General features: G+C 43.7%; 3 protein-coding genes across 3 annotated transcripts in view; 2 read left to right on the forward strand and 1 right to left on the reverse strand.

The window, feature by feature from the left end:
• LOC115125988 (dual oxidase maturation factor 1-like) overlaps nt 1-7531 on the forward strand; it is a 15649-nt gene extending 8118 nt beyond the window's left edge. Inside the window, exons 5-8 of the mRNA XM_029655576.2 lie at nt 1634-1841; nt 6073-6290; nt 6511-6704; nt 7051-7531. Of these exons, the coding sequence (XP_029511436.1) occupies nt 1634-1841; nt 6073-6290; nt 6511-6704; nt 7051-7110 (680 nt within the window). The 3' untranslated portion in view covers nt 7111-7531. The remainder of the gene's footprint in view (nt 1-1633; nt 1842-6072; nt 6291-6510; nt 6705-7050) is intronic.
• Nucleotides 7532-11257: 3726 nt separating this feature from the next.
• On the reverse strand, nt 11258-34606 carry LOC115125987 (amyloid-beta A4 precursor protein-binding family A member 2-like). Its single transcript, XM_065022116.1, has 11 exons — nt 33246-34606; nt 32717-33161; nt 31374-31509; nt 30384-30529; nt 23367-23453; nt 18038-18223; nt 15376-15555; nt 14666-14878; nt 13417-13536; nt 13149-13289; nt 11258-12179 (listed from the first exon to the last, which is right to left on the reverse strand). Exons 1-11 carry the CDS (start codon nt 34604-34606, stop codon nt 12108-12110), a joined length of 3087 nt encoding a protein of 1028 aa, XP_064878188.1. The 3' UTR covers nt 11258-12107.
• A 29802-nt stretch (nt 34607-64408) lies between these two features.
• LOC115124074 (disintegrin and metalloproteinase domain-containing protein 10-like) lies at nt 64409-118187 on the forward strand. The gene is made up of 16 exons (XM_065022274.1): nt 64409-64559; nt 69460-69613; nt 72969-73087; nt 73560-73718; nt 78760-78860; nt 79467-79616; nt 79791-79883; nt 80201-80384; nt 80679-80842; nt 83822-84005; nt 84365-84515; nt 84779-84962; nt 86693-86804; nt 87477-87697; nt 114787-114913; nt 116558-118187. Exons 1-16 carry the CDS (start codon nt 64493-64495, stop codon nt 116767-116769), a joined length of 2382 nt encoding a protein of 793 aa, XP_064878346.1. The 5' UTR covers nt 64409-64492; the 3' UTR covers nt 116770-118187.
• The last annotated feature ends 3709 nt before the right edge of the window (nt 118188-121896 follow it).

The raw sequence follows: 121896 nt of genomic DNA on the forward strand, positions 1-121896 counted from the left end.
AAAACCACTCCCTTTTCCCGGGATAAATACCAGCGAGAAACCGGTAAATTATAATAAAATATTATAATACATTATTTATATGAACATGACGTGCAAATGGAAACGGTAAAAATGATATATGTGTGAATGTCTAAATCTGGATTCTATACGGCCTTCTCTCTGGTCACTGCATGATCAACGCTCAGGGTGGTAACCGACATCTCAGTATGTGGACCTATCATCTCATCATGGTGACTTTTATTATTTACTGTGACAGGTGGACCCACATTTCCTGCAGCATAGGCTATGCTACAGTAATATATAAATAGCTAATGCGCTGTCTAATTGACACATCTCCATCTGGATTTCATGGGGTCACCTTGTTTTTTAAATATATTTTTTTATATTATTTTGTTATAAATTCCAGCTGCAAAGTTTTAAAACACTCATATATCGTTGCTTTAAATCAGTACACAAGCGAGTGGTCTTTCTCTCTCTCTCCATCAATTCCATTCAAATTGTATCCAAAATAGATCATCCTGTTCTAGATTGATATACATAGTCCTCTATATAGATGTCCTAGCCTATTTCTTTCAGGTAATAAATTCAATGCAGGTTTAGTCTTATATTTGGCTAATGAACGATGGCCTATGTTTAATAAGCTTCGAACTGATAGCCTCTGTCTCTTGCGTAATACCCAAGCACCTGTGCTCCGCTGGCCTCTCCTTAGATAACGCTCCTTAGCTCTTGGAGTCCCATGCAGAAAAGATAGACTAGATAGAATAGCTTGCTTTTAATTTTTTTTTTTTACCAGTGACAGGCAGGTTGAGATAGACAGGTTGCCTCCCACCAGGTTACCAGTGACAGACAGGTTGCCTCCCACCAGGTTACCAGTGACAGACAGGTTGAGATAGACAGGTTGCCTCCCACCAGGTTACCAGTGACAGACAGGTTGAGATAGACAGGTTGCCTCCCACCTGGTTACCAGTGACAGACAGGTTGCCTCCCACCAGGTTACCAGTGACAGACAGGTTGCCTCCCACCAGGTTACCAGTGACAGACAGGTTGCCTCCCACCTGGTTACCAGTGACAGACAGGTTGCCTCCCACCTGGTTACCAGTGACAGACAGGTTGCCTCCCACCTGGTTACCAGTGACAGACAGGTTGCCTCCCACCAGGTTACCAGTGACAGACAGGTTGCCTCCCACCTGGTTACCAGTGACAGACAGGTTGCCTCCCACCAGGTTACCAGTGACAGACAGGTTGCCTCCCACCTGGTTACCAGTGACAGACAGGTTGCCTCCCACCAGGTTACCAGTGACAGACAGGTTGCCTCCCACCTGGTTACCAGTGACAGACAGGTTGCCTCCCACCTGGTTACCAGTGACAGACAGGTTGCCTCCCACCTGGTTACCAGTGACAGACAGGTTGCCTCCCACCTGGTTACCAGTGACAGACAGGTTGCCTCCCACCTGGTTACCAGTGACAGACAGGTTGCCTCCCACCTGGTTACCAGTGACAGACAGGTTGCCTCCCACCTGGTTACCAGTGCTGTAGCTCTCGGTCTGGGATTGTGACACATAACTTGTCATGTGTGTTATAAGTGCATGGATTATAAACGGCCCATTGTCCTCTATGGTCTCTATCCTTCCAGGGAATCCTGTGAATCAACTGAACGAGACCATCAACTACAACGAGATGTTTGAGTGGAGAGACACCATCGATGAGGAGTATGAGGACGCCCTAGAGAGAGGTCTACCTAACCCCATCCTCTATATCGCTGAGAAATTTACCCTCAACAACCCCTGTGGGCTCATCTACCAGTATAGATACTCTGGGCGCTACGCCTCGGCCACTCTCTGGTAAGCTGACTAGATCTAAACACCTGTAGTGGATATTTCACCACCAGATCTGAAGGTTCATGTTAAGCATCAAGTCAAATTAAATCCAATGTGATTTGTCGCATGCACCGAATACAACAGGTGTACATACCTGTAGTGGATATTTCACAGTGAAATGTTCATTTACAAGCCCTTATTAACTCTATTTTCTTAAAACTGCATTGTTGGTTAAGGAAATATTTACTAAATCAACTAAAGTAAAAAATACAAAAAAAGAATAACTCAATAAAATAACAATAACGAGACTATATACAGGGGTTACAGTACAGAGTCAATGTGGAGGCTATATACAGGGTATTACGGTACAGAGTCAATGTGGAGGCTATATACAGGGTATTACGGTACAGAGTCAATGTGGAGGCTATATACAGGGTATTACGGTACAGAGTCAATGTGGAGGCTATATACAGGGTATTACGGTACAGAGTCAATGTGGAGGCTATATACAGGGTATTACGGTACAGAGTCAATGTGGAGGCTATATACAGGGTATTACGGTACAGAGTCAATGTGGAGGCTATATACAGGGTGTTCCGGTACAGAGTCAATGTGGAGGCTATATACAGGGTGTTACGGTACAGAGTCAATGTGGAGGCTATATACAGGGTGTTACGGTACAGAGTCAATGTGGAGGCTATATACAGGGTATTACGGTACAGAGTCAATGTGGAGGCTATATACAGGGGTTACAGTACAGAGTCAATGTGGAGGCTATATACAGGGTGTTACGGTACAGAGTCAATGTGGAGGCTATATACAGGGTATTACGGTACAGAGTCAATGTGGAGGCTATATACAGGGTGTTACGGTACAGAGTCAATGTGGAGGCTATATACAGGGTATTACAAGAGTCAATGTGGAGGCTATATACAGGGTATTACGGTACAGAGTCAATGTGGAGGCTATATACAGGGTGTTACGGTTAGAGTCAATGGGAGGCTATATACAGGGTATTACGGTAGAGTCAATGTGGAGGCTATATACAGGGTATTACGGTACAGAGTCAATGTGGAGGCTATATACAGGGTATTACGGTACAGAGTCAATGTGGAGGCTATATACAGGGTATTACGGTACAGAGTCAATGTGGAGGCTATATATACAGAGGTATTACGGTACAGAGTCAATGTGGAGGCTATATACAGGGTATTACGGTACAGAGTCAATGTGGAGGCTATATACAGGGTCAATGTGGAGGCTATATACAGGTACAGAGAGTCAATGTGGAGGCTATATACAGGGTGTTACGGTACAGAGTCAATGTGGAGGCTATATACAGGGTATTACGGTACAGAGTCAATGTGGAGGCTAAATACAGGGTATTACGGTACAGAGTCAGTGTGGAGGTTAAATACAGGGAGTACCGGTACAGAGTCAATGTGGAGGTTAAATACAGGGGGTACCGGTACAGAGTCAATGTGGAAGCTATATAAAGGGTATTACGGTACAGAGTCAATGTGGAGGTTAAATACAGGGGGTACCGGTACAGAGTCAATGTGGAGGTTAAATACAGGGGGTACCGGTACAGAGTCAATGTGGAGGCTATATACAGGGTATTACGGTACAGAGTCAATGTGGAGGCTATATACAGGGGGTACCGGTACAGAGTCAATGTGGAGGCTAAATACAGGGGGTACCGGTACAGAGTCAGTGTGCGAGGTTACAGGTTAGGTTTTATTTTTATTAATATATACTAAAATGCCTACATATTCTACCTGAGGTCTTATGGCTGGGGGTTAGAAGCTGTTAAGGAGCCTTTTGGACCTAGACTTGGCGCTCCGGTACCGCTTTCCGTGTGGTAGCAGAGAGAACAGTCTATGACTTGTGTGTCTGGTCTTTGACAATGTGTTGCGTCTTCCTCTGACACCGCCTGGTATATAGGTCCTGGATGGCAGGGAGCTTGGCCCCAGTGATGTACTGGGCCGTTTCCACTACCCTCTGTAGCACCTTATGGTCAGATGCCGAGCAGTTGCCATACCAGGCGGTGATGCAACCTGTCAGGATGCTCTCGATGGTGCAGCTGTGGATATTTTTGAGGATCTGGGGACCTGTGCCAATTTTTTTCAGTCTCCTGTGGGGAAAAGGCATTGTCGGGCCCTCTTCACAACTGTCTTGGGGTGTGTTTGGACAATGATAGTTTGTTGGTGATGTGGACACCAAGGAACTTAAAACTCTCGACCCGCTCCACTACAGCCCCGTCGACGTGAATGGGGACGTGTTCGGCCCTCCTTTTCCTGTAGTCCACAATCATTGTCGGTGATCAGGCCTACCACTGTTGTGTCGTCAGCAAACTTAATGATGGTGTTGGAGTCGTGCTTGGCCACGCAGTGGGAGGTGTTTAGCCCCAGGGTCCATAGCTTATTGATGAGCTTTGAGGGCACTATGGTGTTGAACGCTGAGCTGTAGTCAATAAACAGCATTCTCACATAGGTGTTTCTTTTGTCCAGGTGGGAAAGGGCAGTGTGGGGTGCAATAGAGATTGTGTCATCTGTGGATCTGTTGGGGCGGTATGTGAATTGGAGTGGGTCCAGGGTGTCTGGGATGATGGTGTTGCTGTGACCCATGACCAGCCTTTCAAAGCACTTCATGGCTACCGACGTGAGTGCTACGGGGAGGTAGTCATTTAGGCAGGTTACCTTCACTTCCTTGGGCACAGGGACTATGGTGGTCTGCTTGAAACATGTTGGTATTACAGAGTCGGTCAGGGAGAGGTTGAAAATGTCAGTGAAGACACTTGCCACTTAGTCCGCGCACACTCTGAGTACACATCCTGGTAATCCATCTGGCCCCGCAGCCTTGTGAATTTTGACCTGTTTAAAGGTCTTTCTCACATCAGCTACGGAGAGCCCGATCACAGTCTTCCGAAACAGCTCTATCAAGCATGCTTCAGTGTAGCTTGCCTTGAAGCGAGCATGAAAGACATTTAGCTATTGACAAATAGACACCCACCACCACCCCTCGTCTTACCAGATGTAGCTGTTCTGTCCTTGCCGATGCACGGAAAACCCGGCCATCTGTATATTATCCATGTCGTCGTTCAGCCACAACGGATGGTCTCGAACGGAGCTCATCCAGTTTATTCTCCAGTGATTGCAAGTTGGCAAATAGAATGAATGATAGAGGCAGATTACCCACTCGCCAACGAATTCTCACAACGTACCCGGATCTGCCCCCCCCCCTGTATCTCCGTCTTTTCTTCACATGAATGACGGGGATTTGGGCCTGGTCTGGGAGAAACAGTATATCCTTTGCGTCAGACTCATTAAAGAAAGAAATCTTTGTTCAGTTCGAGGTGAGTAATCGCTGTCCTGATATTCAGAAGCTCTTTTCGGTCATAAGAGACGGTGGCAGAAACATTATGTACAAAAGAAGTTACGAACAATGCGAGAGAAAAAAAATTGCACAATTGTTTAGGAGCCCGTAAAAAGGCAGCCATCCCCTCTGCCGCCATTATGGGAATCATAGGGATGGAGATCAAAGTTATGATGTTTAAGTGTTCAGGGTAAACGTTTTGAGGGGGTGAGGGTAGGATAAGGTTTAAGTTAGGTGTTCAGGGTTCATGTTTTGAGGGGGTGAGGGTAGGGTAAGGTTTAAGTTAGGTGTTCAGGGTTAAAGTCGCTCTGGATAAGAGCGTCTGCTAAATGACTTAAATGTAAATGTAATGTAAATGTTTTGAGGGGATGAGGGTAGGATAAGGAGGTTTAAGTTAGGTGTTCAGGGTTCATGTTTTGAGGGGGTGAGGGTAGGGTAAGGTTTAAGTTAGGTGTTCAGGGTTCATGTTTTGAGGGGGTGAGGGTAGGGTAAGGTTTAGGTGTTCAGGGTTAAAGTGTGGATCAGGGTAAATGTAATGTAAATGTTTTGAGGGGATGAGGGTAGGATAAGGAGGTTTAAGTTAGGTGTTCAGGGTTCATGTTTTGAGGGGGTGAGGGTAGGGTAAGGTTTAAGTTAGGTGTTCAGGGTTCATGTTTTGAGGGGGTGAGGGTAGGGTAAGGTTTAAGTTAGGTGTTCAGGGTTCATGTTTTGAGGGGGTGAGGGTAGGGTAAGGTTTAAGTTAGGTGTTCAGGGTTAATGTTTTGAGGGGGTGAGGGTAGGGTAAGACGTAGGGGTTACTGAAGCGGCATCCAGAACCATTGAAAACCCCTCTGACTGTAAATACACTGTCAAATGTAAAAAAAAAGTGTTGTTTCCCCAGGACAGCGTTCTGCTGCTGGATGGTAGCCAACGTGCTATTCTCCATGCCTGTCATCCTGTACGCCGGCTACATGATGGTGGCCACTGCCGCCTTCATCTTCTTCTCCATGGCCTCCTTCTCCACCATCATGAACCTGCCTACCTGTCTGTTCACCATAGGCACCTCTGGGGCCTTCCAGACAGAGTACAGCAGTTCTTTCTGGCTGGCACTGGCCACAGGTAAGGAAAGGTTTACCAGAGCTGAAGGCTCTTTCCTCAATTTAAACTTTCCTCAATTCCTTTGTGTCCTCTCTCCTAGCCTCCATCTCAAGAGGTTATGAGGTTAGGAGAAAGGACTCTAGGAAACAAGGAAAGATTAATTGAGAAAGAGCCAAGTTATCCACACTAATGACAACATTAAAGGACATTTTGTTAAAAAGGCATCCATCTTGTTTTCCAGGTGTCCTGTGTCTGGTCATCGGAATCCTGGTGGTTCTGCTGGACTGTCTGATCCCTGAGAAGATACGAGAGGCCTTCAGCGTCGGGGTGGACAACGACGAAGATGAAGATGTTTATTTTGGAGAGGGATACCTGAACTCCAACTTCCTGGCAAGCGTAACCACCACACCTTTGACAACCTTAGTACTTCCTACGGTAAGTCTGCCAGTTTAATAAGTAGATGAAAGTCTAGCTCTGGTCCAGGGCTTCATTTAGTTGCCCTCTAACAGTCACCATCACTTCTGTAGCTCTACTGATGTAGGATCTTAATTTGAGCCAGCAGGAAAATTATTCTGCAGCAACAAGAAATTTGTATTTGTAATATAATTAATGGACATTTTCCTAGCCAAAATCAAGTCTGAAATGTCTAACTTTTAGAAGCCTATTTAAACCTCAAATACACAACAGAGTCATCAAATTAAAATCCTACATCTGTAGTAATAGGTACATTTTCTTGATTTAACTATAAATAATGTTATTTTCTTCTTCTTATGTGTTCCAGGATGAAATTCAGAAAGACAGCCACCAACCATCACTCCAGGAGCTGTCAATCGCAATGTAACCTAACGTAGCAGGTGTAAACACACACCTGAGCGGAGTTCCCACATCTGGTTTTCAGCAAAAAAAATATATCCCTGAAAACCGGACACAACCGGTTGTTGGCAACTCCTCTAAGTCAGATTCGAGTCAGATTCATAACCTCACACTCCCCAGCTTGAAAGGTCTCTACCACACTATTGAATCCCTAGCCTTTCGACAGCGTAGTTGGTTAAAACGTTGTCAAGGAGGGCAGTCACGTGCGAGACATTAGCCTCTGTCGAGTCCCCAACAACCGGATGTCCTGGGTTCCAGTCTGGCTGTGAGGCGACGAGGGAGGAAGTGGTACTGCTAGACTAGCACAGTGACCTCCTTTACAAAGGCCTCTTGTACTGTACTGTACTGTACTGTAAATAATGTGTATAAAATGTGTTCTACTCTGTCAATGCCATAATTGGTTATTATTAGATCAGTTGTATTAAATGTCATGTACAAATAGTGTACGAAAATGTATTTTAAAAAATTGCGAGATTCACACACCTTTTTTTTACTGGAGATAATTGAGTCAGGTATTCAAATAATTGACGATGTGCTTCTTGTGTAATAACCAAATGGAACCCTATTCCCTACATAGTGCACTACTTTTAACCAGAACACCTATGGCTCATAGTGCACTAGGGAACAGGTGCAACATTTTGGAGTACAACAAATGTGTTTTTATTTAAAACACATTTGGAAAGCAATAATTAGTCTTGTCACCGGTTTCGTCGATCACAGTGTATTCTCAGCATCTCACAATACATTCGTACAGTAATATACAAGTTAATACATTCTCGTTGTACCTGGTCTGCCTCACAAATGGCACCCTATTCTCTTTAAAGTCCACTCCTTTTGAACAGAGCACTGTTGGCCCCTGGTGAAAAAGTAGTGCACTGTAAAAGGAATAGGGTTCGGTTTGGGACGGCCTGATGTTTAAGGCCTGATGTTTAAGGTAATCAGTCACCTAAATATATGTGTAAGAAGAACCCACGTTTCAGTAATATCTCTGGCCTTCATCATTACCGTAATATTATATACCATTACTGTAATATTATATACCATTACCGTAATATTATATACCATTACCGTAATATTATATACCATTACCGTAATATTATATACCATTACCGTAATATTATATACCATTACTGTAATATTATATATCATTACCGTAATATTATATACCATTACTGTAATATTATATACCATTACCGTAATATTATATACCATTACCGTAATATTATATACCATTACCGTAATATTATATACCATTACTGTAATATTATATACCATTACCGTAATATTATATATCATTACCGTAATATTATATACCATTACCGTAATATTATATACCATTACCGTAATATTATATACCATTACTGTAATATTATATACCATTACCGTAATATTATATACCATTACCGTAATATTATATACCATTACTGTAATATTATATATCATTACCGTAATATTATATACCATTACTGTAATATTATATATCATTACTGTAATATTATATACCATTACCGTAATATTACCATTACTGTAATATTATATACCATTACTGTAATATTATATACCATTACCGTAATATTATATACCATTACCGTAATATTATATACCATTACTGTAATATTATATATCATTACTGTAATATTATATACCATTACCGTAATATTATATACCATTACTGTAATATTACCATTACTGTAATATTATATACCATTACTGTAATATTATATACCATTACCGTAATATTATATTCACCCCTTTGATACCCCGAGGCAATATAGAGCGCCAAGGACTGCTTCAACATGTACAGTTGAAGTCGAATGTTTAGGTTGGAGTCATTAAAACTAGTTTACATACACTTAGGTTGGAGTCATTAAAACTAGTTTACATACACTTAGGTTGGAGTCATTAAAACTAGTTTACATACACTTAGGTTGGAGTCATTAAAACTCGTTTTTCAACCACTCCACAAATTTCTTGTTAACAAACTATTGTTTTGGCAAAGTCGGTTAGGACATCTACTTTGTGCACGACACAAGTAATTCTTACAACAATTGTTTACAGACAGATTATTTCACTTATAATTCACTGTATCACAAATCCAGTGGGTCAGAAGTTTACATACACTAAGTTGACAACCTTTAAACAGCTTGGAAAATTCCAGAAAATGATGTCATGGCTTTAGAAGCATCTGATAGGCTAATTGACATAATTTGAGTCAATTGGAGGTGTACCTGTGGATGTATTTCAAGGCCTACCTTCAAACTCAGTGCCTCTTTGCTTGACATCATGTGAAAATCAAAAGAAATCAGCCAAGACCTCAGAAAATAAATTGTAGACCTCCACAAGTCTGGTTCATTCTTGGGAGCAATTTCCAAACACCTGAAGGTACCACGTTCATCTGAGCAAACAATAGTACGCAAGTATCGCAAGTATAAACACCATGGGACCACGCAGCCGTCATACCTGGGGCGGCAGGGTAGCCTAGTGGTTAGAGCGTTGGACTAGTAACTGGAAGGTTGCAAGTTCAAACTCCCGAGCTGACAAGGTACAAATCTGTCTTTCTGCCCCTGAACAGGCAGTTAACCCACTGTTCCTAGGCCGTCATTGAAAATAAGAATTTGTTCTTAACTGACTTGACTGGTTGAATAAAGGTAAAAAATTAAAATACTGCTCAGGAAGGAGATGTGTTCTGTCTCCTAGAGGTGAACAAATTTTGGTGCGAAAAGTGCAAATCAATCCCAGAACAGCAGCAAAGGACCTTGTGAAGATGCTGGAGGAAACAGGTACAAAAGTATTTATGTCCACAGTAAAACGAGTCCTATATCGACATAACCTGAAAGGCTTCTCAGCAAGGAAGAAGACACTGCTCCCAAACCACCATAAAAAAGCCAGACTATGGTTTGCAACTGCAAATGGGGACAAATATTGTACTTATTGGAGAAATGTCCTCTGGTCTGATGAAAAAAATAGAACTGTTTGGCCATAATGACCATCGTTATGTTTGGAGGATGAAGGGGAATGCTTTCAAGCTGAAGAACACCATCCCAACCGTGAAGCACGGGGGTGGCAGCATCATGTTGTGGGGGTGTTTTGCTGCAGGAGGTACTGGTGCACTTCACAAAATAGATGGCATCATGAGGCAAGAAAATTATGTGGGTATATTGAAGCAACATTTCAAGACATCAGTCAGGAAGTTAAAGCTTGGTCGCAAATTAATCTTCCAAATGGACAAAGACCCCAAGCATACTTCCAAAGGACAACAAAATCAAGGTATTGGAGTGGCCATCACAAAGCCCTGACCTCAATCCCATAGACATTTTTGAGGCAGAACTGAAAAAGCGTTTGCGAGCAAGGAGGCCTGCAAACCTGATTCAGTTACACCAGCTCTGTCAGGAGGAATGGGACAAAATTCACCCAACTTATTGTGGAGAACTTGTGGAAGGCTACCCAAAACTTTTGACCCAAGTTAAACAATTTAAAGGCAAATACTAAATACTACCAAATACTAATTGAGTGTATGTACATTTCTGATCGACTGGGAATGTGATGAATGAAATAAAAGCTGAAATAAATCATTCTCTATTCTGACATTTCACATTCTTAAAGTAAAGTGGTGATCCTAAATGACCTAAGGTAGGGCATTTTTACTGGGATTAAATGTCAGGAATTGTGAAAAACTGAGTTGAAATGTATTTGGCTGAGGTTTATCTAAACTTCCTACTTCAACTGTAGAATCCATCCCAAATGGCACCCTATTCCCTATGTAGTGCACTACTTTAGACCAGAGTCCTATAGAACCCTATTCCCTATATAGAGCACTACTTTAGACCAGAGCCCTATAGAACCCTATTCCCTATATAGTGCACTACTTTAGACCAGAGTCCTATAGAACCCTATTCCCTACATAGTGCACTACTTTAGACCAGAGCCCTATAGAACCCTATTCCCTATATAGCGCACTACTTTAGATCAGAGCCCTATAGAACCCTATTCCCTATATAGTGCACTACTTTAGACCAGAGCCATATGGGTTTTGGTCAACAGTAGAGTACTATATAGGGAATACCCCCTAGCCTGGTTCCAGATCTGTTTGTGCTGTCTCCAACGACAGACCAGGCTACAATACCCCTGCTATTAAAGAATAGCCTTGTCCTATGATGTATTGGTTAAGATGTTATACCCGTGGTATACTGTCTGATATACCATGGCTGTCAGAGACAATCCGCATTCAGGTCTCAAACCACCCAGTTTATAATGAACAATAATGACAGACCGAGTTACAGTTTCAGCAGTCCTCCTGTAAAACAAACTATTTACAGGACAACTACAGCTCATAATCTTAGAAAAGAAAAAGAAAAGAAAAAGAAGGAATACATTGAAAATAAAATGTGTTGTGTTTGTAATCTCTCGCCATAAGAAAACATTAAAGACCTTGCATGGTACAGTACACACACACACACACACACACACACACACACACACACACACACACACACACACACACACACACACACACACACACACACACACACACACACACACAGCTTATGTTATGTACATTTCAACCCATTATGACTGTGTAGCTCTTCAATGAATTTGAAAGAAGCCTTAAATTGAGAATGGGGTAATCCCTGTCAGTCGAGTAACAGGAAAATAACGTGATAGAAAAATACACCTTCCTAATGTATCACCCTGGCACCAGTGGAGGCTGGTGGCACTGTAAATCGGAGGACAGGCTCATTTTAATGGCTCCACTGACTGTCGACCACCCCGTCTGTTCAACTTCTCCCAGACATGCAGAAGCAGTGAGCGAGTACACAGAAAGAGATGCAGATAAGGTGTGCGTAATAAATTGCACCCTATTCCCTACATTGTGCACTACTTTTGACCGGAACCTTATGGATCCTGGTCTAAAGTAGTGCACTACATAGGGAATATGGTGCAATTTAGAACTCTGCCGTGGAGAGTCTAAATGTAGACGGGAATCTCCTGCCCTGTTAACAGTCTGAACATCACTGCAGGCATGGTCTTCATGTTGATCTGACAGAGAGGAGGAGGAGAGGGGGAGAGGAGGAAGAGGAGCAGAACAGGGAGGAGAGGAGGTTGAGGAGGAGGAGGAGAAAAGGGAGAAGGATGAGAGGTAGGAGAGGAAGAGGAGGACAGTTAGGAGAGGAAGAAGATGGGGGAGGAGGAGGAGGAGGAGAGAAGGGGGAGGATGAGAAGAGAAGGAAAAGAGGGAGGAGAGAAGGAGAGAAGGAGGAGAGAGAAGAGAAGAGAAGGAGAGGAGAGGAGGAAACACAGGAGAGGTAGGAAAGGAGGAGGAGGAGGAGGAGGAGGAGAGGTAGGAGGAGGAGGAGAAGTAGGAGGAGGGAGAGAGGAGGAGGATGAGGAGGGAGGGGGAGAGGAGGAGGATGAGGAGGAGAGGTAGGGGAGGGGAGGACATAGAGGAGAGGGAGAGGAGAAGGAGGAGGAGAGGGAGGACAGGAGGAGGAGGAGAAGTAGGAGGATGGAGGAGGAGGATGAGGAGGAGGGGGAGAGGTAGGGGAGGAGAGGAGGAGGAGGAGAGGGAGGACAGGAGGAGGAGGAGGAGGAGAAGTAGAAGGAGGGGGAGAGGAGGTGGATGAGGAGGAGAGGTAGGGGAGGAGAGGAGGAAGAGGAGAGGGAGGACAGGAGGAGGAGGAGGAGAGGGAGGGAGGAGGAGAAGGAGGAGGAGGGGGAGAGGAGGAGGATGAGGAGGAGGGGGAGAGGATGAGGAGGAGAAGAGAAGAGGACATATCAGTGCTAATTGTGAAGACACACTTGTATTTGTATAAAATCAAATCAAATGTATTTATAAAGCCCTTCGTACATCAGCTGATATCTCAAAGTGCTGTGCAGAAACCCAGCCTAAAACCCCAAACAGCAAGCAATGCAGGTGTAGAAGCACCTTCTGATTCGTCTGTTTCGGGCTCTGATAGGATATAAATTGAACGTATATAAAGTTGTCTGTCATTGGAATCTGATGCTCACCTCTCCCACTGACACAGACAGGGTCTGGACTATCTTCTCATGCGGCATGGCAACCACGCTCTGCCCATTGATCTCAATGATCCTGTGGCCGACTCGCACCCCTCCTCGCTCCGCGATACCTCCACGCATCAGACTGCAGATCTGAGGAGAGAGAAAGAAAACAAATCTCTGAATCCAAATGGCTGTTATCAGGATCATTTTGAGAGAGGTTAAACATGGTTATGACAAGACTTATAACGCATTATAACGGTATCATAATCCTACTCACGATGCCGTTCTGAACACTGAAGCCCAGCTGGAACTTGAGGTCGGGTCTCTTGATGAGGACGGTGGTGACAGGAGGACAACTCACGATGCTCAGCTTCACCTGCACCTGGCTCTTCAGACCCTGGCAGAACGACCGGACATGAAAAATGACACCTGTCTCCACACTAGAATGGCTTCCTAGAATGGCTGTGTCTCAATCTCCACACTAGAATGTCTGTGTCTCAATCTCCACACTAGAATGGCTTCCTAGAATGGCTGTGTCTCAATCTCCACACTAGAATGTCTGTGTCTCAATCTCCACACTAGAATGGCTTCCTAGAATGTCTGTGTCTCAATCTCCACACTAGAATGGCTGTGTCTCAATCCCAACACTAGAATGGCTGTCTCAATCTCCACACTAGAACGGCTTCCTAGAATGGCTGTGTCTCAATCTCCACACTAGACTAGCTTCCTAGAATGGCTGTGTCTCAATCTCCACACTAGAATGTCTGTGTCTCAATCTCCACACTAGAATGGCTTCCTAGAATGGCTGTGTCTCAATCTCCACACTAGAATGGCTGTGTCTCAATCCCAACACTAGAATGGCTGTCTCAATCTCCACACTAGAATGGCTTCCTAGAATGGCTGTGTCTCAATCTCCACACTAGAATGGCTGTGTCTCAATCTCCACACTAGAATGGCTTCCTAGAATGGCTGTGTCTCAATCTCCACACTAGAATGGCTTCCTAGAATGGCTGTGTCTCAATCTCCACACTAGAATGACTTCCTAGAATGGCTGTGTCTCAATCCCAACACTAGAACGGCTTCCTAGAATGGCTGTGTCTCAATCCCAACACTAGAACGGCTTCCTAGAATGGCTGTGTCTCAATCTCAACACTAGAATGGCTTCCTAGAATGGCTGTGTCTCAATCTCAACACTATAATGGCTGTGTCTCAATCTCAACACTAGAATGGCTTCCTAGAATGGCTGTGTCTCAATCTCAACACTAGAATGGCTGTGTCTCAATCTCAACACACTAGAATGGCTGTGTCTCAATCTCCACACTAGAATGGCTGTCTCAATCTCCACACTAGAATGGCTGTGTCTCAATCCCAACACTAGAATGGCTGTGTCTCAATCTCCACACTAGAACGGCTTCCTAGAATGTCTGTGTCTCAATCTCCACACTAGAATGGCTCCCTTTCCTCTACTCCCCATCTCCTGTCCTTCATGACTGATAAAAGAGCAGAGTCGACTGTATGCTCCAGACCTTGATGATGCCTTGGCAGGTAGCTAACGGCAGGCCCACCAGGCTGGTGTTGTTAATGGACATGATCTGGTCCCCGACGCTGAGTTTCCCAGAGCGGGCAGCCGGGCCGCTGTTCAACATGTTAGCTAGGATAACTGTTGGCAGGATGGAACCCCAGCCAGACTCCACTATCACCACACCTAGGCTCTCTCCCTTCTGCTTCTCCAACTCCAGCTGGGAGACACACAAACACACACAGAGACAGATATTTATATATATCTTTAAGTGGAAGTGATTAGTATATCTTATAAACTGGATTTTAGTTGGTAATAAAAATATGAAAAATATGAAAAATAATAATAACACAAAGTATATAACAAATATATATGTAGAATTTCAGTAGTGGTCTCACTGTAGCAAGAGCACTACTTACTTGTACTATTCAGTACAGTTCATTAGCTTTCCGAATGGCTAAAATTGATCCTGAACTTTGGTCAACATCTTTGCGCTGTCTAGCTACTGCATGAGCCAAGAGTCTCAATATCTACTCTACTGTAATCTGCTATCTATACTGTGTTGACGGAGTGTATCTAGAGTCATGAATCACGGTCAACAATCACTACAGTATGCCGTCACACCTCTTTACACTTGTCTATCAGTATTTCATGCACACATATAGGCGCGGATGCAAGCGCACGCACGTACGCACACACGTACACACACACACACACCTCTTTACAGTTGTCAGAGTTTGAGAAATGGACCAGGTCGTCATTGTACATTTCCTGGGAGTTGATGATGTCACTGTATTGTTTCTGACTCAGGTCCTTAGGGTTGATCCCGTTGGCACGGAGGAACTCCCTGTAGGCAACGCTGAACGCCTGGCCGATGGACTGGGCAATGAGCTGGGCCTGGGGAGGAGAGGGAGAGGGAGGGGAAAGGGGAGAGGAGAGAGAGGGAGAGGGGGGAGAGGGGGAGGGGAGGAGAGAGGGGTGAGGGGAGAGGGGAGGGAGGGCAGTAGAGGGAGAGGGCGAGGGAGAGGGAGAGGGGAGAGGAGAGAGAGCGAGAGGGAGGGGGGAGAGGGGGAGGGGAGGGGAGAGGGGGAGGGGAGGAGAGAGAGGGTGAGGGGAGAGGGGAGGGGAGGGGAGGGAGGGAGGGGAGGGGGAGGGGAAGAGAAAGAGGGAGAGGGAGAGGGGGAGAGAGAGGGAGAGGGGAGGGAAGAGGGGGAGGGGAGGGGAGAGGGGAGAGGGAGAAACTATTCAACGGAAGTGACAGGCTATTCAAGTTGACACCAATACAGAAGTGGGAGAGAGCACGGGTTAAGGACCAACTGAAATGATGAATGAAGATACACTATATATACAAAAGTATGTGGACACTTTTCCAATTAGTGGATTTTGCTATTTCAGCCACTCCCGTTGCTGACAGGTGTATAAAATCGAGCACGCATCCATGCAATCTCCATAGACAAACATTGGCAATAAAATGGCTTTACAGAAGAGCTCAGTGACTTTCTACATGGCGTCGTCATAGGATGCCACCTTTCCAAGAAGTCAGTTCATCACTATCCCTGCCAGAGCTGCCCCCGTTAACTGTAAGTGCTGTTATTGTGAAGCGGAATCATCTAGGAGCAACAACGGCTCAGCCGTGAAGTGGTAGGCCACACAAGCTCACAGAACGGGACCGCCGAGTGCTGAAGAACGTAGCATGCAAAAAAACGTCTGTCCTCGGTTGCAACACACAACGAGTTCCAAACTGCCTCTGGAAGCAACTGCGGCACAATAACTATTTGTTAGGAGCTTCATGAAATGGGTTTCCTTGGCAACCAAACACAAGCCTAAGATCACCATGCGCAATGCCAATGCATTGGCTGGAGTGGTGTAAAGCTGGCCGCCATTGGACATGGGAGGAGTGAATCACACTTCACCATCTGGCAGTCTGACGGACTTATCGGGGTTTGGAGGATGCCAGGAGAACACTACCTGCCCCAATGCATTGGCTGGAGTGGTGTAAAGCTGGCCACCATTGGACATGGGAGCAGTGGAAACGCGTTCTCTGGAGTGAATCACACTTCACCATCTGGCAGTCCGACGGACTTATCGGGGTTTGGAGGATGCCAGGAGAACACTACCTGCCCCAATGCATTGTGCCAACTGTAATGTTTGGTGGAGGAGGAATAATGGTCTGGGGCTGTTTTTCATGGTTCGGGCCCTTTAGTTCCAGTGAAGGGAAATCTAAACGCTCTAGACAATTCTGTGCTTCTAACTTTGTGGAAACAGTTTGGGGAAGGCCCTTTCCTGTTTCAGCATGACAATGCCCCCATGCACAAAGCAAGGTCCATACAGAAATGGTTTGTTGAGATCAGTGTGCAAGACCTTGACTGGCCTGTAGAAGGCCCTGACCTCAACCTCATCGAATACCTTTGGGATGAATTGAAACGCCAACTGCCAGCCAGGCCTAAGCGCCCAACATCAGTGCCCGACCTCACTAATGCTCTTGTGGCTGAATGGAAGCAAGTCCCTGCAGCAATATTCCAACATCTAGTGGAAAGCCTTCCTAGAAGAGTGGAGGCTATTGTAGCAGCAATGTTCCAAAATCTAGTGGAAAGCCTTCCCAGAAGAGTGGAAGCTGTTATAGCAGCAATGTTCCAACATCTAGTGGAAAGACTTCCCAGAAGAGTGGAGGCTGTTATAGCAGCAATGTTCCAACATCTAGTGGAAATACTTCCCAGAAGAGTAGAGGCTGTTATAGCAGCAATGTACCAACATCTAGTGGAAAGCCTTCCCAGAAGAGTGGAGGCTGTTATAGCAGCAATGTTCCAACATCTAGTGGAAAGCCTTCCCAGAAGAGTGGAGGCTGTTATAGCAGCAATGTTCCAACATCTAGTGGAAAGCCTTCCCAGAAGAGTGGAGGCTGTTATAGCAGCAATGTTCCAACATCTAGTGGAAATACTTCCCAGAAGAGTGGAGGCTGTTATAGCAGCTAAGGGGGGACCAACTCCATATTAATGCCTGTGATTTCAGAATGAGATGTTCGACGAGCAGGTGTCCACATACTTTTGGTAATGTAGTGTAGATACTGGTGTTATAGGAAAGCCTAAATTAGAGATGAGTAAAGCAATAATAATTTTCAAAGCTTTAAAATTATGTTCAGTAGTATTGTACTGTAGACAGTGTATACAAATTGCTTAATCAAAAATGGTGTTTTTTAAATTGAGCTTTAAACCTTCTTCAGCGAACACTGGTAATCAATAATCAATAATCAGAGACCAAAATCCCCAATAAATTAATAATATTCAGCAGTTTACAAAGGGAGAGCATGGGGGGGGGATAGAAAACAGAACAGATCAGAATACCCTAGAATAGAACAAAAACAGAATACAATAGTACTCACATCCTCTGACTCGAAGACATAGCAGATCATTCTGTACCGTCTCGGTCCCTCTGAGGAGGAGAGATCAGCCTCACTACAGTCCTGCGAGGATGTTCCTGCCATAAGGGTACGAGCCATCAGAACCACGATGCTCCCGATGTCTGCGATGTAGGATATGGAACGCAACGCACTGTCCATCAGCGTCTCCTGGGGGGGTAAATAATATGTATGGCTGCTGTGGTAATAACTGTCCATCAGCGTCTCCTGGGGGTAAATAATATATATGGCTGCTGTGGTAATAACTGCCCATCAGCGTCTCCTGGGGGGGTAAATAATATATATGGCTGCTGTGGTAATAACTGTCCATCAGCGTCTCCTGGGGGTAAATAATATATGGCTGCTGTGGTAATAACTGCCCATCAGCGTCTCCTGGGGGTAAATAATATATATGGCTGCTGTGGTAATAACTGTCCATCAAGCGTCTCCTGGGGGGTAAATAATATATGGCTGCTGTGGTAATAACTGTCCATCAGCGTCTCCTGGGGTGAATAATATATATGGCTGCTGTGGTAATAACTGCCCATCAGCGTCTCCTGGGGGTAAATAATATATATGGCTGCTGTGGTAATAACTGTCCATCAGCGTCTCCTGGGGGGTAAATAATATATATGGCTGCTGTGGTAATAACTGCCCATCAGCGTCTCCTGGGGGGGGTAAATAATATATATGGCTGCTGTGGTAATAACTGTCCATCAAGCGTCTCCTGGGGGTAAATAATATATATGGCTGCTGTGGTAATAACTGTCCATCAGCGTCTCCTGGGGGTAAATAATATATATGGCTGCTGTGGTAATAACTGTCCATCAGCGTCTCCTGGGGGTAAATAATATATATGGCTGCTGTGGTAATAACTGTCCATCAGCGTCTCCTGGGGGTAAATAATATATATGGCTGCTGTGGTAATAACTGTCCATCAGCGTCCTGGGGGTGAATAATATATATGGCTGCTGTGGTAATAACTGCCCATCAGCGTCTCCTGGGGGGGGGGTAAATAATATATGGCTGCTGTGGTAATAACTGCCCATCAGCGTCTCCTGGGGGTAAATAATATATATGGCTGCTGTGGTAATAACTGTCCATCAGCGTCTCCTGGGGGTAAATAATATATATGGCTGCTGTGGTAATAACTGTCCATCAGCGTCTCCTGGGGGTAAATAATATATATGGCTGCTGTGGTAATAACTGTCCATCAGCGTCTCCTGGGGGGTAAATAATATATATGGCTGCTGTGGTAATAACTGCCCATCAGCGTCTCCTGGGGGAGGTAAATAATATATGGCTGCTGTGGTAGTAACTGTCCATCAGCGTCTCCTGGGGGGTAAATGTGGTGGCACCGGGATGGTGGCACCGGGATCCTCATCTCTCCCAAGTGGTCATTCTCTCTTCTCCCCTTACCCATCTGTCTATCAGCCTCCTTTGAATTCCATGCTGTCACAGTTACCAGCCCTTTCAAGCTCATCCTTATCATTTATCGCCTCCAGGTTCCCTCGGAGAGTTCATCAATGAGCTTGATGCCTTGATAAGCTCCTTTCCTGAGGACGGCTCACCTCTCACAGTTCTGGGCGACTTTAACCTCCCCACGTCTACCTTTGACTCATTCCTCTCTGCCTCCTTCTTTCCACTCCTCTCCTCTTTGACCTCACCCTCTCACCTTCCCCCCCTACTCACAAGGCAGGCAATACGCTGACCTCATCTTTACTAGATGCTGTTCCTCCACTAACCTCATTGCAACTCCTCCAAGTCTCCGACCACTACCTTGTATCCTTTTCCCTCTCGCTCTCATCCAACACTTCCCACACTGCCCCTACTGGATGGTATCGCGCCGTCCCAACCTTCGCTCTCTCTCCCCCTTCTCTCCTCTTCCATCCTATCATCTCTTCCCTCTGCTCAAACCTTCTGCAACCTATCTCCTGATTCTGCCTCCTCAACCCTCCTCTCCTCCCTTTCTGCATCCTTTGACTCTCTATGTCCCCTATCCTCCAGGCCGGCTCGGTCCTCCCCTCCCGCTCCGTGGCTCGACGACTCATTGCGAGCTCACAGAACAGGGCTCCGGGCAGCCGAGCGGAAATGGAGGAAAACTCGCCTCCCTGCGGACCTGGCATCCTTTCACTCCCTCCTCTCTACATTTTCCTCCTCTGTCTCTGCTGCTAAAGCCACTTTCTACCACTCTAAATTCCAAGCATCTGCCTCTAACCCTAGGAAGCTCTTTGCCACCTTCTCCTCCCTCTTGAATCCTCCTCCCCTCCCCCCTCCTCCTCTCTGCAGATGACTTCGTCAACCATTTTGAAAAGAAGGTCGACGACATCCGATCCTCGTTTGCTAAGTCAAACGACACCGCTGGTTCTGCTCACACTGCCCTACCCTGTGCTCTGACCTCTTTCTCCCCTCTCTCTCCAGATGACATCTCGCGTCTTGTGACGGCCGGCCGCCCCAACAACCTGCCCGCTTGACCCTATCCCCTCCTCTCTTCTCCAGACCATCTCCGGTGACCTTCTCCCTTACCTCACCTCGCTCATCAACTCATCCCTGACCGCTGGCTACGTCCCTCCCGTCTTCAAGAGAGCGAGAGTTGCACCCCTTCTGAAAAAACCTACACTCGATCCCTCCGATGTCAACAACTACAGACCAGTATCCCTTCTTTCTTTTCTCTCCAAAACTCTTGAACGTGCCGTCCTTGGCCAGCTCTCCCGCTATCTCTCTCAGAATGACCTTCTTGATCCAAATCAGTCAGGTTTCAAGAATAGTCATTCAACTGAGACTGCTCTTCTCTGTATCACGGAGGCGCTCCGCACTGCTAAAGCTAACTCTCTCTCCTCTGCTCTCATCCTTCTAGACCTATCGGCTGCCTTCGATACTGTGAACCATCAGATCCTCCTTGGGCATCTCTGGCTTGGATTGCGTCCTACCTGACAGGTCGCTCCTACCAGGTGGCGTGGCGAGAATCCGTCTCCTCACCACGTGCTCTCACCACTGGTGTCCCCCAGGGCTCTGTTCTAGGCCCTCTCCTATTCTCGCTATACACCAAGTCACTTGGCTCTGTCATAACCTCACATGGTCTCTCCTATCATTGCTATGCAGACGACACACAATTAATCTTCTCCTTTCCCCCTTCTGACGACCAGGTGGCGAATCGCATCTCTGCATGTCTGGCAGACATATCAGTGTGGATGACGGATCATCACCTCAAGCTGAACCTCGGCAAGACGGAGCTGCTCTTCCTCCCGGGGAAGGACTGCCCGTTCCATGATCTCGCCATCACGGTTGACAACTCCATTGTGTCCTCGTCCCAGAGCGCTAAGAACCTTGGCGTGATCCTGGACAACACCCTGTCGTTCTCAAATAACATCAAGGCGGTGGCCCGTCCATGCTCTACAACATCCGCAGAGTCCCTGCCTCACACAGGAAGCGGCGCAGGTCCTAATCCAGGCACTTGTCATCTCCCGTCTGGATTACTGCAACTCGCTGTTGGCTGGGCTCCCTGCCTGTGCCATTAAACCCCTACAACTCATCCAGAACGCCGCAGCCCGTCTGGTGTTCAACCTTCCCAAGTTCTCTCACGTCACCCCGCTCCTCCGCTCTCTCCACTGGCTTCCAGTTGAAGCTCGCATCCGCTACAAGACCATGGTGCTTGCCTACGGAGCTGTGAGGGGAACGGCACCTCAGTACCTCCAGGCTCTGATCAGGCCCTACACCCAAACAAGGGCACTGCGTTCATCCACCTCTGGCCTGCTCGCCTCCCTACCACTGAGGAAGTACAGTTCCCGCTCAGCCCAGTCAAAACTGTCCTGCTCTGGCCAATGGTGGAACAAACTCCTCACGACGCCAGGACAGCGGAGTCAATCACCACCTTCCGGAGACACCTGAAACCCCACCTCTTTAAGGAATACCTAGGATAGGATAAAGTAATCCTTCTCACCCCCCCTTAAAAGACCTAGATGCACTATTGTAAAGTGGCTGTTCCACTGGATGTCATAAGGTGAAAGCACCAATTTGTAAGTCGCCTGGATAAGAGCGTCTGCTAAATGACTTAAATGTAATGTAATGTAAATGTAAATAATATATATGGCTGCTGTGGTAATAACTGTCCATCAGCGTCTCCTGGGGGTGAATAATATATATGGCTGCTGTGGTAATAACTGTCCATCAGCGTCTCCTGGGGGGTAAATAATATATATGGCTGCTGTGGTAATAACTGTCCATCAAGCGTCTCCTGGGGGGGTAAATAATATATATGGCTGCTGTGGTAATAACTGTCCATCAGCGTCTCCTGGGGGTAAATAATATATATGGCTGCTGGGGTAATAACTGCCCATCAGCGTCTCCTGGGGTAAATAATATATATGGCTGCTGTGGTAATAACTGTCCATCAGCGTCTCCTGGGGGTAAATAATATATATGGCTGCTGTGGTAATAACTGTCCATCAGCGTCTCCTGGGGGTAAATAATATATATGGCTGCTGGGGTAATAACTGCCCATCAGCGTCTCCTGGGGGGTAAATAATATATATGGCTGCTGTGGTAATAACTGTCCATCAGCGTCTCCTGGGGGTAAATAATATATATGGCTGCTGTGGTAATAACTGTCCATCAGCGTCTCCTGGGGGGGTAAATAATATATATGGCTGCTGTGGTAATAACTGTCCATCAGCGTCTCCTGGGGGGTAAATAATATATGGCTGCTGTGGTAATAACTGTCCATCAGCGTCTCCTGGGGGGGGGTAAATAATATATATGGCTGCTGTGGTAATAACTGTCCATCAGCGTCTCCTGGGGGTGAATAATATATATGACTGCTGGGGTAATAACTGCCCATCAGCGTCTCCTGGGGGGGTAAATAATATATATGGCTGCTGGGGTAATAACTGTCCATCAGCATCTCCTGGGGGGGTGAATAATATATATGGCTGCTGTGGTAATAACTCTGTGAGGAGTGGACGGTCCTCAATAACATGGCCCCTAAAGATACAGCAGCGCGCCAGAGGAATTTTATGAAACAGAATCAAATGAAGCTTTGGGCAGGTTTCCTGGACACGGATTCAATCCGATGCGCATTAGATCCACATTATAGGGCGCTTGAACATCTAAAGTTAATTTCTGATTGAGCCCAACATTTACGGTTGACTGTGTATGTGATTTTCGCCGTCGGGTGAATATTGCCTTTAAAAGATGCATTGTCTACATGTGTGTGAATGGATAGTCCCAGACTTGGCGTTACAGAGAAGAAATACACCCTGTTTTATTTTATTAACTCAGAGATAAGAAGTTAAATCATTCTCTCACAGTCACACACCTGTGAGTCGGCATTCAGCACTTTGACAGCCTTGGTGGAGATGAAAAGGTCCACTTCTGTCACCGTCTGAGAGTCTCCATCTTGGCTCTGTGGTCAAATCACCATGGTCAAAAAGGAACGAGAGATCGCCATCGTGTGGTTAGAAAGGGCACTCACAAGGTACATTTCCTTACTATTAGGAATAACATTGATGAACAGACCAACTGACATCCATAGATCAAGACATCAGATGCGTAAAAAAAACACCAAAAAACAATATCATCTTGAACATTGAATGGATAACAAACATTAGCCTGGTCAACTAGTCAGACAGCACAATGCTAATATAACAACATTAGCCTGGTCAACTAGTCAGACAGCACAATGCTAATATAACAACATTAGCCTGGTCAACTAGTCAGACAGCACAATGCTAATATAACAACATTAGCCTGGTCAACTAGTCAGACAGCACAATGCTAATATAACAACATTAGCCTGGTCAACTAGTCAGACAGCACAATGCTAATATAACAACATTAGCCTGGTCAACTAGTCAGACAGCACAATGCTAATATAACAACATTAGCCTGGTCAGTTAGTCAGAAAGCACAATGCTAATATAACAACATTAGCCTGGTCAACTAGTCAGACAGCACAATGCTAATATAACAACATTAGCCTGGTCAACTAGTCAGACAGCACAATGCTAATATAACAACATTAGCCTGGTCAACTAGTCAGACAGCACAATGCTAATATAACAACATTAACCTGGTCAACTAGTCAGACAGCACAATGCTAATATAACAACATTAGCCTGGTCAACTAGTCAGACAGCACAATGCTAATATAACAACATTAGCCTGGTCAACTAGTCAGACAGCACAATGCTAATATAACAACATTAGCCTGGTCAGTTAGTCAGACAGCACAATGCTAATATAACAACATTAGCCTGGTCAACTAGTCAGACAGCACAATGCTAATATAACAACATTAGCCTGGTCAACTAGTCAGACAGCACAATGCTAATATAACAACATTAGCCTGGTCAACTAGTCAGACAGCACAATGCTAATATAACAACATTAGCCTGGTCAACTAGTCAGACAGCACAATGCTAATATAACAACATTAACCTGGTCAACTAGTCAGACAGCACAATGCTAATATAACAACATTAGCCTGGTCAACTAGTCAGACAGCACAATGCTAATATAACAACATTAGCCTGGTCAACTAGTCAGACAGCACAATGCTAATATAACAACATTAACCTGGTCAACTAGTCAGACAGCACAATGCTAATATAACAACATTAGCCTGGTCAACTAGTCAGACAGCACAATGCTAATATAACAACATTAGCCTGGTCAACTAGTCAGACAGCACAATGCTAATATAACAACATTAGCCTGGTCAACTAGTCAGACAGCACAATGCTAATATAACAACATTAGCCTGGTCAACTAGTCAGACAGCACAATGCTAATATAACAACATTAGCCTGGTCAACTAGTCAGACAGCACAATGCTAATATAACAACATTAGCCTGGTCAACTAGTCAGACAGCACAATGCTAATATAACAACATTAGCCTGGTCAACTAGTCAGACAGCACAATGCTAATATAACAACATTAGCCTGGTCAACTAGTCAGACAGCACAATGCTAATATAACAACATTAGCCTGGTCAACTAGTCAGACAGCACAATGCTAATATAACAACATTAGCCTGGTCAACTAGTCAGACAGCACAATGCTAATATAACAACATTAACCTGGTCAACTAGTCAGACAGCACAATGCTAATATAACAACATTAGCCTGGTCAACTAGTCAGACAGCACAATGCTAATATAACAACATTAGCCTGGTCAACTAGTCAGACAGCACAATGCTAATATAACAACATTAGCCTGGTCAACTAGTCAGACAGCACAATGCTAATATAACAACATTAACCTGGTCAACTAGTCAGACAGCACAATGCTAATATAACAACATTAGCCTGGTCAACTAGTCAGACAGCACAATGCTAATATAACAACATTAGCCTGGTCACTAGTCAGACAGCACAATGCTAATATAACAACATTAACCTGGTCAACTAGTCAGACAGCACAATGCTAATATAACAACATTAGCCTGGTCACTAGTCAGACAGCACAATGCTAATATAACAACATTAGCCTGGTCAACTAGTCAGACAGCACAATGCTAATATAACAACATTAGCCTGGTCAACTAGTCAGACAGAACAATGCTAATATAACAACATTAGCCTGGTCACTAGTCAGACAGCACAATGCTAATATAACAACATTAGCCTGGTCAACTAGTCAGACAGCACAATGCTAATATAACAACATTAGCCTGGTCAACTAGTCAGACAGCACAATGCTAATATAACAACATTAGCCTGGTCAACTAGTCAGACAGCACAATGCTAATATAACAACATTAGCCTGGTCAACTAGTCAGACAGCACAATGCTAATATAACAACATTAGCCTGGTCAACTAGTCAGACAGCACAATGCTAATATAACAACATTAGCCTGGTCAACTAGTCAGACAGCACAATGCTAATATAACAACATTAGCCTGGTCAACTAGTCAGACAGCACAATGCTAATATAACAACATTAGCCTGGTCAACTAGTCAGACAGCACAATGCTAATATAACAACATTAGCCTGGTCAACTAGTCAGACAGCACAATGCTAATATAACAACATTAGCCTGGTCAACTAGTCAGACAGCACAATGCTAATATAACAACATTAGCCTGGTCAACTAGTCAGACAGCACAATGCTAATATAACAACATTAGCCTGGTCAACTAGTCAGACAGCACAATGCTAATATAACAACATTAGCCTGGTCAACTAGTCAGACAGCACAATGCTAATATAACAACATTAGCCTGGTCAACTAGTCAGGCAGCACAATAATAATATAACAACATTAGCCTGGTCAACTAGTCAGACAGCACAATGCTAATATAACAACATTAGCCTGGTCAACTAGTCAGACAGCACAATACTAATATAACAACATTAGCCTGGTCACTAGTCAGACAGCACAATGCTAATATAACAACATTAGCCTGGTCAACTAGTCAGACAGCACAATGCTAATATAACAACATTAGCCTGGTCAACTAGTCAGAAAGCACAATGCTAATATAACAACATTAGCCTGGTCAGTTAGTCAGACAGCACAATGCTAATATAACAACATTAGCCTGGTCAGTTAGTCAGACAGCACAATGCTAATATAACAACATTAGCCTGGTCAACTAGTCAGACAGCACAATGCTAATATAACAACATTAGCCTGGTCAACTAGTCAGACAGCACAATACTAATATAACAACATTAGCCTGGTCAACTAGTCAGACAGCACAATGCTAATATAACAACATTAGCCTGGTCAACTAGTCAGACAGCACAATACTAATATAACAACATTAGCCTGGTCAACTAGTCAGACAGCACAATACTAATATAACAACATTAGCCTGGTCAACTAGTCAGACAGCACAATACTAATATAACAACATTAGCCTGGTCAACTAGTCAGACAGCACAATACTAATATAACAACATTAGCCTGGTCAGTTAGCCAGACAGCACAATGCTAATATAACAACATTAGCCTGGTCAACTAGTCAGACAGCACAATGCTAATATAACAACATTAGCCTGGTCAGTTAGTCAGACAACACAATACTAATATAACAACATTAGCCTGGTCAGTTAGTCAGACAGCACAATACTAATATAACAACATTAGCCTGGTCAACTAGTCAGACAGCACAATACTAATATAACAACATTAGCCTGGTCAGTTAGTCAGAAAGCACAATGCTAATATAACAACATTAGCCTGGTCAGTTAGTCAAACAGCACAATACTAATATAACAACATTAGCCTGGTCAGTTAGTCAGACAGCACAATGCTAATATAACAACATTAGCCTGGTCAGTTAGTCAGACAACACAATGCTAATATAACAACATTAGCCTGGTCAACTAGTCAGACAGCACAATGCTAATATAACAACATTAACCTGGTCAACTAGCCAGACAGCACAATGCTAATATAACAACATTAGCCTGGTCAACTAGTCAGACAGCACAATGCTAATATAACAACATTAGCCTGGTCAACTAGTCAGACAGCACAATGCTAATATAACAACATTAGCCTGGTCAACTAGTCAGACAGCACAATGCTAATATAACAACATTAGCCTGGTCAACTAGTCAGACAGCACAATGCTAATATAACAACATTAACCTGGTCAACTAGTCAGACAGCACAATACTAATATAACAACATTAGCCTGGTCAACTAGTCAGACAGCACAATGCTAATATAACAACATTAGCCTGGTCAACTAGTCAGACAGCACAATGCTAATATAACAACATTAGCCTGGTCAACTAGTCAGACAGCACAATACTAATATAACAACATTAGCCTGGTCAGTTAGTCAGACAGCACAATGCTAATATAACAACATTAGCCTGGTCAGTTAGTCAGACAGCACAATACTAATATAACAACATTAGCCTGGTCAACTAGTCAGACAGCACAATACTAATATAACAACATTAGCCTGGTCAACTTAGCCAGACAGCACAATACTAATATAACAACATTAGCCTGGTCAACTAGTCAGACAGCACAATGCTAATATAACAACATTAGCCTGGTCAACTAGTCAGACAACACAATACTAATATAACAACATTAGCCTGGTCAACTAGTCAGACAGCACAATGCTAATATAACAACATTAGCCTGGTCAGTTAGTCAGACAGCACAATACTAATATAACAACATTAGCCTGGTCAACTAGTCAGACAGCACAATAATAATATAACAACATTAGCCTGGTCAGTTAGTCAGACAGCACAATGCTAATATAACAACATTAGCCTGGTCAACTAGTCAAACAGCACAATACTAATATAACAACATTAGCCTGGTCAACTAGTCAGACAGCACAATGCTAATATAACAACATTAGCCTGGTCAACTAGTCAGACAGCACAATGCTAATATAACAACATTAGCCTGGTCAACTAGTCAGACAGCACAATGCAAATATAACAACATTAGCCTGGTCAACTTAGTCAGACAGCACAATGCTAATATAACAACATTAGCCTGGTCAACTAGTCAGACAGCACAATGCTAATATAACAACATTAGCCTGGTCAACTAGTCAGACAGCACAATGCTAATATAACAACATTAACCTGGTCAACTAGTCAGACAGCACAATACTAATATAACAACATTAGCCTGGTCAACTAGTCAGACAGCACAATGCTAATATAACAACATTAGCCTGGTCAACTAGTCAGACAGCACAATGCTAATATAACAACATTAGCCTGGTCAACTAGTCAGACAGCACAATACTAATATAACAACATTAGCCTGGTCAGTTAGTCAGACAGCACAATGCTAATATAACAACATTAGCCTGGTCAGTTAGTCAGACAGCACAATACTAATATAACAACATTAGCCTGGTCAACTAGTCAGACAGCACAATACTAATATAACAACATTAGCCTGGTCAGTTAGCCAGACAGCACAATACTAATATAACAACATTAGCCTGGTCAACTAGTCAGACAGCACAATGCTAATATAACAACATTAGCCTGGTCAGTTAGTCAGACAACACAATACTAATATAACAACATTAGCCTGGTCAGTTAGTCAGACAGCACAAAGCTAATATAACAACATTAGCCTGGTCAGTTAGTCAGACAGCACAATACTAATATAACAACATTAGCCTGGTCAACTAGTCAGACAGCACAATACTAATATAACAACATTAGCCTGGTCAGTTAGTCAGAAAGCACAATGCTAATATAACAACATTAGCCTGGTCAGTTAGTCAAACAGCACAATACTAATATAACAACATTAGCCTGGTCAGTTAGTCAGACAGCACAATGCTAATATAACAACATTAGCCTGGTCAGTTAGTCAGACAGCACAATGCTAATATAACAACATTAGCCTGGTCAACTAGTCAGACAGCACAATGCTAATATAACAACATTAGCCTGGTCAACTAGTCAGACAGCACAATGCTAATATAACAACATTAGCCTGGTCAGTTAGTCAGACAACACAATACTAATATAACAACATTAGCCTGGTCAACTAGTCAGACAGCACAATGCTAATATAACAACATTAGCCTGGTCAACTAGTCAGACAGCACAATGCTAATATAACAACATTAGCCTGGTCAGTTAGTCAGACAGCACAATACTAATATAAGATCAGGGGTGTAATACACACACCACACACACATTATGTTCTCCTGTCCTCGTGGGGAACTGAAATTCATTTCCATTCAAAATCCTATTTTCCCTAACCCTAACCCTAAACCTAACCACTAACCCCTTACCCTATCCCTAATTCTAACCCAAACCCTTACCATAACCCATAACCCTAACCCATAACCCTAACCCATAACCCTAAACCATACCATAACCCTAACCCTAACCCATAACCCTAACCCTAACCCTAACCCATAACCCTAACCCTAACCCTAACCCTAACCCTAACATAACCATAATATAACCCAACATTAACCTGGTCAACTAACTCAGACAACACAACCCTAACCCATAACCCAACCCTAACTCATAACCCTAACCCATAACCCATCACCCTAAACCCTAACCCATAACCCTAACCCATAACCCATAACTCATAACCCATAACCCGTAACTCATAACCCTAAACCCCAAACTTAAAATAGCCTTTGTCCTCTTGGGGACGTGAGAAATGTCCTGTTGAGGGAGAATTGTCCTTGTTTTATTATCCTTGTGGGGAATTGGGGGGAATTTAGGTTGCCACGAGGATAGAAGAACCAACACACACACACACACACACACACACACACACACACACACACACACACACACACACACACACACACACACACACCACACCACACCCACACACACAACCACACACCATACCTTGACCTGGCTGACAGCCTCCTGCGCCTGGGCCATGCGGGTTCCTTTACATGGGTTCTTGTTAGACAGCAGCTGGGTGGAACCCAGGTAGTTAGCAGCAAAGATGATGCCATCAATCAGGTCCTCGGGCTCACACGGACCTGGGACTGGGAAATGAGAAATATGGATTTATTTATAGACAAGAAGCCGTGACTCAGATCCAGACAGATTCACATTCAGATTCAGATTCAGATTCACATTCAGATTCAGATTCACATTCAGATGCAGATTCACATTCAGATTCACATTTAGATTCAGATTCATATTCAGATTCACATTTAGATTCAGATTCATATTCAGATTCAGATCCAGACAGATTCACATTCTAACCCTAACCCATATTCACATTTAGATTCACATTCAGATTTAGATTCAGATTTAGATTCACATTCAGATTCACATTCAGATTTAGATTCACATTCACATTCAGATTTAGATTCACATTCACATTCAGATTCAGATTCACATTTAGATTCACATTCAGATTCACATTCAGATTTAGATTCACATTCACATTCAGATTCAGATTCACATTCACATTCAGATACACATTCACATTCACATTCAGATTCAGATTCACATTTAGATTCACATTCAGATTCACATTCACATTCAGATTTAGATTCACATTCACATTCAGATTCAGATTCACATTCAGATTCACATTCACATTTAGATTCAGATTCACATTCAGATACACATTCAGATTCACATTCAGATTTAGATTCACATTCACATTTAGATTCAGATTCACATTCACATTCAGATACACATTCACATTCAGACCATTTTATTGTCCCATTGCTTCAGCAATTTGTTTGCAGCACTATAAAATCATCAGATATGCACACCACACCAGAGACCAAAAAGAGCCATAAATGGTTATATCATAATCAAACATCCATTACTCAGGTATGGAATCAATGAACTATACAGAGATTTTTTTTTTACCATCCACGAAGCTGGGGAACGAGGCATTGTTCTGTGTTGGTTCAGGCTGAGGTGTGTTGTTACTGTCCTCCTGTAGGGCCCGGGGCTCTGGACAGTGGGGCCTGCCAGGCTGCTGCTCTGAGATGTTGTGGGGCATCTGGAATAGACAGAGGGGAGATCTTACTAACAACTGGAATAGACAGAGGGGAGATCTTACTAACAACTGGAATAGACAGAGGGGAGATCTTACTAACAACTGGAACAGACAGAGGGGAGATCTTACTAACAACTGGAACAGACAGAGGGGAGATCTTACTAACAACTGGAACAGACAGAGGGGAGATCTTACTAACAACTGGAACAGACAGAGGGGAGATCTTACTAACAACTGGAATAGACAGAGGGGAGATCTTACTAACAACTGGAATAGACAGAGGGGAGATCTTACTAACAACTGGAATAGACAGAGGGGAGATCTTACTAACAACTGGAGTAGATAGAGGGGAGATCTTACTAACAACTGGAACAGACAGAGGAGATCTTACTAACAACTGGAACAGACAGAGGGGAGATCTTACTAACAACTGGAACAGACAGAGGGGAGATCTTACTAACAACTGGAACAGACAGAGGGGAGATCTTACTAACAACTGGAACAGACAGAGGGGAGATCTTACTAACAACTGGAACAGACAGGGGAGATCTTACTAACAACTGGAACAGACAGAGGGGAGATCTTACTAACAACTGGAACAGACCGAGGGGAGATCTTACTAACATCTAGAACAGACAGAGGGGAGATCTTACTAACAACTGGAACAGACAGAGGGGAGATCTTACTAACAACTGGAACAGACAGGGGGGAGATCTTACTAACAACTGGAACAGACAGGGGAGATCTTACTAACAACTGGAACAGACCGAGGGGAGATCTTACTAACAACTGGAACAGACAGAGGGGAGATCTGACTAACAACTGGAACAGACCGAGGGGAGATCTGACTAACAACTGGAACAGACAGAGGGGAGATCTTACTAACAACTGGAACAGACAGGGGAGATCTTACTAACAACTGGAACAGACAGAGGGGAGATCTTACTAACAACTGGAACAGACAGATGGGAGATCTTACTAATATCTAGAACAGACAGGGGAGATCTTACTAACAACTGGAATAGACAGAGGAGAGATCTTACTAACAACTGGAACAGATAGAGGGGAGATATTACTAACATCAGACAGGAACACGACTGCAGATGAGATGTAGGTCAAATCTGGTGCAATGTTTGTTGTACATGGTCCCTGTCAAGTAAACTAATAACACAAAACAAACCCTGTGGAGTTGGCAGCATCAGGCAGTTACCTGTTTGTGTGTCTGTGTCCGTGTCTGTCTCTCCTCGGGGTACTCCCTCTGTGGCTCTGTGTTGTGGTGTGAAGCTGGTGGAGCTGGTGATGTTGATAGTTTTACAGCCCTGGGATGTTTGTCCAGGCTGGATGAGGAGTCAGAAGTGGGCCTTGGGCTGGGGCTGGTGGTGCTGTCTCTGCGAGGGTGATAGGTCTGGGTCTGGTGGCTCTCCTGGAGGAGAGGAGACGGAGGCTTGGCGCTCCAACTGGTGGTGGTCTCTCTGCAATGCTGCTCGGTCTGTCGGGTGTTGGGAGTGTGTTCCTGTGTCTGGGCATTGTGGCTGGGAGGTGGGGCAGGCCTAGGGCTGTCAGAGATGGGCCTAGGGCTGTCAGAGATGGGCCTAGGGCTGTCAGAGGTGGGCCTAGGGCTGTCAGAGATGGGCCTAGGGCTGTCAGAGGTGGGCCTAGGGCTGTCAGAGGTGAGCCTAGGGCTGTCAGAGGTGAGCCTAGGGCTGTCAGAGGTGGGCCTAGGGCTGTCAGAGGTGAGCCTAGGGCTGTCAGAGGTGGGCCTAGGGCTGTCAGAGGTGGGCCTAGGGCTGTCAGAGGTGGGCCTAGGGCTGTCAGAGGTGGGTCTAGGACTGTCAGAGATGGGCCTAGGGCTGTCAGAGGTGGGCCTAGGGCTGTCAGAGATGGGCCTAGGGCTGTCAGAGGTGGGCCTAGGGCTGTCAGAGGTGGGCCTAGGGCTGTCAGAGATGGGCCTAGGGCTGTCAGAGATGGGCCTAGTGCTGTCAGAGGTGGGCCTAGGGCTGTCAGAGGTGGGCCTAGGGCTGTCAGAGATGGGCCTAGGGCTGTCAGAGATGGGCCTAGGGCTGTCAGAGGTGGGCCTAGGGCTGTCAGAGGTGGGCCTAGGGCTGTCAGAGATGGGCCTAGGGCTGTCAGAGGTGGGCCTAGGGCTGTCAGAGGTGGGCCTAGCGCTGTGGCTGGGACTGACGGGACTCTCTTTGTGGTGCTGCTTGGTCTGGGCCTGTGTTGGGTGGGTGGGTGCTTGTCTCTTGTTGGTCTGGGCATGTGTCGGGTGGGTGGGTGCTTGTCTCTTATGCATCTGGGCCTGTGTCGGAGGGGCCTGTCTATACTGGGCCTGGATTTGGTGGGCCTGGATGTGCTGCATTTGGGCCGGGGTCTGGGGGGGTTGAGGGTGTGGTGTGTTGGGGATAGATCTGTGTGTAGGCCTGATAGCACTTTCTCTACAGTTCTGTGTCTGCTGGTGTTGTCGGACGTCGCTCTGGGCCTGTAGCTGGTGTTTCTGGACCTGTTTCGGGAGGGAATCGACCTCTGTCAGGTAGGTGTGGGTCTGGTAGGCCTGTTTTGGGAGGGTATGGACCTCTGTCAGGTAGGTGTGGGTCTGGTAGGCTTGTTTCGGGCGGGCCTTGGCCTGCTGAGTGTGGGATTGTGTCTGGTGAGGGTGTGGGGTGCTGGGGCTGGGCCCGGATCTAGGCCTGGGCCTGGGCCTTGGTGGTCTGGGCCTGACGGCAGCCTCTCTGCAGTCCTGTGTCTCTGAGCTGCTGCTGCTACTCATGTATACCTTCATCTCAGACACTATGTGGCCAGTGTATTCCTGCCTGTCAGTCTCCCTCACGACCCTTCCTCCTTCCCTCCCACTCTTTACACCTCCCCTCTCACTCCTTCCTCCCCGTCCTCCTCCCTTCCCCTGCCTCTTCACCTCCTTATGGGCCCTTTGAGGGGCTTCACATGTCCAATCCCTTCCCCCTCCACTTCCCTTATAGGGGGCCCTTTGTGGGGACTGTGAGACACACACTGAGATCTTACTGTCCTCAGGGGTGTTACAGTTCCCTATAGAGAAGACCTCAACTTCCGCTCTATCATTGTCTTCTCTATCTCCCTTTCTCATCCTCTCCTCCTCCCTCTCTCCCTTTCTCATCCTCTCCTCCTCCCTCTCTCCCTCCCTCCCCTCTCCCCCTCCCTCTCTCCCTCCCTCGTCCTCTCCTCCTCCCTCTCTCCCTCCCTCGTCCTCTTTCCCCTCCCTCTCTCCCTCTCTCATCCTCTCCCCCTCCCTCCCTCCCTCTCTCATTCTCTCTCCCTCTCTCATCCTCTCCTCCTCCCTCTCTCTCTCCCTTGTCCTCTCCCCCTCCCTCTCTCTCATCCTCTCCCCCTCCCTCTCTCCCTCTCTCATCCTCTCCCCCCTCCTTCTCTCCCTCTCTCATCCTCTCCCCCTCCCTCGTCCTCTCCCCTCCCTCTCTCCCTCTCTCATCCTCTCCCCCTCCCTCCCTCCCTCTCTCATTCTCTCTCCCTCTCTCATCCTCTCCTCCTCCCTCTCTCTCTCCCTTGTCCTCTCCCCCTCCCTCTCTCTCATCCTCTCCTCCTCCCTCTCTCCCTCCCTCATCCTCTCCCCCCTCCCTCTCTCCCTCTCTCATCCTCTCCCCCTCCCTCTCTCCCTCTCTCATCCTCTCCCCCCCTCTCTCCCTCTCTCATCCTCTCCCCCCTCTCTCTCTCATCCTCTCCTCCTGCCTCTCTCCCTCTCTCATCCTCTCCCCATATTTCTCCTGGTGGCTGCTGGGTGTTTTCTCCTGCTCTCTGTCCTCTGTCTCCTCAGAATCCTCCTCTGTGTATGTGGTCACATCACGCTCTTCCTCTGTTTCCCCCATCTCATCTGGGAAATTCTTCTCTTTCTGCCCCTCCACCTCCTCCTGCCCCTTCTGTCCCTCCACCTCCTCCTTCTGCCCCTCCACCTCCTCCTCCTCCTCCTGCCCCTCCTCCTGCCCCTTCTGCCCCTCCTCCTGCCCCTTCTGCCCCTCCTCCTGCCCCTTCTGCCCCTCCACTTCCTCCTGCCCCTCCACCTCCTCTTCCTGCCCCTCCTCCTGCCCCTTCTGTCCCTCCTCCTTCCCCTTCTGCCCCTCCTCCTGCCCCTTCTGTCCCTCCACCTCCTCCTTCTGCCCCTCCACCTCCCCCTTCTGCCCCTCCACCTCCTCCTCCTCCTCCTGCCCCTCCTCCTGCCCCTTCTGCCCCTCCTCCTTCCCCTTCTGCCCCTCTCCTCCTTCCCCTTCTGCCCCTCCTCCTGCCCCTTCTGCCCCTCCTCCTGCCCCTCCTCCTCCCCCTTCTGCCCCTCCTCCTGCCCCTTCTGCCCCTCCTCCTCCCCTTCTGCCCCTCCTCCTGCCCCTCCTCCTCCCCTTCTGCCCCTCCTCCTGCCCCTTCTGCCCCTCCTCCTCCCCCCTTCTGCCCCTCCTGCCCCTCCTCCTGCCCCTCCTCCTGCCCCTTCTGCCCCTCCTCCTGCCCCTTCTGCCCCTCCTCCTGCCCCTTCTGCCCCTCCACTTCCTCCTCCCCTTCTGCCCCTCCTCCTCCCCCTTCTGCCCCTCCTCCTGCCCCTTCTGCCCCTCCTCCTCCCCTTCTGCCCCTCCTCCTTCCCCTTCTGCCCCTCCTCCTCCCCTTCTGCCCCTCCTCCTGCCCCTTCTGCCCCTCCTCCTCCCCCTTCTGCCCCTCCTCCTGCCCCTTCTGCCCCTCCTCCTCCCCCTTCTGCCCCTCCTCCTGCCCCTTCTGCCCCTCCTCCTGCCCCTTCTGTCCCTCCACTTCCTCCTCCCCCTTCTGCCCCTCCTCCTGCCCCTTCTGCCCTTCCTCCTGCCCCTTCTGCCCCTCCACTTCCTCCTGCCCCTCCACCTCCTCTTCCTGCACCTCCACATTCCCTTTCTCCTCCTCGTCTCCAGCCTTGGGGACATGACATGGATTGTCACTGAACTGATGCTCAGATGAGATACAGGGATTTGTATCTGTCTCTAGTCTTTCATTATACACAAGCATTTCTTCAGACTCAGGTCCGTACAGTGACCTGGTGTGTTTGCATTGTCCAGTGCTGCTCCCATCCCCCTCCAGGCTGTTCCCCTCCACATAGGTACCATCCTGACCTTCTACATTGGAGTCATCCTTGGGGCAATAGGTACCATCCTCACATTCCACGTAGGTTCCGTCTTCGTGTTCTATGTAAGTTCTGTCTTCACATTCCACGTAGGTTCTGTCTTGGTGTTCCACGTAGGTCCTGTCTTGGTGTTCCGCGTAGGTTATGTCTCGGTGTTCTGCGTAGGTTCTGTCTCGGTGTTCCGTGTAGGTTCTGTCTTCACATTCCACGTAGGTTCTGTCTTGGTGTTCCGCGTAGGTTCTGTCTCGGTGTTCCGCGTAGGTTCTGTCTTGGTGTTCCGCGTAGGTTCTGTCTTGGTGTTCCACGTAGCTTCTGTCTTGGTGTTCCACGTTCTGTTCTGTCTTGGTGTTCTGTCTTGGTGTTCGTAGGTTCTGTCTTGGTGTTCCGCGTAGGTTCTGTCTTGGTGTTCCGCGTAGGTTCTGTCTTGGTGTTCCGCGTAGGTTCTGTCTTGGTGTTCCACGTAGCTTCTGTCTTGGTGTTCCACGTAGGTTCTGTCTTGGTGTTCCACGTAGGTTCTGTCTTGGTGTTCCGCGTAGGTTCTGTCTTGGTGTTCCGCGTAGGTTCTGTCTTGGTGTTCCGCGTAGGTTCTGTCTTGGTGTTCCGCGTAGGTTCTGTCTTGGTGTTCCACATAGATGCCATCCTCACTATCTACATAACTTCCATCCTGAGGCTCAGGATAGTGCCTCACCTGCATACTCTGGTCTTCCACCTGTAGTACCTGATCAATGTCTTGCTCCACACCCTCCACGTCCGAACCCACGTTGTCATACTCTGAGCAGCTGTCCTCCTCTTCCTCTTCCTCCTCATCCATGCTGTCAGGGATGATGGTGTCACCGGGCTGGTTCAGCGGGGGCTCAGAGGAGACACTAGCTGTAGCAGGGACAGGAAGAGGTGAACCGGAGGGACTAATCAGATACGGCTGGTTAGGATTGGAACTGGTAAGGACAGGTGGTGGTTCAACAGTCCTGGGCTTGCTCTCCTGACTGGATGGGGAGTCAGAGGTGGGCCTGGTGCTGGGGCTGTTTGGACTCTCTCTGCAATGCTGCTGGGGATGTCGGGGATGGGCCTGGGCATCTGGCTGCCGAGGGTAGTTCTGGGCCTGAGTCAGGTGGCTGTAGGCTTGGTTTGGGTGGGCCTGTGTTGCACTAGCAGGGACAGGGACAGGTGCTGCAGGCCCAGGGGTCCTCTCATCATTGTTATTGTCCAACTCCTCAATGCTGGTTCTCTTAGAGTGCTGAGGATGGTCCTCACTCTTCAGACTCCGAGGCCCATTATGAGGTTCTTCAGTTGGGCCTTTACTGCTCAGACTCATCAGTAGGCTCATCAGTCCTTCATCAGTAGGCTCCCCTGTGGATAAGGGGCCAAGGCAGGGCGGAGGGCCCTTACTTCTCAAACTCTGTGGTCTTTCTTTCTGAGGTCCTTCATTATGAGGTCCTTCATTAGACTCTTCTGTGGATCCTGTGGATCCAGGGCAGGGTGGAGGGCTGGTGGCCAATATTCTCCTAATAGTCCCTGGCCTTTTCTCTATGAATCCAGCATGGCCAGGGCAGGATGGAGGGCTGGTGGCCAATATTCTCCTAATAGTCCCTGGCCTTTTCTCTATGAATCCAGCATGGCCAGGGCAGGATGGAGGGCTGGGCCCCAGAATTCTGGTGATCTTCTCTGACTTCCTCCCATGAGCCATGGCTCAGGCTGGCCCATCAAATCCCCCACCACACTATCCTCAGTCCTAAAATAAGACCGCAATGAACCCATGGTCAAATTATTATCGGAATTACATATCGGGTTTACAAGCTAAATCTGTGTCTAAAATAGTTTACTGGTTCTATTTTACATAGCTAGACCAAATGAGAGTGTACGGGAACGCATGCAATCCTCAAGTGAGCGAAATCAAATGGTTTATTCGTCTAAAACTGCGTCACTACACATCTGCGTTCAATAAATACCCGCCAAAACCACACACATCTAAATGCGAACTGTCCCTGTCCATGGTGCTGAACCGTACAACCGATGATTGATGCTATTTGTAGTCGGCCTTTTTGTTGTTGATCATTATGACGTTGCAAATGCTGTTGCTATTGCGGATCGTATAAGATCTCGTGCGAGATTCTTCCATTGAACATAGCAGATAATCAAAATGATAAACGATTACGCCAAACTTTTGCCGCAACTGCAGGGGTAGCGTTAGAAATATGTTATTTTGAGCACAGGACAGGAAAACGCACGCATTCGTTCTATCTCAACCTATTTCTTAAATCGGATCCGGGTTTTCACGCACTCGGCATCTTTTGTCTGTCTCCCATAAAACGCAGATATGTTTTTCTCATCCATTCTTTGAAAACCGCTAATTGTCACATTCAACCAAAGCGTTGTAAATCTATAAGCGACAAAAAACAAAAACCGTTTACTTCTTATAGGCATAATTAACAACGACCTTGATTTGATTGATTTCTCATTGAGCCTGCACCACGCTGGTGTTGTGCTATAAGCTAATCAGGCTGGTGGTGTGTGTGTGCGCGTGCCATGATTCTCTGTGCCATAGAACCAAATATTTACGATAGAGACCTGAGATAGCGAGTTGCAAGCTGATCTGTTTCTATTAAAGTTTAATCATCAAAATAATATAAGCTGATATCCGACTTACCAGCATTGACTGATGATCAAGATCTTCGCTACTTTATAAATTCTTGCCTTTTGTCCGGATCAGAGATTTGCCTTAGAAAAAAAAACGGGAATCTGGTGAATTTAGAAGAAAAGAGAAAGGGGCAAGCAGCCCTGGAACATGTGTAAGGAATACCCCAGGCAGGCATCTCTATTCTCTCCTCAGCCTCTGTTTGCTTCAGTACGTGGGTTGGAAAACACTGTTGGGGGTACCGGAGGACCAGGGTTGGGGGTACTGGAGGACCAGGGTTGGGGGTACTGGAGGACCAGGGTTGGGGGTACCGGAGGACCAGGGTTGGGAAACAATGTTGGGGGTACTGGAGGACCAGGGTTGGGAAACACTGTTGGGGGTACTGGAGGACCAGGGTTGGGGGTACCGGAGGACCAGGGTTGGGGGTACCGGAGGACCAGGGTTGGGAAACAATGTTGGGGGTACTGGAGGACCAGGGTTGGGAAACAATGTTGGGGGTACTGGAGGACCAGGGTTGGGAAACACTGTTGGGGGTACTAGAGGACCAGGGTTGGGGGTACTGAAGGACCAGGGTTGGGAAACACTGTTGGGGATACCGGAGGACCAGGGTTGGGAAACACTGTTGGGGATACGGGAGGACCAGGGTTGGGGGTACTGGAGGACCAGGGTTGGGGGTACCGGAGGACCAGGGTTGGGGGTTCCGGAGGACCAGGGTTGGGGGTACCGGAGGACCAGGGTTGGGAAACACTGTTGGGGATACTGGAGGACCAGGGTTGGGGGTACTGGAGGACCAGGGTTGGGAAACACTGTTGGGGATACTGGAGGACCAGGGTTGGGGGTACTGGAGGACCAGGGTTGGGAAACACTGTTGGGGATACCGGAGGACCAGGGTTGGGGGTACTGGAGGACCAGGGTTGGGCTGTTGGGGGTACTGGAGGACCAGGGTTGGGAAACAATGTTGGGGATACTGGAGGACCAGGGTTGGGCTGGAGGACCAGGGTTGGGCTGGAGGACCAGGGTTGGGCTGGAGGATCAGGGTTGGGAAACACTGTTCTGGGTACTGGAGGACCAGGGTTGGGCTGGAGGACCAGGGCTGGGCTGGAGGACCAGGGCTGGGCTGGAGGACCAGGGTTGGGCTGGAGGACCAGGGCTGGGCTGGAGGACCAGGGTTGGGCTGGAGGACCAGGGTTGGGCTGGAGGACCAGGACTGGGCTGGAGGACCAGGGTTGGGCTGGAGGACCAGGGTCTGATCTCATTAAAAGTATCCTTCATGAGACTGAACAGAAATCAGAGTCAAAGTGAGAGTCCTATAAACATTACGGCCATTTTTTTCCTAGGGGTTAAAAACATGTAATATCCAGATACTCAATTAGCCCATGCATTCTGTCTATTTTTGATATTTTAATTTGCATTTCTACAGAAGCGGTAGTCTACACCTCCTAGGCCTAGTATTTATGTCAATTAATGTTAATGTTGTGCTATTATTTTGTCAAAGCACACATTGACCTCCATTTTCAACCATCTATGAAAATCCACCAATATCGACGGGGTGTGTAATCTATTCGCCTACTTTAGTCTACTCTAGATATGCATCTGACATCCTTTGCTCGGTTGCATATGAACGCAAAACAGGCTGTTCATGTAACAACAACCCCCCCCCCCCCCCGGGGGGCTACTCAACTAGCTTAATTTAATCTAAACCTCATAATAATGTTTATTAACAATAACACAAGGTAGAACCAGTATGACAGTTTCTCTGCCACTGTCTGACGCCTGCAAAGAGAACTAGCTAGTCGTCTCAGGTTGTTGGAGGTTAACCAGCGCAGTCGCACATTGCCCATTCTGAATGAAAGATCCGTGGTGAACGACACTGGTGACACTAGTAAGTGGATGGAGCTATACTGTTAAAGGACTTGTACCATTATGACATCACTGTGACATTGTTCTAAAGAATATCTGGTACTGATGTATTTATGACCATGTTCATCGAGTATGTTTTGTCTCACTGTCACACAGTACAGAAATATGTCTGAGTAGTAGGTGGGAACTGTAACTTTTGATTCTCTCTGTCTCTCTCTCTCTCTCTCTCTCTCTCTCTCTTTCTCTCTCTCTCTCTCTCTCTCACGTACGTTACATATTAGTGGTGGACACACATTTTAGCAAGTTACTGTCACGAGAGCGACAGAATGGAGTATCAGCACCTGTTTTTCTAAGACAAAACATGAAAACAACACCACAACAGGTGAAACACCATGGCAGAAAATACTACTGCACTACTAGGTATTACTGCACTGTTAGGTATTACTGCACTATTAGGTATTACTGCACTGTTAGGTATTACTGCACTATTAGGTATTACTGCACTATTAGGTATTACTGGGTATTACTGCACTGTTAGGTATTACTGGGTATTACTGCACTGTTAGGTATTACTGCACTATTAGGTATTACTGCACTGTTAGGTATTACTGGGTATTACTGCACTATTAGGTATTACTGGGTATTACTGCACTGTTAGGTATTACTGCACTATTAGGTATTACTGGGTATTACTGCACTGTTAGGTATTACTGCACTATTAGGTATTAATGCACTGTTAGGTATTACTGCACTATTAGGTATTACTGCACTATTAGGTAATACTGCACTATTAGGTATTACTGCACTGTTAGGTATTACTGCACTATTAGGTATTACTGCACTATTAGGTATTAATGCACTGTTAGGTATTACTGCACTATTAGGTATTACTGCACTATTAGGTAATACTGCACTATTAGGTATTACTGCACTATTAGGTATTACTGCACTATTAGGTAATACTGCACTATTAGGTATTACTGCACTATTAGGTATTACTGCACTATTAGGTATTACTGGGTATTACTGCACTATTAGGTATTACTGGGTATTACTGCACTGTTAGGTATTACTGCACTATTAGGTATTACTGGGTATTACTGCACTGCTAGGTATTACTGGGTATTACTGCACTGTTAGGTATTACTGCACTATTAGGTATTACTGGGTATTACTGCACTGTTAGGTATTACTGCACTATTAGGTATTACTGCACTATTAGGTATTACTGCACTATTAGGTATTCCTGCACTATTAGGTATTACTGCACTATTAGGTATTACTGGGTATTACTGCACTATTAGGTATTACTGCACTATTAGGTATTACTATTAGGTATTACTGCACTATTAGGTATTACTGCACTGCACTATTAGGTATTACTGCACTATTAGGTATTACTGGGTATTACTGCACTGCTAGGTATTACTGCACTGTTAGGTATTACTGCACTGTTAGGTATTACTGCACTATTAGGTATTACTGGGTATTACTGCACTATTAGGTATTACTGCACTATTAGGTATTACTGCACTATTAGGTATTACTGCACTATTAGGTATTACTGCACTATTAGGTATTACTGCACTATTAGGTATTACTGGGTATTACTGCACTATTAGGTATTACTGCACTATTAGGTATTACTGCACTATTAGGTAATACTGCACTATTAGGTATTACTGCACTATTAGGTATTACTGCACTATTAGGTATTACTGCACTATTAGGTATTACTGCACTATTAGGTATTACTGCACTATTAGGTATTACTGCACTATTAGGTATTACTGCACTGTTAGGTATTACTGCACTGTTAGGTATTACTGCACTATTAGGTATTACTGCACTATTAGGTATTACTATTAGGTATACTATTAGGTATTACTGCACTATTAGGTATTACTGCACTATTAGGTATTACTGCACTATTAGGTATTACTGCACTATTAGGTATTACTGCACTGGGTATTACTGCACTATTAGGTATTACTGCACTATTAGGTAATACTGCACTATTACTGGGTATTACTGCACTATTAGGTATTACTGCACTATTAGGTATTACTGCACTATTAGGTATTACTGCACTATTAGGTATTACTGCACTGTTAGGTATTACTGCACTGCACTTTAGGTATTACTGCACTATTAGGTATTACTGGGTATTACTGCACTATTAGGTATTACTGCACTATTAGGTATTACTGCACTATTAGGTATTACTGCACTATTAGGTATTACTGCACTATTAGGTATTACTGCACTATTAGGTATTACTGCACTATTAGGTATTACTGCACTATTAGGTATTACTGCACTATTAGGTATTACTGCACTATTAGGTATTACTGCACTATTAGGTATTACTGCACTATTAGGTATTACTGCACTATTAGGTATTACTGCACTATTAGGTATTACTGGGTATTACTGCACTATTAGGTATTACTGCACTGTTAGGTATTACTGCACTGTTAGGTATTACTGGGTATTACTGCACTATTAGGTATTACTGCACTATTAGGTATTACTGCACTATTAGGTATTACTGCACTATTAGGTATTACTGCACTATTAGGTATTACTGCACTGGTATTACTGCACTATTAGGTATTACTGCACTATTAGGTATTACTGCACTATTAGGTATTACTGCACTATTAGGTATTACTGCACTATTAGGTATTACTGCACTATTAGGTATTACTGCACTATTAGGTATTACTACTGCACTATTAGGTATTACTGCACTATTAGGTATTACTGCACTATTAGGTATTACTGCACTATTAGGTATTACTGCACTATTAGGTATTACTGCACTATTAGGTATTACTGCACTATTAGGTATTACTGCACTATTAGGTATTACTGCACTATTAGGTATTACTGCACTATTAGGTATTACTGCACTATTAGGTAGGTATTACTGCACTATTAGGTATTACTGCACTGCACTATTAGGTAATACTGGGTATTACTGCACTATTAGGTATTACTGCACTATTAGGTATTACTGCACTATTAGGTATTACTGCACTATTAGGTATTACTGCACTATTAGGTATTACTGCACTATTAGGTAATACTGGGTATTACTGCACTATTAGGTATTACTATTACTACTGCACTATTAGGTATTACTGCACTATTAGGTATTACTGCACTATTAGGTATTACTGCACTATTAGGTATTACTGCACTATTAGGTATTACTGCACTATTAGGTATTACTGCACTATTAGGTATTAATGCACTGTTAGGTATTACTGCACTATTAGGTATTACTGCACTATTAGGTATTACTGGGTATTACTGCACTGTTAGGTATTACTGGGTATTACTGCACTGTTAGGTATTACTGCACTATTAGGTATTACTGCACTGTTAGGTATTACTGGGTATTACTGCACTATTAGGTATTACTGGGTATTACTGCACTGTTAGGTATTACTGCACTATTAGGTATTACTGGGTATTACTGCACTATTAGGTATTACTGGGTATTACTGCACTGTTAGGTATTACTGCACTATTAGGTATTAATGCACTGTTAGGTATTACTGCACTATTAGGTATTACTGCACTATTAGGTAATACTGCACTATTAGGTATTACTGCACTGTTAGGTATTACTGCACTATTAGGTATTACTGCACTATTAGGTATTAATGCACTGTTAGGTATTACTGCACTATTAGGTATTACTGCACTATTAGGTAATACTGCACTATTAGGTATTACTGCACTATTAGGTATTACTGCACTATTAGGTAATACTGCACTATTAGGTATTACTGCACTATTAGGTATTACTGCACTATTAGGTATTACTGGGTATTACTGCACTTAGGTATTACTGGTATTACTGCACTGTTAGGTATTACTGCACTATTAGGTATTACTGCACTGCACTGCTAGGTATTACTGGGTATTACTGCACTGTTAGGTATTACTGCACTATTAGGTATTACTGGGTATTACTGCACTGTTAGGTATTACTGCACTATTAGGTATTACTGCACTATTAGGTATTACTGCACTATTAGGTATTACTGCACTATTAGGTATTACTGGGTATTACTGCACTATTAGGTATTACTGCACTATTAGTTATTACTGCACTATTAGGTAATACTGCACTATTAGGTATTACTGCACTATTAGGTAATACTGCACTATTAGGTATTACTGCACTATTAGGTATTACTGCACTATTAGGTAATACTGCACTATTAGGTATTACTGCACTATTAGGTATTACTGCACTGTTAGGTATTACTGCACTGTTAGGTATTACTGCAGGTATTACTGCACTATTAGGTATTACTGCACTATTAGGTATTACTGCACTATTAGGTATTACTGCACTATTAGGTATTACTGCACTATTAGGTATTACTGCACTATTAGGTATTACTGCACTATTAGGTATTACTGGGTATTACTGCACTATTAGGTATTACTGCACTATTAGGTAATACTGCACTATTATGTATTACTGCACTGTTAGGTATTACTGGGTATTACTGCACTGTTAGGTATTACTGCACTATTAGGTATTACTGGGTATTACTGCACTGTTAGGTATTACTGCACTATTAGGTATTACTGCACTATTAGGTATTACTGCACTATTAGGTATTACTGGGTATTACTGCACTATTAGGTATTACTGGTATTACTGCATTAGGTATTACTGCACTATTAGGTATTACTGGTATTACTGCATTAGGTATTACTGCACTATTAGGTATTACTGCACTATTAGGTATTACTGCACTATTAGGTATTACTGCACTATTAGGTATTACTGCACTATTAGGTATTACTGGGTATTACTGCACTATTAGGTATTACTGCACTATTAGGTATACTGCACTATTAGGTATTACTGCACTATTAGGTATTACTGCACTATTAGGTAATACTGCACTATTAGGTATTACTGCACTATTAGGTATTACTGCACTATTAGGTATTACTGCACTATTAGGTATTACTGCACTATTAGGTATTACTGCACTATTAGGTATTACTGCACTATTAGGTATTACTGGGTATTACTGCACTATTAGGTATTACTGCACTATTATGTATTACTGCACTGTTAGGTATTACTGCACTATTAGGTATTACTGCACTATTAGGTATTACTGCACTATTAGGTATTACTGCACTATTAGGTATTACTGCACTATTAGGTATTACTGCACTATTAGGTATTACTTACTGCACTTAGGTATTACTGCACTATTAGGTATTACTGCACTATTAGGTATTACTGCACTATTAGGTATTACTGCACTATTAGGTATTACTGCACTATTAGGTATTACTGCACTATTAGGTATTACTGCACTATTAGGTATTACTGCATTATTACTGCACTATTAGGTATTACTGCACTATTAGGTATTACTGCACTATTAGGTATTACTGGGTATTACTGCACTATTAGGTATTACTGCACTGTTAGGTATTACTGCACTATTAGGTAATACTGGGTATTACTGCACTATTAGGTATTACTGCACTATTAGGTATTACTGCACTATTAGGTATTACTGCACTATTAGGTAATACTGCACTATTAGGTATTACTGCACTATTAGGTATTACTGCACTGTTAGGTATTACTGCACTGTTAGGTATTACTGCACTATTAGGTATTACTGCACTATTAGGTAATACTGCACTATTAGGTATTACTGCACTATTAGGTATTACTGCACTATTAGGTATTACTGCACTATTAGGTATTACTGCACTATTAGGTATTACTGGGTATTACTGCACTATTAGGTATAGGTATTACTGCACTATTAGGTATTACTGCACTATTAGGTAATTGCACTGCACTATTAGGTATTACTGCACTATTAGGTATTACTGCACTATTAGGTATTACTGCACTGCACTATTAGGTATTACTGGGTATTACTGCACTATTAGGTATTACTGCACTATTAGGTATTACTGCACTATTAGGTACTGGTATTACTGCACTATTAGGTATTACTGCACTATTAGGTATTACTGCACTATTAGGTATTACTGCACTATTAGGTATTACTGCACTATTAGGTATTACTGCACTATTAGGTATTACTGCACTATTAGGTATTACTGCACTATTAGGTATTACTGGGTATTACTGCACTATTAGGTATTACTGCACTATTAGGTATTACTGCACTATTAGGTATTACTGCACTGTTATTAGGTATACTGCACTTTAGTATTACTGCACTATTAGGTATTACTGCACTATTAGGTATTACTGCATTAGGTATTACTGCACTATTAGGTATTACTGCACTATTAGGTATTACTGCACTATTAGGTATTACTGCACTATTAGGTATTACTGCACTATTAGGTATTACTGCACTATTAGGTATTACTGCACTATTAGGTAATACTGCACTATTAGGTATTACTGCACTATTAGGTATTACTGCACTGTTAGGTATTACTGCACTTAGGTATTACTGCACTATTAGGTATTACTGCACTATTAGGTATTACTGCACTATTAGGTATTACTGCACTATTAGGTATTACTGCTATTAGGTATTACTGGTATTACTGCACTATTAGGTATTACTGCACTATTAGGTATTACTGCACTATTACTGGGTATTACTGCACTATTAGGTATTACTGCACTATTAGGTATTACTGCACTATTAGGTATTACTGCACTGTTAGGTATTACTGCACTATTAGGTATTACTGCACTATTAGGTATTACTGCACTATTAGGTATTACTGCACTATTAGGTATTACTGCACTATTAGGTATTACTGCACTGTTATTAGGTATTACTGCACTATTAGGTATTACTGTATTACTGCACTATTAGGTATTACTGCACTATTAGGTATTACTGGGTATTACTGCACTATTAGGTATTACTGCACTATTAGGTAATACTGCACTATTAGGTATTACTGCACTATTATGTATTACTGCACTATTAGGTATTACTGCACTATTAGGTATTACTGCACTATTAGGTATTACTGCACTATTAGGTATTACTGCACTATTAGGTATGCACTATTAGGTATTACTGCACTGTTAGGTATTACTGCACTATTAGGTATTACTGCACTGGGTATTACTGCACTATTAGGGTATTACTGCACTATTAGGTATTACTGCACTATTAGGTATTACTGCACTATTAGGTATTACTGCACTATTAGGTAATACTGCACTGTTAGGTATTACTGCACTATTAGGTATTACTGCACTGTTAGGTATTACTGCACTGTTAGGTATTACTGCACTCTTAGGTATTACTGCACTATTAGGTAATACTGCACTATTAGGTATTAATGCACTATTAGGTATTACTGCACTATTACGTATTACTGCACTATTAGGTATTACTGCACTGTTAGGTATTACTGCACTATTAGGTATTACTGCACTATTAGGTATTACTGCATTATATACTGGGTATTACTGCACTATTAGGTATTACTGCACTATTAGGTATTACTGCACTATTAGGTTACTGCACTATTAGGTATTACTGCACTATTAGGTATTACTGCACTATTAGGTATTACTGCACTATTAGGTATTATTACTATTAGGTATTACTGCACTATTAGGTATTACTGCACTACTTAGTATTACTGCACTATTAGGTATTACTGCACTATTAGGTATTACTGCACTATTAGGTAATACTGGGTATTACTGCACTATTAGGTATTACTGGGTATTACTGGTATTACTGCACTATTAGGTATTACTGCACTATTAGGTATTACTGCACTATTAGGTATTACTGCACTATTAGGTATTACTGCACTATTAGGTATTACTGCACTATTAGGTATTACTGCACTATTAGGTATTACTGCACTATTAGGTATTACTGCACTATTAGGTATTACTGCACTATTAGGTATTACTGCACTATTAGGTATTACTGCACTATTAGGTATTACTGCACTATTAGGTATTACTGCACTATTAGGTATTACTGCACTATTAGGTATTACTGCACTATTAGGTATTACTGCACTATTAGGTATTACTGCACTATTAGGTATTACTGCACTATTAGGTATTACTGCACTATTAGGTATTACTGCACTATTAGGTATTACTGTTAGGTATTACTGCACTATTAGGTATTACTGCACTATTAGGTATTACTGCACTATTAGGTATTACTGCATTACTACTATTAGGTATTAATTACTATTAGGTATTACTGCACTATTAGGTATTAGGTATTACTGCACTATTAGGTAATACTGCACTATTAGGTATTACTGCACTATTAGGTATTACTGGTATTACTGCACTATTAGGTATTACTGGGTATTACTGCACTATTAGGTATTACTGCACTATTAGGTATTACTGCACTATTAGGTATTACTGCACTATTAGGTATTACTGCACTATTAGGTATTACTGCACTATTAGGTATTACTGCACTGTTAGGTATTACTGCACTATTAGGTATTACTGCACTATTAGGTATTACTGCACTATTAGGTATTACTGCACTATTAGGTATTACTGCACTATTAGGTAATACTGCACTATTAGGTATTACTGCACTATTAGGTATTACTGCACTATTAGGTATTACTGCACTATGCACTGGTTAGGTATTACTGCACTATTAGGTATTACTGCACTATTAGGTATTACTGGGTATTACTGCACTATTAGGTATTACTGGGTATTACTGCACTGTTAGGTATTACTGCACTATTAGGTATTAATGCACTGTTAGGTATTACTGCACTATTAGGTATTACTGCACTATTAGGTAATACTGCACTATTAGGTATTACTGCACTGTTAGGTATTACTGCACTATTAGGTATTACTGCACTATTACTGCACTATTAGGTATTACTGCACTATTAGTATTACTGCACTATTAGGTAATACTGCACTATTAGGTATTACTGCACTATTAGGTATTACTGCACTACTTAGGTATTACTGCACTATTAGGTATTACTGCACTATTAGGTATTACTGCACTATTAGGTATTACTGCACTATTAGGTATTACTGCTGCACTATATTAGGGTATTACTGCACTGTTAGGTATTACTGCACTATTAGGTATTACTGCACTATTAGGTAATACTGCACTATTAGGTATTACTGCACTATTAGGTATTACTGCACTATTAGGTATTACTGGGTATTACTGCACTATTAGGTATTACTGGGTATTACTGCACTGTTAGGTATTACTGCACTATTAGGTATTACTGGGTATTACTGCACTGCTAGGTATTACTGGGTATTACTGCACTGTTAGGTATTACTGCACTATTAGGTATTACTGCACTATTAGGTATTACTGCACTATTAGGTATTACTGCACTATTAGGTATTACTGGGTATTACTGCACTATTAGGTATTACTGCACTATTAGGTATTACTGCACTATTAGGTATTACTGCACTATTAGGTATTACTGCACTATTAGGTATTACTGCACTATTAGGTATTACTGCACTATTAGGTATTACTGCACTATTAGGTATTACTGCACTATTAGGTATTACTGCACTATTAGGTATTACTGCACTATTAGGTATTACTGCACTATTAGGTATTACTGCACTATTAGGTATTACTGCACTATTAGGTATTACTGCACTATTAGGTATTACTGCACTATTAGGTATTACTGCACTATTAGGTATTACTGCACTACTGCACTATTAGGTATTACTGCACTATTAGGTATTACTGCACTATTAGGTATTACTGCACTATTAGGTATTACTGCACTATTAGGTATTACTATTAGGTATTACTGCACTATTAGGTATTACTGCACTATTAGGTATTACTGCACTATTAGGTATTACTGCACTATTAGGTATTACTGCACTGTTAGGTAATACTGCACTATTAGGTATTACTGCACTATTAGGTATTACTGCACTATTAGGTATTACTGCACTATTAGGTATTACTGCACTATTAGGTATTACTGCACTATTAGGTATTACTGCACTATTAGGTATTACTGCACTATTAGGTATTACTGCACTATTAGGTATTACTGCACTATTAGGTATTACTGCACTATTAGGTATTACTGCACTATTAGGTATTACTGCACTATTAGGTTAGGTATTACTGCACTATTAGGTATTACTGCACTATTAGGTATTACTGCACTATTAGGTATTACTGGGTATTACTGCACTATTAGGTATTACTGCACTATTAGGTAATACTGCACTATTAGGTATTACTGCACTATTAGGTATACTGCACTGCACTTAGGTATTACTGCACTATTAGGTATTACTGCACTATTAGGTATTACTGCACTATTAGGTATTACTGCACTATTAGGTATTACTGCACTATTAGGTATTACTGCACTATTAGGTATTACTGCACTATTAGGTATTACTGCACTATTAGGTATTACTGCACTATTAGGTATTACTGCACTATTAGGTATTACTGCACTATTAGGTATTACTGCACTATTAGGTATTACTGGGTATTACTGCACTATTAGGTATTACTGCACTATTAGGTATTACTGCACTATTAGGTAATACTGCACTGCACTATTATTAGGTATTACTGCACTATTAGGTATTACTGCACTACTATTAGGTATTACTGCACTATTAGGTATTACTGGGTATTACTGCACTGGTATTACTGGTATTACTGCACTATTAGGTATTACTGGTATTAATGCACTATTAGGTATTACTGCACTATTAGGTATTACTGCACTATTAGGTATTACTGCACTGTTAGGTATTACTGCACTATTAGGTATTACTGCACTATTAGGTATTACTGCACTATTAGGTATTACTGCACTATTAGGTATTACTGCACTATTAGGTATTACTGCACTATTAGGTATTACTGCACTATTAGGTATTACTGCACTGCACTTAGGTATTACTGCACTATTAGGTATTACTTACTGCACTAGGTTTAGGTATTACTGCACTATTAGGTATTACTGCACTATTAGGTATTACTGCACTGTTAGGTATTACTGCACTATTAGGTATTACTGCACTATTAGGTATTACTGCACTATTAGGTATTACTGCACTATTAGGTATTACTGCACTATTAGGTATTACTGCACTATTAGGTATTACTGCACTATTAGGTATTACTGCACTGCACTTTAGGTATTACTGCTGCACTATTAGGTATTACTGCACTATTAGGTAATACTGCACTATTAGGTATTACTGCACTGGTATTACTGCACTATTAGGTATTACTGGGTATTACTGCACTGTTAGGTATTACTGCACTATTAGGTATTACTTAGGTATTACTGCACTTTAGGTATTACTGCACTATTAGGTATTACTGCACTATTAGGTATTACTGCACTATTAGGTATTACTGCACTATTAGGTATTACTGCACTGCACTAGGTTAGGTATTACTGCACTATTAGGTATTACTGCACTATTAGGTATTACTGCACTATTAGGTATTACTGCACTATTAGGTATTACTGCACTATTAGGTATTACTGCACTATTAGGTATTACTGCACTACCGCACTATTAGGTATTACTGCACTATAGGTATTACTGCACTATTAGGTATTACTGCACTATTAGGTATTACTGGGTATTACTGCACTATTAGGTATTACTGCACTATTAGGTATTACTGCACTATTAGGTATTACTGCACTATTAGGTATTACTGCACTATTAGGTATTACTGCACTATTAGGTATTACTGCACTATTAGGTATTACTGCACTATTAGGTATTACTGCACTATTAGGTAATACTGCACTGTTAGGTATTACTGCACTATTAGGTATTACTGCACTGTTAGGTATTACTGCACTGTTAGGTATTACTGCACTATTAGGTATTACTGCACTGGTATTACTGCACTATTAGGTATTACTGCACTATTAGGTATTACTGCACTATTAGGTATTACTGCACTATTAGGTATTACTGCACTATTAGGTATTACTGCACTATTAGGTATTACTGCACTATTAGGTATTACTGCACTATTAGGTATTACTGCACTATTAGGTATTACTGCACTATTAGGTATTACTGCACTATTAGGTATTACTGCACTATTAGGTATTACTGCACTATTAGGTATTACTGCACTATTAGGTATTACTGCACTATTAGGTATTACTGCACTATTAGGTATTACTGCACTATTAGGTATTACTGCACTATTAGGTAATACTGCACTATTAGGTTTACTGCACTATTAGGTATTACTGCACTATTAGGTATTACTGCACTATTAGGTATTACTGCACTATTAGGTATTACTGGGTATTACTGCACTATTAGGTATTACTGGGTATTACTGCACTATTAGGTATTACTGCACTATTAGGTATTACTGCACTATTAGGTATTACTGCACTATTAGGTATTACTGCACTATTAGGTATTACTGCACTATTAGGTATTACTGCACTATTAGGTATTACTGGGTATTACTGCACTATTAGGTATTACTGCACTATTAGGTATTACTGCACTATTAGGTATTACTGCACTATTAGGTATTACTGCACTATTAGGTATTACTGCACTATTAGGTATTACTGCACTATTAGGTATTACTGCACTGTTAGGTATTACTGCACTATTAGGTATTACTGCACTATTAGGTATTACTGCACTATTAGGTATTACTGCACTATTAGGTATTACTGCACTATTAGGTATTACTGCACTATTAGGTATTACTGCACTATTAGGTATTACTGCACTATTAGGTATTACTGCACTATTAGGTATTACTGCACTATTAGGTATTACTGCACTATTAGGTATTACTGCACTATTAGGTATTACTGCACTATTAGGTATTACTGCACTATTAGGTATTACTGCACTATTAGGTATTACTGCACTATTAGGTATTACTGCACTATTAGGTATTACTGCACTATTAGGTATTACTGGGTATTACTGCACTATTAGGTATTACTGCACTATTAGGTATTACTGCACTATTAGGTATTACTGCACTATTAGGTATTACTGCACTATTAGGTATTACTGCACTATTAGGTATTACTGGGTATTACTGCACTATTAGGTATTACTGCACTATTAGGTATTACTGCACTATTAGGTATTACTGCACTATTAGGTATTACTGCACTATTAGGTATTACTGCACTATTAGGTATTACTGCACTATTAGGTATTACTGCACTATTAGGTATTACTATTAGGTATTACTGCACTATTAGGTATTACTGCACTATAGGTATTACTGCACTATTAGGTATTACTGCACTATTAGGTATTACTGCACTATTAGGTATTACTGCACTATTAGGTATTACTGGGTATTACTGCACTATTAGGTATTACTGCACTATTAGGTATTACTGCACTATTACTGGTATTACTGCACTATTAGGTATTACTGGGTATTACACTATTAGGTATTACTGCACTATTACTGCACTATTAGGTATTACTGCTGCACTATTAGGTATTACTGCACTATTAGGTATTACTGCACTATTAGGTATTACTGCACTATTAGGTATTACTGCACTATTAGGTATTACTGCACTATTAGGTATTACTGCACTATTAGGTATTACTGCACTATTAGGTATTACTGCACTATTAGGTATTACTGGTATTACTGCACTATTAGGTATTACTGGGTATTACTGCACTATTAGGTATTACTGCACTATTAGGTAATACTGCACTATTAGGTATTACTGCACTATTAGGTATTACTGCACTATTAGGTATTACTGCACTATTAGGTATTACTGCACTATTAGGTATTACTGCACTATTAGGTATTACTGCACTATTAGGTATTACTGCACTATTAGGTATTACTGCACTATTAGGTATTACTGCACTATTAGGTATTACTGCACTATTAGGTATTACTGCACTATTACGTATTACTGCACTATTAGGTATTACTGCACTATTAGGTATTACTGCACTATTAGGTATTACTGCACTATTAATACTGCACTATTAGGTATTACTGCACTATTAGGTATTACTGCACTGTTAGGTATTACTGGGTATTACTGCACTATTAGGTATTGCACTATTAGGTATTACTGCACTATTAGGTATTACTGCACTGGGTATTACTGCACTATTAGGTATTACTGCACTATTAGGTATTACTGCACTATTAGGTATTACTGCACTATTAGGTATTACTGGGTATTACTGCACTATTAGGTATTACTGCACTATTAGGTATTACTGCACTATTAGGTATTACTGCACTATTAGGTATTACTGGGTATTACTGCACTATTAGGTATTACTGCACTATTAGGTATTACTGCACTATTAGGTATTACTGCACTATTAGGTATTACTGCACTATTAGGTAATACTGCACTATTAGGTATTACTGCACTATTTACTGCACTGTTAGGTATTACTGCACTATTAGGTATTACTGCACTATTAGGTATTACTGCACTATTAGGTATTACTGCACTATTAGGTATTACTGCACTATTAGGTATTACTGCACTATTAGGTAATACTGCACTATTAGGTATTACTGCACTATTAGGTATTACTGCACTATTAGGTATTACTGCACTATTAGGTTACTGGTATTACTGCACTATTAGGTATTACTGCACTATTAGGTATTACTGGGTATTACTGCACTATTAGGTATTACTGGGTATTACTGCACTATTAGGTATTACTGCACTATTAGGTATTACTGCACTATTAGGTATTACTGCACTATTAGGTATTACTGCACTATTAGGTATTACTGCACTATTAGGTATTACTGCACTATTAGGTATTACTGCACTATTAGGTATTACTGCACTATTAGGTATTACTGCACTATTAGGTATTACTGCACTATTAGGTATTACTGCACTATTAGGTATTACTGCACTGCATTAGGTATTACTGCACTATTAGGTATTACTGCACTAGGTATTACTGGGTATTACTGCACTATTAGGTATTACTGCACTGTTAGGTATTACTGCACTATTAGGGTATTACTGCACTATTAGGTATTACTGCACTATTAGGTATTACTGCACTATTAGGTATTACTGCACTATTAGGTATTACTGCACTATTAGGTTATTACTGTATTAGGTATTACTGGGTATTACTGCACTAGGTTACTGCACTATTAGGTATTACTGCACTGGGTATTACTGCACTATTAGGTATTACTGCACTATTAGGTATTACTGCACTATTAGGTATTACTGCACTATTAGGTATTACTGGGTATTACTGCACTATTAGGTATTACTGCACTATTAGGTAATACTGCACTATTAGGTATTACTGCACTATTAGGTATTACTGCACTGTTAGGTATTACTGCACTGTTAGGTATTACTGGGTATTACTGCACTGTTAGGTATTACTGCACTATTAGGTATTACTGGGTATTACTGCACTGTTAGGTATTACTGCACTATTAGGTATTACTGCACTATTAGGTATTACTGCACTATTAGGTATTACTGCACTATTAGGTATTACTGCACTATTAGGTATTACTGGGTATTACTGCACTATTAGGTATTACTGCACTATTAGGTATTACTGCACTGTTAGGTATTACTGCACTATTAGGTATTACTGCACTATTAGGTATTACTGCACTATTAGGTATTACTGGGTATTACTGCACTATTAGGTATTACTGCACTATTAGGTATTACTGCACTATTAGGTATTACTATTAGGTATTACTACTTAGGTATTAGGTATTACTGCACTATTAGGTATTAGGTATTACTGCACTATTAGGTATTACTGGGTATTACTGCACTATTAGGTATTACTGCACTGTTAGGTATTACTGCACTATTAGGTATTACTGCACTATTAGGTATTACTGCACTATTAGGTATTACTGCACTATTAGGTATTACTGCACTATTAGGTATTACTGCACTATTAGGTATTACTGCACTATTAGGCACTATTACTGCACTATTAGGTATTACTGCACTATTAGGTATTACTGCACTATTAGGTATTACTGCACTGTTAGGTATTACTGCACTATTAGGTATTACTGCACTATTAGGTATTACTGCACTATTAGGTATTACTGCACTAGGTATTACTGTATTAGGTATTACTGCTGCACTATTAGGTATTACTGCACTATTAGGTATTACTGGGTATTACTGCACTATTAGGTATTACTGCACTGTTAGGTATTACTGCACTATTAGGTAATACTGGGTATTACTGCACTATTAGGTATTACTGCACTGTTAGGTATTACTGCACTATTAGGTATTACTGCACTATTAGGTATTACTGCACTATTAGGTATTACTGCACTATTAGGTATTACTGCACTATTAGGTATTACTGCACTATTAGGTATTACTGCACTATTAGGTATTACTGCACTATTAGGTATTACTGCACTATTAGGTATTACTGCACTATTAGGTATTACTGCACTATTAGGTATTACTGCACTATTAGGTATTACTGGGTATTACTGCACTATTAGGTATTACTGCACTGGGTATTACTGCACTATTAGGTATTACTGCACTATTAGGTATTACTGCACTATTAGGTATTACTGCACTATTAGGTATTACTGCACTATTAGGTATTATTAGGTGGGTATTACTGCACTATTAGGTAGGTTAGGTTACTGCACTATTAGGTATTACTGCACTATTAGGTTAGGTATTACTGCACTATTAGGTATTACTGCACTATTAGGTATTACTGCACTATTAGGTATTACTGCACTATTAGGTAATACTGCACTATTAGGTATTACTGCACTAGGTTAGGTTAGGTATTACTGCACTATTAGGTATTACTGCACTATTAGGTATTACTGCACTACTTATTAGGTATTACTGCACTATTAGGTATTACTGCACTATTAGGTATTACTGCACTATTAGGTATTACTGCACTATTAGGTATTACTGCACTATTAGGTATTACTGTATTACACTGCTAGGTATTACTGCACTATTAGGTATTACTGCACTATTAGGTATTACTGCACTATTAGGTATTACTGCACTATTACTGCACTATTAGGTATATTACTGCACTATTAGGTATTACTGCATTACTGCACTTAGGTATTACTGCACTATTAGGTATTACTGGGTATTACACTATTAGGTATTACTGCACTATTAGGTATTACTGCACTATTAGGTATTACTGCACTATTAGGTAATACTGCACTATTAGGTAATACTGCACTATTAGGTATTACTGCACTATTAGGTATTACTGCACTATTAGGTATTACTGCACTATTAGGTATTACTGCACTATTAGGTATTACTGCACTATTAGGTAATACTGCACTATTAGGTATTACTGCACTATTAGGTATTACTGCACTATTAGGTATTACTGCACTATTAGGTATTACTGCACTATTTAGGTATTACTGCACTGTTAGGTATTACTGCACTATTAGGTATTAGTTATTAATGCACTGTTAGGTATTACTGCACTATTAGGTATTACTGCACTTTAGGTATTACTGCACTATTAGGTAATACTGCACTATTAGGTATTACTGCACTATTAGGTATAGGTATTACTGCACTATTAGGTATTACTGGGTATTACTGCACTATTAGGTATTACTGCACTATTAGGTATTACTGCACTATTAGGTATTACTGCACTATTAGGTATTACTGGTATTACTGCACTATTAGGTATTACTGGGTATTACTGCACTATTAGGTATTAGGTATTACTGCACTATTAGGTATTACTGGGTATTACTGCACTATTAGGTATTACTGCACTATTAGGTATTACTGCACTATTAGGTATTACTGCACTGTTAGGTATTACTGCACTATTAGGTATTACTGCACTATTAGGTATTACTGCACTATTAGGTATTACTGCACTATTAGGTATTACTGCACTATTAGGTATTACTGCACTATTAGGTATTACTGCACTATTAGGTATTACTGCACTATTAGGTATTACTGCACTATTAGGTAATACTGCACTATTAGGTATTACTGCACTATTAGGTATTACTGGTATTACACTATTAGGTATTACTGCACTATTAGGTATTACTGCACTATATAGGTATACTGCACTGGGGTATTACTGCACTATTAGGTATTACACTGGTATTACTGCACTATTAGGTATTACTGCACTATTAGGTATTACTGGGTATTACTGCACTATTAGGTATTACTGCACTATTAGGTATTACTGCACTATTAGGTATTACTGGGTATTACTGCACTATTAGGTATTACTGCACTATTAGGTATTACTGCACTATTAGGTATTACTGCACTATTAGGTATTACTGCACTGGTATTACTGCACTATTAGGTATTACTGCACTATTAGGTATATTACTGCACTATTAGGTATTACTGCACTATTACGGTATTACTGCACTATTAGGTATTACTGCACTATTAGGTATTACTGCACTATTAGGTATTACTGCACTATTAGGTATTACTGCACTATTAGGTATTACTGCACTGGTACTGTATTAGGTATTACTGCACTATTAGGTATTACTGCACTATTAGGTATTACTGCACTATTAGGTATTACTGCACTATTAGGTATTACTGCACTATTAGGTATTACTGCACTATTAGGTATTACTGCACTGTTAGGTATTACTGCACTATTAGGTATTACTGCACTATTACGTATTACTGCACTATTAGGTATTACTGCACTATTACTGCACTGTTAGGTATTACTGCACTATTAGGTATTACTGCACTATTAGGTATTACTGCACTATTAGGTACTGCATACTGGGTATTACTGCACTATTAGGTATTATTACTGCACTATTAGGTATTACTATTAGGTATTACTGCACTATTAGGTATTACTGCACTATTAGGTATTACTGCACTATTAGGTAATACTGGGTATTACTGCACTATTAGGTATTACTGCACTGTTGGAGCTAGGAATACAAGCATTTCACTACACCCGCAATAACATCTGCTAACCCTGTGTATGTGACCAATAACATCTGCTAAATATGTGTATGTGACCAATAACATCTGCTAAATATGTGTATGTGACCAATAACATCTGCTAAATATGTGTATGTGACCAATAACATCTGCTAAATATGTGTATGTGACCATTAACATCTGCTAACCATGTGTATGTGACCAATAACATCTGCTAAACATGTGTATGTGACCAATACAATTTTATTTGACTTGGTAGAGGGAAGAGCAGTCGATTGATTTTACCAGGGTCAATTAAACCACCATTTATTTCAAATAAAAAGGCCCGCAGAGATCTTTTTAAAATTTTTATATTAAAAGCATCACTTATCTCATTTGTTTCTCTCTCAGCAACATTGTTTAGACCCTGACACAACTTTCTTAGGCAGGGAGGCAAATGAATTTCCACGCTTCAGTGCATTAAACCTCAATCACACCGACAGTGTTATTGCATTTTGGTACACCAGAAGTACATTCCTTTCCAATGGGACGCTGTGTATTTGTATTTATTATGGACCCCCATTGGCAGCAGCTGCTCTTCTGGGGATCCAGCAAAATTAAGGCAGTTTTATACCATTTAAAAAAAACATTACAATACATTCACAGATTTCACAACACACTGTTTGCCCTCAGGCCCCTACTCCACCACTACCACATATCTACAACACACTGTGTGCCCTCAGGCCCCTACTCCACCACTACCACATATCTACAACACACTGTGTGCCCTCAGGCCCCTACTCCACCACTACCACATATCTACAACACACTGTGTGCCCTCAGGCCCCTACTCCACCACTACCACATATCTACAACACACTGTGTGCCCTCAGGCCCCTCCTCCACCACTACCACATATCTACAGTACAAAATCCACGTGTACCTGTGTGGGTAGTGCGTATGTTATCGTGTTTGTGTATGCCTGTGTCTGTGCCTGTGTTTGTGTTACTTCACAGTCCCCGCTGTTCCATAAGGTGTATTTTTTAAATCTGTTTTTAAATCTAATTTTACTGCTTGCATCAGTTACTTGATGTGGAATAGAGTTCCATGTAGTCATGGCTCTATGTAGTACTGTGGAATAGAGTTCCATGTAGTCATGTCTCTATGTAGTACTGTGGAATAGAGTTCCATGTAGTCCTGTGCGCCTCCCATAGTCTTTTCTGGGCTTGGGGACTGTGAAGAGACCTCTGGTGGCATGTCTTGAGGGGTATGCATGGGTGTCTGAGCTGTGTGCCAGTAGTTTAAACAGACCTCTGGTGGCATGTCTTGTGGGGTATGTATGGGTGTCTGATCTGTGTGCCAGTAGTTCAAACAGACAGCTTGGTGCATTCAACATGTAAATACCTCTCAGAAATAGAAGTAGTGATGAAGTCAATCTCTCCTCCACTTTGATCCAGGAGAGATTGACATGCACATTATTAAAATGAGCTCTCTGTGTACATCCAAGGGCCAGCTGTGCTGTCCTGTTCTGAGCCAATTGCAACTTTCCTGAGTCCCATTTTGTGTCACCTGACCACATGACTGAACAGTAGTCCAGGTGTGACAAAACTAGGGCCTGTAGGACCTGCCTTGTTGATAGTGCTGTTAAGAAAGTAGAGTAACGTTTTATTATGGACAGACTTCTCCCTATTTTAGCTGCTGTTGTAGCAATATGTTTTGTCTATGACAGTTTACTCCAAGCAGTTCAGTCACCTCAACTTGCTCAATTTCCACATTATTTATTACAAGATTTAGTTCAGGTTTAGGGTTTAGTGAATGATCTGTCCCAAATACAATGCTTTCAGTTTTAGAAATATGTAGGACTAACTTACTAATTGCCACTCATTCTGAAACTAACTGCAGCTCTTTATTAAGTGTTGCAGTCATTTCCGTCGCTGTAGTAGCTGACATGTATAGTGTCGAGTCATCCACATACATAGACATACTGGCTTTACTCAAAGCCAGTGACATGTCATTAGCAAAGATTGAAAAAAGTAAGGGGCCTAGACAGCTGCCCTGGGGAATTCCTGATTCTACCTGGATAATTTTGGAGAGGCTTCCATTAAAGCTGTTAGACAGGTAACTCTTTATCCACATTATAGCAGGGGGTGTAAAGCCATGACACATACTTTTTTTCCAGCAGCAGACTATGATCGATTATGTCAAAAGCCGCTCTGAAGTCTAACAAAACTTAGCGACAGGCTGTCTCAGAAGCAGCAGATCTACTATTCTATCTATTCTATCTATCTAGCTGAGCTGTACTGTGTGATCATGCATCATCATTTGTACCATTTACATTTACCGAGCTGAGTTTTACTACACTAGCCTGGTGGCCCAGATGAGCTGCAGAGACTGGGAGCTGACATAGAGGTGTGTCACATCACTGCCATCGAGGCTTGAATAGGACGGATGAGCTTGGCAAACACTTGCCTTTGACCTTTGACCTTTGACCCGTCTCACTGAAGTACACACTCAGGACTGCACGCCCAATTTTTCAGTTTTTGATTTGTTAAAAAAGTTTGAAATATCCAATAAATGTCGTTCCACTTCATGATTGTGTCCCACTTGTTGTTGATTCTTCACAAAAAAATACAGTTTTATATCTTTATGTTTGAAGCCTGAAATGTGGCAAAAGGTCGCAAAGTTCAAGGGGGCCGAATACTTTCGCAAGGCACTGTATATACAGAGAGAGGGGGAGAGAGAGAGAAATAGAGATATATATATATATATATATATATATATATATATATATATATATATATAGAGAGAGAGAGGGGAGAGAGAGGAGATAGAGAGATATATATATATAGAGAGAGAGAGAGAGAGGGGAGAGAGAGAGAGAGAGAGAGAGAGAGAGAGAGAGAGGAGAGAGAGAGAGAGAGAGAGAGATAGAGAGAGAGAGGGAGAGAGAGAGAGAGAGAGAGAGAGAGAGGGGGGAGAGAGAGAGAGATATATATAGAGAGAGAGGGGGAGAGAGAGAGAGAGATATATATATATAGAGAGAGAGAGGGGGCAGAGAGATATATATATATATATATATATATATAGAGAGAGAGAGAGGGGGAGAGAGAGAGAGAGAGAGAGAGAGAGAGAGAGAGAGAGTAATGTTTACTGTTAATTTTTATTGTTTATTTCACTTTGGAAAATGATCTACCTCACTTGCTTTGGCAATGTTAACACATGTTTCCCATGCCAATAAATCCCCTTGAATTGAATTGAATTGTGTGAGAGAGAGAGAGAGAGAGAGAGAGAGAGAGAGAGAGAGAGAGAGAGAGAGAGAGAGAGACAGGCAGAGACAGAGAGACAGGCAGAGACAGAGAAAGACTGAAAAGAGAGACTCCTCATCCCTAGGTCTGCATCTGACGTCAGGGCGTTAAACACAGAGAGAGAGAGAGAGAGAGAGAGAGAGAGAGAGACAGACAGACAGAGAGAGAGAGAGAGAGAGAGAGAGAGAGAGAGAGCGAGAGAGGCAGACAGAGAGAGAGAGAGAGAGAGAGAGAGAGAGAGAGAGAGAGAGAGTGACTGACCCAAACTTAAGGAAAGCTTGGACTATGTACAGACTTAGTGAGCATAGCCTTGCTATTGAGAAAGGTCGCCGTAGACAGGCTATGTGCTCACTGCCCACAAAATGAGGTGGAAACTGAGCTTCACTTCCTAACCTCCTGCCAAATGTATGACTATATTAGAGATACATATTTCCCTCAGATTACACAGATCCACAAAGAATTCGAAAACAAATCCAAGTTGGATAAACTCCCATGTCTACTGGGGGAAATTCCACAGTGTGTCATCACAGCAGCAAGATTTGTGACCTGTTGCCACAAGAAAAGGGCAACCAGTGAAGAACAAACACCATTGTAAATACGACCCATATTTATGCTTATTTATTTTCCCTTGTGTTCTTTAACCATTTGTACATTATATATATATATATATGTGTGTATAATTTGACATTTGTAATGTCTTTATTGTTTTGAAATTTCTGTATGTGTAATGTTTACTGTTAATTATTATTGTTTATTTCACTTCTGTATATTATCTACCTCACTTGCTTTGGCAATGTTAACACATGTTTCCCATGCCAATAAAGCCCCTTGAATTGAATTGAATTGATATATATATATATATATATAGAGAGAGAGAGAGAGAGAGAGAGAGAGAGAGAGACTGAAAAGAGAGACTCCTCATCCCTAGGTCTGCGTCTGACGTCAGGGCGTTAAACACAGAGAGAGAGGCGGGAGGCGGGAGGCAAGGAAGAGGAGAAAGAGAGGAAGCTGCGATAAACATTGTCACAGAGTGAGTCTATAAAGTAGGACAATAAAGGGGATCACGGTATCAATGCTCAAACAATGGACTTTACAGATATGTTTCTCGTCAAAATCCTCTATTTCATCTACTTAATAAATTACACCCAAGGTGAGTAGGAGCATTTTGTATGTATTATGTAGAGCGAAGGAATAACGGCCAAGAAGGCTAGTAGGCTAGGCTAGTAGGCTAGGCTAGCTAAGAAAACTTAACATAACGGACCAAGGCCTGGTCGTTGTGAAGATATCGTTTGTCCTTTTTTTGTTGACAAACCAACAAGCTATATAGTTGTCGAAATATTTTATTTTAAGTTTGACAAAAAGCTAGTTTTGTTTTAAAATTATGGTTTATCATGATGGTTATGTGAAGGCTAACGCTAGCTAGCCATTTGTTATGAGAATATGAAGAAGGATTCTGCGACCATCTGATTTTTCTTGCAATATTATGGAGTGTTTTAGGTCAATATTGTTTATGCACAACGTCAATAGTAAAAAAAAAGATGCAATTCTGGGGCTGTCCCACTTTCTGTCAGTAATTAACTAGTTAGCCCGCTAATTTAGCATCAGTTTAGCAGCAACAATTAGCTAGTTAGCCGTATTGCTTGATGATTAACGTTCCTAGCTAGCAATGCCTTTTGACATCTTGTCATTTTTGCATTTTCTTTGTTTGTTGTTGGCCCAAAGTCAATGGATCTCGAAAGAGAACATATATTCGATCTTTGTTATTAACTTACTTACTAGCTAGTTATGTGGTAGCTAGCATCCTAGGAGGATCTAGGGGGATCCTAGGGTATCAGGTAGACTAGTGGTTAGAGTTTTGGACTAGAAACTGAAAGGTTGATGGATTGAATCCCAGAGTTGAAAAGGTATAAATCTGTCGTTCTGCCCCCTGAACAAGGCAGTTAACCCACTGTTCCTAGGCCGTCATTGAAAATAATGATTTGTTATTAACTGACTTGTCTAGTTAAATAAATAAAATAGTAAAAAATAATATGTACAATATATGTTGTAACTATTCGATGGATACAGTAGAAAGATACAATAGTATACATGTGAATCCAACAATTTTCTGATTTTCATTGACAAGTTCTGATCAAGAAATCTATAGAGGCAACTCGCTGTGTGTTTTCAATGAGATGTCGTTCTTGTTCACATGACGCCGCTGCACCCGCTGCATCACCCTTGCATCAGTTATAAATCACCCTGAATGGAACTAATTGCTCAAAGAAGTGATTTTAACAGCTTTGATTGAATGTTGTGTTTCATGGTTCACATATAGCCTGAGATGCATTCTTAAGGAGACTACACCTCTACTCCTTAACGTCCTAGCATTTTTTTTATTTGATATCTTCGGAGGGTAGACTGGCGCTAGCAGCCAAAACAGCCAAGTACTCAATCTAAACGTGAATTGATTCTAAATAGCGATACAGTTCTGGATACATGAAACCCTTTTAATTTCATATAATGCTAAATGTACTGTACACCAGTGGTGGCAGGTGGGATGACCACGCTCTAACCACTAGGCTACCCTGCCGCCCCTCTACTCTAACCACCAGGCTACCCTGCCGCCCCTCTACTCTAACCACCAGGCTACCCTGCCGCCCCTCCACTCTAACCACCAGGCTACCCTGCCGCCCCTCCACTCTAACCACCAGGCTACCCTGCCGCCCCTCCACTCTAACCACTAGGTTACCCTGCCGCCCCTCCACTCTAACCACCAGGCTACCCTGCCGCCCCTCCACTCTAACCACCAGGCTACCCTGCCGCCCCTCCACTCTAACCACTAGGCTACCCTGCCGCCCCTCCACTCTAACCACCAGGCTACCCTGCCGCCCCTCCACTCTAACCACTAGGTTACCCTGCCGCCCCTCCACTCTAACCACTAGGCTACCCTGCCGCCCCTCCACTCTAACCACTAGACTACCCTGCCGCCCCTCCACTCTAACCACCAGGCTACCCTGCCGCCCCCACTCTAACCACCAGGCTACCCTGCCGCCCTCCACTCTAACCACTAGGCTACCCTGCCGCCCCTCCACTCTAACCACCAGGCTACCCTGCCGCCCCTCCACTCTAACCACCAGGCTACCCTGCCGCCCCTCCCCTCTAACCACTAGGCTACCCTGCCCTGCCGCCCCCCCCTCTAACCACTAGGCTACCCTGCCCTGCCGCCCCTCCACTCTAACCACTAGGCTACCCTGCCGCCCTCCACTCTAACCACCAGGCTACCCTGCCGCCCCTCCACTCTAACCACCACGCTACCCTGCCGCCCCTCCGCTCTAACCACCAGGCTACCCTGCCGCCCCTCCACTCTAACCACCAGGCTACCCTGCCGCCCCTCCACTCTAACCACCACGCTACCCTGCCGCCCCTCCACTCTAACCACCAGGCTACCCTGCCGCCCCTCCACTCTAACCACCAGGCTACCCTGCCGCCCCTCCACTCTAACCACCACGCTACCCTGCCGCCCCAGGTGGGATGAGCTATAGGAAGATGGGCTCATAGTGATGGCTTAAATGGAACACGGTATCAAACATATGGAAACTACGTTTGACTTATTTCTTTAATTCCACTCCAGCCATTTACAATGAGCCCGTCCTCCTATAACTCCTCCCACCAGCCTCCACTGCTATACACTGTTTTAACAGGCTTTATCACAGTTTCAGCCGACGGTATTTTTTTACAGTTACAACACGTTTCTGGGAGCCTTCTTCCGTTACAGACAGGTGTTCAGAGCGTGCTAGCTAGCTAATTAGTAAAGGTGGTCTCTCTGTGGTCCGTCTGTCTGTTCCTGTAAACACGTGCTGAAACATGGAGATAGGGCCTTGTGGGAACACTAACCCTATAAAGGTGTGTATCGATGAGACCTTTTTTATTTTATTTTTTTTAATTTAGAAAATGATTTCTCGCTGATATGAAAGATACAGTCTTTATGCTTCCAAAACTGTACCGTGTGGCTCTTAACGAAACTCCTCGACACAGAAGACGCCTTCGTCCAATGACTCTTTTATGTGATGTAATGGAACTGGGAGTCATGATCTAGGGCTAACCCATTCATAGAGGTCAACTACCTTTTTAGTGCCAAACGTTATTGATGAAGGTCTCTTCTTCCCTGTGGGAGGGGGACTTTGATTCAGATCCCCAACGCTCAGTGTGAAACAACGCATCGCTTGGAAACACAAGGCACATATCTTTCATATCAGCGAGAAATCATTTTCTTTAAAAAACAAAACTACACAATTTTAGAGGGAAGGTGTTCTCACACTGTCATATCTCCATGTTACAATGCGTGTTTCCAGAGAACAAGAGGTGCTAACTAGGTAGGGATCATCTTTCCCCTTCAAGATGATTCGATACGTGTATAGATGGGCTGTGATACGATACAGGAACGATACGTTTTAGTTTGAAATGATTCGGTTTGATTAGCTGTATAGTATTTAGCCGACCTACCTGAATGAAATCATGAGCTGAAACAGATCGTACAGTAGCTGAGAGCAGGCACGGGATTTAACACCTGCTCTTGTAAGTGATATCACACCTGAGTTCAAATACTGTTTTTAAATATTCCAAAAACTTTGTGTCCTCTAGCTTGCCTGAGGTGGTAGATGGACATTGTTTGCCATTTTGGGACTATTCTATTGGTCCATTAAGGCAGGCAATCTCAACCAAGCACAGATACAGTATTTGTAATGATTTCAAATAGTGTTTGAAGCCAGGTCCGAGTGATACTAATTCAGTTGTAATCCATTAGGCCTTATGTTAAAGCCTTATTATGTGATCCGGGTGGTTTTATATCTAGGGTTGAGAGTAAGATTGCTGTTGACTGTTTTGCCTAGCCAGGCCTTTTACGGATGGAGATATATAATTAGACCTACATTCTGTTTCTATAATAGAATCGAGTTCTATAATAGATTCTAGTTCTGTAATAGATTGTATTTCTATATTATATTCTGTTTCTGTAATAGATTCTAGTTCTGTAATAGATTCTAGTTCTGTAATAGATTGTATTTCTATAATATATTCTATTTCTATAATATATTCTATTTCTATAATATATTCTATTTCTATAATAGGTTGTATTTCTATAATAGGTTGTATTTCTATAATGGATTCTATTTCTATAATGGATTCTATTTCTATAATATATTCTATTTCTATAATAGGTTGTATTTCTATAATGGATTCTATTTCTATAATGGATTCTATTTCTATAATGGATTCTATTTCTATAATATATTCTATTTCTATAATAGGTTGTATTTCTATAATAGGTTGTATTTCTATAATGGATTCTATTTCTATAGTGGATTCTATTTCTATAATGGATTCTATTTCTATGGATGTAGACTAGGCTATATGCTCAGTGAACTACCACTCCTTTGTAGGACTACCACTTCTTTTGCTCTTTTTATGTCATTTTGAGGGGGGGGGGATAAATCCAGATGTTACGTTGACCTCCACAAGTCAGGACTCCTATGTAATTACACACAGAATGTTCCCATGTACGGGACTAAGTAGACTATGTGTAATGTGTTTCCAGGCCTTGGTAGAATAAATTGGGGATCATGAATGTTATGATGGTGCTATCATGGTATCGTTGTAGGCTGTTATGTTTTATATATGGTTTGTTGATATAGTTAGGCCTAGAAGAGGAAGAAACGTGTGATTATAATTAAGCAATAAGGCCCGAGGAGGTGTGGTATATGGACAATATACCACGGCTAACGGTAGTTCTTAGCAAGACGCAACGCGGAGTGCCTGGACACATCCCTTAGCCGTGGTATATTGGCCATATAGCACAAACCCACGAGGTGCCTTATTGCTATTATAAACTGGTTACCAATTGTAATTAGAGCAGTTAAAATAAATGGTCTGATATACCATGGCTGTTAGCCAATCAGCATTCGGGGCTCGAACCACCCAGTTTATAATTGTAGTTAATATTCAGTTTACACGGCCTGTGGTTTGAAGAGGAGTGCAGTGTGATTTTTGTTCTTGTGTTGTCATCTTCACAGGTTACCATTATGGAAACCCCCTGAGCAAGTATGTTCATCACTATGAGGGTCTCTCCTATAACACCTATGAGATACATGACAAGCACCTGAGAGCTAAGAGGGCCCTCCACCACCAAGACGCGTTTCTCCATCTAGACTTCCATGCACACGGAAGGTAGGCCTACGTCTCCCACACCTTTTTTACTCTCTCTGTGTGTGTGTGTGTGTCTCTCTCTCTGTGTGTCTCTCTCTCTCTGTGTGTGTGTCTCTCTGTGTGTGTCTCTCTCTGTGTGTGTCTCTCTCTCTCTGTGTGTGTCTCTCTCTCTGTGTGTGTGTCTCTCTCTCTGTGTGTCTCTCTCTGTGTTTCTCTGTGTGTCTCTCTGTGTCTCTCTCTCTCTGTGTGTCTCTCTCTCTGTGTGTGTGTCTCTCTCTCTGTGTGTGTCTCTCTCTCTGTGTGTGTCTCTCTCTCTGTGTGTGTCTCTCTCTCTGTGTGTGTCTCTCTCTCTGTGTGTGTCTCTCTCTCTGTGTGTGTGTCTCTCTCTCTGTGTGTGTCTCTCTCTCTGTGTGTGTCTCTCTCTCTGTGTGTGTGTCTCTCTCTGTGTGTGTGTCTCTCTCTGTGTGTGTGTGTCTCTCTCTGTGTGTGTGTGTGTCTCTGTGTGTCTCTCTCTGTGTGTGTGTCTCTCTGTGTGTGTCTCTCTCTGTGTGTCTCTCTCTGTGTGTGTGTCTCTCTCTCTGTGTGTGTCTCTCTGTGTGTCTCTCTCTCTGTGTTTCTCTGTGTGTCTCTCTCTGTGTGTCTCTCTCTCTGTGTTTCTCTGTGTCTCTCTCTCTGTGTGTCTCTCTCTCTGTGTTTCTCTGTGTTTCTCTGTGTGTCTCTCTGTGTGTCTCTCTCTCTCTGTGTGTGTCTCTCTCTCTGTGTGTGTCTCTCTCTCTGTGTGTGTCTCTCTCTGTGTGTGTCTCTCTGTGTGTGTCTCTCTCTGTGTGTGTGTCTCTCTCTCTGTGTGTGTCTCTCTCTCTCTGTGTGTGTCTCTCTCTCTGTGTGTGTCTCTCTCTGTGTGTGTGTCTCTCTCTGTGTGTGTGTCTCTCTCTCTGTGTGTCTCTCTCTCTGTGTTTCTCTGTGTGTCTCTCTGTGTCTCTCTCTCTCTGTGTCTCTCTGTGTGTGTCTCTCTCTGTGTGTTTCTCTGTGTGTTTCTCTGTGTGTGTCTCTCTGTGTGTTTCTCTGTGTGTCTCTCTGTGTGTGTTTCTTTGTGTGTGTGTCTGTGTGTCTCTCTGTGTGTGTCTCTGTCTCTCTCTCTGTGTCTGTGTGTCTCTCTGTGTGTGTCTCTGTCTCTCTCTCTGTGTCTCTGTGTGTCTCTCTCTGTGTGTCTCTCTCTGTCTCTCTCTGTGTGTGTGTCTCAACGCGTCTATAACAGAACCGTGAGGTTCTCAATAACATAGAGGCCTATTTGTAGTTTCAATGAAAGTTGTTTAGCTTTGTTTTCATCTCATTATTTTCAGATAACATTTTAGAGAATTATTAATATCCTCTACCTTCTAAATTAGCCTTCCCAGGTTTCGTGGGAGAGCATGGTTTCTCTCATGGTCTCGACCGGGTCCCTAGGTAGGCCATCTGGCTGTTTGTTCAGTTTTATTTAAAATAATTTAAAATATTTAATCTGTGCTTGATGGAGCTTAATGGATCATTAAAAATCTAGTAGGGGGTTGGAGGCTATTGGCCACTCCCCTTTGCGATATTACAGAGGATTTGAATAAAGTTCAGCGTTGCCCATGGGGCTGTTTTTCTGCAAAGGGACCAGGACGACTGATCCGTGTAAAGGAAAGAATGAATGGGGCCATGTATCGTGAGATTTTGAGTGAAAACCTCCTTCCACTTTAAACGTCCACTGTTTTGATTCGCAACATCAGAACTAACAACTGTCTTTTGACCGGACTATACTGTCTGATGGGAAGTACGAAATAAAACACATTTACTCAGTAAAATAAAGTTTTTAATTGAAAACATGTTGTTAATCTTTTTTTTTTTTTTTTTTGTGGTAATTTTTTTATGTTGGCAAACTGTTTTTATAAAAGCAATAAGAGCCTGGAAGCCGGGGGTTATGGGGATCACTCCCTCCTAAAGGGTTTTTCCCCAGCTCTTTTGGTTTCACCCCAGGCCTTAGAACAGCCCTGAGTCGGCTGTTATCACACGATAAACCCTCTGGGGTTCTCATTCCTTATTGCTTAATTATTCGTCAATTGTACACATGGTCGAACCGAAATGTACATTCCTCTTTACCTCTCCGAATGACACGGATACACGTACAGGTTGGAGAGGTGTCTGTCCCTATGCTATGTACACCTCTTTTAGGGAGATTCATTTTAGGGAGAAGTCACTGATATTGACCAACTCAAAATGTTCTCCTATTTACTGTTATGTTTGAGGAGCTTTTACAGAACGTAATGAATTTCGTTCTTCAATTATTTACAGTGCTACTTTTTTAATTTAATTTTTTTTTTTTTTAAACATCGTTTAATATGCAGGAAAGACGCAGCATTTCTTTTTAAGGTGACCTCATTTTGCTGTTGGAGTTGGAAATAATATTCACTGCCCTTGTACAGTAACAAAAAATAGATTTTTAATTTTCTGCTGGGCCAATACCCTTGTCTTTTTATCCTTCTGCCTCTCTCTCCTTTTCATTTTCATTCTTTTCCCCCCCGAGTCCTGTGAAACATCGGTCATGTTCCATCCAGAGTTTTTTATTATATTCTTATTGATTTATTTGACCTTTTTTTTTTAAAATGTATGTTATCAGGTAGGACCTATGTTATTATGAGCCCCAACACACTCTATAATAACAACCCGAATCATAGAAATAGATTATATAGAACGGAAATTCTATAGTTTATATTTCTATGATCCGGAGACTCACTCTCGGGCTTGAAGGCGCCACGTTTTAGCGCCACGTGTTAATAACATCGTACAGGAGAAAGGGGTTTTGAGATGAGACTCTTCTCGCGAGCCATTGAAACACCATTTAACTGAAACGTTGAATCTCAGAGGAGTGTATTCAGAATTTTAATTTTTGTCCTCAGACATTTTTGTTTGTTTGTTGTTGCTCTAAATTGTAATAGAACCTAAACACTGATAATAAACAAGCCGTTTTATGAAGGTTGTTTCGGGACGTGTCTTCCAGACAGCTTCTGGGGATTCTTATAAATGAAACTAAACATATATATCTATCTATAAATCAGGTGATTGTGTGTTTATTTAATATGTCAATGTATTTGTATCTGTCCCTCCTCAAATAAAACCATACAGAATTTTTTATTTTACCTTTATTTAACTAGGCAAGTCAGTTAAGAACAAATTCTTATTTTCAATGACGGCCTAGGAACAGTGGGTTAACTGCCTGTTCAGGGGCAGAACAACAGATTTGTACCTTGTCAGCTCGGGGGTTTGAACTGGCAAACTTCCGGTTACTAGTCCAACGCTCTAACCACCAGGCTAGCCTGAATGACTTGGTACCTAAACCTCCTCTGTTTCCATCTGTCAGACACTTCAACCTGAGGATGAAGAGAGACACCAGTCTGTTTGCGGAGGACCTGAAGGTGTCCGTAGGAGGCCAGGAGGTGAACTATGACACCTCTCACATTTACACAGGAGAAATATATGGTGAGACTGGAGGACGCTTCACATCATATGTCTGTTTTTGTGTTCCTTCTATGTGTTATATATCTAACCCTGGCCTGTATGCTACATTTAATGTTCCTTCTATGTGTTATATATCTAACTCTGGCCTGGGTGCTGCATTTAATGTTCCTTCTATGTGTTATATATCTAACCCTGGCCAGTATGCTACATTTAATGTTCATTCTATGTGTTATATATCTATCCCTGTCCTGGTTGCTGCATTTAATGTTCCTTCTATGTGTTATATATCTAACCCTGGCCTGTATGCTATATTTAATGTACGGGTCCAGGTAGTCCCTCCCTCAGTCTTTCTTCTTTTGGGGGTCTATTGTATACTGGCCTCCACTCCAGCTGTTCTAGGGGTTTGGCAGATGAAGCTTGATTCTGGATTGAGAATAGGGTGTTGAGGTCTGGTATCACAAGACTAAATGACCCCTGCTTTCTCTATCTCCAGGTGAAAAGGGCACACTGAGCCATGGTTCGGTGGTGGATGGCAAGTTCGAGGGCTTCATCCAGACGTACCAGGGGAAGTTCTACGTAGAGCCAGCGGAGAGATACCTGAAGGACCGTGACGTTCCCTTCCACTCCGTTATCTACCACGAGGACGACATCAGTGAGTACTGTGTGGGGGGTGTCAAAGACCTACCCTTCCACTCTTTACACCCAATCCTCTACTGCTTCTGTCCCCATAGAAACACACAGGCTTTGGTGTACCCTTTTGTCATATTTTAATTGTGTGAGTGCATGCTGGTTCCCGTTCCATCTGGAGGATAGAGACCGGCTCAGTGCTGGCCCCTAGGGAGAGGAGACACTCATTAGCTGAGTGACTGGGTGTATTTAAAAAAAATAATAATAAAAAAAAAAAAGCCCTCTCAATCTGATTGGCCTTCAGGCCCGTCAATCAACCACTGATGCCGACTAATCAACTCCAGCTCAGCTGTTCTCCACTGTTCATACCGGACCTTATTCCTTTGTTCCATGGGCTATCAGTAGGCAGCAGTGGGTGACGAGGTGGGGTCCTGGTGGGGTCCTGGTGACTCGCCTCCGTTCTATTGGCAAATGTCCAGTCACTGGAGAATAAGATGGATGAGCTTTGTTCCAGAGTCTCTGATCAGAGAGACTTAAAAAGCTAAAAATATTCCATGTCTTATTGAAACGAGGCTGGATCTGACTGCAGCTTCGGGGAAAACGAAAGGACAGTGATTTTTTCTTTTTTTTCTCTCATAAATAACAACTGATGTGCTGCTTCTATACTATACCCCATAATGACAAAGCAAAAACAGTTAAAAAAAAAATATATATATATATAGGCCGCCATTGTAAATAAGAATTTGTTCTTAACCTACTTAAATAAATATAATAATATATATATATATATTATTCTTCCCACATAATGTCTATAAATTCCATAGCATATACAGTGCCAGTCAAAAATGTGGACACATCTACTCGTTGAAGGTTTTAAATGTGGTTGTTTTTTACTCTTTTCTACATTGTAGAATAATAACAAAGACATCAAAACTATGAAATGACACACGGAATCATGTAGTAACCAAAAAAGTGTTAAACAGATCAAAATATATTTTACATTTGAGATTCTTCAAAGTAGTCACCCTTTTCCTTGATGACAGCTTTGCACACTCTTGGCATTCTCTCAACCAGCTTCACCTGGAATGCTTTTCCAACTGTCTTGAAGGAGTGCCCACAAGGGTGAGGATCTCCAGAGAGACATCAGGGATTGTAACATACTCGGTTTCACGGAAACATGGCTCTCTCAGGATATACTGTCCCCGTTCATACAGCCAGCTGGGTTCTCAGTACATCACACAGACAGGAATAAAGAACTCTCTGGATGTACTGTCCCCATCCATACAGCCAGCTAGGTTCTCAGTACATCGGGCAGACAGGAATAAAGAACTATCCGGGAAGAAGAAAGGTGGGGGTGTATGTTTCATGATTAACTACTCATGGTGTGATTGTGATGATGTACAGGAACTCAAGTCCTTTTGTTCAACCGACCTAGAATACCTCACAATCAAATTACCTCCCAAGAGAATTCTCTTCGGTTATAGTCACAGCCGTGTATATTCCCCCTCAAGCCGATACCACGACGGTCCTCAAAGAACCACACGGGACTTTATGCAAACTGGAAACCACATATCCTGAGGCCGCATTTATTGTAGCTGGGGATTTTAAAGAGCTAATTTTGAGGAAAACGCTACCTAGGTTCTACCAACACATTGACTGTAGTACTCTCTCTGGAAAAACACTGGACCACTGCTACTCTCCCTCTCGAGATGCCTACAAGGCCCTCCCCTGACCTCCCTTCGGCAAATCAAATCACAACTCCATTTTGCTCCTCCCTTCCCTATAGGTGCCAGTGTAGACAAAGAGGCAGATGATCATGCCGACGGTGACCGCACCTCCCCACAGGTTCTTGAGTTCACTCCTTCTCACGCTGTTAACGCTAATCAACATTTCGCCTACAAGGCCCTCCTTCTGGGCTTTCCTCCTCCGTGGCCGACTAGTAAGACATTTAAACGTGTTAACCCTCGCAGGGCTGCCGGTCCAGACAGCATCCCTAGCCACCACCTCAGAGCATGCGCAGACCAGCTGGCTGGATTGTTTACAGATATATTCGATCTCTTCCTATCCCAATCTGCTGTCCGTACTTGCTTCAAGATGTCCACCATTGTTCTTGTACCCATGAAAGCAAAATTTATTGAACCTTTATTTAACCAGGCAAATCAGTTAAGAACAAATTATTATTTACAATGACGGCCTACCGGGGAACAGTGGGTTAACTGCCTTGTTCAGGGGCAGAACAACACATTTTTACCTTGTCAGCTCTGGGATTCAATCTAGCAACCTTTCGGTTACTGGCCGAACGCTCTAACCACTAGGCTACCTGCCGCCCCTCATTAGGCTACCTGCCGCCCCTCACTAGGCTACCTGCCGCCCCACTAAAGGTAAATGAACTAAATGACTATCGCCCCGTAGCTCTCACTTCTGTCATCATGAAGTGTTTCAAGAGGCTAGTTAAAGATCATATCACCTCTACCTTACCTGATACCCATGGCACTGCACTCTGCCCTATCCCATCTGGACAAGAGGAATACCTATGTAAGAATGCCGTTCATTTACTATAGCTCAGCATTCAACACAACAGGCCCTGGGTCTGAAACCCGCCCTGTTCAACTGGGTCCTGGACTTCCTGACGGGCCGCCCACAGGTGGTGAAGGTAGGAAACAACACCTCCACTTCGCTGATCCTCAACACTGGGGCCCCACAAGGGTGCGTTCTCAGCCCGCTCCTGTTCACCCATGACTGCGAGGCCATGCACACCTCCAACACAATCATCAAGATTTCAGACGACACAACAGTAGTAGGCCTGATTTACCAACAATGACGAGACAGCCTACAGGGAGGAAGTGAGGGCCCTGGGAGAGTCTTGACAGAAAAATTACCTCTCACTCAACGTCAACACAACAAAGGAGCTTATCGTGGACTTCAAGAAACAAAAAAATAACCTCTCACTCAACGTCAACACAACAAAGGAGCTTATCGTGGACTTCAAGAAACAAAAAAATAACCTCTCACTCAACGTCAACACAACAAAGGAGCTTATCGTGGACTTCAAGAAACAGAAAAATAACCTCTCACTCAACGTCAACACAACAAAGGAGCTTATCGTGGACTTCAAGAAACAAAAAAATAACCTCTCACTCAACGTCAACAAAACAAAGGAGCTGATCAAAACAGCAGGGGTTTCTCGGCGTTCATCACTGACGATATGAAATGGTCCACCCACACACAGTGTGGTGAAGAAGGCGCAACAGCGACTCCTCAACCTCAGGAGGCTGAAGAAATTTGGTTTTACAGATGCACAATCGAGACCATCCTGTCTGGCCGTATCACCGCCCGGTACGGCAACTGCACCGTCCTCAACCCGCAAGGCTCTCCAGAGAGTGGTGCGGTTTGCCCAACGCATCACCGGGGGCAACCTACCTGCCCTCCAGGACACCTACAGCACCGGATGTCACAGAAAGGCAAAAAAAGATCATCAAGGACATCAACCAAATCAAATCAAATTGTATTTGTCACATACACATGGTTAGCAGATGTTAATGCGAGTGTAGCGAAATGCTCTAGTTCCGACAATGCAGTAATAACCAACAAGTAATCTAACTAACAATTCCAAAACTACTGTCTTATACACAGTGTAACCACCCAAGCCACTGCCTGTTCACCCCGCTATCATCCAGAAGGTGAGGTCCGAAGCTCTCGGTCCATCTCAAGACCATCAGACTGTTAAATAGCCATCACTGCCCAGGTTCCACTCTGTTATGCAACCCTGCACCTTCGAGGCTGCTGCCCTATATACATAGGCTTGGCCACTTTAATAATGGAACACTAGTCACTTTAATAATGTTTCCATACTGCTTTACTCATCTCATATGTGTATATACTGTTTTCAATTACTACTGTTTTCTATACTACTGTATTTTAGTCAACGCCTCTCTGACGTTGCTCGATCTAATATTTATATATTTCTTAATTCCATTCTTTTAATTTTAGATTTGTGTGTATTGTTAAATACTACTGTATTGTTGGAGCTAGGAACACAAACATTTCCCCACACCATCTGCTAAATATATGTATGCGACCAATAAAATTTGATTTGACATATGCTGAGCACTTGTTGGCTGCTTTTCCTTCACTCTGCGGTCCAACTCATCCCAAACCATCTCATTTGGGTTGTGGAGGCCAGGTTATCTGCCCTTCCACAGCCTGGAGGTGTGTTGGGTCATTGTCCTGTTAAAAAACAAATGATAGTCGAACTAAGCGCAAACCAGATGGGATGGCGTATCGCTGCAGAATGCTGTGGTAGCCATGCTGGTTAAATGTGCCTTGAATTATAAATAAATCACTGACAGTGTCACCAGCAAAGCACCATGACACCTCCTCCTCCATGCTTCACGGTGGGAACCACACATGCAGAGATCATCGGTTCACCTATTCTGCGTCTCACGAAGACACAACGGTTGGAACCAAAAATCTCACATTTTGACTCCTCAGACCAAAAGGACAGATTTCCACCAGTCTAATGTCCATTGCTCATGTTTCTTGGCCCAAGCAAGTCTCTTCTTATTATTGGTGTCCTTTAGTAGTGGTTTCTTTGTAGCAATTCAACCATGAAGGCCTGATTCACGCAGTCTCCTCTGAACAGTTGATGTTGAGATGTGTCTGTTACTTGAACTCTGAATAATTTATTTGGACTGCAATTACTGAGGCTGGTAACTCTAATGAACTTATCCTCTGCAGCAGAGGTAACTCTGTGTCTTCCTTTCCTATGGCGGTCCTCATGAGAGCCAGTTTCATCAGAGCGCTTGGTTTTTTGCGTCTGCAACTAAAGAAACTTTTAAAAATCTTGACATTTTCCAGATTGACTGACCTTCATGTCGTTTCTCTTTGCTTATTTGAGCTGTTCTTGCCATAATATGGACTTGGTCTTTTCCCAAATAGGGCTGTCTTCTGTATACTCACCCCTACTTTGTCACGACACAACAAGGTGTAGAGTGAGTAAGATTTTATATGAGCTTTTAGTGGAAAATGTTATCTAAACAATTCATGTCCATCTCTCTCTCCCCTAGACTATCCCCATAAGTATGGTCCGGAGGGGGGCTGTGCCGACCACTCAGTGTTTGAGAGGATGAAAACGTACCAAGCCACTGCCATAGAGAAGCCAGACAAGGTGATTTAACACACTTTAAAAAAAAAAAATATTAATTTTTTATTTTTTAGGGTTGAACAATTTTTTGGGGGTAACTTTCCTCCAAAAAAATCCCTAGGTTTTCCCAGAATTCCCAGTTGGAAGATTCCCCTGAATCGGAAGGGGAATATGCAAGGAAATTTGGTATCGTTCAAACCAGGATTTTCTGGAAAAGCTGGTTAGTTTTGGAAAAGTTACAGGAATTGTTTAACCCTACACATTTATACGATAATGGTTCTCAAAGTAAGGAGCCGTAAGCTGGAAGGGAAACAAACACAGTATTTATCTAATTAACTCATAGCTCTATTGAGCTCTAAAGCTCGATGTGATGATACTCCATGTAAGTATTTTTTAATTGGAGTGGATACTAACATACTGCATATTGCATCAACTTCTTGCCTCAACATCTCACCTGAGATTCAGCCGTAAGGGGTTTATAACACTATAACGTTATATAAGATATTATTATTATTATTATTATCCCCATGGGGAAATGTTGGTACAATACAGTCTACAATAACAATATTTAAATCCTTTACATCTTCTTCCTCATTCTCCTCCTCTTCATCATCCCCATCCTCCTCCCAGGGGCTCCATTCTGAGGAGGCGTCCAGTGACCCGGTGTTGCTGAGGAAGAGGAGGATGGCTCAGATAGAGAAGAACACCTGTCAGCTCTTCATCCAGACAGACCACCTCTTTTTCAAGTACTACAAGACCAGGGAAGCTGTTATCGCACAGGTGTACTGGATGACACGCACACACACATACACACACACACACACACATACACTAGTCCTCAATAACACCAAGTGGATTATGGGAAAACATGTCATCAATGCCTTTCAGACATTGCAGTTTTTTTCCATTCCATAATAATGATGTGAATACTAATGTATGTTGTGTCTTTCTCAGATTTCTAGTCACGTCAAGGCTATAGATGCCATCTACCAGGGAACAGACTTCATGGGCATCCGCAACATCAGCTTTATGGTCAAGAGGATACGGGTGAGTCCCTCCCTGCCTAGTTGTTTGACCTGGCATCAATCAAATGAATTAAACCACTTCCTGTTTCCACGTCCTCATTTCAACACAACATCAATCAAATTAATAAACCCCCCTTATTTTTTTTACAAAAACAGTTGTCACAAAGTATATTCTGTTTTAGCGATTCAAAGTCTCCGTTGTCCCTCGGGCCTCTTCTTCTCTTTAAACTTGTTGTTAGTTCAGCAGTCATCACCATCACTTCCTGTTGTCTGTCATGACGTCACTTCCTGTTTCCACGTCCTCATTTCAACACAACATTTGACCACTCCCTGCTCCAGATCAACACCACTACAGATGAGCGGGACCGGTCCAACCCGTTCCGCTTCGCTAACATCGGCGTGGAGAAGTTCCTGGAGCTGAACTCTGAGCAGAACCACGACGACTACTGTCTGGCCTACGTCTTCACTGACAGGGACTTTGATGATGGTGTCCTGGGCCTGGCCTGGGTCGGAGCTCCTGCAGGTCCATAAGACTTCCCTTTTCACTATTTACACCCCAGATATTACACGCTGGAATGACAGTATCTGACTGCTTCCGTTGTCATGGAAGCAGTCAGTCTTTCTGTCTTATGAATTTAGCCCCATTTCCTGTCTTTTTTAAAAATTATTGATCATCTCTCCTACTTTTGTTTGCTGATAAACTTTGATAAACTTGTTGTTATCCAGTTTTGTATTTCCAAATTGGGTTCATCATTAATGTGTTATTAAAGGATTAAATCCTACCCCATCACTAATACTTGACTGTGTGTGTCCACAGGAAGTTCCGGAGGGATCTGTGAGAAGAGTAAGCTGTACTCTGACGGGAAGAAGAAGTCCCTGAATACCGGCATCATCACAGTGCAGAACTACGCCTCTCACGTCCCTCCTAAAGTCTCACACATCACCTTCGCACATGAAATAGGACACAACTTTGGCTCGCCTGTGAGTTAGATTCATTATTTATTTAACTCGGCAAGTCAGTTAAGAACAAAATTCTTATTTTTACAATGACGCCAAGGCCCAAACCTAACCCGGACGACGCTGGGCCGGTTGTGATACAGCTTGGAATCGAACCAGGGTCTGTAGTGACGCCTCTAGCGCTGAGATGCAGTGCCTTAGACCGCTGCGCCACTTGGGATAACCTAGGCTGATGATGGGAGATCTCATAGACTGTGTGTACACAGGCAGCCCAAATCTTCTTATTTTTTCTCACTAATTGGTCTTTTGACAATATTTGAAAATATGAGAATAAAAGATGAGAATTGGTGTGCCGTGTAAACACAGCCATAGAGCTCTTCTTTCTGTGTGTTGTCTCTGTTCATCTGCTGTCGTTACTCGATGTAGAGATGCAACAGGAAATGTAATGTCTGGGAGTTGTAGTTTTTGGTGTTTTGTGTAAACTGTTACGAGCCTGTGGATCTTTTTATGGTCAATTTATGAAACTTTTATTTTGACAGGGAAGTCATACATGAGACTAGGCTCTCTTTTACAGATGAGTCCTGCATAAAATGCAACATTACAAAACATATTAAGAAAAACATAGGCCCGTCGGTTAAGAACAAATTCTTATTTACAATGACGGCCTACACCAGCCAAAGCTGGGGCCAATTGCGAGCCGCGCTATAGGACTCCCAATCACGGCCGGTTGTGATACAGCATGGATTTATCAGAGGTCTCCGATCATTACTAAACTGACCAATGGGGGACCAGAACATCTCATTTCAGAGAGCTCTGTGAGTTGTTCCACATAAAGGGTGCAAGATAAAAAACTAAAATCAGCATTCCCCAACTCTGTGGAGACCGAAGGGGCCTCTAGTGTTATCCAAGCCTGAGACCGGGTTTGGTCATGTGTACGTCTAAATTGAATTAATGATGATAGATAAAGTTACAAAAATGTATTTACGATTTTTTCCCCCTTATCAATAATGACAAAGCAAAAAAGTTTATTTTTGCTCATTTATTAAAAAAAAAAAAAAAAAATTTTTTTTACATAAGTATTCATACCCTTTACTCAGTACTTTGTTGAAGAACCTTTGGCAGCGATTACAGCCTCGAGTCTTCTTGGGTATGACACTACAAGCTTGGCACACCTGTATTTGGGGAGTTTCTCCCATTCTTCTCTGCAGATCCTCTCAAGCTCTGTCAGGTTGGATGAGTTCAAATCCCCGAGCTGACAAGGTACAAATCTGTCGTTCTGCCCCTGAACAAGGCAGTTAACCCACTAGGCCGTCATTGAAAATAAGAATTTGTTCTTAACTGACTTGCCTAGTTAAATAAAGGTAAAATAAAAGGTGGGGGTAATAGGATATGAGACCAAGTAGGACCCCACTGCTGAGAGGGAGACATAAGAAAGCCCGACTGCAATTTGCTGAAACACACCTGAACATGCCAAAATCTTCCTGGGAGAATGTCCTGTGGACAGATGAGACCAAATTAGAGCTTTTTGGTAAAGCACACACCGTCTCTATGTTTACAGAAAACAAAATGAAGCCTTCAAACTAAAAAAAACACCTTCCCTACAGTCAAACATGGAGGAGGTTCAGTGACCTTTTGGGGTTGCATTGCTACCTCTGACACTGGGTGTCTTGAACATGTGCAGGGCATCATGAAATCAGGAGAATACCAAGGCATTTTGGAGCGCAATGTCAGACCCGGTGTCAGAAACCTGGTTCTCCTTCGAAGGTCGTGGGTCTTCCAGCAGGACAATGACCCCCAAACACACTTCAAAAAGCACCCGGGAATGGTTCAAGACACAACGCTGGACTGTTCTGAAGTGGTCAGATCTAAATCCCATTGAAAACTTGTGGAGAGATCTGGAAACAGCAGTTGGGAGAAGGCACCCGTCAAATCTGGGAGAACTGGAGCAGTTTGACCAAGAGGAGTGGGTCCAAACTGCCAGTACAGAGGTGCAGGAAGCTCATTGATGACTATAGGAAGCGCATAATTGCAGTTATTTATCATTTATTTATCATTAGTCATTATAAATTATTTTAAGGCCTCCCAAATGGCGCGGCGGTCTAAGGCACTGCATTGCAGTGTTGCGGCATCACTACAGCCTGGGGTTCGATCCCAGACCGTGAATGGGAGTTCCATAGAGCTGCGCACAATTGGCCCAGCGACGTCCGGGTTAGGGGAGGGTTTTGCCAGGAGGGGCTTTACTTGGCTCATCGTGCTCTACTGACTCCTTGTGGCGGGCCGGGTGCCTGCAAGCTGACTACGGCCATCAGTTGAGCGGTGTTTCCTCCAACACATTGGTGCAACCGGGTTCCAGGTTAAGAAACACGGCTTGGCGGGTCATGTTTCGGAGGACGCGTGACTCAACCTTCGCCTCTCCCGAGCACGTTGGGGAGTTGCAGCGATGAGACAAGATTGTAATTGGATTGCAATTGGGGAGAAAAATTATAATGATAAAATAAATTAATTTATATCTGGGTTATAGGAACTTAAATGTATTTTGTTTGCTTTGACCACTAACTTTAGCTCCAATGTACCTCTGCAATCCTTGAAAATCAGATTTCAATTTTGAAAAGTATTGGCCAACCGATGGAGCAATGGAATACAACACTGCATCATTGTATTTACAGCATTACCAATGTTATTTATATAGATTGTTAACACTAGTGGGCCGAGTATTGAACCTTGGGGAACCCCTTTTATGTAGCTCAAGGAACTCCGATTTCACCCCAATCTACCTTGATGGCCTGAGTTCTGTCATTGATATAATTATAAAACCATCGGCAAGCATCAGTACCCAACCCTACCAGGGACAGCTTATTCAAAGGAATAATGTTGTGTACACGCATGGGAGTACAATTCTTTCTAAGGCATTTGCAATGTAATTTACAACAAACATGGTAGCCATTTTGTAGTACTATGTTTAAATCTATTCTAAAATCTAATTTGTCTCCATCCTCCTTACAGCATGACTCGGGGTCAGAGTGCACCCCGGGGGAGTCTAAGGCCCAGGATAAGAAGGAGAAGGGGAACTACATCATGTACGCCCGGGCCACATCAGGAGACAAACTCAACAACAACAGGTTCTCCGTCTGTAGTGTCAGGAACATCAGCCAGGTCCTGGAGAAGAAGAGGGGAAGCTGCTTTGTCGGTATGTTTTTAACTGGTGTCTATGGTGTTTAAAACTGCTTTGTCGGTTTGTTTTTAACTGGTGTCTATGGTGTTTAAAACTGCTTTGTCGGTATGTTTTTAACTGGTGTCTATGGTGTTTGAGATTAGCCCTTAGTTTGGAAGTGTACTGTGTAGGGGTTGCAGAATTCTGGAAACTTCCAAGATTTTTAGGAAATCGCCGTTGGAGGATTCCCAGAATCCTTCAACCTGGATTCCATGGAAAGCCTTGGAATTTTGCTAAAGTATAAATGTTTTGAAATCTACGCTGTGTCACAGATCAAATGTGTTATTTTAAATGTAATTTCATAACGTGTGTGTTCTATCTGCCTCCTCATGCAGAGTCAGGCCAGCCCATCTGTGGTAACGGGTTAGTGGAGCCAGGGGAGGAGTGCGACTGTGGATACAGCGATCAGTGCAGAGACCAGTGTTGCTATGACGCAGGGCAGCCTGACAACAGGAAGTGTAAACTAAAACCCAACAAAGTCTGCAGGTAAGATAAGGTGGCCCTTTTTTAAAAGCTGCAATACAGTACAATGCTATTCAGTTCTAGTTTTTTTTGTCTAACCTGTGGTGCAGGAAGTGACACACACTAAGGGAAAGAATCTCTTGCACACTTAGTTACCATGCAAATGTCATGGGAATTAAATTACTAAAATTGCCATGGATTAAAGTGTACAGAGGCTTATTTCTGTCATTTAGTTATTTTAACCTTTTTTCACCCTCTCTCTCTCTCTCCCTCCCTCCCTCCCCCAGTCCCAGCCAGGGCCTGTGCTGTACTCCTGAGTGCTTCTATAAGGGTCGTAATGAGAAGTGTCGTGAAGAGTCTGAATGTGCCCATCAGGGCATGTGTAACGGGGGTACGGCCCAGTGCCCCACCTCTGAACCCAAGGCCAACTTCACCGCCTGCCACGGAGAGACTCAAGTCTGCCTCAACGGGGTGAGTGGATACCTGGCTTCCTGTAGTGTGTAGTTAAATACCTGGCTTCCTGTAGTGTGTAGTTAAATACCTGGCTTCCTGTAGTGTGTAGTTAAATACCTGGCTTCCTGTAGTGTGTAGTTAAATACCTGGCTTCCTGTAGTGTGTAGTTAAATACCTGGCTTCCTGTAGTGTGTAGTTAAATACCTGGCTTCCTGTAGTGTGTAGTTAAATACCTGGCTTCCTGTAGTGTGTAGTTAAATACCTGGCTTCCTGTAGTGTGTAGTTAAATACCTGGCTTCCTGTAGTTAAATATACCTGGCTTCCTGTAGTTAAATACCTGGCTTCCTGTAGTTAAATACCTGGCTTCCTGTAGTGTGTAGTTAAATACCTGGCTTCCTGTAGTGTGTAGTTAAATACCTGGCTTCCTGTAGTGTGTAGTTAAATACCTGGCTTCCTGTAGTGTGTAGTTAAATACCTGGCTTCCTGTAGTGTGTAGTTAAATACCTGGCTTCCTGTAGTTAAATACCTGGCTTCCTGTAGTTAAATACCTGGCTTCCTGTAGTTAAATACCTGGCTTCCTGTAGTTAAATACCTGGCTTCCTGTAGTTAAATACCTGGCTTCCTGTAGTGTGTAGTTAAATACCTGGCTTCCTGTAGTGTGTAGTTAAATACCTGGCTTCCTGTAGTTAAATACCTGGCTTCCTGTAGTTAAATACCTGGCTTCCTGTAGTGTGTAGTTAAATACCTGGCTTCCTGTAGTGTGTAGTTAAATACCTGGCTTCCTGTAGTTAAATACCTGGCTTCCTGTAGTGTGTAGTTAAATACCTGGCTTCCTGTGGTGTGTAGTTAAATACCTGGTCACCTTCAAGGTTGTGGTCAAATTCCATTTCAATTCCAGTCAATTCAGAAAGTATTCCAAATGTTCCTCATTGAAGAGAATTGGAATTTCAGTGTACTTCCTGAACCCCAACCCTACTGTCTGTCTGTACCAATTTATCAGTCACCACATATGAAGGTCCCTCCCTTACAGGAAAACATTATAAAGGCTGAGTGCTAATTCAAATCAAATTGTATTGCTCATGGTTAAGCAGATGTTAATGCAAGTGTAGTGAAATGCTTGTAGTTGAAACAATAACAAAGCCTCTGTTTGGGTAAAAAGCTGACTGATCGGCCTGGATAAATGTAACCCCTCTCAAATTCATGGACAGGGCTATGGATGCAAGGACTGACCATACACGATACAACCATTATAGTTGAACCGTGTTATGAGGCTCTACAGTGTTTATTTACGTTGGCATTGTTTACAAACATTGGGGTCAAACCGACTTCTATGTTGGGTTCTGATGTGGTACGACAGTTGAGGAATTTACAAGTTCTATTCTTCAACAATCAATGGGTGTCTATATCATCAATTTATAAGCAACTAAGTAGCTAATAGCTAGCTAAGAAACTAGCTTTAAGTAAAAAATGGATGGAGCAACTAAGCATCTAGTAGCTAGCTAAGAAACTAGCTTTAAGTAAAAAATGGATGGAGCAACTAAGGATTCTAGCTTTAATTATGGATTCCTTGATGCTGCTTGACTGTAATATTTTATACTTCATCTCAAATACCAGGAACCTTTTTTATTTTATTCACTCGAAATTCAAGTTTTTAGCTACAACATGTCTACCATTCCAAAATAAAACACATCTTAAATGTAAAAGTAATTTGAGTTTGCCCTGTCCCTACCATGTGCCGCCTTCTCCAGGGGTGTTCTGGATCCATCTGTGAGAAGTATGGTCTGGAGGTCTGTACCTGTGCCAGCGTGGAGGGCAAGGATGAGACTGACGAGCTGTGCCACGTCTGCTGTGGCGAGAAGAGTGAGTCGTGTGTGTGTGTGTGTGTGTTGTGTGTATGTTGCCGTCTCAGGTCACTCTACCCCAAAGAGCGTGAGCACTACTCTTTTAACATATTTCAGTAGTATTATGTCCTGACGTTAACATTAACATGTTTTAGGGGCTTATTTCAGTATTATTATGTCCTGACGTTAACATTAACATGTTTTAGGGGCAAATTTCAGTTTGTATTATGTCCTTTTCAACAGGGTTGCAAAATTCTAGATACATTCCCGAAGTTGCTGCGTTCTTCAGCATTCCCAGTTGGAGCATTCCCTCGTGATTCTGGGAATACTCCAATCCAGGTTTTCTGAAAAACCAAGCAACTTTTCTAGAATTTTTCAGCTTTACTTTTACCACCTTGTATAACAACCACATTGTATGACAAGGTTTTTAAAGGGCTTTGAGATTATTTATGTAATGAATAGTTAGAGCGTCAGATCAGCAACTGAAAGGTTGCCGGATCGAATCCCCCGAGCTGACAAGGTAAAAATCTGTCGTTCTGCCCCCTGAACAAGGCATTTAACCCACTGTTCCCCGGTAGGCCGTCAATTGTAATTAAGAATTTGTTCTTAACTGACTTGCCAAGTTAAATAAAGGTGAAATAAATGACTAGTGCTATAAAAGGTATTATTAGTTGATTGTCTTGTCTTGCAGTGAACCCCAACACCTGCAGCAGTACAGGCTCAGAGAAACTGGCCCGGTTCTTCAATAAGAAAATCACCACGCTGCCTGCGGGGTCTCCCTGTAACGACTTCAAGGGCTACTGCGACGTGTTCATGAGGTGTCGGCTGGTGGACGCGGACGGCCCTCTGGCCAGACTGAAGAAGGCCATCTTCAACCCTGAGCTCTATGAAAACATTGCAGAGTGGATAGTGGTACGTAGCTTACTGACTGACTGAGTGGATAGTGGTACGTAGCTTACTGACTGACTGAGTGGATAGTGGTATGTAGCTTACTGACTGACTGACTGACTGAGTGGATAGTGGTACGTAGCTTACTGACTGACTGAGTGGATAGTGGTAGGTAGCTTACTGACTGACTGAGTGGATAGTGGTATGTAGCTTACTGACTGACTGACTGAGTGGATAGTGGTAGGTAGCTTACTGACTGACTGGGTGGATAGTGGTACGTAGCTTACTGACTGACTAAGTGGATAGTGGTACGTAGCTTACTGACTGACTGAGTGGATAGTGGTACGTAGCTTACTGAGTGGATAGTGGTACGTAGCTTACTGAGTGGATAGTGGTACGTAGCTTACTGAGTGGATAGTGGTACGTAGCTTACTGAGTGGATAGTGGTACGTAGCTTACTGAGTGGATAGTGGTACGTAGCTTACTGAGTGGATAGTGGTACGTAGCTTACTGAGTGGATAGTGGTACGTAGCTTACTGAGTGGATAGTGGTAGGTAGCTTACTGACTGACTGAGTGGATAGTGGTAGGTAGCTTACTGACTGACTGAGTGGATAGTGGTACGTAGCTTACTGAGTGGATAGTGGTACGTAGCTTACTGAGTGGATAGTGGTACGTAGCTTACTGAGTGGATAGTGGTACGTAGCTTACTGACTGACTGAGTGGATAGTGGTAGGTAGCTTACTGACTGACTGAGTGGATAGTGGTACGTAGCTTACTGAGTGGATAGTGGTACGTAGCTTACTGAGTGGATAGTGGTAGGTAGCTTACTGACTGACTGAGTGGATAGTGGTAGGTAGCTTACTGACTGACTGAGTGGATAGTGGTACGTAGCTTACTGACTGACTGAGTGGGTAGTGGTACGTAGCTTACTGACTGAGTGGATAGTGGTAGGTAGCTTACTGACTGACTGAGTGGATAGTGGTACGTAGCTTACTGACTGACTGAGTGGATAGTGGTAGGTAGCTTACTGACTGACTGAGTGGATAGTGGTAGGTAGCTTACTGACTGACTGAGTGGATAGTGCTACGTAGCTTACTGAGTGGATAGTGGTACGTAGCTTACTGACTGACTGAGTGGATAGTGGTACGTAGCTTACTGACTGACTAGGTGGATAGTGGTACGTAGCTTACTGACTGACTGAGTGGATAGTGGTAGGTAGCTTACTGACTGACTGAGTGGATAGTGGTAGGTAGCTTACTGACTGACTGAGTGGATAGTGGTACTTAGCTTACTGACTGACTGAGTGGATAGTGGTACTTAGCTTACTGACTGACTGAATGGATAGTGGTACGTAGCTTACTGAGTGGATAGTGGTACATAGCTGACTGACTGAGTGGATAGTGGTACGTAGCTTACTGACTGACTGAGTGGGTAGTGGTACGTAGCTTACTGACTGACTGAGTGGATAGTGGTAGGTAGCTTACTGACTGACTGAGTGGATAGTGGTACGTAGCTTACTGAGTGGATAGTGGTACGTAGCTTACTGAGTGGATAGTGGTACGTAGCTTACTGAGTGGATAGTGGTACGTAGCTTACTGAGTGGATAGTGGTACGTAGCTTACTGAGTGGATAGTGGTACATAGCTGACTGACTGAGTGGATAGTGGTACGTAGCTTACTGACTGACTGACTGAGTGGATAGTGGTACGTAGCTTACTGAGTGGATAGTGGTAGGTAGCTTACTGAGTGGATAGTGGTACGTAGCTTACTGACTGACTGAGTGGATAGTGGTACGTAGCTTACTGACTGACTGAGTGGATAGTGGTACGTAGCTTACTGACTGACTGAGTGGATAGTGGTACGTAGCTTACTGACTGAGTGGATAGTGGTAGGTAGCTTACTGACTGACTGAGTGGATAGTGGTAGGTAGCTTACTGACTGACTGGATAGTGGTACTTAGCTTACTGACTGACTGAGTGGATAGTGGTACTTAGCTTACTGACTGACTGAGTGGATAGTGGTACGTAGCTTACTGAGTGGATAGTGGTACATAGCTGACTGACTGAGTGGATAGTGGTACGTAGCTTACTGACTGACTGACTGAGTGGGTAGTGGTACGTAGCTTACTGACTGACTGAGTGGATAGTGGTACGTAGCTTACTGAGTGGATAGTGGTACGTAGCTTACTGACTGATTGAGTGGATAGTGGTACGTAGCTTACTGAGTGGATAGTGGTACGTAGCTTACTGACTGACTGAGTGGATAGTGGTACGTAGCTTACTGACTGACTAACTGAGTGGATAGTGGTAGGTAGCTTACTGACTGACTGAGTGGATAGTGGTACGTAGCTTACTGAGTGGATAGTGGTACATAGCTGACTGACTGAGTGGATAGTGGTACGTAGCTTACTGACTGACTGACTGACTGGGTGGATAGTGGTAGGTAGCTTACTGAGTGGATAGTGGTACATAGCTGACTGACTGACTGACTGAGTGGATAGTGGTACGTAGCTTACTGACTGACTGGATAGTGGTACGTAGCTTACTGACTGACTGGGTGGATAGTGGTACGTAGCTTACTGACTGACTGAGTGGATAGTGGTACGTAGCTTACTGACTGATTGAGTGGATAGTGGTACGTAGCTTACTGAGTGGATAGTGGTACGTAGCTTACTGAGTGGATAGCGGTAGGTAGCTTACTGACTGACTGAGTGGATAGTGGTACGTAGCTTACTGACCTACTGAGTGGATAGTGGTAGGTAGCTTACTGACTGACTGAGTGGATAGTGGTACGTAGCTTACTGAGTGGATAGTGGTACATAGCTGACTGACTGAGTGGATAGTGGTACGTAGCTTACTGACTGACTGAGTGGATAGTGGTACGTAGCTTACTGACTGACTGACTGAGTGGATAGTGGTACGTAGCTTACTGAGTGGATAGTGGTACGTAGCTTACTGACTGACTGAGTGGATAGTGGTACGTAGCTTACTGACTGAGTGGATAGTGGTAGGTAGCTTACTGACTGACTGAGTGGATAGTGGTAGGTAGCTTACTGACTGACTGAGTGGATAGTGGTACTTAGCTTACTGACTGACTGAGTGGATAGTGGTACTTAGCTTACTGACTGACTGAGTGGATAGTGGTACGTAGCTTACTGAGTGGATAGTGGTACATAGCTGACTGACTGAGTGGATAGTGGTACGTAGCTTACTGAGTGGATAGTGGTACGTAGCTTACTGAGTGGATAGTGGTACGTAGCTTACTGACTGATTGAGTGGATAGTGGTACGTAGCTTACTGACTGACTGAGTGGATAGTGGTACGTAGCTTACTGACTGATTGAGTGGATAGTGGTAGGTAGCTTACTGACTGACTGAGTGGATAGTGGTACGTAGCTTACTGACTGACTGACTGAGTGGATAGTGGTAGGTAGCTTACTGAGTGGATAGTGGTACATAGCTGACTGACTGACTGACTGAGTGGATAGTGGTACGTAGCTTACTGAGTGGATAGTGGTACGTAGCTTACTGACTGACTGACTGGATAGTGGTACGTAGCTTACTGACTGACTGGGTGGATAGTGGTACGTAGATTACTGACTGACTGAGTGGATAGTGGTACGTAGCTTACTGACTGACTGAGTGGATAGTGGTACGTAGCTGACTGACTGACTGACTGAGTGGATAGTGGTACGTAGCTTACTGAGTGGATAGTGGTAGGTAGCTTACTGACTGACTGAGTGGATAGTGGTACGTAGCTTACTGACTGACTGAGTGGATAGTGGTACGTAGCTTACTGACTGACTGAGTGGATAGTGGTACGTAGCTTACTGACTGACTGAGTGGATAGTGGTACGTAGCTTACTGACTGACTGAGTGGATAGTGGTAGGTAGCTTACTGACTGACTGAGTGGATAGTGGTAGGTAGCTTACTGACTGACAGTGGATAGTGGTACGTAGCTTACTGAGTGGATAGTGGTACATAGCTGACTGACTGAGTGGATAGTGGTACGTAGCTTACTGACTGACTGAGTGGATAGTGGTACGTAGCTTACTGACTGACTGACTGAGTGGATAGTGGTACGTAGCTTACTGAGTGGATAGTGGTAGGTAGCTTACTGACTGACTGAGTGGATAGTGGTACGTAGCTTACTGACTGACTGAGTGGATAGTGGTACGTAGCTTACTGACTGACTGAGTGGATAGTGGTAGGTAGCTTACTGACTGACTGAGTGGATAGTGGTACTTAGCTTACTGACTGACTGAGTGGATAGTGGTACGTAGCTTACTGAGTGGATACTGGTACATAGCTGACTGACTGAGTGGATAGTGGTACGTAGCTTACTGACTGACTGACTGAGTGGGTAGTGGTACGTAGCTTACTGACTGACTGAGTGGATAGTGGTAGGTAGCTTACTGACTGACTGAGTGGATAGTGGTACGTAGCTTACTGAGTGGATAGTGGTACGTAGCTTACTGACTGACTGAGTGGATAGTGGTACGTAGCTTACTGACTGACTGACTGAGTGGATAGTGGTAGGTAGCTTACTGACTGACTGAGTGGATAGTGGTACGTAGCTTACTGAGTGGATAGTGGTACATAGCTGACTGACTGAGTGGATAGTGGTACGTAGCTTACTGACTGACTGGGTGGATAGTGGTACGTAGCTTACTGACTGATTGAGTGGATAGTGGTACGTAGCTTACTGAGTGGATAGTGGTACGTAGCTTACTGAGTGGATAGTGGTACGTAGCTTACTGAGTGGATAGTGGTACGTAGCTTACTGACTGAGTGGATAGTGGTAGGTAGCTTACTGACTGACTGAGTGGATAGTGGTACGTAGCTTACTGAGTGGATAGTGGTACATAGCTGACTGACTGAGTGGATAGTGGTACGTAGCTTACTGACTGACTGGGTGGATAGTGGTACGTAGCTTACTGACTGACTGAGTGGATAGTGGTACGTAGCTTACTGACTGACTGACTGAGTGGATAGTGGTACGTAGCTTACTGAGTGGATAGTGGTAGGTAGCTTACTGACTGACTGAGTGGATAGTGGTACGTAGCTTACTGACTGACTGAGTGGATAGTGGTACGTAGCTTACTGACTGACTGAGTGGATAGTGGTAGGTAGCTTACTGACTGACTGAGTGGATAGTGGTACTTAGCTTACTGACTGACTGAGTGGATAGTGGTACGTAGCTTACTGACTGACTGAGTGGATAGTGGTACGTAGCTTACTGAGTGGATAGTGGTACATAGCTGACTGACTGAGTGGATAGTGGTACGTAGCTTACTGAGTGGATAGTGGTACGTAGCTTACTGAGTGGATAGTGGTACGTAGCTTACTGAGTGGATAGTGGTACGTAGCTTACTGAGTGGATAGTGGCTTACTGAGTGGCTTACTGACTGACTGAGTGGATAGTGGTACGTAGCTTACTGACTGACTGAGTGGATAGTGGTAGGTAGCTTACTGACTGACTGAGTGGATAGTGGTAGGTAGCTTACTGAGTGGATAGTGGTACATAGCTGACTGACTGACTGAGTGGATAGTGGTACGTAGCTTACTGAGTGGATAGTGGTACGTAGCTTACTGACTGACTGGATAGTGGTAGGTAGCTTACTGACTGACTGAGTGGATAGTGGTACTTAGCTTACTGACTGACTGAGTGGATAGTGGTACGTAGCTTACTGACTGACTGACTGAGTGGATAGTGGTACGTAGCTTACTGAGTGGATAGTGGTAGGTAGCTTACTGACTGACTGAGTGGATAGTGGTACGTAGCTTACTGACTGACTGGGTGGATAGTGGTACGTAGCTTACTGACTGACTGAGTGGATAGTGGTACGTAGCTTACTGACTGACTGAGTGGATAGTGGTACGTAGCTTACTGACTGATTGAGTGGATAGTGGTACGTAGCTTACTGAGTGGATAGTGGTACGTAGCTTACTGACTGACTGAGTGGATAGTGGTACGTAGCTTACTGACTGACTGAGTGGATAGTGGTACGTAGCTTACTGAGTGGATAGTGGTAGGTAGCTTACTGACTGAGTGGATAGTGGTACGTAGCTTACTGACTGACTGAGTGGATAGTGGTACGTAGCTTACTGACTGACTGAGTGGATAGTGGTACGTAGCTTACTGACTGACTGAGTGGATAGTGGTAGGTAGCTTACTGACTGACTGAGTGGATAGTGGTACGTAGCTTACTGACTGACTGAGTGGATAGTGGTACGTAGCTTACTGACTGACTGACTGAGTGGATAGTGGTACGTAGCTTACTGAGTGGATAGTGGTAGGTAGCTTACTGACTGAGTGGATAGTGGTACGTAGCTTACTGACTGACTGACTGAGTGGATAGTGGTACGTAGCTTACTGACTGACTGAGTGGATAGTGGTACGTAGCTTACTGACTGACTGAGTGGATAGTGGTAGGTAGCTTACTGACTGACTGGATAGTGGTAGGTAGCTTACTGACTGACTGAGTGGATAGTGGTACTTAGCTTACTGACTGACTGAGTGGATAGTGGTACGTAGCTTACTGACTGACTGACTGAGTGGATAGTGGTACGTAGCTTACTGAGTGGATAGTGGTAGGTAGCTTACTGACTGACTGAGTGGATAGTGGTACGTAGCTTACTGACTGACTGAGTGGATAGTGGTACGTAGCTTACTGACTGACTGAGTGGATAGTGGTAGGTAGCTTACTGACTGACTGAGTGGATAGTGGTACTTAGCTTACTGACTGACTGAGTGGATAGTGGTACGTAGCTTACTGAGTGGATACTGGTACATAGCTGACTGACTGAGTGGATAGTGGTACGTAGCTTACTGACTGACTGACTGAGTGGGTAGTGGTACGTAGCTTACTGACTGACTGAGTGGATAGTGGTAGGTAGCTTACTGACTGACTGAGTGGATAGTGGTACGTAGCTTACTGAGTGGATAGTGGTACGTAGCTTACTGACTGACTGAGTGGATAGTGGTAGGTAGCTTACTGACTGACTGACTGAGTGGATAGTGGTAGGTAGCTTACTGACTGACTGAGTGGATAGTGGTACGTAGCTTACTGAGTGGATAGTGGTACATAGCTGACTGACTGAGTGGATAGTGGTACGTAGCTTACTGACTGACTGGGTGGATAGTGGTACGTAGCTTACTGACTGATTGAGTGGATAGTGGTACGTAGCTTACTGAGTGGATAGTGGTACGTAGCTTACTGAGTGGATAGTGGTACGTAGCTTACTGAGTGGATAGTGGTACGTAGCTTACTGAGTGGATAGTGGTACGTAGCTTACTGACTGAGTGGATAGTGGTAGGTAGCTTACTGACTGACTGAGTGGATAGTGGTACGTAGCTTACTGAGTGGATAGTGGTACATAGCTGACTGACTGAGTGGATAGTGGTACGTAGCTTACTGACTGACTGGGTGGATAGTGGTACGTAGCTTACTGACTGACTGAGTGGATAGTGGTACGTAGCTTACTGACTGACTGACTGAGTGGATAGTGGTACGTAGCTTACTGAGTGGATAGTGGTAGGTAGCTTACTGACTGACTGAGTGGATAGTGGTACGTAGCTTACTGACTGACTGAGTGGATAGTGGTACGTAGCTTACTGACTGACTGAGTGGATAGTGGTAGGTAGCTTACTGACTGACTGAGTGGATAGTGGTACTTAGCTTACTGACTGACTGAGTGGATAGTGGTACGTAGCTTACTGACTGACTGAGTGGATAGTGGTACGTAGCTTACTGAGTGGATAGTGGTACATAGCTGACTGACTGAGTGGATAGTGGTACGTAGCTTACTGAGTGGATAGTGGTACGTAGCTTACTGAGTGGATAGTGGTACGTAGCTTACTGAGTGGATAGTGGTACGTAGCTTACTGACTGACTGAGTGGATAGTGGTACGTAGCTTACTGACTGACTGAGTGGATAGTGGTAGGTAGCTTACTGACTGACTGAGTGGATAGTGGTAGGTAGCTTACTGAGTGGATAGTGGTACATAGCTGACTGACTGACTGAGTGGATAGTGGTACGTAGCTTACTGAGTGGATAGTGGTACGTAGCTTACTGACTGACTGACTGAGTGGATAGTGGTACGTAGCTTACTGACTGACTGGGTGGATAGTGGTACGTAGCTTACTGACTGACTGAGTGGATAGTGGTACGTAGCTTACTGACTGACTGAGTGGATAGTGGTACGTAGCTTACTGACTGATTGAGTGGATAGTGGTACGTAGCTTACTGAGTGGATAGTGGTACGTAGCTTACTGACTGACTGAGTGGATAGTGGTACGTAGCTTACTGACTGACTGAGTGGATAGTGGTACGTAGCTTACTGAGTGGATAGTGGTAGGTAGCTTACTGACTGAGTGGATAGTGGTACGTAGCTTACTGACTGACTGACTGAGTGGATAGTGGTACGTAGCTTACTGACTGACTGAGTGGATAGTGGTACGTAGCTTACTGACTGACTGAGTGGATAGTGGTAGGTAGCTTACTGACTGACTGAGTGGATAGTGGTACGTAGCTTACTGACTGACTGAGTGGATAGTGGTACGTAGCTTACTGACTGACTGACTGAGTGGATAGTGGTACGTAGCTTACTGAGTGGATAGTGGTAGGTAGCTTACTGACTGACTGAGTGGATAGTGGTACGTAGCTTACTGACTGACTGAGTGGATAGTGGTACGTAGCTTACTGACTGACTGAGTGGATAGTGGTACGTAGCTTACTGACTGACTGAGTGGATAGTGGTAGGTAGCTTACTGACTGACTGGATAGTGGTAGGTAGCTTACTGACTGACTGAGTGGATAGTGGTACTTAGCTTACTGACTGACTGAGTGGATAGTGGTACGTAGCTTACTGACTGACTGAGTGGATAGTGGTACGTAGCTTACTGAGTGGATAGTGGTAGGTAGCTTACTGACTGACTGAGTGGATAGTGGTACGTAGCTTACTGACTGACTGAGTGGATAGTGGTACGTAGCTTACTGACTGACTGAGTGGATAGTGGTAGGTAGCTTACTGACTGACTGAGTGGATAGTGGTACTTAGCTTACTGACTGACTGAGTGGGTAGTGGTACGTAGCTTACTGACTGACTGAGTGGATAGTGGTACGTAGCTTACTGAGTGGATAGTGGTACATAGCTGACTGACTGAGTGGATAGTGGTACGTAGCTTACTGACTGACTGACTGAGTGGGTAGTGGTACGTAGCTTACTGACTGACTGAGTGGATAGTGGTAGGTAGCTTACTGACTGACTGAGTGGATAGTGGTACGTAGCTTACTGAGTGGATAGTGGTACGTAGCTTACTGACTGATTGAGTGGATAGTGGTACGTAGCTTACTGAGTGGATAGTGGTACGTAGCTTACTGACTGACTGAGTGGATAGTGGTACGTAGCTGACTGACTGACTGAGTGGATAGTGGTACATAGCTGACTGACTGAGTGGATAGTGGTACGTAGCTTACTGACTGACTGGGTGGATAGTGGTACGTAGCTTACTGACTGACTGAGTGGATAGTGGTACGTAGCTTACTGACTGACTGACTGAGTGGATAGTGGTACGTAGCTTACTGAGTGGATAGTGGTAGGTAGCTTACTGACTGACTGAGTGGATAGTGGTACGTAGCTTACTGACTGACTGAGTGGATAGTGGTACGTAGCTTACTGACTGACTGAGTGGATAGTGGTACGTAGCTTACTGACTGACTGAGTGGATAGTGGTAGGTAGCTTACTGACTGACTGAGTGGATAGTGGTAGGTAGCTTACTGACTGACTGAGTGGATAGTGGTACTTAGCTTACTGACTGACTGAGTGGATAGTGGTACTTAGCTTACTGACTGACTGAGTGGATAGTGGTACGTAGCTTACTGAGTGGATAGTGGTACATAGCTGACTGACTGAGTGGATAGTGGTACGTAGCTTACTGACTGACTGACTGAGTGGGTAGTGGTACGTAGCTTACTGACTGACTGAGTGGATAGTGGTAGGTAGCTTACTGACTGACTGAGTGGATAGTGGTACGTAGCTTACTGAGTGGATAGTGGTACGTAGCTTACTGACTGACTGAGTGGATAGTGGTAGGTAGCTTACTGACTGACTGAGTGGATAGTGGTAGGTAGCTTACTGACTGACTGAGTGGATAGTGGTACGTAGCTTACTGAGTGGATAGTGGTACATAGCTTACTGAGTGGATAGTGGTACGTAGTTTACTGACTGACTGAGTGGATAGTGGTAGGTAGCTTACTGAGTGGATAGTGGTACATAGCTTACTGAGTGGATAGTGGTACGTAGTTTACTGACTGACTGAGTGGATAGTGGTAGGTAGCTTACTGAGTGGATAGTGGTACGTAGCTTACTGACTGACTGAGTGGATAGTGGTGCGTAGCTTACTGACTGACTGGGTGGATAGTGGTACATAGCTGACTGACTGACTGACTGAGTGGATAGTGGTACGTAGCTTACTGACTGACTGAGTGGATAGTGGTAGGTAGCTTACTGACTGACTGAGTGGATAGTGGTACGTAGCTTACTGAGTGGATAGTGGTACGTAGCTTACTGACTGATTGAGTGGATAGTGGTACGTAGCTTACTGAGTGGATAGTGGTACGTAGCTTACTGACTGACTGAGTGGATAGTGGTACGTAGCTTACTGACTGACTGACTGACTGAGTGGATAGTGGATAGTGGTACATAGCTGACTGACTGAGTGGATAGTGGTACGTAGCTTACTGACTGACTGGGTGGATAGTGGTACGTAGCTTACTGACTGACTGAGTGGATAGTGGTACGTAGCTTACTGACTGACTGAGTGGATAGTGGTACGTAGCTTACTGAGTGGATAGTGGTAGGTAGCTTACTGACTGACTGAGTGGATAGTGGTACGTAGCTTACTGACTGACTGAGTGGATAGTGGTACGTAGCTTACTGACTGACTGAGTGGATAGTGGTACGTAGCTTACTGACTGACTGAGTGGATAGTGGTAGGTAGCTTACTGACTGAGTGGATAGTGGTAGGTAGCTTACTGACTGACTGAGTGGATAGTGGTACTTAGCTTACTGACTGACTGAGTGGATAGTGGTACTTAGCTTACTGACTGACTGAGTGGATAGTGGTACGTAGCTTACTGAGTGGATAGTGGTACATAGCTGACTGACTGAGTGGATAGTGGTACGTAGCTTACTGACTGACTGACTGAGTGGGTAGTGGTACGTAGCTTACTGACTGACTGAGTGGATAGTGGTAGGTAGCTTACTGACTGACTGAGTGGATAGTGGTACGTAGCTTACTGAGTGGATAGTGGTACGTAGCTTACTGACTGATTGAGTGGATAGTGGTACGTAGCTTACTGAGTGGATAGTGGTAGGTAGCTTACTGACTGACTGAGTGGATAGTGGTACGTAGCTTACTGACTGACTGAGTGGATAGTGGTACGTAGCTTACTGACTGACTGACTGAGTGGATAGTGGTACATAGCTGACTGACTGAGTGGATAGTGGTACGTAGCTTACTGACTGACTGGGTGGATAGTGGTACGTAGCTTACTGACTGACTGAGTGGATAGTGGTACGTAGCTTACTGACTGACTGACTGAGTGGATAGTGGTACGTAGCTTACTGAGTGGATAGTGGTAGGTAGCTTACTGACTGACTGAGTGGATAGTGGTACGTAGCTTACTGACTGACTGAGTGGATAGTGGTACGTAGCTTACTGACTGACTGAGTGGATAGTGGTAGGTAGCTTACTGACTGACAGTGGATAGTGGTACTTAGCTTACTGACTGACTGAGTGGATAGTGGTACTTAGCTTACTGACTGACTGAGTGGATAGTGGTACGTAGCTTACTGAGTGGATAGTGGTAGGTAGCTTACTGACTGACTGAGTGGATAGTGGTACGTAGCTTACTGACTGACTGAGTGGATAGTGGTACGTAGCTTACTGACTGACTGAGTGGATAGTGGTACGTAGCTTACTGACTGACTGAGTGGATAGTGGTAGGTAGCTTACTGACTGAGTGGATAGTGGTAGGTAGCTTACTGACTGACTGAGTGGATAGTGGTACTTAGCTTACTGACTGACTGAGTGGATAGTGGTACTTAGCTTACTGACTGACTGAGTGGATAGTGGTACGTAGCTTACTGAGTGGATAGTGGTACATAGCTGACTGACTGAGTGGATAGTGGTACGTAGCTTACTGACTGACTGAGTGGGTAGTGGTACGTAGCTTACTGACTGACTGAGTGGATAGTGGTAGGTAGCTTACTGACTGACTGAGTGGATAGTGGTACGTAGCTTACTGAGTGGATAGTGGTACGTAGCTTACTGACTGATTGAGTGGATAGTGGTACGTAGCTTACTGAGTGGATAGTGGTAGGTAGCTTACTGACTGACTGAGTGGATAGTGGTACGTAGCTTACTGACTGACTGAGTGGATAGTGGTACGTAGCTTACTGACTGACTGACTGAGTGGATAGTGGTACATAGCTGACTGACTGAGTGGATAGTGGTACGTAGCTTACTGACTGACTGGGTGGATAGTGGTACGTAGCTTACTGACTGACTGAGTGGATAGTGGTACGTAGCTTACTGACTGACTGACTGAGTGGATAGTGGTACGTAGCTTACTGAGTGGATAGTGGTAGGTAGCTTACTGACTGACTGAGTGGATAGTGGTACGTAGCTTACTGACTGACTGAGTGGATAGTGGTACGTAGCTTACTGACTGACTGAGTGGATAGTGGTAGGTAGCTTACTGACTGACAGTGGATAGTGGTACTTAGCTTACTGACTGACTGAGTGGATAGTGGTACTTAGCTTACTGACTGACTGAGTGGATAGTGGTACTTAGCTTACTGAGTGGATAGTGGTACGTAGCTTACTGAGTGGATAGTGGTACATAGCTGACTGACTGACTGAGTGGATAGTGGTAGGTAGCTTACTGACTGACTGAGTGGATAGTGGTAGGTAGCTTACTGACTGACTGAGTGGATAGTGGTACGTAGCTTACTGAGTGGATAGTGGTACATAGCTTACTGAGTGGATAGTGGTACGTAGTTTACTGACTGACTGAGTGGATAGTGGTAGGTAGCTTACTGACTGACTGAGTGGATAGTGGTACGTAGCTTACTGAGTGGATAGTGGTACGTAGCTTACTGACTGACTGAGTGGATAGTGGTGCGTAGCTTACTGACTGACTGGGTGGATAGTGGTACATAGCTGACTGACTGACTGACTGAGTGGATAGTGGTACGTAGCTTACTGAGTGGATAGTGGTACGTAGCTTACTGACTGACTGAGTGGATAGTGGTACGTAGCTGACTGACTGACTGGGTGGATAGTGGTACATAGCTGACTGACTGACTGACTGACTGACTGAGTGGATAGTGGTACGTAGCTTACTGAGTGGATAGTGGTACGTAGCTTACTGAGTGGATAGTGGTACGTAGCTTACTGACTGACTGAGTGGATAGTGGTACGTAGCTTACTGAGTGGATAGTGGTACATAGCTTACTGACTGACTGAGTGGATAGTGGTAGGTAGCTTACTGACTGACTGAGTGGATAGTGGTACGTAGCTTACTGAGTGGATAGTGGTAGGTAGGTTACTGACTGACTGAGTGGATAGTGGTACGTAGCTTACTGAGTGGATAGTGGTACGTAGCTTACTGACTGACTGAGTGGATAGTGGTACGTAGCTGACTGACTGACTGGGTGGATAGTGGTACATAGCTGACTGACTGACTGACTGACTGAGTGGATAGTGGTACGTAGCTTACTGAGTGGATAGTGGTACGTAGCTTACTGACTGACTGAGTGGATAGTGGTACGTAGCTTACTGAGTGGATAGTGGTACGTAGCTTACTGAGTGGATAGTGGTACATAGCTTACTGACTGACTGACTGGATAGTGGTACGTAGCTTACTGACTGAGTGGATAGTGATACGTAGCTTACTGACTGACTGAGTGGATAGTGGTACGTAGCTTACTGAGTGGATAGTGGTACGTAGCTTACTGAGTGGATAGTGGTACGTAGCTTACTGACTGACTGGATAGTGGTACGTAGCTTACTGACTGACTGACTGAGTGGATAGTGGTACGTAGCTTACTGACTGACTGACTGAGTGGATAGTGGTACGTAGCTTACTGACTGACTGACTGAGTGGATAGTGGTACGTAGCTTACTGACTGACTGACTGAGTGGATAGTGGTACGTAGCTGACTGACTGAGTGGATAGTGGTACTAGACTGACTGACTGACTGAGTGGATAGTGGTATGTAGCTTACTGACTGACTGACTGAGTGGATAGTGGTATGTAGCTTACTGACTGACTGACTGAGTGGATAGTGGTATGTAGCTTACTGACTGACTGACTGAGTGGATAGTGGATAGTGGTACATAGCTGACTGACTGAGTGGATAGTGGTACGTAGTAGCTTACTGACTGACTGGGTGGATAGTGGTACGTAGCTTACTGACTGACTGAGTGGATAGTGGTACGTAGCTTACTGACTGACTGAGTGGATAGTGGTACGTAGCTTACTGAGTGGATAGTGGTAGGTAGCTTACTGACTGACTGAGTGGATAGTGGTACGTAGCTTACTGACTGACTGAGTGGATAGTGGTACGTAGCTTGAGTGGATAGTGGTACGTAGCTTACTGACTGACTGAGTGGATAGTGGTACGTAGCTTACTGACTGACTGAGTGGATAGTGGTAGGTAGCTTACTGACTGACTGAGTGGATAGTGGTAGGTAGCTTACTGACTGACTGAGTGGATAGTGGTACTTAGCTTACTGACTGACTGAGTGGATAGTGGTACTTAGCTTACTGACTGACTGAGTGGATAGTGGTACGTAGCTTACTGAGTGGATAGTGGTACATAGCTGACTGACTGAGTGGATAGTGGTACGTAGCTTACTGACTGACTGACTGAGTGGGTAGTGGTACGTAGCTTACTGACTGACTGAGTGGATAGTGGTAGGTAGCTTACTGACTGACTGAGTGGATAGTGGTACGTAGCTTACTGAGTGGATAGTGGTACGTAGCTTACTGACTGATTGAGTGGATAGTGGTACGTAGCTTACTGAGTGGATAGTGGTACGTAGCTTACTGACTGACTGAGTGGATAGTGGTACGTAGCTTACTGACTGACTGACTGAGTGGATAGTGGATAGTGGTACATAGCTGACTGACTGAGTGGATAGTGGTACGTAGCTTACTGACTGACTGGGTGGATAGTGGTACGTAGCTTACTGACTGACTGAGTGATAGTGGTACGTAGCTTACTGACTGACTGACTGAGTGGATAGTGGTACGTAGCTTACTGAGTGGATGGATAGTGGTAGGTAGCTTACTGACTGACTGAGTGGATAGTGGTACGTAGCTTACTGACTGACTGAGTGGATAGTGGTACGTAGCTTACTGACTGACTGAGTGGATAGTGGTAGGTAGCTTACTGACTGACTGAGTGGATAGTGGTACTTAGCTTACTGACTGACTGAGTGGATAGTGGTACTTAGCTTACTGACTGACTGAGTGGATAGTGGTACTTAGCTTACTGAGTGGATAGTGGTACGTAGCTTACTGAGTGGATAGTGGTACGTAGCTTACTGACTGACTGAGTGGATAGTGGTAGGTAGCTTACTGACTGACTGAGTGGATAGTGGTACGTAGCTTACTGAGTGGATAGTGGTACGTAGCTTACTGAGTGGATAGTGGTACGTAGTTTACTGACTGACTGAGTGGATAGTGGTACGTAGCTTACTGAGTGGATAGTGGTACATAGCTGACTGACTGAGTGGATAGTGGTACGTAGCTTACTGACTGACTGACTGAGTGGGTAGTGGTACGTAGCTTACTGACTGACTGAGTGGATAGTGGTAGGTAGCTTACTGACTGACTGAGTGGATAGTGGTACGTAGCTTACTGAGTGGATAGTGGTACGTAGCTTACTGACTGATTGAGTGGATAGTGGTACGTAGCTTACTGAGTGGATAGTGGTACGTAGCTTACTGACTGACTGAGTGGATAGTGGTACGTAGCTTACTGACTGACTGACTGACTGAGTGGATAGTGGATAGTGGTACATAGCTGACTGACTGAGTGGATAGTGGTACGTAGCTTACTGACTGACTGGGTGGATAGTGGTACGTAGCTTACTGACTGACTGAGTGGATAGTGGTACGTAGCTTACTGACTGACTGACTGAGTGGATAGTGGTACGTAGCTTACTGAGTGGATAGTGGTAGGTAGCTTACTGACTGACTGAGTGGATAGTGGTACGTAGCTTACGGACTGACTGAGTGGATAGTGGTACGTAGCTTACTGACTGACTGAGTGGATAGTGGTACGTAGCTTACTGACTGACTGAGTGGATAGTGGTAGGTAGCTTACTGACTGACTGAGTGGATAGTGGTAGGTAGCTTACTGACTGACTGAGTGGATAGTGGTACTTAGCTTACTGACTGACTGAGTGGATAGTGGTACTTAGCTTACTGACTGACTGAGTGGATAGTGGTACGTAGCTTACTGAGTGGATAGTGGTACATAGCTGACTGACTGAGTGGATAGTGGTACGTAGCTTACTGACTGACTGACTGAGTGGGTAGTGGTACGTAGCTTACTGACTGACTGAGTGGATAGTGGTAGGTAGCTTACTGACTGACTGAGTGGATAGTGGTACGTAGCTTACTGAGTGGATAGTGGTACGTAGCTTACTGAGTGGATAGTGGTACGTAGCTTACTGACTGACTGAGTGGATAGTGGTAGGTAGCTTACTGACTGATTGAGTGGATAGTGGTACGTAGCTTACTGAGTGGATAGTGGTACGTAGCTCACTGACTGACTGACTGAGTGGATAGTGGATAGTGGTACATAGCTGACTGACTGAGTGGATAGTGGTACGTAGCTTACTGACTGACTGGGTGGATAGTGGTACGTAGCTTACTGACTGACTGAGTGGATAGTGGTACGTAGCTTACTGACTGACTGACTGAGTGGATAGTGGTACGTAGCTTACTGAGTGGATAGTGGTAGGTAGCTTACTGACTGACTGAGTGGATAGTGGTACGTAGCTTACTGACTGACTGAGTGGATAGTGGTACGTAGCTTACTGACTGACTGAGTGGATAGTGGTAGGTAGCTTACTGACTGACTGAGTGGATAGTGGTACTTAGCTTACTGACTGACTGAGTGGATAGTGGTACTTAGCTTACTGACTGACTGAGTGGATAGTGGTACTTAGCTTACTGAGTGGATAGTGGTACGTAGCTTACTGAGTGGATAGTGGTACGTAGCTTACTGACTGACTGAGTGGATAGTGGTACGTAGCTTACTGAGTGGATAGTGGTACGTAGCTTACTGAGTGGATAGTGGTACGTAGCTTACTGAGTGGATAGTGGTACGTAGCTTACTGACTGACTGAGTGGATAGTGGTACGTAGCTTACTGACTGACTGAGTGGATAGTGGTACGTAGCTTACTGAGTGGATAGTGGTACGTAGCTTACTGACTGACTGAGTGGATAGTGGTACGTAGCTTACTGAGTGGATAGTGGTACATAGCTTACTGAGTGGATAGTGGTACGTAGTTTACTGACTGACTGAGTGGATAGTGGTAGGTAGCTTACTGAGTGGATAGTGGTACGTAGCTTACTGAGTGGATAGTGGTACGTAGCTTACTGACTGACTGAGTGGATAGTGGTGCGTAGCTTACTGACTGACTGGGTGGATAGTGGTACATAGCTGACTGACTGACTGACTGAGTGGATAGTGGTACGTAGCTTACTGACTGACTGACTGGGTAGTGGTACGTAGCTTACTGACTGACTGAGTGGATAGTGGTAGGTAGCTTACTGACTGACTGAGTGGATAGTGGTACGTAGCTTACTGAGTGGATAGTGGTACGTAGCTTACTGACTGATTGAGTGGATAGTGGTACGTAGCTTACTGAGTGGATAGTGGTACGTAGCTTACTGACTGACTGAGTGGATAGTGGTACGTAGCTTACTGACTGACTGACTGACTGAGTGGATAGTGGATAGTGGTACATAGCTGACTGACTGAGTGGATAGTGGTACGTAGCTTACTGACTGACTGGGTGGATAGTGGTACGTAGCTTACTGACTGACTGAGTGGATAGTGGTACGTAGCTTACTGACTGACTGACTGAGTGGATAGTGGTACGTAGCTTACTGAGTGGATAGTGGTAGGTAGCTTACTGACTGACTGAGTGGATAGTGGTACGTAGCTTACTGACTGACCGAGTGGATAGTGGTACGTAGCTTACTGACTGACTGAGTGGATAGTGGTACGTAGCTTACTGACTGACTGAGTGGATAGTGGTACGTAGCTTACTGACTGAGTGGATAGTGGTAGGTAGCTTACTGACTGACTGAGTGGATAGTGGTACTTAGCTTACTGACTGACTGAGTGGATAGTGGTACGTAGCTTACTGAGTGGATAGTGGTACATAGCTGACTGACTGAGTGGATAGTGGTACGTAGCTTACTGACTGACTGAGTGGATAGTGGTACGTAGCTTACTGAGTGGATAGTGGTACGTAGCTTACTGACTGATTGAGTGGATAGTGGTACGTAGCTTACTGAGTGGATAGTGGTACGTAGCTTACTGACTGACTGAGTGGATAGTGGTACGTAGCTTACTGACTGAGTGGATAGTGGATAGTGGTACATAGCTGACTGACTGACTGGGTGGATAGTGGTACGTAGCTTACTGACTGACTGAGTGGATAGTGGTACGTAGCTTACTGACTGACTGACTGAGTGGATAGTGGTACGTAGCTTACTGAGTGGATAGTGGTAGGTAGCTTACTGACTGACTGAGTGGATAGTGGTACGTAGCTTACTGACTGACTGAGTGGATAGTGGTACGTAGCTTACTGACTGACTGAGTGGATAGTGGTAGGTAGCTTACTGACTGACAGTGGATAGTGGTACTTAGCTTACTGACTGACTGAGTGGATAGTGGTACTTAGCTTACTGACTGACTGAGTGGATAGTGGTACTTAGCTTACTGAGTGGATAGTGGTACGTAGCTTACTGAGTGGATAGTGGTACGTAGCTTACTGAGTGGATAGTGGTACATAGCTGACTGACTGAGTGGATAGTGGTACGTAGCTGACTGAGTGGATAGTGGTACGTAGCTTACTGAGTGGATAGTGGTACATAGCTTACTGACTGACTGAGTGGATAGTGGTAGGTAGCTTACTGACTGACTGAGTGGATAGTGGTACGTAGCTTACTGAGTGGATAGTGGTACGTAGCTTACTGACTGACTGAGTGGATAGTGGTGCGTAGCTTACTGACTGACTGGGTGGATAGTGGTACATAGCTGACTGACTGACTGACTGAGTGGATAGTGGTACGTAGCTTACTGAGTGGATAGTGGTACGTAGCTTACTGACTGACTGAGTGGATAGTGGTACGTAGCTGACTGACTGACTGGGTGGATAGTGGTACATAGCTGACTGACTGACTGACTGAGTGGATAGTGGTACGTAGCTTACTGAGTGGATAGTGGTACGTAGCTTACTGACTGACTGAGTGGATAGTGGTACGTAGCTTACTGAGTGGATAGTGGTACGTAGCTTACTGAGTGGATAGTGGTACATAGCTTACTGACTGACTGAGTGGATAGTGGTAGGTAGCTTACTGACTGACTGAGTGGATAGTGGTAGGTAGGTTACTGACTGACTGAGTGGATAGTGGTACGTAGCTTACTGAGTGGATAGTGGTACGTAGCTTACTGACTGACTGAGTGGATAGTGGTACGTAGCTGACTGACTGACTGGGTGGATAGTGGTACATAGCTGACTGACTGACTGACTGAGTGGATAGTGGTACGTAGCTTACTGAGTGGATAGTGGTAGGTAGCTTACTGACTGACTGAGTGGATAGTGGTACTTAGCTTACTGACTGACTGAGTGGATAGTGGTACGTAGCTTACTGACTGACTGAGTGGATAGTGGTACGTAGCTTACTGAGTGGATAGTGGTACATAGCTGACTGACTGAGTGGATAGTGGTACGTAGCTTACTGACTGACTGACTGAGTGGGTAGTGGTACGTAGCTTACTGACTGACTGAGTGGATAGTGGTAGGTAGCTTACTGACTGACTGAGTGGATAGTGGTACGTAGCTTACTGAGTGGATAGTGGTACGTAGCTTACTGACTGATTGAGTGGATAGTGGTACGTAGCTTACTGAGTGGATAGTGGTACGTAGCTCACTGACTGACTGACTGAGTGGATAGTGGATAGTGGTACATAGCTGACTGACTGAGTGGATAGTGGTACGTAGCTTACTGACTGACTGGGTGGATAGTGGTACGTAGCTTACTGACTGACTGAGTGGATAGTGGTACGTAGCTTACTGACTGACTGACTGAGTGGATAGTGGTACGTAGCTTACTGAGTGGATAGTGGTAGGTAGCTTACTGACTGACTGAGTGGATAGTGGTACGTAGCTTACTGACTGACTGAGTGGATAGTGGTACGTAGCTTACTGACTGACTGAGTGGATAGTGGTAGGTAGCTTACTGACTGACTGAGTGGATAGTGGTACTTAGCTTACTGACTGACTGAGTGGATAGTGGTACTTAGCTTACTGACTGACTGAGTGGATAGTGGTACTTAGCTTACTGAGTGGATAGTGGTACGTAGCTTACTGAGTGGATAGTGGTACGTAGCTTACTGACTGACTGAGTGGATAGTGGTACGTAGCTTACTGAGTGGATAGTGGTACATAGCTTACTGAGTGGATAGTGGTACGTAGTTTACTGACTGACTGAGTGGATAGTGGTAGGTAGCTTTACTGAGTGGATAGTGGTACGTAGCTTACTGAGTGGATAGTGGTACGTAGCTTACTGACTGACTGAGTGGATAGTGGTGCGTAGCTTACTGACTGACTGGGTGGATAGTGGTACATAGCTGACTGACTGACTGACTGAGTGGATAGTGGTACGTAGCTTACTGACTGACTGACTGGGTAGTGGTACGTAGCTTACTGACTGACTGAGTGGATAGTGGTAGGTAGCTTACTGACTGACTGAGTGGATAGTGGTACGTAGCTTACTGAGTGGATAGTGGTACGTAGCTTACTGACTGATTGAGTGGATAGTGGTACGTAGCTTACTGAGTGGATAGTGGTACGTAGCTTACTGACTGACTGACTGTGGATAGTGGTACGTAGCTTACTGACTGACTGACTGACTGAGTGGATAGTGGATAGTGGTACATAGCTGACTGACTGAGTGGATAGTGGTACGTAGCTTACTGACTGACTGGGTGGATAGTGGTACGTAGCTTACTGACTGACTGAGTGGATAGTGGTACGTAGCTTACTGACTGACTGAGTGGATAGTGGTACGTAGCTTACTGAGTGGATAGTGGTAGGTAGCTTACTGACTGACTGAGTGGATAGTGGTACGTAGCTTACTGACTGACTGAGTGGATAGTGGTACGTAGCTTACTGACTGACTGAGTGGATAGTGGTACGTAGCTTACTGACTGACTGAGTGGATAGTGGTAGGTAGCTTACTGACTGAGTGGATAGTGGTAGGTAGCTTACTGACTGACTGAGTGGATAGTGGTACTTAGCTTACTGACTGACTGAGTGGATAGTGGTACGTAGCTTACTGAGTGGATAGTGGTACATAGCTGACTGACTGAGTGGATAGTGGTACGTAGCTTACTGACTGACTGAGTGGATAGTGGTACGTAGCTTACTGAGTGGATAGTGGTACGTAGCTTACTGACTGACTGAGTGGATAGTGGTACGTAGCTTACTGACTGAGTGGATAGTGGATAGTGGTACATAGCTGACTGACTGACTGGGTGGATAGTGGTACGTAGCTTACTGACTGACTGAGTGGATAGTGGTACGTAGCTTACTGACTGACTGACTGAGTGGATAGTGGTACGTAGCTTACTGAGTGGATAGTGGTAGGTAGCTTACTGACTGACTGAGTGGATAGTGGTACGTAGCTTACTGACTGACTGAGTGGATAGTGGTACGTAGCTTACTGACTGACTGAGTGGATAGTGGTAGGTAGCTTACTGACTGACAGTGGATAGTGGTACTTAGCTTACTGACTGACTGAGTGGATAGTGGTACTTAGCTTACTGACTGACTGAGTGGATAGTGGTACTTAGCTTACTGAGTGGATAGTGGTACGTAGCTTACTGAGTGGATAGTGGTACGTAGCTTACTGAGTGGATAGTGGTACATAGCTGACTGACTGAGTGGATAGTGGTACGTAGCTGACTGAGTGGATAGTGGTACGTAGCTTACTGAGTGGATAGTGGTACATAGCTTACTGACTGACTGAGTGGATAGTGGTAGGTAGCTTACTGACTGACTGAGTGGATAGTGGTAGGTAGCTTACTGACTGACTGAGTGGATAGTGGTACGTAGCTTACTGAGTGGATAGTGGTACATAGCTTACTGAGTGGATAGTGGTACGTAGTTTACTGACTGACTGAGTGGATAGTGGTAGGTAGCTTACTGACTGACTGAGTGGATAGTGGTACGTAGCTTACTGAGTGGATAGTGGTACGTAGCTTACTGACTGACTGAGTGGATAGTGGTGCGTAGCTTACTGACTGACTGGGTGGATAGTGGTACATAGCTGACTGACTGACTGACTGAGTGGATAGTGGTACGTAGCTTACTGAGTGGATAGTGGTACGTAGCTTACTGACTGACTGAGTGGATAGTGGTACGTAGCTGACTGACTGACTGGGTGGATAGTGGTACATAGCTGACTGACTGACTGACTGAGTGGATAGTGGTGACGTAGGTACGTAGCTGAGTGGATAGTGGTACTGACTGACTGACTGAGTGGATAGTGGTACGTAGCTTACTGAGTGGATAGTGGTACGTAGCTTACTGAGTGGATAGTGGTACATAGCTTACTGACTGACTGAGTGGATAGTGGTAGGTAGCTTACTGACTGACTGAGTGGATAGTGGTAGGTAGGTTACTGACTGACTGAGTGGATAGTGGTACGTAGCTTACTGAGTGGATAGTGGTACGTAGCTTACTGACTGACTGAGTGGATAGTGGTACGTAGCTGACTGACTGACTGGGTGGATAGTGGTACATAGCTGACTGACTGACTGAGTGGATAGTGGTACGTAGCTTACTGAGTGGATAGTGGTACGTAGCTTACTGACTGACTGAGTGGATAGTGGTACGTAGCTTACTGAGTGGGATAGTGGTACTGCTTACTGAGTGGATAGTGGTACATAGCTTACTGACTGACTGACTGGATAGTGGTACGTAGCTTACTGACTGAGTGGATAGTGGTACGTAGCTTACTGACTGACTGAGTGGATAGTGGTACGTAGCTTACTGAGTGGATAGTGGTACGTAGCTTACTGAGTGGATAGTGGTACGTAGCTTACTGACTGACTGGATAGTGGTACGTAGCTTACTGACTGACTGAGTGGATAGTGGTACGTAGCTTACTGACTGACTGACTGAGTGGATAGTGGTACGTAGCTTACTGACTGACTGACTGAGTGGATAGTGGTACGTAGCTTACTGACTGACTGACTGAGTGGATAGTGGTACGTAGCTGACTGACTGAGTGGATAGTGGTACGTAGCTTACTGACTGACTGACTGAGTGGATAGTGGTATGTAGCTTACTGACTGACTGACTGAGTGGATAGTGGTATGTAGCTTACTGACTGACTGACTGAGTGGATAGTGGTATGTAGCTTACTGACTGACTGACTGAGTGGATAGTGGATAGTGGTACATAGCTGACTGACTGAGTGGATAGTGGTACGTAGCTTACTGACTGACTGGGTGGATAGTGGTACGTAGCTTACTGACTGACTGAGTGGATAGTGGTACGTAGCTTACTGACTGACTGACTGAGTGGATAGTGGTAGCTTACTGAGTGGATGTGGTAGTGGATAGTGGTAGGTAGCTTACTGACTGACTGAGTGGATAGTGGTACGTAGCTTACTGACTGACTGAGTGGATAGTGGTACGTAGCTTGAGTGGATAGTGGTACGTAGCTTACTGACTGACTGAGTGGATAGTGGTACGTAGCTTACTGACTGACTGAGTGGATAGTGGTAGGTAGCTTACTGACTGACTGAGTGGATAGTGGTAGGTAGCTTACTGACTGACTGAGTGGATAGTGGTACTTAGCTTACTGACTGACTGAGTGGATAGTGGTACGTAGCTTACTGAGTGGATAGTGGTACATAGCTGACTGACTGAGTGGATAGTGGTACGTAGCTTACTGACTGACTGACTGAGTGGGTAGTGGTACGTAGCTTACTGACTGACTGAGTGGATAGTGGTAGGTAGCTTACTGACTGACTGAGTGGATAGTGGTACGTAGCTTACTGAGTGGATAGTGGTACGTAGCTTACTGACTGATTGAGTGGATAGTGGTACGTAGCTTACTGAGTGGATAGTGGTACGTAGCTTACTGACTGACTGAGTGGATAGTGGTACGTAGCTTACTGACTGACTGACTGAGTGGATAGTGGATAGTGGTACATAGCTGACTGACTGAGTGGATAGTGGTACGTAGCTTACTGACTGACTGGGTGGATAGTGGTACGTAGCTTACTGACTGACTGAGTGGATAGTGGTACGTAGCTTACTGACTGACTGACTGAGTGGATAGTGGTACGTAGCTTACTGAGTGGATAGTGGTAGGTAGCTTACTGACTGACTGAGTGGATAGTGGTACGTAGCTTACTGACTGACTGAGTGGATAGTGGTACGTAGCTTACTGACTGACTGAGTGGATAGTGGTAGGTAGCTTACTGACTGACTGAGTGGATAGTGGTACTTAGCTTACTGACTGACTGAGTGGATAGTGGTACTTAGCTTACTGACTGACTGAGTGGATAGTGGTACTTAGCTTACTGAGTGGATAGTGGTACGTAGCTTACTGAGTGGATAGTGGTACGTAGCTTACTGACTGACTGAGTGGATAGTGGTAGGTAGCTTACTGACTGACTGAGTGGATAGTGGTATGTAGCTTACTGAGTGGATAGTGGTACGTAGCTTACTGACTGACTGAGTGGATAGTGGTGCGTAGCTTACTGACTGACTGGGTGGATAGTGGTACATAGCTGACTGACTGACTGACTGAGTGGATAGTGGTACGTAGCTTACTGAGTGGATAGTGGTACGTAGCTTACTGACTGACTGAGTGGATAGTGGTACGTAGCTGACTGACTGACTGGGTGGATAGTGGTACATAGCTGACTGACTGACTGACTGACTGAGTGGATAGTGGTACGTAGCTTACTGAGTGGATAGTGGTACGTAGCTTACTGAGTGGATAGTGGTAGGTAGCTTACTGAGTGGATAGTGGTACGTAGCTTACTGACTGACTGAGTGGATAGTGGTATGTAGCTTACTGAGTGGATAGTGGTACGTAGCTTACTGAGTGGATAGTGGTACATAGCTTACTGACTGACTGAGTGGATAGTGGTAGGTAGGTTACTGACTGACTGAGTGGATAGTGGTACGTAGCTTACTGAGTGGATAGTGGTACGTAGCTTACTGAGTGGATAGTGGTACGTAGCTTACTGACTGACTGAGTGGATAGTGGTACGTAGCTGACTGACTGACTGGGTGGATAGTGGTACATAGCTGACTGACTGACTGACTGACTGAGTGGATAGTGGTACGTAGCTTACTGAGTGGATAGTGGTACGTAGCTTACTGACTGACTGAGTGGATAGTGGTATGTAGCTTACTGAGTGGATAGTGGTATGTAGCTTACTGAGTGGATAGTGGTACGTAGCTTACTGAGTGGATAGTGGTACATAGCTTACTGACTGACTGACTGGATAGTGGTACGTAGCTTACTGACTGAGTGGATAGTGGTACGTAGCTTACTGACTGACTGAGTGGATAGTGGTACGTAGCTTACTGAGTGGATAGTGGTACGTAGCTTACTGACTGACTGACTGAGTGGATAGTGGTACGTAGCTTACTGACTGACTGACTGAGTGGATAGTGGTACGTAGCTTACTGACTGACTGACTGAGTGGATAGTGGTACGTAGCTTACTGACTGACTGACTGAGTGGATAGTGGTACGTAGCTTACTGACTGACTGACTGAGTGGATAGTGGTACGTAGCTTACTGACTGACTGACTGACTGACTGAGTGGATAGTGGTACGTAGCTTACTGACTGACTGACTGAGTGGATAGTGGTACGTAGCTTACTGACTGATTCTGTCAGATGACCAGAAAGGTCACTATATTCCCATGAATGTAATTCATACTTACTATGTATTCCACTGATCAGTCAGACGCATAAAGAAAAGGATAGGAAGGCAAAGTGTTTTGAACTAGTTGACGTGTCTGAAGGTAGTATTCTGCCTGTCAACACCTTGTTCAACACTTTTATACGCCATAAAACTTCCACTCAACTAGCACTGCAGCAGCATGAGTATAGCAACGCGTTTCGATAAGCTTTGTTGTCGATAAGCTTGTGTTGTTGTACTGAACTAAAATATATAAACGCAACATGTAAAAAAGTGTTGGTCCCATGTTTCATGAGCAGAAATAGAAGTTCCCTGAAATGTTTTATACTTACAAAAAAAGCTTATTTCTCTCAAATTTTGTGCACAAATTTGTTTTACGTTCCTGTTAGTGAGAATTTCTCCTTTGCCAAGATAATCCATCCACTTTGACAGGTGTGGCACATCAAGAAGCTGATTAAAACAGCATGATCATTGCACAGGTGCACAAAATAAAATGTACAGTTTTGTCACACAACACAATGCCACATATGTCTCAAGTTGAGGGGAGCGTTGCAATTGGCATGTTGACTGCAGGAATGTCCACCAGAGCTGTTGCTAGAGAATTTATAATGTTAATTTCTCTACCATAAGCCGCCTCCAACGTCGTTTTAGAGAATTTGGCAGTACGTCCAACCGACCAGTCAGACGCATGCATAAAGATTACCATGGAGGATAAACTCAAAAACAATTGTATTTTCGTTGTGGACTCTAGTGGACAGATTGTTTTTAGAAGTTGTGTGTTTATGAAAAATGTATCTCCATTTCTTTGTTTTTCTTCTGGTTCCAGGCTCACTGGTGGGCAGTGCTATTGATGGGTATTGCTCTGATCATGCTGATGGCTGGCTTCATTAAGATCTGTAGTGTCCACACTCCCTCCAGCAACCCCAAACTGCCCCCACCCAAACCACTACCAGGTGAGTCTCCACACCCCCTCTAGCAACCCCAAACCACTACCAGGTGAGTCTCCACACCCCCTCTAGCAACCCCAAACCACTACCAGGTGAGTCTCGGCACGCCCTCTAGCAACACCAAACCACGACCAGGTGAGTCTCCACACCCCCTCTAGCAACCCCAAACCACTACCAGGTGAGTCTCCACACCCCTCTAGCAACCCCAAACCACTACCAGGTGAGTCTCCACACCCCTCTAGCAACCCCAAACCACTACCAGGTGAGTCTCCACACCCCCTCTAGCAACCCCAAACCACTACCAGGTGAGTCTCCACACCCCCTCTAGCAACCCCAAACCACTACCAGGTGAGTCTCCACACCCCCTCTAGCAACCCCAAACCACTACCAGGTGAGTCTCCACACCCCCTCTAGCAACTCCAAACCACTACCAGGTGAGTCTCCACACCCCCTCTAGCAACCCCAAACCACTACCAGGTGAGTCTCCACACCCCATGCTACACGTCTTCAAATGAATGGGTTGTGAAAAATGTAGAGAACTAGAGAGAACCACAACAGTATGAGTGTTGTCAGAAATGGCCAGGTCGCCCTTAAAATAGAGGAGTTTTAACCTCTATGGATCTACCTGGTGAAATGAAGGTTTTAAAGAGAAGTGCCTGTGAAAAGACGGGAATGTTCAGCTAAACCAGTGGTCACCGACCTTTTTCCGAGTCAAGATCACTTTCCGAGTCAAAAGCCCTGATCTCCCGCTCAGATTTAGTTTTATCTAGTGATGCACCGATATGACATTTTTGGCCGATGTCGATATCTGATATTCTCCTTGCCCCCAAAAAACCTGATACCGATATTTACAATTTTTAGCGGTCTTTTAAGCATTCTAGTACAGTTAAATAGTTAGACCACTGCGTCCATGTGTGTGTGTTAAGGAACTGCATCTCAGTGCAAGAGGCGTCACTACAGTCCCTGGTTCGAATCCAGGCTGTGTCACATCCGGCCGTGATTGGCAGTCCCATAGTGCGGCGCACAATTGGTCCAGTGTTGTAAATAAGAATTTGTTCTTAACTGACTTGCCTAGTTTTATAAAGGTCACATCACACACACCACACTGACTCAAAAGTTATTTTGTTGGCATTTATTTATGTCCCCATGACGAGTAAAACACCATCAAAACCTTTTTCTTTCACTTACTTGCTGTGCTGTTTCATTGTTCCTTAGTTCAGTCGTTTCATTGTCAACCAGGATTTCTATGGAACGCCGTTTGGGTCTTTGCGTGTCAAAAAAAATACACGTCAAATAACACATCTGTTTCAGTAGCTATAGTTCGCTACCTAACTATATAGCTATATAGCTCGGTGTCATCATCTAAAATAACCCACATTTATAAGGCAGTTCTTATTTGATTGATGGTGGTCGGACCCATCTATGTGAAGCTAGCCACAATAAGGATTAGCCACAATAGTGGACTTTGCGGTTAGCCTTCAAAGTAAAAGTATAGCATAGTGCCAATAGTGTGGAAATAATATAAAACATTTGAATGCAAGGCTTTATCATTGGGTTTTTACAGAAATGTTTGGTGATCAACCAGTCAATCGCGATCGACTGGTTGTTGACCACTGTGCTAGACTAACCTCTCTCTCCCTCTTACCCCAGGCACGTTGAAGAGGAGGAGAGCCCAGCAGCAGGCCAGGGAGGCCCAGGTGCACCAGTCCCAGTCTCACCATGGAGGTGTCAGCCACGGCCAGCACCACCCTGTCTCTGGGGGCCAGCGGCAGCAGCCCTCACGCCAGCCCCAGCCCCAGAGGCACCACCGCAGCCAGGGTCAGCCTAGAGAAAACTACCAGATGGGCCAGATGAGACGCTGAGCTGCTGAGACACTGGGGTTCGGGGTGGGGAACGCTGCTCCCTCCATCGCCTGCTCCTTGCCTTGCCTTGGCTCCTCCTTGTGCCTATTTATGTCACTGCTGGGATTGAGATTTGAACCCATGTCTCCAGGGTGGAAATCCCACATCTTCACCATTTAAACCTAGAGGATATTCTTAGATGTTTTATGATAGATGGAATTGTGGGAAAGAAATGGGAACAACAGTTTTTTTAGTTTTTACACACTTTTTAGGATGTCCTGTTTATCTAATGGTTAAGGCGTTGTGTTGCCTGCCACGTGGGAGACCCGGATTCAAATCACACCGGTTTACACCTAACAGTGGGATAAAACACGTGCTTCACTCCACCCAAAGAACAGCCTAAACTGGTTGTTTACCATCCCCATACGTCAGACCCTCCATCTACAAACAGACAAACAGGACGGAGTTGAGAAAGCTCAAAGACCTCCTCCAATAACCACCACTAGAGCTGCAGCACAGCTGACCTCTTCAAATAACCACCACTAGAGCTGCAGCACAGCTGACCTCTTCAAATAACCACCACTAGAGCTGCAGCACAGCTGACATCTTCAAATAAAGACCCCCTCCAACGACCACCACTAGAGCTGCAGCACAGCTGACATCTTTAAATAAAGACCCCCTCCAACGACCACCACTAGAGCTGCAGCACAGCTGACATCTTTAAATAAAGACCCCCTCCAACGACCACCACTAGAGCTGCAGCACAGCTGACATCTTTAAATAAAGACCCCCTCCAACGACCACCACTAGAGCTGCAGCACAGCTGACATCTTTAAATAACCACCACTAGAGCTGCAGCACAGCTGACATCTTTAAATAAAGACCCCCTCCAACGACCACCACTAGAGCTGCAGCACAGCTGACATCTTCAGTCTTCATCCAGCTGTTTTCTGGGGCTCCACCTTTTGGAGTGAGATCCGCCATTTTGTCATTCTGTGGAGTGGAAGTGACCATCAGCCATTGAAGTGGAAGTGACCATCAGCCATTGCAGTGTGGAGTGGAAGTGACCATCAGCATTGCAGTGTGGAGTGGAAGTGACCAAAAGCCATTGCAGTGTGGAGTGGAAGTGACCATCAGCATTGCAGTGTGGAGTGGAAGTGACCAAAAGCCATTGCAGTGTGGAGTGGAAGTGACCATCAGCCGTTGCAGTGTGGAGTGGAAGTGACCATCAGCCGTTGCAGTGTGGAGTGGAAGTGACCATCAGCCGTTGCATTGTGGAGTGGAAGTGACCATCAGCCGTTGCAGTGTGGAGTGGAAGTGACCATCAGCCGTTGCAGTGTGGAGTGGAAGTGACCATCAGCCGTTGCAGTGTGGAGTGGAAGTGACCATCAGCCGTTGCAGTGTGGAGTGGAAGTGACCATCAGCCGTTGCAGTGTGGAGTGGAAGTGACCATCAGCCGTTGCAGTGTGGAGTGGAAGTGACCATCAGCCGTTGCAGTGTGGAGTGGAAGTGACCATCAGCATTGCATTTTTTTCTCCTTCATTTATTTGAATCGAGTTCCAAGGAGTGGAGGAATGGTTCCATCACATGTAGCTTTAGTTGTGTGTTTTTTTTTTTCTTTCCATTTGCAAAGTCCCTCCTCCTGAGTGAGAACACACATATGTTCCAAGGCTCCTGGTTGGTTGAAATGTTTTGCCAGCCATTTTAGCCAGAAATTAAAGAGATTTGCTGGACTTGTGATTACGACACAACGTTTCAAACTCAACAGCAAAAAGACACAAGGCTCTTCTCTTTGTTTCTCCATGCAGACTCTCAGAGACAGTCTGACTGACGGTCTCTGACTGACTGTCTGTAAAGATTTTCAGTGTAACATAACATGAGTGAAAAAACACAACTATTTCTTCTACTGTAAATGTACATATGATTCTTTACTGTTTTTGGTTAGTACTGTACTCTCAGGACAGTAACACAAATGAAGCTATCTGGAAGGGTGTATATGGGTTCTGTGGACTGGACACTGAAGTTGGGAATTTTAACAGCATTTCAGCAATCAACTTCTCCTTTTGCTGCAATCATGGAATCCTATGGATGGAATTCTCATAGTGTTTAGATTCCAGAGGTAGAACATAAGGTCACCACCATATCTCACTACTTCTCACCTTTGACCTTTTGTGACGTTCAAGAGCTCCCTCGTCTCTTCATCTGGTATTTTTTGCTAATAACTTGTGGTCGCGACGTGACATCTTGTTGTGGACGTGTCGCGACATCTTGTTGTGGACGTGTCGCGACATCTTGTTGTGGACGTGTCGCGACATCTTGTTGTGGACGTGTCGCGACATCTTGTTGTGGACGCGACATCTTGTTGTGGACGCGACATCTTGTTGTGGACGCGACATCTTGTTGTGGACGCGTCGCGACATCTTGTTGTGGACGCGTCGCGACATCTTGTTGTGGACGCGTCGCGACATCTTGTTGTGGACGCGTCGCGACATCTTGTTGTGGACGCGACATCTTGTTGTGGTCGCGACATCTTGTTGTGGACGCGACGCGACATCTTGTTGTGGTCGCGACATCTTGTTGTGGACGCGACGCGACATCTTGTTGTGGTCGCGACATCTTGTTGTGGACGCGACATCTTGTTGTGGACGCGACATCTTGTTGTGGTCGCGACATCTTGTTGTGGTCGCGACATCTTGTTGTGGACGCGACATCTTGTTGTGGACGCGACGCGACATCTTGTTGTGGACGCGACATCTTGTTGTGGACGCGACATCTTGTTGTGGACGTGACATCTTGTTGCGATCGCGATAGAAAGGAAAGGGAAGTTCACTTAGTTTTTACACACTTTTTTAGTTTTGTCCCAGTTTATTTTGTATATATATACGTTTTGATGCAGTAGAATGAATAGAACAAAGAACCACTAATTAAAAGCTGTCACGTCACTGACGGCAGGCTAAGCTAAGCTTGGCATAGGGTCCATCCAAAATAGCACCCTATTCCCTATTTATCCCTGGTCCAAACTAGTGCACTATGTATAGTTGAAGTCGGAAGTTTGAAATAAATACATGCTGAAATAAATCGGCTATGATTCTGACATTTCACATTCTTAAAATAAAGTGGTGATCCTAACGGACCTAAAAGACAGGGAATTTTTACTAGGATTAAATGTCAAGAATTGTGGAAAAAACTGAGTTTAAATGTATTTGGCTAAGGTGTATATAAACTTCCGATTTAAACTGTAGGTGTTAGGGTGCCATTTCGTATGTACACTTACTTTAGTACAAAGAGGGTATTAAAGACACATTTCTAGGTTTACGTGAATGAGTGTGGAAATACATTGAAAATCAATTTCAATTTGGGAACGAAAAATAAGTTAATTTTCAGATCAAACGTCTGACAATGTACAACGTGGCCGTGCAGTCATGTTTTTATTTAATTTAAATGTGACCATTGTTGATTGACTGTACTAGGCTGTAAGGTGTGTAATATTGTTTTTGTCTGTTACACAATTAATCATAACTGATTATGTTCCTATGATAGCTGGGGGTTGATTTAGTTCGGTAGTTTAACCACTACAACAAACCGGAGTTATTCCAAGACGATCGCACGTTCTGGTTGTCCACTATGACGTAACACTTTGTTTAGAGCTTGTTCTTAGATTGAAAGGTTCATTTTTTTCTCCCATGCATTGATCACTTGCCCTGTAAAAAAATGTGTGTGGATGATTGGGTTGTGTTGATTTGGGCACCAAACGGAAGAAAACAGGACTACCTGGGCTCTTTCAATAAGAAACGCGTTCTTTTTTTAATTGATTTTTAAATCCCCATTTTCTTTTTCATTTGGCGTTGCAAAAATGGATTTTAAAACGTTTTATTTATTTTTTTCATATGTTTTGTTGTTGTTGTTGTTGTGTGCCCTAATGACATAACCCTGTTCTGTTAAAAGACTGTGTCCCCTACAGAGATGAGTGTCTTTGTGACCCTTTACATTAGTTAACATGAGTGTTGTTGTGTGCCCTAATGACATAACCCTGTTCTGTTAAAAGACTGTGTCCCCTACAGAGATGAGTGTCTTTGACCCTTTACATTAGTTAACATGAGTGTTGTTGTGTGCCCTAATGACATAACCCTGTTCTGTTAAAAGACTGTGTCCCCTACAGAGATGAGTGTCTTTGTGACCCTTTACATTAGTTAACATGAGTGTTGTTGTGTGCCCTAATGACATAACCCTGTTCTGTTAAAAGACTGTGTCCCCTACAGAGATGAGTGTCTTTGTGACCCTTTACATTAGTTAACATGAGTGTTGTTGTGTGCCCTAATGACATAACCCTGTTCTGTTAAAAGACTGTGTCCCCTACAGAGATGAGTGTCTTTGTGACCCTTTACATTAGTTAACATGAGTGTTGCTGTGTGCCCTAATGACATAACCCTGTTCTGTTAAAAGACTGTGTCCCCTACAGAGATGAGTGTCTTTGTGACCCTTTACATTAGTTAACATGAGTGTTGCTGTGTGCCCTAATGACATAACCCTGTTCTGTTAAAAGACTGTGTCCCCTACAGAGATGAGTGTCTTTGTGACCCTTTACATTAGTTAACATGAGTGTTGCTGTGTGCCCTAATGACATAACCCTGTTCTGTTAAAAGACTGTGTCCCCTTTCATTTAGATGAGTGTCTTTGTGACCCTTTACATTAGTTAACATGAGTGTTGCTGTGTGCCCTAATGACATAACCCTGTTCTGTTAAAAGACTGTGTCCCCTACAGAGATGAGTGTCTTTGTGACCCTTTACATTAGTTAACATGAGTGTTGCTGTGTGCCCTAATGACATAACCCTGTTCTGTTAAAAGACTGTGTCCCCTACAGAGATGAGTGTCTTTGTGACCCTTTACATTAGTTAACATGAGTGTTGCTGTGTGCCCTAATGACATAACCCTGTTCTGTTAAAAGACTGTGTCCCCTACAGAGATGAGTGTCTTTGTGACCCTTTACATTAGTTAACATGAGTGTTGCTGTGTGCCCTAATGACATAACCCTGTTCTGTTAAAAGACTGTGTCCCCTACAGAGATGAGTGTCTTTGTGACCCTTTACATTAGTTAACATGAGTGTTGTTGTGTGCCCTAATGACATAACCCTGTTCTGTTAAAAGAC

Source organism: Oncorhynchus nerka, linkage group LG9a, assembly GCF_034236695.1.
Source record: "Oncorhynchus nerka isolate Pitt River linkage group LG9a, Oner_Uvic_2.0, whole genome shotgun sequence".
NCBI lineage: Eukaryota > Metazoa > Chordata > Actinopteri > Salmoniformes > Salmonidae > Oncorhynchus > Oncorhynchus nerka.

What these genes read in the sequence shown, in the direction of transcription:
- LOC115124074 (XM_065022274.1), top strand. Translation starts at nt 64,493, where the DNA reads ATGGACTTTACAGATATGTTTCTCGTCAAAATCCTCTATTTCATCTAC. An exon ending in CCATAGAGAAGCCAGACAAG is followed by an intron (nt 78,861 to 79,466) that starts GTGATTTAACAC and finishes TCCTCCTCCCAG; the next exon opens with GGGCTCCATTCTGAGGAGGC. An exon ending in ACATTGCAGAGTGGATAGTG is followed by an intron (nt 87,698 to 114,786) that starts GTACGTAGCTTA and finishes TTCTGGTTCCAG; the next exon opens with GCTCACTGGTGGGCAGTGCT.
- LOC115125987 (XM_065022116.1), bottom strand. Translation starts at nt 34,606, where the DNA reads ATGAGAAAGGGAGATAGAGAAGACAATGATAGAGCGGAAGTTGAGGTC. An exon ending in GGACACAGACACACAAACAG is followed by an intron (nt 31,510 to 32,716) that starts GTAACTGCCTGA and finishes TGTCTATTCCAG; the next exon opens with ATGCCCCACAACATCTCAGA. An exon ending in GTTCCCCAGCTTCGTGGATG is followed by an intron (nt 30,530 to 31,373) that starts GTAAAAAAAAAA and finishes CTCATTTCCCAG; the next exon opens with TCCCAGGTCCGTGTGAGCCC.